Below are 140,756 nucleotides of genomic sequence, written 5' to 3'. Positions count from 1 at the left end.
ATTGACACTAAAAACTACGAGCTTTAGATTACCAAAAAGACAACGCTGCAATTCATGTTTTTAACCACCTAAAATGTGTGTAGTATCTGTCATGAAGTATGTATCAGCATCAAATTATACTTAAAGTACCAAAAGTAAAAGTACTCATTACGCAGATTGGCCCATTGCAAAAATAATGGATATGATATGTTCTGATTATAATGATTGATCATTAAAGTGTTATCAAAGCTGGTAAAGGTGCAGCTAGTTTAATGACTTTGTATACTGCAGGGTAGCTTGTGAATTTACTCCAGGTGTGACTAAAGTCTGATTTAAGGGTTGATTATATTTCACATTATTCATCCAAATCTGTAAAGAAATTAACAGTACAAAATAAATGTAGTGAACTAAAAGTACACTATTTACCTCATATTTATTGTTGTCTTATATTTACAACTGTCAAATATTTAAAAGACACTGAACAATATGAGAGAAATAAGCACAAGAAAGCTAGCAGCCATTATTGTATATGGAAAAATCAGACAATTGAATTAAATTAATTGCAATCACATGAAAACGAGAGAAAAGTTAATGATCAATATCTCTGCAATCCTAGTAATCTTCTAAAAGAGCTTCTTCACATTTGTGGTTGCCTTCATTTTAGGATAAACATGTTTTTGGGCTTTTGAAAGTATTACAAATACACATATCAAACAGTTTACATCTACTTAATTTATTTAGCAGTTTTAAAGTGCAATTTAAATCCTACTGCATTACTGTCAAATTTGAAAGGAATAGCTTCAAACCAGAGATCATCCATTGAAATGGTGCTTATGGGAGATCATAGAAACATCACATCGTCCAGTGACTCCACCCAGCACCACTGAGCATCATAGCCCAGCAAAGCCGTCTCTCTATTGGGCGCAGTCTCTTCCTCTTCCATGGTATTGTTCAGAGAGGTGCTGGGACTCTCCTGAGCTTGGTGATCTGCCTGTGACTGTTCAGTGAGGGAAAAGCTACCACTATCTGCTCTCATGTCTTTTTTTGCTCTGCGAGATCTGACGAGAGCTTTTCTGACAATGTCAGTGCCGGCTTTAAGGTCTTGTGGTTGTGACTTTGGAAATGTGGCTCTAACCAACCCATTAACAGGAGTAGATGATGCCCCATCACCCCTGCCTTGTGTGGAAATACTGACTTCAAACTCAGGGGTGGAAGGACTTGATTGCCTTGCTTCAGTAGACTCTGGGATCTCCATGTGGTTTGTATCCACGTCATCAGTGGATAGTGTGTGATCAGCTGATTCCTCTCCAGATGTTTCAGTCAAATCCTGAGTAGGACTCTGGCTTTCTCTGTGGGAGCAAAGGTTTTTGCTAAATGTTTACCTTCAAAATGCAGGGATAAATTACATTTAACAATGTTTGGGAAATGTAGTTCTTGGTTTTAGGTTTCAGATTTGTTGTGTTGAATGTACACAACTACACTGCATGGACCTGGTCAAAAACCTGTGGTCCTTTACAAGGATGTAAGGAAATGCTCAGTTCATGTTCAAGAGATTTAACACAATCCTGTCAGGTCAGTGTATTTTCACAGCAGTGATAATATAAAAAGTGTGTATCCTGATGAACTGTCAAATACTGTCCATTAATATGCCAAATATGAAAGTATAAATCGACATTTAGCTTAAATTACTTGTGTATGTGTATGGGTGTCTCATGGTCATATATTGCGTATTGCAGATTTTCTGTAATGCAAACACTCCTGGTGATAATAGGAAGACTCAACCACACTACACCAATATGTTTGGTAAGATGTAAGTCATGGTATTACTTTGTTCATTGCAAATGTTCATACCCGTTGTATTTATCTTTAAAAATATAGGATTTAAATGAGGACATGTTCCTGTACACCTGCCAATCGAATCACTGTACAGTACCTGCAGGGGGACATGGAGGCCTCCTCCACCGTGGCAAGGCTGCTCAGGCTGCCTGTCAGGCTGCTGCCATGGCTGGCTAAGGCGCCCCGATCCTCCATCAGCCAACGCATCGCCTCGATTCCCTCGTGCACAGCCACCAGCTGCCGCAGAATCCTCACATCAGCAGAACGCAGACACCTCTATATGTATATATATATGAACGTGAAGCAAATAAGGACACTTAGGTTGTGATTAAAGTATGTGCACTCATAGATTACTGCCTGGGCATACCGGGCACAGGACCAGGAGCCCAAAGTATCATGGGCCAGACTGGCTTTTTAAATGGTGACAAAAAGGGGCAAAACAACCCCCCCAAAAAAGCTACAACAAGTTTAAATGAACACAAAACAAACACAAAGGGACAACAAAATGACCACTGACTACAATAACTGTGGTTTGTATACTTCTGCCAACCAGTCAAGTTTCAGTATATACAGTTATATCCATGTCAATCCAACATCTCAACACTCATTGTATCCTATTAGAAATGTATAACACTCATTAATAGGGTATGAATTCATGAGTTATGGCCACAATATGTTTTGTGAGATTACAGCTATCATGACTTTTGACACTTGCCTCTCTGTTTATGATTGAGTCCAAGTACGATTGTTGCTGATTTTAAGAAATTCCCATAGAGCATCTTTTAGATATCACGTTCAGCAGGACATGTGGACAGACGAATGGGCGGAACATTTGAAAACATTATGTTTTTTTAAATGTCTTAAAAATGTGCAAAACAACCACAGACAGGAGAATACAAAGAGGCACACAAATATGAGAGAAAAATATATAAGTCATTGTCTCTTTGTTGTGGGGCCTTTTGCATGCCTGTGCCCAGGTGCCTCTTTTATCATAATCCGCCCATGTGCACACTGCAGTTATACGAGTGTGGAGAGCTGTGTGCATTTAACCTCTCTCCTGAACAATTCTGTCCCCCCCTAGTGAAGACCCCTACCATAGCCACAACACATGAGGCAGAAGAAAGAGCAAAACACCTTAGGAAAATGAGGGAGGAACAAAGATGATAGGCAGACTATGACCAGGGGACGTATCCAGAAGTGAGTGGAGTGGAAGTGAAACAGAGAGGCCAGGTGAGGGGTGTGGTGGAGAGACAGGTGATTATGCCTGTCATTAGGAATCTAAATAAGCAGGTGAAGCGGCACAAGGTACCCTATGACTTTGACATTTCTTCAGTCTAGAGAAAAACATGTAATTATAATAAAAGTATAGGCTATGGCAGAAACAACTTGTGCACTAAACAGCAGATAGAAAACATGTAGTGCCTATATCTATATCTATATCTTTAGGGTGAGAATACTCACCATCTCTTGTTTTAAATTGCTTATTTTGTCAGAAAAACTATCGGAGCTGCGGTCTCCCATGTCCACCACATCAGACCTCCATCCATTTTCGCCATCCGCAGCATCCCTCATCCAAATTAGAAGACTTTCCGGTGTCTTCCTGCCAACTTTATTTTCCAATTCCTTCAGATCTGGAAATGATTCGTTGAAGGTTTCCTCCGCCATCCCACCGCGCAGTAATCACTTCCAAATCTTGGATTGAGGAGATCTTGTGCGTAAAGTCGCTTTCCAAATCCAAATAAGACCCCGTAGTGGGAGAATGACACACCATAAACCTCTCAAACACTCACAATAATGTCCCACTCGTTATATTCCTGAACAGTCCACAATAAACCGCGATCACGATTGACAAACGTGCCACAGAGGCGCAGAACGAGCCATGAAAACGCTGGAAGTGAGCTAGCATGTCACCTGTTCACCTGCTGACTGCTGTCACCATTCAGGCAGCTTGATGGTATGCAGCCGTGAATGTGATGCTGGAAAGTGGAAATTCTCTTTGTGGTGTCCTGAAACAAAGGTGTGTGTTTCATACCAGCAGTCACGTGGTTAAAGTAACACGTGTGCGCACATTACGTTGTTCTAAATCGGTGAATGCATGTGATGACCGACTGTAGCCTACTGTATTTAACTTTAGTGCACTATATGAAAAAAACACGGGAATTTCTTCCACATGGAGTGTTAGCTAACATGTTTTGGTTTATATATATTTTACATCATAATGTGATTTAAATTAGACATTGGGTTAGCTAAATGTCTGGTTAATGTTATGCTAAGTAGGCTTTCGTTAATTAACAACATTACCTTAGTTTCTTTCTGAACGTTGAAGCAAAAATGTCACCTGTTTCCTGTTACATAATTCAAATCAAAAAGAAAAACAATATTATGTGCAACATGTTCCTTTATTTTAGGTTTTATAAAAGATACTTGGTTGCAAAAAAGCAGCTTCGCTAGCGCTAATGCTTTTAGTTAGCCATTTCAGTAAGCTTAGCTCACACTTACAATACAACTACTTTACTCTAAATGATGCTGATATTAAACATAGCCTACAACTCATTGAATTATACAGTAGTCTACTTTGTAAAAAGGATAAATATGTAATTCATATATTAAACCATTTATATGTGCTGAGTCATATAAATGGTTAAAACATCACCATCAATGGAAAAAGTAGCCTAAAATCTATCACGTGTTTTTTGGGAACTTGTGATATAAAAAAAAAGTCAAAGTCAACTTTATTCTCAATCTCAAAATATGTTTGTACACCATTTTGTACACACAGAAAGATTAATCAAAATAGATTATTTCTGACAAATAAGTATAACATTATACTTATTTTTATGTTTTGTGAGCTGAACTGTCTGCTTTTATATGTTATGTATCTCTCTGTACAGCACTTTGGTTTTAAAGTGCTTTATAAATAAAGTTGGATTGGATTGGATTGGAAATAGATATGTCAAGATATGTATTTGTCAAAATGACAGACTACATATCCTTCCTCACCAAAAGTAAACACCAGCAACATCAAGGGAAATGATTATGACTGTATTTATCTTTATAATATACAGTCACATTTAATTCAAACTATATTTAAGAAAATGTCGTGTGTACAGTCGAAAAAAACACAATACACATTTTTTTGTTTAAACGCTAAGGTGCCGCCAAAAAAAAAGAAGGGGTCTCAGATAATAATGCAAAAAGGACCAGATACCTCTTTTCTCATTTCTAAATGCAAAGATGTTGTGAATCCTGTGTGTGAGAATGAGGCCGAACATTTGGGAGAAAAAAAAAAAAGCTAGAAATTAAAAATGTCATAACAACACAATTTCCTGATTTTGGATCAACAAAGTGCATCTTATTATCTTATACTAACAGAACTACGCCTATATTGCGAACAGCGCCCATAAACTATGGCACACCCCCATCAAGTTGAACTGCCCCAGCCCCAGTAAAAACCAGAGGATTATGTGAAATTGTTCTTTTTTTTAAATAATGGTTTTAGTGTGCAATTATAGGTTTTAATTTTGTATTCGTGTTCATTTAAAATAAATCAAACTCCCAAAAAACATACACAGCTTCTGTGTGCTTTTATTAACATTGGAATTTACTGTGTAAGCGGCCGCGGGGGGAGAGCTTTAGAGAGCTCTCTCCTGAAAGACTGAGAGGCTCTGATAACCTCAGCTCAGTGAGGTAAAGGCACACCTTTATATGATCATTATAGTTATACAAAAATAAGAGAATAGGTGAAAAACAGGTATAAAATACTATATGACAGTACAAAAAAGTTGTTATTAATAAACAACAATACAGTTTGAAAGGGGAGTGATTTGTAAAATATCCATAAAGAAAAAGAAAATCTGCTTACAGTTCTGTTTCATATGGGTGTTGAGAGATGTATCCATAGATTTCCTAATGTTGCTCTCAAAGTGCACCAGATTGATGCTTTTAACTTCAATATTAAAAAAAAAAGTCTTCCCGGGGGAGCATGCCCCCGGACCCCCCTAGAGGAGGTGAAGTCGCCCCCCCCCCACTTAAATCATGTTCAAATGGATAGGAAACTAAATACAGTTGCACACATCTTGTGTCCATATCTTTATATTTTGGTGGTCATGTCACAACCGTGCACGCGCGAGTCATAGTGAGTGTCTGCATTTGGGGGGGGCGCCAGCTAAAATCTTGCCTAGGGCAGCAAATTGGTCAGGGCCGGCCCTGATAATAGACCAATCGTTTACCAAGATCTTAACTTATTGATACTATTTTACACTTTTTCTCTCTACATTTCTCAGGGTTTCCATTACAAGCTCACAAAGGCTTTTGTTTGCTTTGACGGATAGATTTTCTCCTCCTCGGATAAGGCGCTCATGTGAACTTCATCGTAGTTAGTGCTCTCATACTCATTCAGATTCCCTGAATGTAAGAATTATAAAATACAACAAGTGGTATAGATGACAGATTATATTAGTACTGACTGTACGGGTGGATTCAGGTGAAGCAAGCAAAAGGAAAAAGCATAATAAAAGACTTAAGGTGATACAACAGGCATTTCCTTTTGATTGTACTGGCCTATTTTTTGAGTTTGGGATTTGATGCCTGATACATTTCTTCTTTCAGACTAGTGGTAAGAAAACAGCTTATTCTGCTATAATTTGTCTATTTGCATCTGTAGATTTCTCCAACATTCACTAAAATTAAGAATGAGATAAAGCCACATCGAAGAACTTTGCTAAAAGTAAGTTCCTCAATTTCCAACACAATGGGTAACATTTATGATTAATGTTTGCAAATATGCTTGATCACATGTAACAATGAAAGTGTTTTTTTGAGATACATTTATAATGAATGTAAAAGTCCACATCCACCCTAAAAAAAAGTGAGTTGAATATCCATGCTTATCAAATATTAAACATCATGGCGTTTCATACTTTGACTGATTGTCAATAGATTTTTGACTGTATTGCCATTCATGAGTTTTAGAACTTTTTGCATCAGAAATATGTAAAGTTGTACATTTTTGTGAGTAAATGCTTACAACTTTCCAAAGAGACTATAAAAGAAACAGATCTGCAGAGTTTTAGCCCACGTTTAGACACCGAGACGGGTCAAGTTAGCAGTGAGGAGGCCAACATCTGCCATCCACTAAAATAGAGGGTTTATTTTAATGCATCTGTCATCTTGCCCCATATTGACGTCTTTCAAAATTGAGGGCAGCTGATATGGGAGTTTCTTTCTGCCTCAACATTAAGGGTAAGACCAGTTAAGTTAAGTTAGGCGGCAGTAGCTCAGTCCGTTGGGACATGGAACCGAAGGGTCGCCCGTTCAATTTTCCGAGGTGTCCCTGAGCAAGGCACCGAACCTCCAACTCCCAGGCATCGGAGCGCTGGCAGAGTGAGGAAAAGCAGCCCCATCACTCAGCCACTTCTCCATTTAGTGCATGTCTATAGGCCCTGTTGTGCATCTGGGTGTGTATGTCCGGCCTATGTGTGAAATTGTAAATTAACACAAGAGTGAATAACTGAATTTCCCCTCTGGAAGTAATAAAGGTGATCTTAATCTCTCAAAAAATACAAATTGATGATGCAGTGAGAAAAGAGAGAAAAAGTAAAGCAACATGGAGACTCCATGGCTGAATATACATTTATTAGGCTTCAGCTTACAGAACAACTAAACAAAGAGAAGTTGGTTTTATGTGAAGCTTTGTGACTGAGGGAAAAAAACAGGAAGGTTTTACTACTGGGCACTGATAGAGGGAGACAAACACAACGTAGTGCCAGCTGTTAGGTTTATTTTATTATTATTTTATGCAGGATGAAATTAGCATCCATGATTTTTCAATAAACATACAATTAAAGGGTTCCTATTATGCTCATTCCGGTTGTATTGTGTGCCTCTACTGTGACATGTTTACATGCTTCACATTTCACCTCTTTTCACCCTCCGTCTGAAACTAGAGCCCAATACCTAATCTAATGTAAAAATACAATTACACAGTAGTAACAGTAACCAACAAACAGTTGCGACTGTACAATACTTACACAACAATTAAGAGACAGTATATCAATGTAAGGTAAGTTAAGTTTTAAAATTGAATCTGGATGTCACAGGTTTGATTTAAAAGTTGACGTTTTACTGGCCCCCAGCCTCACCCCCCTCCGTGGGTTGCTCCACAGTTTAGGGCCTCATAAAGCTCACTCACCTTTCCTCCTAACTCTCAGCAGTGCAACAGAATCTCCTGGTTGCTTTTACTGGAGCAGCTCTGCAGAGACCAATATAACACTGCAGGTAATAGGCAATCCCAAGCGGAATGAAAATGAATGTAGGATTGAGTGAAAAGCCTTATTCCCTTATTATTTTGGGGGAAATGTTACATATTAATCTTATTAGTTAGTGTTGAGAATTATAACCATATTATGAACTGAGGTATGTTGACATGTCTTCTAAGAGCTATTGTTTTTACAGGGTTTACATAAAATGTGAAATTGTTTTGTATCATCCATTATATTCTTAAATCAGGCAAAACCAGGAAGAAAAGGCAAACACAAGTTGAGTAACAAAGCTAACAGCCACATTTTTGAAGGGATTTAACATTTGATTTAGGAGGATAATAAACGTTTGTAATGTACACAGATAATGGACCTGAAACTGTTAGTCACTGCCTCGGCTGTTGATAATATGTTTTTTGTTTTGTTTCAAAACTACAATATATAGTATATAGTATCGCATGGTTATATTTTTAAATACAATTATGTAAATCTCCAGGTTAGGAAAATATTTGGGATAATGTATGTACACAAATCAGCAACAAAGACTCCTAGGTCTAATCGTTTTGAGAAATGTATGGACTCGTCCAATCTCTTCACTTTACTACAAAAGCATTACTATTCCCTACTTGCAACATAAAAGCCTTTAGTGATCTGGTAACTGATTTGTTTTGAGATGCAGCCAACTCGATTCATTTAGCTTGTTTCCCCTTGTAATGCCTGTAGATGGCAGCAGACATTCATCCTTTCTAAACCCTCAGGTACACGATGCCATTCTCAGAGGTTGAACAATCAAGCCTGATTTCCTCACCTCCGGGATTTCATTCATTAGCTCTGTTTTCTCAGTGCAGATCAAGTTTCACCGATGAGGCTGTCCAACCAGCGAGCCTGAAAACTGAGCCTATAAGTCAACACTCTGAGGTCATCCCATCCACTCAGGAATATAAATAATATGTTTTCTGTAATTTTATAGGAGAGTCTCAGCCATTAATTATTTTCTTGACGAACATGCTGGACGGCTGCTAGCGCATTCCATGATTTTCATCTGGAGACGTAATACTGAAGCAAATATGTCATACTAGAAACAACATTTCCTTGGAAAGAAACCGATGATTTGGGCACATAATCGGGTTACCTGGACCCAGGAGGGGGGGCTTTCAAAAATTACATATGAGCAAGTGTTTTCAGCATACAATGACCCCGGGGGGAGCGTTACAGGAGGTAGAGGGTAAACATAAAAATGTTTCACAGAAAGAATTATGTTTTTTACGAGTCAGGGCCTCTGACTTCCAGGTTTAGGGAAATCATAAACTTACACAAACATTAAGAACCGGTCGAATTGTGGATGCTATTGAATGGCCGGAATTATGAGCAGATAGGCTTTTACAGCACCTGTCAGTGCAATTAAGGTTGATTTACTGTGAATCATAAAGAGGATGTGGGGTTTATTAGGGGAGTTGCCCTACTATTTTAATTTTTGAGAAACCACCTGAAACGTAAGGGGACAGGAATGAACATTAAGCCACTTTCACTCATGTGGGTTGAATACATAACTACATAGAGAACATGTTACTGGGAAAAGAGGAAAATACGTTTTATCATCTTTGTGGTGTAGCATAACTCCCCAGTGAGTACGCCTGAAGCGTGGAGTTTGTGTTTGCATGCATTGAGTCAAAGGTCAGAAAAACAGCAGTGAGGCACGGAGGCCAGGAAATCCTCTGAGTTCATATGGTCTATGGGAAGCATGCATGAAGAGAACTGGATCCAGTGTTTGAGATGGGGTTCATTCTAAAGAGGTGGACAGAGGTAAGTACATTCACTCAAGTATTGTTCATAGGGGCACATTTGTGGGCCTTTCAATGCTAATGTGCAGGTTCGTATTGGTACTTAGTGTCTCTACTGGGCAGTGACGTGCGGTGAGGTTCATGGCTGGTGAGGCACTGACTCTTTCAGAGTCAGATTTACAAATATTATATTTTGACCTTAATCGAAATATTCGGTTATTTTCAAAAGCTTTTTTAAGATCCCATGTTCATTACAATCGGGGTCTTACCTTGACTTGAAGATGAAGTCCATGCTATCCTTCTGGACAACAATCTCTATTACTTTTTTGTAAAAGTCCTCCCTATCTTCCTCTAGTTTCAAAAGTCTAGTTTGTTGTTTGCGTCTACCATCTCTGCGTAGATTAACAGTAGCAACAAGAACCTGTGGGCTCACTTGCGCCCCCTTCAGAGGTTATGGCTGCCTCCCCTGGTGCTTTTTTCATTGCCGTTGTATGATGAGACCAGCGAGCCTAAATATCATATGTGAAATAAGTTATTTAGAGACTATGGATGGCGAGGATAAATGTAATAAAGGGATCAGGCATGCGCTTAGGGCCCGCTTTCCAGCCAGTTTCTGTGGTGAGGCAGATCTCATCTGTGCCTCACTTTACCCACAGTAACTGGCTTGAGCGCGCTCACAAAATAAGTGCCCGCGTTAAATTAGTGCCCGCGCTCCAGCCAGTTACTGTGGGTTTACGAGAGGCAGAGCTCGTCCCTGCCTCACTTCTCATTGTGCCCCGTAGTTGTAGCGGAGCTCGTCAAATTGGCTGATTTTGACTATAAAAAGCGATTGGAATCATATTTACAACATAGAACAGTGGAGACATTTTATTATTATTACTATTTAGTGTTTCTTTAGTTGTTTTTCCGTACATTGGAGTATGACCAGGGGCGCCGCCAGGGATTTTGGGCCCCGTGAAAATATATCACATTGGGCCCCACTACCAGGCACAGGCCACTTTGTTTATAAATTACCTCGTACCAAATGGTCTAGCGGTCCGTATACGGCCCGGGGGCCGGAGGTTCCCCACCCCTACTTTAATATAATAACATTAGTATTAATATCATAGCCAACATGTCGGTGATTAACATTTTGTTTTCAAACTGATCACTCAATGCTTCAAACTGTCCATCATCCTAAATAGACTAAAAGCAGTTTTTTGTTTTATATAGATCATTGGCTATGTGGGAAAATACTGTGTTTGAAATGTATCATTTAAATTAGATGTTAGCTTTTTGTTATATATATATATTTTTTGTATTCCAGTCTCCCTTCAGATATGCTATGTGTCATTCAACACAATGCTGCTCACCTCCTTCAGTTTGGAGAAAAGCTGGTTCAGGTTCAGCCTTATGGGGGGACAGGGCTGCTGAGCCTAAAGATGGATCTGTTGGACCTGGCAGCAGGGGGAGGGACAACTGATTTAGTATGAATAGGCGCTAAAAATGTGCCTGCATTTATTAAAGGTAGGTAGGTAAGAATGGAGAAACCAGCTCGAAGTGCTAGAATTTGAAAGTACACAACCAAAAAAAATCTGCCCCTTCCTTCAGAGTTCCTTACAGAGCCCATTATCCTATCAGGTACAAAAGTTGGCGTTAGGCCACTATGACAAACGGCTTCAAGTCCTGGCACTCTTACTGGGAGTTAGGTGGAAAAACCCTATCATGCAAACAAAGCCAATCAGGGAAAGGGGGATCCCCTCCTTATTTAAAGCCCAATTAGGCTAGAAATAACTAAATGGTCCATTTAAGTTTCCCAAGAAATATAAGCACTCAAGCATGGACATCCTCAAATGTGCAGTGCACAAGAATTGCTTTGGGGCGCTGGTGGGATGGATGGATTACTGAAGCGAGCCCTTGGAGTACAGGCCAAGAGGTCCAAATTGTCAGAGGCTCCCCTGGCCTTCGCCTGCAAAATGTCACCGGAAAAGACACCATAAAAAGCTGCAGTAAACATAAATAAATAACTACAAAAGGAACACAAAACAATAACAAAACAAAGCCTCCACAAAGTTTGTGTTTCTTGCTCCTTGTAGGAGAGGAGGTTAGGCCTCTTGCATGTCTTTGCCCAGGGGGCTATTGTCCCAATATCCCCTTATTTCTTTCTTTATGCTAAGCTTATTGAGCCTTCATGTTAACTGTAAAGGTATAGGAATGGTATCCACCTTGTTATGTAAGTCTTTGTCAAAAATCAATCATACTAAATGTACAATAAAAAACATTGTTTTTCAAAATGCTAAACTTTTCCTTTAAGGACCTGACCGACATATTTAACAATTATGCAAAAAGGCCCACTGTTTAAAGAGAAGCAGTTAGTTAATAACTCCCACTGCTCGTGAATGTTAGTTAAGTGGTCATGCTGCTCTGTGCATCTGTTTCCATTTAGGGACCTACAGAGAGATTAAATGAGTGTGGGACAGTAATGGATCTCATATGTATGGAGAGGCCCATTTACATCCTGTAATTGTGTTGTGCTTATTCAAACCATGACATAAAGCACAGCTGAGAAGACACATCAAATACAGTGTTTACAGTGCGTGAGAGGCATATCAAGAAGTCCATTAATTTCTACTGAAAGGCTTGCAACACAAACTTCCAGAGTGCAATGTCAAATTGAGGCAACACATAAACAGAGATGTGCAAAAGGCCCGAATGGATAGCCTTTGCTGTCCGGCTGCAGGGTTATCAATAGATCCCCGCTGCATCAATCTTTACTTTAACCAGATGGCAGCGGCACCAAAGAGCTTGTGCTGTGCCTGATCGGACGCTTGATAGGAAAGCCCGGAGGAGCCTGTGTCAGAGGCCACAGGGGCCAGGAGATTCTAAGCACATTAACATTCCTGAATAAATAACCCCAGGGAATGTTATTGTGGAGACGTTAAACATGGTTTTCCTTCCAGAGCCCAGGAGAACAGCCAGGCTTCACTCTGGCGTCTCCATCGCCCCGGGTCAGGAGCAGCTAAAGCACCCGGTGTCTTTTTAAAAACTCTTTTCATCCCATCGTTCCTTGGAGAGAAATTGCAGCAAATTGCACCAGATGAAAGATTTGTGGTGATTCTGGCTTTAAATCCTCACTGGGAAAGCCTTTTGCCTTTTGACAATTTGTTGTCCTAATTTACATATTGTTCGTCTTTGCCAAAAAGGTTGCCTGGTACTGCAAAATTCCACATCTTTCCTCATTCCACAATATTTACTTCACTATTATGTTTCGTGTGACATGTGTTTGTACTAAAGAGAACAAGTGGGGGTATAAGTCAAGTATAGTCAAGTCAAGTCCATTTTATTTATGGAGCCAATATCACAATTGACCTCATTCAAGGGTTTTTCACTTCATGTACAGCATTATGAATGTATTATGTAAACTTATACTGAGGCACTGCCAAAAGCTCATACACAGTTGATGGTTGCTAAACTATGTCACATTGTCTACTCTATACAGCCAGTCATTGTGTTGAAATATATAAAGATTGATTGTTTCCTGGCAGTTCCTGCTCTGTTCATATTGTGACATTTAGAAAAATGTCGTTGATTGTGCTATCAGACATCCATTCTGTCATGGTATATACACATATGCAAATGCTTAGGCTGGTAAATTATGCTAAAATTAGTCTTAAACTTGCATTGTTACCTTTTTGACATAAAGACCTATGGAATATATTTTAAGGGTGTTAAGAGTTGCATTTTACACAACCATAATATAATCTCCATTCAGGCATTTATACACAGTTGGAACCAATCATGAACTATTGATTCAAATATGGAGAGAATGTGAGAGTGTTTCAATCAATGCCAAATCTCATTTTAGGAAGAACTGTCGATGTCTATCTCTCTTTTTTAAACCTGCTTCAATAGATTTGTGGCCACTTGGAGTTAGTGCTTCTAGCTGTTAACACAATATGGAAGTTGCTATGGCGATGTTTTCTAAGCACACATTTTGCAGACAAAGAGCAACATTAGCACTCATTCAGTTCTGGTTTGTGTCCATGTGTTAAATATAAGTCCAATATTCACTCTCCTTTTGGCTCCGTTTTGCTTTTCCATCAAGTCCTGAGGGAAATATCTGGCTCTTTAGCTGCTAAATGCTCCACTACGTTCATCAACAAGTCTGTGGCACTGAGCATGTAGTGTTCAGTTGTTCCTTTTTTGTTTTTTCACAAAATACATCTGACAGCTGCTTCTTTTACCAGTCCATGTTGCCAAGAACATTGCCAAACCAACATTTCCTGCGACATTCTCCACCACATCATCAACTACGTTAATAGAATCAGCCAAACTCCCCAAATCTGCCCTTAAAGACATTTCCCTCGGCGGGTGTCATTGTCTTGCCAAACAAAAACCACCCTGGACATGACCAATCAGTCGCTCTGTTCTTTAACTCGTCAGGCTTTAACTCGTCAGTCTTACGTCAACTGGCTTGGTGTGTAACCAAATGGAATGCAACACTATGAACCCCCCTGCAATTTCAGAGCTCCACTTTCGCTCAGAAACTCTCTTATTGCCAAAACCCTGACGCTCTCTCCCCTTCACTCTCGTTAGGGAGGAGGATTCCTCTGCATCAACCTGTAGCTCTGTTATATTGCAGCTTGGAGTTAGTCAGATAGGAGCAGTCCACCCTTGTCCTCCCCCGGTGAGTCACACATTCCAAGTGTTGGAGGTCAGCAGTTTCGAGGAGAACGAGAGCCGTACCTGAGATTTACAGTAGCACAAGACACATTGATGGTTACGTGAAATATCGCCGCTGTTGATTGGGTGATTCCGTAAGGTCCGTGAAGGCTTTCTGTAAGTGATATTTCTCCAGAGACATGTATTCATTGCCAGAAAGGTCACAACCGAGCGCCTGCCGTGCGGAGTGACATGTGAAGGAAAGTGAACAAGGTCACAAGCCTCTGGCCAGGTGCCAAAGGAAATACAGGTTTCGAGGAGAACGAGCGCCGTACCTGAGATTGAAAGTTAATCACACGTCTTCCTACTCTGCTACATTTCTTCATTTTCCCCATTTTTCTGTCCTGTCTCACGCTTCCTCCTTTTTGCCATTTCTCTGGTTACTAACTGGAAACACGTGAGGCCCTAAAGAGGGGTTCTGGGATTTCATTCAGCTCCGTTAAAGACATTTACATTTGATTGACACATTACATCTGTTGGTTACCTTATCATGTAAACACGAACCCTCCTCTACACGTTGACATGTTACCTCATTAGTGATAGCATCCAGCAAAGCTAACTTCCATCCAGCAAACCTACTGTCACCTCCATCCACCTCTTCATCTGAGATACTAAACAACATGCGGCATAAGAAGATAAAGGGCCTCGCTGGTGAGATGTTGCTGTGCTGTCAGCAAATGTCTGCCGGTGCCAGGTGAGCATATGGAGAGCATCAGAGCACGCTGCTCGCAATGTTTGATGAAGTCAATGTTTGTGTTCCGTCAGCAGTATATTCGTCCTGGCTCCTTTCCCATGGGGCTCCTTCAGACACATATGGAGGTGATTTGTTCAAATTCTTCAGCAGAGAGAGAAATAAGAGGAGGGGGCAACAGCCTTGGGACTTTGGGGTTTGGAAATCAGTTCGAGAGGTTGGGAGTGACTGGGGGGCCAAGGAATGGGGGTGTCTTAGAGAAATGCCTTTTAAAGAACTTCAAGTAACATGATAGTGTAGTAAGGAGATTTTCGTGGAAGTCCCTACAAGATTGAAACATCTAGTAGAAAACAATACAAGAAGTCTAAAGCCCCACTAGTAGAGCTTTGTTGATGAGCGCACAAAATAATTGAAAGATTCAACAACAAAGTTTGACTCTACTCTTACCGCCTTGCAGTTTGTCCTCAGGATGTCACTAGGTCAAAGGTTATTAGTGATACAACCACATACAAGAGATCTTTCCCTGAAGTGTTCAGTAAATGTCATGACAATACTCCTTTTACATAGTGCAAAGCAACATTTTCCAAAGCAAATTCATCTCCTCTGGGAACCATGAATAGTAACAATACATTATAATTATAGAAATCTGGCACTTATCTCATGTTTAAAATGTCACCCGATCATTGAGCTAGTGTCCTGGGGTTCTAAACTCAGCATTGGACACCTTGTTTTATATTAAGCTCCGTCGGGACAAAGGTCGGGCTGACACTAGGAACGCTGCCATGAATTTTCAGAACCACATTTATAGCAGTTATTGTTTAGCTTATCTTGAAAAACGTCAGCCTGATAATAACCCTATAAGGTTCTGGTGATAAGGGCCGATATTTCTGGGTATAGCAGAATCTCAGTAGAATGGATATCAGGGTCAAGACTTCCTTTTCCGTCAATTGTCTACAGTACGATTTGCAACTTGAGACGCCATAATGGAGTTGAAAGATGACGTCTAAGAACGGATGGTTTCACAAGCAGTTAGTTTAGGCAAAGAGTTCAGAGATTACATGTTGGCCAAGGCGTTCCACCTCTTTTCCTCTCAACACCAGCACCAACTAAATTCTTCTTGGAACGCAAACAGAAACCAGAACACTTTTGATTGCTAAATAAGTGATTCCTCATACGAATGCATTGTTTTCCAGACGTCGAGTGATTGTGATTGACCAATACACTGGCAGATGTTGTTAGACCCCAAACTGTACCAAGCAATAAAAGAATATGAAAAAGGAATGGTTTTGATTTTTAGCCCGGCATCCTCGGGAGACTTCTGTGGCAACATTTCAAGGGAGTTTGTTCACATGACATGCGTGGCTGAAATGTTGATCTAGAACTGGAAAAGCTCCAGGATAAAGTTAAACTATCAACAAATTGTTGCAAACCCTAATCACACTCGACCCGCTGTGTACATTAAACTGCTTCGGGCTCAGACCCCCGGTCAGTGTAGCCCTGTCTCCACGTCAGCTGTAAGAAAAGTTGTGATGGCAGAGATTGGGCCTCCCTCTTGATGTTTACATTCTCCAGACACAGGGGAGGATGAGGAGAGAAAGAGGGAAAGAGAGAATCAGAGAGAGAATTACTTACAGATGCAGCACTGCAACCCAAGGTCTGAGAGCTTCTGGGCATGGAAACACAATGTATTATGTCTAATATTATGATTTAGAGTGTTTTTTATGAAGGGCGTTTGCGTGTATTGTGTGTTGATGACTGAGGGGCAGATAAAGGAGACTTACATAACATGTTTAAGGCCTGCTGTCTTCACTCTGCTTTGGTTACAATCCACTCAAACAGAACATTTACAAGCCATGAATGTACTTATAAACAACTTGTGAAGAGGCATGTCGAGCATTTTCGTGTTTGTTTAAGTGTTTCAGGCTGTTAGTGATAGTCCTAGATGCTGATTGTGTGCCATGAGCCAAGTAAAGAAAAACTTGCAGAAAGTCCAAAATCTTGGCACGGCTCAAGAGCCAGGGTCTCCTAGGGAGCCAGCCATCATCATGGTGTTCTGTGAATAAGAAAAACAAGCCCAGTGGAGCTGTAATGACTGAGGTCACTTATCAGCCTCGGTATTTGGGGGGTGTGCCTCGCTTCCGCTCAGCATCCCTCCATCTGTCAGGGAGAGGACAAATGACCTCAACGACGACTGCCAATAATGTCATGTGGCGTCAGACTCTTATGACAGGCTTCAAGTTGACTGAAGGAGCCAAACAGGCCAAATTGTCTAAGAAAATCTAAGTACAGCCTTTCTAGAAGAATGACCCCGGTCAGATTTTTCTTTTTTTGCTTCAAACTCCTCTTGGGGTTTTTCAAAAAGTTATCATTGCTGAAAACCACCAATTAACAGCAACAACAAAAAAGCTTTTACGTTGTAAAGCAACAGCTCGAAAAATGCACAAAAGCAGGCTAATTTGTATGTGTGATTAGAAAATACATCCGTTACTGTGGTAACAGTTGCAACAATCTTTGTGAGGAAGGGGATGGTGATTTAATTATGGTTCTTGTTCATTTATCTTTGTGAGGACCTCTCTCAAGTCCTTACTTGAGAGAGGTGGTTAGGGTAAGTGTTGGGGTTAAGCATTTAGTTGTGGTGGTTATGGTTTGAGTTAAGGTTAGGGGGCTTTGGAAATAATTATGTCAGCAGTTGGGCTTGCCACCCAAAGGAACTACTTTTATAGGAAGCAAAAGATGCCTTCAGCCCAATGATGTCAATGTGTCCACCGCAGTCTCAACGATTCGGCATAAATTACCACGCATGAAAAAACGATGGCTGTTTTACACAAAATGTTTGAGATCAAGTACTGGAAAACCTGGACCTCTGTCACATCTTGGAAATATCACAGTAGGACATTCCAAACATGCATTATTTAGATAAACTGACCACATATCGGGGATCAAAATGGTTACTTTTTTGGATGAAAACATATTTGAACTTTACAAAGTCACATCTTAACAGCTCAAAATCTCACATGACTGAAGGCACTAATTTCAAGGGGTAAAATAATGTCCCTGGAACTCAATTTAGATTCCTGCGGTTGAAATGCAAAACGGTCCTCAAAATATCTCTGGTTCAGCAAAACTTCCTGTGGTTGAAGAAGGGCTAGGATAAGATAGGAAGAATGAGAAGTGTGCTGTGTTTGTATGTGGGGGTAAAAAAGAAAGAAAATCATCACAACCACAACAGTGCTACAGAGCTAATAAAGAGAATTTGGAAATTACAGAGTAATTACTTCACCAATAATATGGGTTAAACTGTGGTGGGAAAACACAACAACAGTTTTGTCTCTCCAAACCACATGAAAAGGCTTCCATTATCAGAATGTTAAAAGCTACTGATCAAGAAAGACTTTGAATCCAAACTAGATAAGTTAAAAGAAAAGCAAGACTGTTCCATTAGTTGGTCTGGTGAATACTAAAGATATACTAAGCATACAGCCTCTATCATTTCCAATTACAACTGAAGACATCTTTGAGAAAATCTTGCACCACTGATGGTTTAATGGAGCGGGTCAGGGCTGGTTCACAAGGATAAACACAAGTTGTTGGCACTGGATGCGGACATTTGTTCAACAGAGAGAGCAACACTCATGGACTTATAAGCACTGCCATGTTTGGTAGCAAAGGAGTCTTTACACCTTCAGTAGATAACTTATATCAAACACGCTCCATGTTTGGTTTAGAGAAAGAACAAGGCTGAGAGAGATGGAAACTATGCACCTACAGGAAGTTAGCTTAACAGCAGAAAAGCAGCACACACCCTGTGGGTCTGTTTCTTTACCAAATTAAGAAACTGGAAATGTAATTTAGAAGTAGTCATAACAAAAGGAAACTGCTCCACCACAGTGCGTCAATCTAGGGATGGTCATAACAAGACAAGCTAGTGGCTACTAGGGTTTTGAAGCGTCAGGTTTGGCATGTTGGCCATCGCCATCTTGGTTTTTGGGCGTCCATATTTTTGGAACCAGAAGTGACACAGGAGGGAGGAGCTAAGTACCACCAAATGCTAATCTGATGATGGCGCTAAATTAGTTATTGGATACACTTCTTTTTTTTCTCTCTTTTGGACACTTCTATCCAATAGTTGTGAAGACATTTAATGTATAGGCTAAGCACAAACGTCAGCCTTAAGAGAGTGCAAGAGAATAAGCCAGGGACATAGCTTAGCCAACCTTTGTAGTAGATGTAGAAATGTTTTAATGGGTAGGAAAAGGTTTTGGCCAACTGCTGGTCTTAGACGAGGAATCGGATGACCATCAAAGTAATTCGGTTTTATCCCCTGGCGACAAGGTATTTCTGTACCAGATGTCATGCAATCCATTCTATAGTTAAATACATTTCACTAAACCTAAAAGTTACAACCTCATAGTGTCCTACACAAAAAGTCAGCGGCTCATTATGTTCATCCTCTCTAGGGACCATGAATGACTTTTATGGCAATCTGTTTAATAGTGGAGATTTTTCGGTATGGGATCAAAGTAGAGAAAAACTCAACTCTACCAGAGCACATGCACTCTGTAGGGTGTAGCCATGTACCCAATCAAGCCATTAGAAACAGTCATAGTCATAACACAAGGGAGCTGCTGCACACAATTACCACCCCTAGCATGGTCATAAATACAAAACACATTTTGCAGCTTATTAAACTAATCAACTTTAATCTGGGCACTCTGCCTGATCCACAGTAAAATCAATCAGCTTAAAATACTATGAAAAACTGTTCCAAAACCAGGCTCAAGATATGCTGACACAAGCAGTAACTTTACATGGTACAACCTGTAGATGGTCTTTATATATTGATATGGTTTATTTAGGTTTTATGTGGAGACAAAGCCATCTGCAGGGATAATACAATACATAGGCAAATTACATTACTTCTAAGCATTCTCATATGTGAATGTCCTTTGCTACTCTGGCATTCTTTTTGTGGGAGTCTATATTATTTCAGAGAGTCATTGGGGAGAGGGGTTAAAGCCTGGAATGTACACTATTTCCACACAGGAAGCCGAACATGGAAGTCTACTATTGCCCCACGCCCAGATCTCTCCATCGCACGCACAGTTGGCCCACTACTGAATCATAGTATAAGTGTCAGATTCCAAAAAAGTGAAATAAACATCACAGTCCAATGCTTTTGAACTTTAGTATTTTATTGAAAGACATTTTATCTTTTATACGTCTTACAGTTTCATTGTACAACATTTCACACAATACAAAAATATTGAAAGGCAATTTTGTTTATAAACATGTAGGACTGATCTATGTTTTTAAAAAAAACGTAATATTCACAATGTGTCAACTTTACTGGATGACATCCACCAAGCTTTGCCTCTATAAAGCAGCATGTTTTACACTTACACAGGTCTCGACACACAGGTCGTAGTGGGCATTTATTCAAGACATATTCTGTATGTATACATACTACAGTAATGTACAAGGTATAGCAGCATGCAGAATGTTCTGATGCTGAATAAAGTGGATCTCAAGACATTTTCTAAATTTGTCTCAGTAACCGAAAACCGAGTTAGAATGATGCTTTTAGTAAGTGGTTTAAAGTTGTTTTTTGCAAAAAATTTCATTAATGTCATGCAAACACATACTTACTTTAAAATGTAATGTAATGATTTGTGTCTATTATAATGCAGATCATTATTACCAACCATAATTTATTACTTTAAAAGACTTTCAAGCGGTTACAATGTGCCAAAAATGTTTTGCTTTATTGTGCTTTACTCTGAAAAGCTAAGGTAAGTAACCACTTCACTAGGAAGCCCCTGTAGTCCAAGTCTATTTATGCCTGTGTAGCATACAGTTTATCACAGGATTCCTCAGTGATGAATATAATTGCTCTGATTAGTAACAGTAAAGAACATGTACTGCATGTGATGCATTTTTTCCACAGTGTTACCGTCTCAATATGCATATGTCTGTTAGAGCCGGTGCCTGTTCTCTGACTGAAGGGAGGCACACTTGTTGGCTATTAACATTGAAATATTTAGACATGCCATTAAGACACATTGGCAGGCTCAGAAAAAGACCTTACCCTAACACACAAGTAATGCAAGGAACACACACACGCATACACACACACACGCACTGACGCACGCACTGACGCACGCACGCACACACACACTCTCTCTGACCTAACACTTATAAGCACTCGCCTGGTACATATAACAGATAGGACTTTCATTAAATGGCTCAATGGGGGCTCGTCCTAGCCAGCAGAAAGAGGCCCACATCCAACACTTATGTGCACCTTCTAAGGAACACCACATTATGGACATAAATGCTTACAAAGCTTTCCAAAAGCTTCACTTCAGGTCAATCAAGTGGTACAAAAAACCAGTAAAGAGTCAAGCTGATATAGTGCTATAAATTCACACATGTAATTAGGCCCCTCACGATAATTACGTTCCCGACTCATGGTAAAATATTGACCTGACCTTGATTATTTTTACGACGCATTTGATGTACGTACATGACTTCATTAACTTTTTTACGGTGATCGTTTATGAAGTTATTGACCTATGGTACGAAACATGAACAAGACCTCGATCATTTTGAGGTTATCTATTAATGGTGATTTTTGGACATGACCGTGATCATTTTGCCTGTTGTGTTTACATGCTGTTGTTTACCTAATAATTGTACCAACATTTTAGCCTAAACTGATATCAGAATAAACTTTAGGGTTCTTCCTTCCCTTACATGTCTTCCAGTGTACAATGTGAATATTCTTAAGAATGATATGGTAATCTCTTGCAAAGGGTGTATTTGCATTGTCCTCCTATTATATTATCATTTTCATTACCTCAGTGGAATAAAAGTCTTAAAATTACAATATCATTGTTGATCGCAGTCATTTCTGGACAATATATTGTCAAACAGAAGAAGTTATCGTAAGGGCCTACATACAATTCTTATGTTAGTAAAAAAAACAACATCCTTCATAACATCAAGGAATCTGTTTTTTCGTCATGATTTGTTTGTATTAGTCACAAGGTGAGTGAGAGGCGGGAATATTACTGTAGCTCCCATGCTGGATGCAGCTGAGGGTAGAAGGCAAAATAAGCCACACACAACTTTGTTTACAGCTGCCGTTTCTCAGTTTCATTTCAGAGTTTTGTCCATGGAAAGGCTTCGACAGAGGAGAATCTTAAAAAATCTTCATAACAGAGGAGGTACAAATGTCTTTAGTCCTTTCTTTTTCACATTCAAATGTCTGGTAAGACTGAGGAAAGAGAAGATTTCCGTTGAGAAAGCGACATTTGACATCCTCTGAGGTGTTTCAAGATTCCATGTGCTGCACTATCCATATTTCTGAGAGTTGGTTCTATCCAGTATCGGCCAGTGGCTGTAGCAGTGATTGAAACGGCACAGTACAGGGTTATGTAGAGTCAGTTTGCAGTCTTCTCTATGCCATGATGAGGTGGTTGCTCCGCTGACTGATGTCTGCAGGAGGAACAAGATCTTTCTTCACTTGTGTTGGCAAGAGTGTAGAGCGTCTACCTTTGGGCTTGAACAAATCAGACACAAAGAATACCTGCGGAAGAAGAAAAAGAAAAGAAGAAAATGTTACTCACAAAGGAGACACCTTCAAAATCGAACAAGATACACTTATGAAATAAATCTTGTTCCTGTCTCTTTATTTTCCAATTTAATGCAACTTCCTTTAATTTATGGATACAATATGGAGTTCCTCAAGGTTCTGTATTAGGTCCCCTTCCGTTTTCGATTTTCAGTGGGGTTAGATGTTATGAGGAAAACAAATCTAATTGCGATTATTTTGACTAATATTACTAATGCAATATGATTTACATAATTTAAGGGAGTGATTATTTTTGCAATATTCTTATTATTTATTAAAATATATATATTAAAAAGATCATGGTGTGATCTTTATCAGAAATAGATTTGTGGTTACGATTTGAGGGCCAGGACATACAGTATCTGCAGCACCATAACGCTATACTTATCAAGCCCCTTACTTCACTCAACTATTTATTTTTTTAAATGCTCTTTTTTGTGTCTATAAAAAGATTTGCAACCTGTTTAAGAAAAGAGAATAATGATATTATCGTTTAATCGAAAGTAAGAAACAAAACAGTATAAAGTGTATTTATAGTTGAGGCTACTGAAATATAAATGAATCAACAGTTCTTAATGATTACATATCTCATCTAATATAGACGTTTACAATATTACAACATAATAGAACCACTTACTATGCAGTAGGCCACGATTGCTCCCTGCACGAAACCAGCCAGCACATCAGTGGGATGGTGCTTGTGATCAGACACACGGGACAGGCCGGTGTAGAAAGACATCATGATGAGGGTGAACTGGGTCAGAGGGCGCAGCAGGCGAGCTCCATGCCAAGAGAACCGAGACTGCAGGTAAAACTGTAAAAAGAGAGCATTTGTGATGTGATACTGATGACAATAATCTTTATAATCTAGGGAGGGAAATGGGTTTGTAATATATAGTAAGAGAATGTGTGTGTACAATTGAATAACTTACCACCAGGTAAAGCATGGTGTACATGGAAAAGGATGCATGTCCAGAGAAGAAAGACTTCCTGAAAGAATAAAGGACAATCAGCATGGTAAGAAAACAGTTTAAAGCACGTTTCTATATATTGTTTCTCGCTTTATGATAATACCTGGCTTCCTGAACTTTGTTATCTGGCCCCTGACACTGGTAGTCAGTGATGTAGCCCAGGGAGCAGTTGATCGTGGTGAAGTCAGGTTTGCACACATCGAGGAAATGAGGGCGCATGCGGCCCACTGACACTTTGGCGATGTCAGTGAATGACTGGCTGATGGCGCAGCCGAAGATGAACACGCCCACCTGCTTGTACAGAGCGGAGATGTAGGGGTTCCCCACAAAGGACTTGGATCCCTCGTTCAAAAAGTAGATTCTGTAGCTCTCGCCGATGATGATCTGAAGGCACGGAAGAGATGTTGACGTCAGTAAATTTCATGATGTTAACACAATCCCATTGAAACCATTAATTCCAAAGCATTTCAATAATAACTACTGTGTTCTGTTTGAAAGTGTGCGAGTGCAGAAGAGACAACTTTCTTTATGATGAATGGGAGAGCACTTTTAGATGATGTTGCTTGGACAGAAGGATTTGCTGGATCAGCTAAGTGTCATACTCATATTTCACATGTAATGTAATGCAATTCAATCTTAAGTTTTTTCTCATTATCTGAATATATTTGAAGCCTATTCACTTTGTTCTTGTGAGATCTTGTGTCATACTTTTAGAAATACCCTGTTAACATTTGAACATTGTGCTTCTATAGAAATGAACATCAAAGTATGTGATTCGGCAAGGGTGGACATTTAGGAGCAGGTTGATGGTCAGAGTGGAGAGTTGTAATTAACGTACGCGCCTTTTTTTGGGTTAAGATGTTATTATGACAGCTAAAATAGAATTCATGACTTCCCCTGAAGTGGTTTGAAAAGTGCTACTTTCGAGTTGAACGTGTTTACCTGTACCATCCTACTTCTGAGAGAAAAACAGCGAGGCGACGTGGGAGGTGAATCAAACTGTCTGCCTTGTATAGTTTTCAGTAAGTGTAAATAAACCACCATCTAAAACCGACGACTGACGTTTAAGGCGCACTAAGGGGGGGGGGGGTAGACAGCCTTAACCTGCAACAGCTGTTCAAGCCCAAAAAACACTTTCCATCCCCCTCATCTCGTTGTCTTCCAACAGCTCCAAAATGAAAGTGTGGTAGAGGAGTCAGAACGAGAGTTTCGGGGAGTTTCATGGGGAAATCGGAGTGACAGGAGGGAAGGATAGAAAGCTTTCAGAGTAGAGTAGAAAGGGAAATAAAATGGAAGGTGATTGGAGGAATGAGGGAGGCAGCGGGGGAGGCACTGCTGGCTTTAATCAGCAGAAACGCTGAGCTAGGAGACGTGTCTGATTTTCGTGGCGGGACTCCACCAGGCGCACGTCGGGGGCATGCTTGTTTTTCACCGCTCTGGCTGCCTCTCTGAACTGGCTCCGGTTTCACATGGGATGTCTGGCTGTTTTCTGTTAGTATCTCCGTTTCATCAGACATTCTTACGAGGGGCGCAGAACTAAGTCTCATTCTGGGAAACACTCTGTGCAGAGGGATAGCCCCGACGGCGATTTAGCAAGCCGATAGAGTGTGTTGTTTTCCACCATTCAGGCCTTTAGAGCCAGCTCGATAAAGCCCAGCTGCTTTCATGGGAAAAGAGGGAAGGGGGAGAAAAACACATCTGGTTCCCCTTGTGAGAAATAATTAACCATGTGAACGCATAAATGAATTGGCATTGTGGGATATAGAGCTGTTACTCTAAAACCTCAAGAGGTAATCATGGGTGCAAGATGCTGATTTGCGGCTTGTTTCAAATGTCTTGTGTTTCCAAAATGACACCAATGTGTTTTCATTTCTTCTGAAAAGATCTGCATAAATTATAAAGGACTTGGCCTCCTGTGATTCTCAGCTCCATTCGGTGGGAAAGAAAGCACTAAAAGACATAATGTTGGTGTTTTCTAGCCACAACACTCCAGGGGGTTTTGTGAGGAGAAAATGAGATTTATGGCAAAGTCTTGTTTTGGACACTAACCACAATTACACCCGACCAATTACAGTAGCTAACCAAGCAACCATTGCGTCAACCATAATTACATGGGGCCAGAACTCGTTCTCACCATTAAAACCCCTGTGGCCCCAAGCTTGGTAGCAGTCTGCCCTTCAGGGGGGGGGGCACAACTGGCTATAGGGAAGGAGACGGGCACCTTCCTGTGGCACGTCCTCCAGGGTCAACTGCACATGCTATGGCAAGTTTGGAGGAACATCAATGGGAAACTAAATTGTCCCTGAAGAATTTTCCAATGTGACTGCTGCTCAGTGCAGGTCCAAGGAATCTGTTTTTGCTGGCCCCTTGGCATAGTTGAGAAGGTTACTTTTGAAATGTAACTAATTACTGATTAGTTGCTACCCTGTTGCTACATTTGAACTAGTAACTGAATTTAGTCACATATCTCTTCTCAGTAACTTTAACAGATTTGACATGAGAGTAGATATTAACAAAATAACGTACATTTGTAACTACAGGATTTTTGACCAAATACTTGATTTTGTGACAATTTTCTGTTTTTGTATTTTCTTTGTTTTTTTTGCTGTTTTATTCTCTGTCAAAGCGTCTTTGAGTTTTTAGAAAAGAGCTATATAAGTGTCATGCATTATTATTATTAATGTAGAATTGATCATTTATACTTACACTGAAAAATGTAATAAAATGAGAATTCAGATAAATAATAATCAGTGATGTGGATTGTGGAAGTGGTTAAAGAACAGCTAGAATAGTCTAGGAAACTGTGGAAAGTAAAACGTTTTCAAACTGAAAAAAACAACACTAACATATTACCATAACCTATGTTCTATTTTCTTTAGAGTGGACTTCTATAAAAGGCTAGAGCGACACAACAGAAGCAGTTGTACAGTATCTACATTGAATGTACCCACTCCGGTGGGTCCGGTTGTCTGAACTAAGTCTAATTGCAATTCTAGCCATCACAAAGCCGCGTGGACAGCGGCATTGAAATGGAATGGAACAGCATAACCGAGAACCATGGCCATAAAATGTTTACGGTTCAATTGGAGAAAACTTCAATTTGAATTACAGGATGTCAGGGTAGCGTATCCTCACCATTCTTCTCCAAGGACATTGCAACAAACTACCCAATACTTCACTGATAGCTAGAATGCTCTTATCAATGGAGACATCTGAAGCCCCCCACCCCCAGGAGAAAAGCCCTGAAAAAATGTTGTTGACTGTTTTTCATCTGGAATGTGTTGAAGCCAATCAAGGGGGACTGATAGCACAGGTATGAGGAGGAGTTGTTTCAGTAATCAGGTAGGATTATCTCAGATAATAAAGCTTTCTGATGGGAGTGTGAACATGGGTCTGAGTGCAGTGGGAATATGCATGGGTACATTGGAGAAAGGAACACATATTGAAAGTGTAATTGAGTCAGCAGTTGAAAATCCTTACATCATTATCTTTTTATACTTTTTGCTCATTCAAATTGACTGTAACTGCAGGATTCTTGCTTTATTGAGTAGGTTTCTTCTTCATGGGTGAAGGGACTTTTTGTTGCTTTGGATGAAAGCGTATATTTCATGTACGGTATGTGTTTCTAAATTAAGACATTTATATCACCATTCAAGATCCAAGGATGATATTTTTGACAAATATAAGTGTCCGAAACAGAACGTATATTAACGTATTTCTTATTTAACCGTCTGAAATGTGATTGGTTGGTTGGATGAATGACGCCCTTACTTGCTTCACATTTCTTTGTTTCCCCAAATAAGCAATGAAATATTATTCCAGTTGTTCAAGTGTGTCATCTCAACTGTTAGTAATGCGAGTTAATTTATAGTATTGAATTTGACATACATTGACTAGATCTGTGACAGGGTGACAGTGAGTGTGCTGCTAGTAGTGGTGAAGGCTGCTGAAAAAACACAGAGTGATGATAATGGCATTAGTGATCAGAGTGAGGTGACTTACAGAGAGGAGGGCGATAAGAATGCCAGCAGCGCTAAGCACACCGTCGCTAACGGTGTCTCCGTGTTTGGCCGGGTACTTGATGGACTCATCGTCGCAGTAAAACCCTCTACGGTAGGGCTGAACAGCGCTGGTCTCAATGACCAAGAAAGGCAGGCCGGCTAGTGTGAAGAAGCAGTGAGCAGCACAGAGAGAGAAAGGAGGGGTGGGGGGGGTGGGTGAGGGAGGGAGAGATGGAGGTGCAGGGTTAATGACTGGCAAATTACAGAGGTCGCAGGTACAAGCAAGAGGCAACTAGGGAACATCTGGGACAGGCTCGGTCCATTCCGTGGCTGGGATCTGTGGCTGATCACGAGATGATGACTCCAAGTTTGTTTCATTTTCAGTATTATTAGAGTTATAGTAGTTTATTTTCCTTTTGCTGATGGCCACTTTCCAAATCAGATGGTACGTACTGCACTCTCCTCAGGGTGCCATTGGTTTCCGTTTATAATGTGACTGTAGATTTACAAAGAGCAACAGCACTTTGGAAACAGAAAGATCCTGAAATACACGTGACAGAAAATGATCCTTCCAAAAGTTTATTTAGTCATCTTCACCAACAATTATCTTCTTAAATGCAAGTATTATCTAATTGTAAAAGTGTTCTTTTGTAGTTAAATTGGCAATTTAAGTTTGTTTATCCCCTGACATTTTTCTTTATTTTCTGACTTTTTAATGGAATAAATAATTAATTAATTAATTTGTAGGCACTTCTACAAAGATTACTTGTAATACCATTTCTTACACTTGGAAACCAATGGCAGCCCCTGGGAAATACATCCAAAGGCTCATGATAATAACCATAGCTTTTGGAAAATGGCTGGCTGTAAAGCACGCTCTGCAGTACATGATTTGCAGCTAATGGAGTGCAACATATAACCACCGAGTGTGAGTCAGAGTCTGTCGAGCCAATCGTGTCACCAGCCAACCGTTGGATGAACCGAGTGTCCCAACATATTCCCTCTGGTTGTCTTGCAGTACCGCAGCAGGACTTACTGAGGCCACGGGCACAGTGACGCCCGCGGCTGTGAGCACCGTGGTGGACACCGTGCTGCTCTTATAGGTCAGCCCGATGCTGTTGTCATTGCAGAAGAATCCTCTCCGGTACGGTGGGAAGGGAGATTTGTGCAAAAACGCACCAACAAGCACAACTGTATGGGCAGAAGGCAGCTATATCAACAGACATTGTAAATAGGACATACACACATGTACAGCAGTGTTTCGGCTATTTAAAGAATGACATTGAACGCAGGTTTAAATCCAGTCATTAGACTTGTGCCTAACACCAAAAAAATAGCATGATAGCCCGATGCTACATTAATAACAAATCATTTTCCTTTCTTTTTGTATCTGAAAAAAAAACGGTTTGTAAAGAAACCAAAATACATGAAGGCGTACTGTCGACTCAAACTTTGCTTCAGGGGAATTATTTTCAGGAGACATTATGACTGGAGCAATGTTTAATTGCCAGATTTTAACAGATTACTGCGGTCAAAGTCTGTTAAGTACAAGCTAACGGAAACACTAATGTACAGAAGGAGGTTGACAAACATTTTACAAACTCCCAGCAGACATGAAGTCAAGTTATTTATCCCATCCTGCTTTTAATAGCCCACACAGATGCTGTCATGAGTAAATACGCATTGGAATGAATTAAAGCTGCATCTTTGTCTTAGACTTAATTGGATGTGTCGTGTTTTTAAGTTAGAGACCATTGCTGCAAGCTGACAAGAAAAAAACCACAAACAGTATCAGAGCCATCGCTCCTCTTCTGCTGAGGCTTTCAAGTGCACTTTAAAAAAGGCCCACTTTAAGTCTGATCAATTTAGTGTCTTTCACCACTTAAAGTGGCAAAGAGATCTTATTTATCTCCAGACGACAAACAGAGTGGGTGCTAGCAATATGCAAGCCAAAAATGACAGCCTGTTTCCCCCGTTTAGCAATGGCTTCAATGGAGGACTTTGAAATGTGAGTGTGGACGTACTGGTACCCAGGAGAGGCCTCCAATCTCTTGACAGAATTTGGAAAACCGCACTTTCATATCACTTCAAAGCGACATTTAACTGGTGGTGGGGCTTTCAAGTAACTCTTTGAATAAATCTGCAGATCTGGCGATACAAAGGAAAACAAACATGGGCGCTCACTTTCTCACACGCTGCCTTCCTCAGTCTCAAAAGCGAAAAAGCACCGGGGTGTAGAGGTCAACACCGAGAGCTGCCGAGGGGAGTGTGGGTTGCGGTGAACGGGGGGGGGGGGGGTATGATCTCTCAAAACCAAATGTCAACACACGCTTCACTTGCTGAGCCCCTACACACACACACACACACACACACACACACACACACACACACACACACACACACACACACACACACACACACACACACACACACACACACACACACACACACACACACACACACACACACACACACACACACACACACACACACACACCACACACACACACACACACACACACACACACACACACACACACACACACACACACACACACACACACACACACACACACACACACACACACACACACACACACACACACACACACACACACACACACACTTGAAGGTCCAGCTGGGTTGCGCTCAGGTTACAGACGGAGCGCCGATTCCTCTCCAAACAAATACCTAGACGCAGATTCAATCAGCTCCAGAGGAAGTCTGGTTGCGAGAGAAAGCGCACGGCGGTATGTCTCAGAGTTCTGTAACCGTGAAAATATACATGACTTTACAGTACCCTAAACCTTCACCGCCTGATCCCTTCAGTTTGCTTAGCCTGTCCGTAAACACCACCACACAAGGGTTCCCAAAACAAAGGCTTTGACCTCACAAAACTGCTGATACACGATATATGTATCGTTAAAAAAAAGGACTGGATGTGAAACCCCAAGAGACCTGACCCTTGCCCGGGGTTAAGGGCAGGGATTGATGGAAAGAGACAAGAGGGGGAGATTTTGAAGAGACCACAGCTTTTTCAAAAGGACCCAGCACGGGTCAAGTGTTTCAAACAGCTGATTGCAAAGAAGACTAGGAAAACACAAGATGCTGTCAGTTTCTGTTTCCCCGACACCCAGCGGTTTTTCTTCTTCTGTCCTCCGACCCCTTCCATCCGTCTCAACAGTGCAGCGCCAGCACTGAGTACAGCGCATTAGGATTTTCCCCTCCTACCCTCTTCCTTCTTTTCCCGCTTCTAAACAGCCGGGGGGCGAGGAGGGAGGGAGGGAGGCGGTCCTCGCTTTGCCAACGACAACACCAGTCAGCAGGCGTGGGTTTGCATTTTGCATTAGCTCGACCCAAAGACAACAGAAGCAAACAAAATTACTTCAACCCCCCCCCCCCCGCGTGTTTCCAGTTACTAATGTTAACATCAGGTGTCTTTTATCCGGCGGCTTTACCCTGAAGCGGTTTGCTTAACAATCAGCCAGGCAAACAAGCAAACACTGTCAATTAAGAATGATGATGGCTGCTCTTTCAACGCGTAACCAAGAGCCGTCTCACATCAAAATATGACACACTTGGTAGAATTTCCTACTCCTTCCCCCCCCCGTTTAGAATTGGCAACTTGGTGTAGCTGCAGTTTGTGGAAACTAGAATCTAGGATTAAATCCCCACCATATTTTAGAGACGTTCGCCAAAACACCAAGTGTGACTATTAAAATAAATAGACGCACACTTTCCACTTGCAGGGATCTCTCGGTGTCTGGCATAGACATCTATACATGTCTGAGGTAGTTGTGGTGTATACACAGATGCAGTTGTCGTTAATCCCAGCAGCCCCCACACAACAGACCCCCTGTCCGTCAGGCTGCTGTACTTCAGAGTTCCACTACGGAAAGAAACTACCTGCCTTCTTGGGTTACACAAAAGCGCATTTGCATTGAATTGCTAGCGGCTTTTACTGCTGACTTCCTACAGTATTTCCATCTATTTATTATTCAAATCTCTGGAAGATCTGGTGTTAAACAAGAGGCAGTTTACATATCTGTTCCTCGCCTACTCCCACAACCCCACACTAAAATACTCACAATGCATGAACATAAACATTTACATGCGTACCTTATACAACCTTGTGTGTGCATACTGTGACTGTAGGATGAATGCCTTTCAGAGTCAACTCAAGCCTTTTAAAGAGCACATGTCAGTGTGTGCCTTCTACCATCCTAAAGGCATCAAAAAAGGAATTAGATACCCACAACATTATAGTATCGTCACTTTGGAGAACTGACCGTTTAACTATCCACACTTATGCCTGTGCTCCACATCAAGAAGGAAGGCCTGTGTTCAAAAAGTAAAACTGTTGAACCACCTTAAGCACAATGCAGAACAAAAACACTACATTGCAGCTTTCTGCTTTTCTTAAGCTTATTTGCCAGGATGTAGTTCCAATCACAACTCAATCGAGAGTCGATGTCTCCTCTAGTGTAGTGACTAATGTTATTGTTACTACTGGCACTGGCGGTCTACTCTACTGGGGACAGTGACCTAGATGCAGAAATACTAGAACTGCAATCACTGTGAGAATGGAGTAGGAGTGATTACCAGTACTGGTCCACCATTTCCTCCTTGTGGTTGCTTTCTTGAAACCACATCTTCAGCACGAAACACACTGCTGGTCTGTTGACAAGCGTTTCTGTGGTAAGGTACACACACAGAGCAAAGCATGGGGATCTACCCTCCTTTGAGACGAAAGGAGCGGTCAAAAAGATACACAACACTGTTGACCTTTCATGGCCGGTGCTTTCCCATGCCGTTGAAACACTGCTTTGCCAGTTCTTCCACTGATGTTCCACAGGACACCATGAAGGGTTACGTTAAGGGAGATAATAACAGGGTGAAATTAGGGAACGGTCAAAGGTTTAAGCCTCGAGGTTGGGCGAACATTCTAGGTTCAACAAAATATATTTAACAAGCTTAAGCTAGTGTTCTCCAGCTGTTTCACATCACAGGACCTCTGCTGATCAACAGGCACGCACACTCGGGTCTGACCTTTTACCACTTCCCTTAATTACTCCACACTCACGATATATTATGCCAGATGTTGAGATCAAGAGAATTCCTGCTGGTGAGGAATGTGAGCCATTCTGGAAAATATAATAAGGAGTCAGAGCAGAGTGAGCTACAGTACAGGTGTGGCTGCTGGAGACCAAAGAAACATATCCCTCCTGGAGACATTTATTACTTGCCCCTCTGCCAGCACTATTTTTTTAAAGGGGTTGGCCGCCACCGAGGAAAACATACTTCCACTACTAGCTAAGCTAATGTATTTTTGGAAAATATTTAACTTAATAGCTGTTGTAGCTAATTGTCAGGCTGCAGTTGTAATAAGACATCACTTGTTGCTTAGGAACCACAGCTTGACGAGCTGGTGTAGCTACACTAAAAAGTGTGCCATTTTATAAATAAGGTAATAGGTTTTAACAACAAATAATTATGTTTTTATTATATTAAGCTCACTTAATGTATGAGGACACCATGAGTAGAACGTGAAAATTATAGAAAATAACACATTATAGCGATGTGTAAGGAAATACAATTGCATAGTAAGAGTTTAGAAGCAAAAATAAGAACTTTAAACACATCCTGTAAACAGTGGATTTGACCAAGTACATTTACTCAAGTACAGCACTTAAGTAGTATTTTGAGGTACTTTGTACTTCTACTACAATCCAGAGGTAAATATTGTACTATTTCCCCCCTTCATTTATGTAGTACTTTAGTTACTTTGCAGATATGGATTAATGATAACAAATATTATCAAGATTTAGACTTTTGTACACCTGGATTCAATTCACAATTAGTTGAAATCTGTCCCAGCTTTACCAGCTTGATAAACACACCAACATTATAAGAAAACAATGTATGATTCTGAAATGGGCCAATCTGCATTATGAGTACTTTTGATACATTCAGTACATTTAGATGCCACTACTTTTGTACTTTTACTTGAGTAAGATCTGAATACAGAACTTTAGTTTACACTTTTGGATTTCTACTTTTACTGAACAAGATCTGAGTACTTCTTCCACCTCTGCCTGTAAAGTTTAAAGTTACAATGCGAATAAAACAGCCATACTTCAGTGCATAGTACCAACACGTTCTCGTGTAATACACTTTTATACAAACATATCACACAAGTTAGACTGTCATTAGCATCCAGTGGGGGTCTTACCTAGGAACAGACAGAAGAGGTCCACTCCCACCAGCAGCTTCCTCCTGCTGTGGTCTTTGCAGTTACTGTTTGTTCAGTGAGTTCTTCGTCTCGCCGGCCATGGTTTTCTCATATATCAAACAGCGTTGCATTTAAAAAGTCTTAAGTGGTTCAGATAAAAACGGAATAAAGTATTTGTGAAGTTACCGCAGTAGGCTACGTTTCTTTTTTTTACTATCTAGCTTGTTCTACTTGATCTTAAGCAGTCGTCATGCAAGTCTAAACTAATTGAGCAAATACGCCCTCTCCACACATTAGCGCTAGCTCTTCTAACAATCACTGCTCACTTTCTACTAACTTTTAACCATCCTTTCCTCCTTCCCAAGTTAGAGTCCTGTGACAGCCACTCCTCCAGCTCCTCCCCTTTCAATTAATGCCACACACACACGCACACACACACACACGGGGATTTCACAAAGCAACGTCAGCCCATACAACAATGACAAAGAACCGGGAATAAGAACATAGGGTCAAATCGAAACCCAATAGACTTTTTAATATTGCAAAATAAGGAGAAAATATAAAATAAAATATACTCCCATTATACTCTTTTGCATCAATATATTATAGGTGTCGCATATATACAAAACATGTCTATGAAGTGTGTGGCTCGAAATACCAAACAAGATCAAGCATTGAAACATCCATAATCCCCTCTGTTTCAGCCCTGTTTCCAAAGTGCTGATTCTCTGTCTGTACTTTAGATGAAAAATAAGGAGCCCCTCCCCACGCCCCTCTGAGAGATATTTGGTTATAAAGAACTCAATGGTGCTCTAGGAGGAGATTCAGGTGATAAAGTGGGCGGGTGTTACCCTGGTTGCTGATTGGCTAATGGCTACACAAGACCAAAAAAACGTTATGAAATCATAAAGTGGCCAAAATCTGATCAGCCTCATTTTCAGACAGGTTCTATAGAAATGGGATCGGGACAAAAAGTGAGAGAATCTTTGTTCCTGAAACGTTCAGAGTCTCTTTACACAGAGGGGACCATGTTGACGTGAAAAAAGTGGATTTTGCCACAATAGGCGACCGTTAAGTGTACATCTGTTAAAACTTGTCATAACCGCAGACCTTATTTCAGCAATCAACACCAAAACCTATTTAAAAATACATTGATTTTTAGAGAAAATGGAACCAAGAGTGCAAGGAAGCAAACCTAATGTCCATGTTCCCGGACTCGTGCATGGCCGTACAGGAGCACGTAATGCATTGGATGTATCCAGCAGTCGGTTTCAATGAGGGTACAAATGTAATCAAAAGCGTGAATCAATAACACATTTTTTAATTGGATGTAACAACAAAACAAGAAATCAAAATGCAAAGAACACATTTACAAATAAATCCGTAAATGTACAAGTGAGGAGTTACTTTATGTCATCACTCTTTGGATGAAGTGCAAATGATTCAATGTGTGGATTAATAACAGTTACAAGATAAACTGAAGAACATATTGTGAAAAGCTCCAAGACACACTCAACAAAACAGTTGCGATAAGAATTAGAATACAGTAACAGCTCCATTCACGATAGTTTCCTTTTCTCCACTGCAGAGGAAACACATATTTAAATAAATATGATGGTACCACATTTCTTAAGTGAATTATATATTTTGAGTGTTATACATTCCTTCATTTGGCGATGTGGTACTCAGAAGTCGTCCGCATACAGCAGAGGGGGAGAAAGGATCTCCAGCTCTGTGAAGTCGACCTCCTGTTCCCTGTCAGGCAAAAACACGAAGGGTCGTCAGAGTTCACCAGGAGAATGCCAAACCTCCCGGAGAACTGGCTGCGCTCCTTTGGGAAAATCTACAAGCGTCATTTTGCTGATAAGAAGGAAAGCCGTCAACACTTACGGATACGGAGGCTCCTCGACAGCACACAATAACTCTGGGTAAAAAGAGGAGCAGATACAAAATGGCACGTTAACTTTGAACCGCACCACGTCTCCCGGTTACAGGAGTCAGATAAAGTGTCCTCCTGCAAGATGGAGCCCTCAAAGAGACGTCTAAGTACCCTGCACTTAGCTGCACCGATATCAGTGAGAGACACGAGTGGTGACAAACAGAGGGGTCATGGAACAAATTCAACTCTGAACTTACTTGGTGGCTCAGCACTTTGCACAGGATCGAAGGGATAAAAAGGAAAATATATTTTGAGAAAACATTTGATATTATTAACGATGTTGTTGGTTGCAGATTTGGATGACTTTTACGATATTGTTGAGGTCATGAATATGAGAATACTGTACTTTGTAGGAGTCACTCCGCTGCCATCAGGAATGTCATCAAATTCCTCTTTGCCGTGTTGAAAGAAGATGGCTAGTTTCTGCAGGGCGTCATGTCTCGTCCTTAAGGTGACAGACAAGACAGGGATAGGACTTGTATAACTATTTTCATACTCATTAGTAGCCTATAGGGGGCATGGCACACCTATACATTACATCACAATCCAATACAGTGACCTGAAAAGAAGTCACCCTACTTTATATATTTAGAAGATTTGTTATATTATTAATCATAGAAAATATATAGTGTCACTATAACAATATAGACTAATCAATTTAACAGGGTATGGAAGTATTTGTTTGAGGCACTATAGGACTTCAAAAATATAATTGATAATTTTTCAAGCAAACATTTTAAACATCTGCTGGTTTCAGCTTTTCAAATGTGCCGATATCCTGCTTATCTTTCTAATTTGTTTCCGATTCTGACTCGGGGGTTTTATTTGAACACATTAACTTATTATTATATTATTGGAATGGAATTAACTATGAAACATATCTTTTAACTTTTATTTATAGAAAATAACTTATAAGAACTGTGGAGGCTATTTTTATATAACATTAGAAAGACTGATTCTTACATTATAAGCTTATTGTGCTCATTTATGTGGCTGTGACTTTGGAATACATAGACTCAATCTGTCTTTTCTGGAATTCTGAACCCAAAAAACCCTCTGAACTCTACCACCAACCCCCGTCAACTGGGGGACATAGAACGATCAAAAACCTTTCGGTGTGATGTGATTCCACAGCATGTTCCATCTGTAAAAAGGTAAACACCCCCTCCCGAAATATGACTCGTAGCTAGAGTTTTTATGAGTTTCAAAGGGTTTGATATTTTTAGGGGAAATTACAGAATATATATTAGTCACCTTTTTATCATTGTGTTAAATAAAAGTCCCATGTTCAGAACAGCATTTTGTTTTATATGGTCTTTTTATCCATTAGTCGAAATACATTATGTACACACTCGCTGCCTTAGGAAGAGGGGGGTGTAGAAAGATTAATGTATGCATTGTTAGGCAAAACAAACATGCCAAGGCATCTGCTTTGACACCTGTGAGTGAGACTCACTGTGTGTGTAGGTCCTCCAGGTTGGCATCGCTCAGAGTGTGATGGGCGCTCATAGTCACATACTGTCAAAGGGAACACATGAAGGCCGGGGGGGTTAAGGGAGGGAGGGAGGGAGCCACATGGTAAATGTACATCAGGAAGCATGTTACAGTCTGCCAAACATCAATGCCTCAAATAAAACAACCACAGACAGAGCTTCCATTTCCCTTAAAACCAGAAGGTTGAGAAACCCGTGTTCTCGTTCTCATGTTTTCACTCAGACCGGATATAAAATGTACTCACACATCTCGGGCAGTGGGACCGTCTGATGGGGAAAGGAACTACGCAGGAAGAAGAGGAAGAAAAATACCCGCCACATGAACTCAATCCCGTCTTTCAAAGGGAATTACTTAAAGGCACTATGATGTGGTCAATGGTTTCCGCCTTTCTTAGAAAACACTGATTCAAAAGCAACTTTACTACCACAGTAGAGGACATTACTTACTGGCTCGCATTGACGGGGGAGATGGTCTCGTCTTCACATGCCCACTCCTCACTGTCATCGGTGACTGTGGGAAACACATTAGTTTGGTGTGAATACTGATGATCGATGTAAGGCCAGGGTAGAAACTCAAAACCCCAGCTGACATGGAACTCTTCACAATCATAAAACAACACACGGCTGTCAAGCTGAAGGAAACTACACTAACTTAAGTTAATTAAGGCCAAGTCTTGTGTTGCGCTGGTTGGTCTGGTCTGGTTAGTATCCAGTATCCTCTGTAACTGTTCTCCATCATTCAACAGTTCCATACATGAATAACCCGGTTAACTTGATGTATTTATAAGGATACAGTGCTTTTGAGATGGTTGAAGTAGCCTAATGTAAAAGTAGAGTTAGAGCTGTCAAATATTAACTGAATTCATAAAGCCTGAAGGGAAAGCTAGGATGTGTTGAAGTAGGGTTGTGAGAGGTACTGATCTGTAGTCACTGTTTTACCTATGGTGGTCAGCACACCCCGGTTTCAAAAAGCAGACAAGTACAACTTATTTTAGTCCCCTAAAGGAAAAGTGTACGTATGTAAAAGGATATGTGTAGCTACAGCGACATTAAGAACATGTTCACCACCTTCGCTTGCCGTCAGATAGCTTTACAGTTATGTCCATGCTCTCTCGAAAGCCAGCAGACCCCGTTGGCAGAAACACTTACTTTACCTTTCCAGACTTGAAAGTTGACTAGCGGTTAGTCTCGGTTATTGTGTGACTTTAGATGTTCTTAAGACCAAGTTCAGATGAACCAACATCATGTAATTACCAGACATTAACTAAGCGATCAAGGCAGCAGCAGACCAGGACCTTCTGTGGTCTAGAGGGGAAATTACACTTTTTTTGTCAAAGGAGACTGGTGGCTTTGGAGAGAGAACACATAACAGCTTCAGTTCCCCCACCAGAAAGAGCGATAAGTCGAGCGGTGACAATAGTTACAGTGTACCGCATACACTAAAACTGATATCGATTTCTTTATTTGGCAGCCTTTTTTTAGAAAGTTAAAATACATTTAGCTGGAGCTCCCGTTGCACCGAACATTGCTTTGATCCTGTGCAGGGCCGGCTTCATGGGTGGTCATTCGCAAGCCATGGCCCCCCAAACGAGTCCCTGTGCCCCCCCCAACGCAGGGCAGGCAAGCCCTGCCACTTTGCTGCGTTTTTCTTTTACTCAGTCAGTGTTTAGATAATTAACTTAAGTTATCTCAGTGGGTCTCAAACGGTTTGGTCACCATTAATGTAAAGAAGTATTTCCGAGGAACACCTTGATATGATCATTGTAGTTATTAAAAAATAAGAGAATAAATGAAAAACAGGTATGAAATACTATAAGACAGTAACACAAGAATACAGTTTTAAAGAAGAGTGATTTGGAAAATAAAGAAAAAGTAAATCTGTTTACAGTTCTGTTTCATATGGGTGCTGACAGATGTATCCATAGATCTCTTAATGTTGCTCTTGAAGTGACCAGATTGATGTATTTAACTTCAATATTGAAGTTGCGTTGGTGTTTGTGTGTTGGTTGTTGACGGCAGTGTGTGCCCCCCCGTGGTAAATGATTTCCCCTTCAATATTTTTGTTTGTGCAGAGGCTATACTTACAACTGCTTGTTAGTACAAGGTGACCAGATGATCTGCAAAACAAAGAAAATAGTTATTAGACATACATCATCACGACACAACCTACGCTGATATACTTGTGAGAATCGGCTGGTTACAAATCTGTTTAGAAGCGAAAGCATTTGTATCAGCGCAGTATCCAGCACCTGCTCCCAATGCTGATTGTGTCTGCTTCCAGGTTGCCTCCTCGTCCAGCTGCTTGGGCCTTCTTACCAAGTTCCAGCATCTCTTTGATATTTAGTTCTACGTTCATCACGGAAATATAACCATCTGCAATACCAAGGAAAGAGAAGAAACTGAAACTGAGATGTTCATTTGAAAAATCTCTTTACTTTTATGTAAAGAAACATTACTTTTAGCCTGCTTTCAGTTCAACATTCAACTCAAGTTTACACATGCTTAGACTAGTGCAGGTAACATCATGCGACAGAACCCGTTTATCAACATCAATGAATCACAATATCTCAAATCCTTGTTTTCATTATTGCGAATCTATCGGGGGGGCAAATCAACAGCATGTGTCCAAACTCACATTTGTGGTTAGTGTCTCGGGCTAACCATTTGCCTTTGGGGCAGTTGGTGGTGCGAATGTATGCCAACAGTGTCTCCTTTCTGAACTGGGAGGTCGTTCTTGCGAACCTTGCTAGCCACCATCGCCTTGACGTGGTACATGGCCTCCTCTTCACCGGTCACCTAGAGAGAACGTTTCAGTAATGTAATACTTTTCATTTACCATCATTGTGATAGTAAAACATTTCTTTAAAATGCAGGATGGAATATGAGCAAGTTAAAAACTGACCATTAAGGGCCTCCCAGAAAGCAGTTTAGAAAGCTCTACAAGACTTAAAAGTACTAAAGTATTTACTAATCAGTTGAGTATTTGCCTAACTTACTTTGAACTTCTTTTTCATTTCATGTTCCTTCTTCTCCCTCTCTTTAGCTCCTTTTTCTCCTTCTCCAGTCGCTGCTTTCCCTCTTCTTCCGTTCTTTATGTTCAGCTGTGTTAGGGCTGTTGTTGTTCTTACTGAAAACAAATCAGACTGTTCAATGGCCTCAAAGAAAACTCATTGTACCTAAAGATAACATGTTCCACCTGAATATAAATGGAACCACATTCCAGTAAAAAATAACTGAATTAGAAAAAACTAAGGTGTTTCCGATGTGTAAACAGAGGAACAAGTATATGGCTGTATGCGAGGGGATATGTCGGACATACCTGTGGGCATGAATAAAGCTCGGGTGAGAGGGATCTCGTGGCAAACTACCCCTAGCACAGTAAGACAAAAATCAATGGCTGGCCAATTTTTTTTAAAGATAAAACACAAGACTTGTACTGTCTGTTTAAAAGAATACATACCGTGGATTCCGCTGCCATAAATGATGAGGTGCCTCCTCTTTCTGAAAATAAAAGATTATTTTTGATTTGCCACATATTGTTCTCCATAAACGTACTCAATAAAAAGATGATTAAATGCTCATTTCAAATGTATTTAAGAAAAGGAGTTACCCGCTCGCACGGTTAACGTATGGATCTGTAAAAACGGTGAACAAACAGTTAAACAGGGAGAATAATGATCTGCGAAAAGCACTTCTATTAGGAAGAACTACCGTAATAAGTGAACATTCTTACTCTTCAGTCCCGCCTTTACGTTTGCGCGAGTTCTGGCCGAAGCTGAATTTGTTGATGTTCTCGACATCCTCGTACACATTATCGCACGCTTCATAGTAAATGTCCTGAGATACACTAGAGGAAGCAAAACAACCAGATGAACGAACAGGAAATGTTATCAGTATGTGATTGAAAGTAGAATAAAACTCACTCGGGATGTGGTTGACTCCCATCATACAATGCTGCATGGTTACTATTGACTGTTTCCTGCACAGCAGAGTTGGACTCCGCATCTCCCGGATCAGTCTTGTCAGCTTTAGTGCTTGAAAGAGGATCCATGATCACCTCCTCGCTCTGAGACCACTGCTCTGACACGGCAGACTCTGGGAACTCTGGGAGGTTTATTGGTTCAGGGAAGATTGCCGGATCAAGAGGCATTATGTTTAGACTGCCGAGGTTCAGATCTTGGACGTTGGTGCTCATAAAGGGCTCTACGGGACGGCACATTAATAATTGAGTTTGTGGATCCTCATAATAGACGACCCCAAAGTCATCTGGGACAGGAAGTTCAATGCTGCCTAAGTCTAAGGCCTCCAGTTCTAGCGCAGAAATGTCAACAGCTCCACCGTCTGCCATTTCAATCTCAGAAATCTCAAAGTCTGGAAACTCTGGAGCGTCGTGCACAGACTGGGAGATGGATGGGTGCTTGGCCTTTGGCTCTGCGCTTGGTGCTTGGCTCAGACCTGGTGACACCTCTATAAGAAGAAACCAAGATCAGCATTTGAAACAGATGTTCAGCCTAACCACAAGAAAGTATAATGTAAACCGCAGCACTGAATACACACAGTGAGCGATGTCAAAGTGAAATCAAACTTTTTGCCAATATAGTCTTCAGTCCGTCAGCCACAAAAGAGGGGTTGGGGAAATAATATTAAAATGAAGCACAGCTACTGAAATGGAGAAGAAAAAGAACGGAAATGAAGAAAAGTTAACAAAACCGTTAACTGTGGGTCGATGGTAACAGCTGAGATCCACAAATTGAGGTCTGGGGGGCTTTTTTGGGCAATGGACCCAGTGACATCGAGTCAGGCAGGGGCTCCTTTCGAGGGGCAAGGGCTGGATGAGGTTCACCAGTCTTGACATGGGGAAGAGTTGTATCTCTGCCAAACTGCTTATTTCTAGCATACTCTAGCCATTGGGAAGACAATATCACAAACACATTAGATATCTTATTGAAAAACTAGCATAGGATGAAATGGGTGTCTGACATGGACACAAAATGGTTCTGAATGTAACGTACTGTGTGGTGTGTAGTCTGCTTTGAAGAACGGCCGGGCCGATAGGCAAGCCAGGTGTGGAAGATAGACGGGAGAAGGTATGGGTAGTTTGGGTAGTTCAGATTCCACCAAGTATTTGGCGGCGAAGAAAACGCCTCGTGTCTCGAGACGTGGTCAGGGGACCGCCAGCTCTTAGCTTTAACAGAGATCAACATCTGCTTGCGTGAAAAACTTCTTCTTGGCTTTCTCCAAGGTGCTCATAAATGTATTTTCGGAGTCGAGAGTTGACTCTGCATTAGGAGGGGTGATTGGGATGTCGGGGCTGGACAGGGGGTACTCTACGGGTGATTGGTCACTTGGGAGGGAAAGCCCATCTTCTATGGTGTGTCTTTCCAAGGAGGGCAACTCACCAGGAGCACTGGAGGGTCTGATGGTCAAATCAGCATACGTAGGCTCATTTTCATTTTCTGCACTGATCTTTGAAGCTTTTAGTTGACTTGAAGGAAGCAGCAAAGCTTTCTTCTTGATTTTTGTTTTGTGGCAGGACTTCTTTTCTCTGGCTCTGGTTCCAGTTTGTGCTCCTTTTTGACTGGCGGTTCTGTCTTTTTCTCTTCGCATGCAGGGGAGGAAGCACCAGAGCCATGTGTTGTCTTTGATGGAATGCCTTATTGTTGCCTCTCCATTAGTCGGCTGGGATGAGGGGGGAGGTCTGCTGAGGCTGTGGTGGAAAGGATATCGGTCGCTTACCTCCAGATGCCCGCAGCCCATCTCTGAATATGACCCGGGGAACTGGGGGCTTGTTTTCCAAAGCAATATTAATACTCGCTGACCAAAGAGCTGAAGTGTCCTCCGGAAGGTGGAAGGAATTTGGGTTTCTCTGCAAACAGGTGGGCGACTAGCTCTGGATTGAGCCAAGAGGGGCCTCTTCCTGAAACTTGGCCACTCAGAGCTTTGAAACCGCTCAGTCCCTCCATTGGAAAAAAAGAATCATGAAATAATTAGATAAATAGAAATATGACTACTTCACAGGAAATGTACTTAATTATTTATGGTAGCAAACCCCAATGCTGGCACAACATCATTTAAGGGTTGGTTTACCAAAATTACGAAAAACATCTCACAAAATTACTTAGTTTTGGATTTACATGATTGGGGTTTTTGAAGATCTCTCTCCATGATTTCGTCTGCCTTTAACCCAATATAATGTACAAAAATAAAAAACAACAATTGAAATAAGTATAAATATATTTTAAAAAGGCAGGAAAGGTGGTCTGTATGTGCGTGCAATGTGCATGTATGGGGATGATTCTAAAATGAATATGTTTAGGGTTTAACAGTTAGGTGGATAGAACAGACTAATATATTGACTTAATAAGGAAACAATTAAACCACAATCATACCATTTATATATTAATATTCTGTTTTTGTGTTAACCTTGAATTTCTGAAGAAAACTTGCCTCCATTGTAAACAAAGAACCAAAAAACAGAGGAAAATAACACTTGTAAATCAAGGTTTTGATTGATTTTTCTTCTTTTGTTAAAGGCAGCCCACATTTATCTTATATTTCTCCATATTTAAATGTTATTCTAAAAGAATATGATGCTGTTTGATTTTCTAATGCGATATATTAAATACTGTAAGCACCACAAAATAAATTGTATTTGCAGCCATCGTTTGGGAATGGAGACTGATATCTTTGAGATAGGTATCTGAGAATCTGGGCCAATAAACCCCCAAACTATCTGTTGAATAAAGCTAGACACCACTAGAAGTGAATGATACATTGTGTTGTAATGTGCGTGAACCAACACGGGGTAACAGTTAGCCCATACCATGGTATGCTTCTTAAATGAAGCTATCTTTGAACGTTGTTCGAGTAAATTCACTCTATCTTTAAAAGTCACCTCTTCCATTGTAGCTCGTTCTGTGCATCCCTGTTCAGCTTGTCACCGTTGGAAAGCGGTCAAAGATGAGGTAACGTGGAAGCTGTCGGCTTCGTTGATCAATCATGAGAAGAAACAAACAAGCAGCTAAAACAAAACAATTTGAAAGCAACGCCGCGAGACGTACCTGCTGCGCGTGACCTGATGACGTGCGCGTTCGTGCCGTTTAATTGAGCAATCAGAACTCGACGTCACGTAGTAGCACAAAGAGGCAGAGCCACTGTTTTTTCTTTTTAATAATATATATATATATATTTATATTATCAATACAAATAATCATGAAAATCATAATCTCATTTAAAACAAAATGATATTCTTTACTGCAGATATTGTAAAAAGGAAAACGTTTGTGTACAGTTTGAGGTGTATTAAATAGTTTGCTGTTGTTAGCCTACATCAAAAGTGTATATTTTGTTCATATTGGGACGCCATGTTCTGGCTTTATTTAAGTGTTTTCTGGGGTATAGATTAATACAAAAAAGCATTCCCAACTGTTGTAAGAGCACATGTTACTCTTCATGAATCATTCACTGTGGTTGGTCAAGACTGCAGTGAAGAGAAGTCACAAAACAACGGCTGTTTTGGGATGTGGTATTTGAATCCTAAGGACTAGCTACTCATTTTCAGCATGGAGAGATATTTGAATGTACTCCTGACTTTATGCATGCTGCATCTTGCTTTACATTTGAGCCCAGCTGTGAGTGCATCCAGGACGCCATGGACAACTGCTGATGAAAGGTGCAGTATTCCTCCCTTTAATATATCTTACATTCACTTAATTACATCTTGGTAGTGGTTGAATATATTCCATGGATATAAGAGAAGGAACTGAGATAATAAAAGTGCTTTTGGGGTGACAGTTTGGCAAGGAGTGCCAGAGCTGTCAACAAACCAAATCCCATCAACTGTAAACTCGGGAGATGGTCATCCTGGACTCCATGTAACTCCTGCACAGAAGAAAGGGTAATGTTGTTTTCTCAATACATTAATTAATAAGTCATGCAAAAATGTTGTATACAAATTGGTATTACATATTATGAGTGGCTTAAACTCTAGTGTTGACACAGTTTTCTGTTTGGTAGCTCAGATCAGTAATATTTGGATGGGTCCAAAGGGTGAAATTATTATCCTAAAACAGCACATCTGCTCTAATAAGGTCAATACTGCGTCAGGCCGTTGTGTCCTTGGACACTTCACCCGAATTTGCTCCTGTGGGTATTGTCCACAGTAGATGACCATTACATGTATGTATGATCTGTATGTGTAATGTGTATTTGTAAAGCGCTTTGAGAGTCATTGATAAGCGCTATAATAAATATAAGGATTATTATTATTATAATAAAAGTCGGCCTTAATTTTACAATGCTGCTCCAAAATGTGAAGCTGCCAGAACCCATTGTACATTAAAGTAGCAACTATTAGTCGATACACGGGAAAAAAAAACATTTGCAAACTCATTTGATTTCAATACATTGTTACTTGAATGCATTTTTGCTGATTCAGACAAGAAGATTACTACCTCTTATGTCTGTCAATTAGTGCATATAAGAAAGCTACTACCAACGGCCAGTATGGTAGCTATAGCATAAGACTGGAAACAGAGATAAAACAGATATCCTTATAATGTCTAAACAAAATCTGTCTACCATGCAGCTCCATTTCTTGTACGGAATAAACACATCAACCCATTTTAACGCAAGTAACCATTTGTTGCCATTGAAACGTGGCAAACATGTCGTTTTCAGCATCCAAAACATGATTATCTCCTGCTTCTCTCTGTTTCAAGACACTGAATGACATCATCTTGCTTTGAGAAACTGGAACGGACACATTTAAATTTGTAATGACATTTTATAGACTGAGTAATCTAGAAAATATTTTGCAGATTGATCAGTAAAGAAACAAAAACCTTATACCAATATTTATATAGCTACTTATAGGTAATGTACAAATAATGGGAAACATTTTTTGAATGTATGTTTTAAAGGCAACAGTATGAACAACATGTCATGCCTTAAAATGTGGCATTCTTCTGTGTGTATGCATACTGTATGTCTGTACACCAATGATGGTACAGTATATAAGGAAGGAACATGGGGGATTTTGATGCTAACTAATGTGTGGCTCTGTTTTAGATCCGTTTCAGACACATAGAGAAGCCCTCTCAGTTTGGTGGCACCGAGTGCTTTGAGACACTCTGGGACAAGTTGGCATGTCCCAGAGTGACAACTCAGTGTATGTTGACAGATTACTGCGGAGAGAGCTTCACCTGCAACGAAACAGGCCAGTCCCTCCAACGCAACATATTATTGCTAAGATGAAGATGCTTTTTATGTTTGCGTGTGCATCCAGTATACGTAAATGTGTGTTTCTGTGTATCCAGGGCGTTGCATCAGCCAGTCCCTTCGCTGCAATGGAGAGATGGACTGCGAGGACTTTTCTGACGAAGACAACTGTGAAGAAATCAGGCTGAGAGATGACAAATGTTCAACCTTTCTACCCATCCCTCGGGCTGAACGTGGCACTCAGGGGTAAATAATGCATATAATGGTGTCATTATTCGCTTTAGGTTTTATATCAAAAAGGAAGAACATTTATTTCTAGCATTGCAAATGACTTACTAAGACAGTTGTAACAAATTCTAAGAACATACAGCATCAGGATAAATACATCGTCAACACAATATCTTCCTCTCTCAAATATCTTAAAAACATCCTAAATCTACATAGTTAGAATGACGCCAATATTCATACAAATGTGTCCCGTTTAAACTTCAATCTTGGAGAGCTATTCTATTTAGCGAGAGTTAAAGGTATGTTTTTGGGTCTTACTTCCCACAGATCAATCAGTTTGTAATACTTCAAATGCAAGGGCCTTCACCCGTGGGCCATCTTCATTGGAATATCTCATTTGACATTAGAACGTAATCTAACACACATGTATTTCAATTAAAATCTTTCGACATATCACTTTACTGACTGATTTAAATGACTTCTTTGTCTACAGCTACAACAGCTTGACTGGAGGCTTTGTGGATCATGTACTTGACCCAATGTACTTTGGTGGAAAGTGTGAATATGTCTATAATGGTGAATGGAGGAAATTCCTTTACGACGCATTCTGTGAGAAACTGTATTACAATGAAGACGAGAAGAACTACAGGAAACCTTACAACTACCATACTTACCATTTTGTGGTATTGTAATGTTGTTACTTTTTTGGGGTGTCTTTAATAAATGAATACATGAACTAAGACATTTTGATTTTGACAAGACGGTTGTATTGATTTCAGGCTCAAGCTATGTCAGAGGGTTCTCATGAATACTATGAAGATATGACGAGCGTCCTGGCAGCAAGAAAAACGATGAATTCCTTCAACGCTGGATTCACAGTTGGGGTCTATTATGTGGAAGATGGACGTACTGCAAGTCTAGAATATGAGTTTCTCAAAAACATAACGCAACATAAAAGCCAGGTATGATCTGTTGACCCAAAGGTTAAAAGTTCTACATGAAGTGCAGTTAACTATTTTGTTTATTTCAAATATATACTATCATTGTGAAATGTTTGAAATCAGGGTTTGCGGATTTCTCAAAGCATTAGCCATTTAAAAAAAATGCTTGTTGGCTTTCTTGGCAAAAGTTAGACAAGAAGATTGATTCCTCTCATGCCTTTCCACTGCTACACAGTGGGAGCTACTGCCAGTAGCAAGTAAGCTTAGCATAGGCTAAAGACTTGAGACAGAGGGAAACCTAGTCTAGCCTAGTCGTGTCCAAAATGTACATATTCTGCCTACCAGCTTGTTTTTTTAAAGACTGAAATTGAATAAGTAGTCAATTGTGAACTGGCAAGTGGATTTGTGTTGCTTTAGAGTCATAGCTCGATGTTTCCTCCCAGTCTGAATGCTGGGTTAAATATCACAAAATTGATCTCTCTTCTCATCTTACTGTATTATCCACAATTTTAAACTCCTTTATCCAGTGGTAAGTGTCAAAAGATAGCACATTTTTTGGGGTGTATAAATCATATAAAGTTTATAATTACCTATTCTACCTCTGAAAAGGAAAAGTCTATAAAAAACGTTTTTCTTTGTCCTCAGGACCTAGGGTTCGTCAGGCTTTTCTCCAAAGTGCAAACAGCCCACTTCAAAATGAGAAGTAATGAGTTGATGCTTCATGAAGATTTCTACATTTCACTCATGGAGCTCCCGGAGCAGTATGACTTTGGGATGTACTTCCGCTTCTTCAGCACATTTGGCACCCACTATGTCACAGAGGGAACTATGGGAGGAACCCTTGAATACATTGTTGTCGTCAACAAAACGTCCATGGCAAGCTCAAGTACTGTCGGCCCTACAGTTTTTTAATCAATGTCAATTGATAGGAAAGGTACCGTGAAGCAACCTTTATTAAATACTCTTTACTTACTCTTACAGATATGGAAGGTAAACAAGTTGGGCTATGCTTTGGTGGCTCTATTGGTGTAAGCTATCCTATCGACGGCTCTAGTTCAGTCGACTTAAAAGTGGGTGGGAAAGGATGCATAAAAAAGGGAGCAGTCAATATAGGTAAGTCATCAAAAATCTTTATTTTGAACTGTTTCTATCGACATCTGATATGAAAGATTGTTTCAGTAGAGTGTTATCAAAGCTTTGATTTCTCTCCTCTTTTGAATTGTAGAAAAGGACGCAGATTCTGCTATAATTAAGGACATTGTTACTCTGGTGAAGGGGGGACATACCGACAGCAGCAGTGGCCTGTTGGCTATCAGGGATCCTGAGACCTACAGGAACTGGGGAGCATCCCTTAAATACAACCCAACACTCATCGATTACGAGGTCACCTGAAATATCATTTGAGATAACACTATCTTACAGAACATACATTATAGTGCATTTATTTGTTCATGATCTCACACTGCTTTTGTGCGTATGCTGTCATGGTCATATGCATTTGAGTAACTTGTCTACTCTTCCTATCTCTGTCCGTTCATAGACCCTGCCAATTTATGAGCTTGTGCGCCGCAGCACGGCTGCCGAACATTCAGGTACGAGACTGGCCAACTTGGAGAGGGGCTTGGATGAGTATCTGCAACAGTTCAACTCGTGTCGCTGCGCCCCATGTAGGCACAATGGCATTCCTGTCCTCAGGGGTACTTCCTGTGTTTGCATCTGTAAGTCCGGCTACCAGGGAAAGGCTTGTGAAGAGACTCTCAGAGGAGGTGAGAAGTTTTTCATGAGTAAATACAGCAGAGAAAATCACATTACAATCATTTGCTAAAGATAAAGCTTTTTTTCTCCAGTTTACAGTCTTTATGTTAAATTAAGCTAATTACTTCATGTGTCCAGGCCTATTTACATTAACATTGTTAATGAAATGGGTGAGAGAGAGAAAGGCATTTGACCATGCGACAACCTTCAGGGTTAAACAGTAGAAAAACTGAAGTCCCTTGAATGGCCACTTGAGGCTGGCTCAAAATCTAAGGGCAATCCAATGCACAGGCCCAACTGTACTGCAGAGCACGTTTCCAGCCGTTTTGGTCTTAATAGCGACTTTTGAAATGAAATGACAAAGGAACGCAGAAGGAACATTTTATATTCATTTTCAGTTTTAAATAATATTTAGGCCAGAAGTTTTACATAATTATGTGAAATGCGTCAAGTTGGTGGGTGCCATCAAAGGTTGGTAGCCGCTTGGGAACTGTCCAGCTGCGTCACTTGGGCATTCATCAGTTCCACCGATCTATTTTATCATGCAATATCTCACTCTCAGGGCAAATAAAGAGGCTTCCAACGGGAGACATTTTTGTAGACCATTTGATAAATAAACTGGTGCAGCTAAAAAGAAAGAACAAAAGAAAGAGCCAGCTGCAATTGTATACTAAAAGGAGTTGTCTGACATTTGATTAAAATGTTGACTTTTTCTAAATGTACCAACTAATAATCATTACATTACAATACATTCTGTATTTGTGTTCTTTTGTTAATCTTGGCTTTAAACCCCTTAATTTCTCATCGAAAGATACCAGGACGGATGGGTCGTGGTCGTGCTGGGGGGCCTGGACAGCATGTGCAACGGGGAGGAAGACTCGGACAAAGACCTGTGATAACCCTGCTCCTGATGGGGGCGGAGCAACCTGCAGAGGCTCCTCCTTTCAGACTCGGCACTGTTGAACTCACTCAGCGAGAAAATCTATGTTTTTTTAATGAATAAAAACTGGTTTTTCACCCTGTTTATCTGTCTGAGCTTTGAATAAAAAGATGAAATGCATACCTTTATCAGGACACAGACTATACTAATCTGTATATCAAGGCAGCAATGTTGTGCAGACTTTACCACGTGTGTGTAGATGCTTTGTATTCCAATCTTTAAATGCTTTGAATGTGAAGGTTGAATAAATCAAACAGGAGCTGAATGTAGGTCAGTGCTTCAGACTGATCTAGTTAAATGCTACAGTTATTCAGAAGTGACATGGTTTACTATTGTTTATGAAATATTCATTGAATATATCGCATTCAGGTCAAGTACGTTTTAAATCAAATATGATTCATTGTTTCAGCTTGTAAGTCTAAAGACAAAGACATAGCAGACCAATCTAATATTTTCAAGGAGGGTTTAATAATTGTCCGTGTCAATGTTGACGTCAGAGCAGATATTAATAGCATGCAGTAGACTCCTGCAGCAGTCCTCTGCAGGGCAGGCCTCCGTTACCAGGTGCTGGGTTGTTACACTGACGGCTCCTCGTCATCGTTCTCCCACTGCAGGATGACCATGCACCCCAGCAGCTCCAGCTGCCGTCAATGGCTATATCTGTCAGGAGAGACCACATCATATTCCATATAAATATGTCAGGCTTTAGCAAAAAGAGAGAAACAAATGTTTGCATGTTGTGTTGGATCTTGAGAGCTAACCTTTTCGCCTATTAGTGACCTCACAGCCCGGCCCAGAGTAGCCACCAGGACACACACAGTCACATCTGGTGCCTGTTGAAGGAGTAGGAGATATTTATTTCGTTCTCATCATTATAACTAACATCATTATCTCAACTGAAACATCGCCAGATTCACGTTCCGCACTATTATCTTGTGTTAGGAAACAAAAACTCAAATAGAGAAGATTCATTGGTGAAATCAGCTTTCTTAGTCATCCTTTGAAGATAAAAAAGGTCACGTAATGTTCCTTTAAGTAAAAACAAAGGTCACCCCCAAAGACTGAAAACTCTTTGCATCATTTTGACCTCTCTTGCTAAACTATGCTGTATGTTGCTTTTTCTCATAGTTTCTGCCATGAGTAAAGAAATCCATCACCCCCAAAACAACTATTTGTATATCAAAACATTGATTTTTGAGGACAGCTTTGTTTTTCACGGGGAAATCCACATATCCCTTTAAGTATTGTGTTCAAAACTATACGTAAAATAACAGAACATAGCTCAGAAAAGAAAGTCAGAATTTGATAATGAGCTTTCAGTCTATACGTTCTGGATATGGGATCTTATGATTTGCATAATACCAACATTAATATCCTTTGAGGTACCTTTCAAAACGGCCACTCCGTTGTTGTGGCAGGGAGCACATCGACACGGGCTGGCCTCTGCCAGGTACTCTGACAGCGCTCTCTTCAGGTTTCTTTTCAACATGGCATCCTGGGAGAAGTCTCTCGAAGTGACCAGCGCATACAGGGGCCGTGTCTAATGAGAAACAAATGTCATTATGAAATTATTTTCAATTTTTTAAAAAAGAAGATAGAGCCCTAATAAAATCTGAAACTTGGCCATGTCTGAGGGAGGCAGCCTGTTACACAATTACTATTTGCCGTCTTTGCAGTTTGTCCTCATATGTGTTATTGATCAGCCAATTTGTACTTTGCCTGTTTGTAATTGAGCAAATATTGGTAACACCAAAGATCAACTCTCTGCTGAATGTTCTGGCATCGATTAGTTAAGGGGATAATATTAGCATTTAGTTTATAGCATGTATCATAATGTGAAAGAACACAGAATGAGACAAGGAAAGAAATTAGCGAAAAGGAAAACATGACATTAAGTAAAAAGCAGAGAAACTCACCATTGTGCGAAGAAAATCTGGGTTGAAACGCACGCCTGCACCCCACAGTCCCATCAGGTGCGAGGTGGGAAGTTTTTTAGACATCAAAGCAGTGATGGACTCACTACTTCCACCTCTTACAACAGCAACAAAGTCCTCCACCATGCGGCCATGCACTGTGTCCTCTGTGGAGAAACCGTAAGACCTCAACGTTTTAGCATAAGTTCCTTTGTCTGATGAAGAACAGAGCATATCCTGCAGGGACTTTGGTAAGAACGTGGTACCTCACCTCCCATCTCATTGATCAGGCCATCACAGGCTCCACCCTCGACTCCGCCAGACACATAAATACCTTTTATGTTGGCCCCGGCCTTTATGCCTACCTGTGTGCAGCGTTTGTAGTCTTCCAAAGAATATTCTAGAACAAACATAGTCAGGGAGTTTATATTTTAATCTCACGCAGCTAGACCATAATGAAATTGCCATTGTAACTATTTTAAATCTGTCTGCAACCTTTGACAGCCACCATATTCAAATTGACAGGGGATATTTGGAGTAGCACTAAACTGGTGTCCCTCTTATTTATCCAACAGGAAGTACTTTGTATACACTGAAGACAATTATCTAAATTTGCGTCCTTTATTTGTGGGGTGCCTCAGGGCTCAAATTTGGGATCCTTTTTTTTTGTGAAGCACTTTCTTTTTAACCTATAGGTTTAATAAAAATGTAGATATATATATTATTTGATCTATTACTACTGATCACCAGGTATCAGTGTTGAAGATGACGGGATGTAGAGGATGTCACTGCCATTGCCAAACCAAAGTATATGATCATGATAATTATCTTGTTTTGATATGCATTCTTGTGTTCATAGTACAATTAGAAACTCAGCATTCAAACGAAGCTTGATTTGACCGAGGCCTCATAAACTGATTACCAGATTTCTCAAGCTTCTCCTTATCCAAGATGATAGTGTGTGTGAAGTCTCCACCGAGGACTGCCTCTGTGACGTAGTGGGTGCCATAGTCCCTATAGATCTGCCTGTATTCCCCATAAACATAGGTCTGCGGCAAAGAGCGTAGCTGCTGCAAGAACTCAGGGTGAAGCATTAAATTGTCTGACTTCAATATGTACTGGGCCAACTCCAGCACTACTTTGGTCCTCACAAAGCTGTTAGTCTGAGTGGAGAGAAAACATGAGGCAATTAATTGACACTTTAATGCTTTAAAGTTAAGATTGGAGTCTGAATCGACAGATAAAATAGATGACATGTGAGTTTATATCATAAATCCTTAAAGGTTTTTTTTTCTGTTTTTGAGAAATCACTAGGTTTAACTGACGCAACAAAAAAACAAAAAAAACACATAACTCACCTTGCCAGAAGCACGCCGGATCTTCCGTTCAGACTTGGAATGTTTGTCACTGTTGTAATTGAAGCCAAATTCAGCTACGCCTGGAATGGCAAAGCCAAAGGCAATAGCGGTTTGGCTTGAGCTTTCCTTTATGGTGTGGTCCATGTACTCAGAGTATGAGCTAAAAGACTTGAAGTTGAAATCATAAGAGCCTTTTGTCTGTAAAAACATGGGAAGGAAAATGTCCTTAACATTTTGTAATAAGGAGGACCAAATTAATAAAACAAAAGTGGTTCCTTAATAAAACATCATTCATATGTGTGATTGGCAGCTGGTTTCACCTGATGAGTGTACTGTTGTAAGTTGTAAGGCTTCCTGAATCTGACATCCTGGATGTAGTCTGGCAGGCAGCTGCCAGCGTAGTATCTGTTATCAAGCACCACTCCCTCCAGGTTACTGTTCAGGATGTTGATTCTGAAAGATAAGTAACAGCACCAGATTGTTATGGGAAGAACATCATGTTTGAGGTATTCAAGTCCCCTGAAATAACTGACACTTATATTGTAGAGTAATGGGAAAGTGACTAACCCTTTGGCGAGATTTTCGATTCCCCAGTACTCTTCGGCTTCCTGTCCGCAGGGCTTGGAAACTGTCTTACAACCGGCTTCATCAGACATGTCCCCGCAGTCATCCTCCCCACTGCACTGCAGAGTTCTGGGAATACAACGACCTGAAGGAGAGGACAGATGTGGATGGCAATTAGCAATGGTTAATTTGCCCCCAAAATAGAACTACTGGAGACCACTTGCATTGTAATCACTACAGCAGCATCGCCAAATCGGGTCACGGGTTGGGGGGGGGGGGACACAAGCCCCTTCCTCACCTCCTACCTACTTTTGGCATTCTAGATCTGAACTACAGCCAGGCTTCATGTGGATTCATAAAAAGTCTTAAACAACATTGAATTCACTTGTATACCAACCCAGTCTCATGGCATTTCGTGTTCACCAACACGATTTTTAATCTATTGATTCGTGTTCACCAAAACGATTTTCCCCTTTTTTTCGTGTTGCACAGCACGATTTTAAAAGCAATGTATTTCTACTGGTAATGTGTTTCGTACGGAGCCCTGGAGGGTTCATAGAGAGAAAAATAAATAAAACGTGGCCACGCTTTAGTAACACTAAAGCACGAGTTACTAAAGCGTGCGCACGAGTTACTAAAGCGTGCGCACGAGTTACTAAAGCGTGCACACGAGTTAATAAAGCGTGGCCTCGTTTTGTTTATGATAGTATCGTTCGTTCCGGTGCACTCCGGCAGGACTATAGCACATCGAGATTAAGATTAAACGAATTTCTTTCACTTGGGACTACATAACTATGGAGAACCAGATTTGTGTAAATTACTGTTCGTGGTAATTTGAAAACAAATGCCGGGGGTGACACACACACACACACACACACACACACACACACACACACACACACACACACACACACACACACACACACACACACACACACACACACACACACACACACACACACACACACACACACACACACACACACACACACACCACACACACACACACACACACACACACACACACACACCACACACACACACACACACACACACACACCACACACACACACACACACACACACACACACACACACACACACACACACACACACACACACACACACACACCACACACACACACACACACACACACACACACACACACACACACACACACACACAACACACACACACACCACACAACACACACACACACACACACACACAATGTCGCTAAGCGGTCCTACGAAGCTGGTTATCAACTCAGCAAATCAACCAGGGTTTCTCTGTCCGGCTGAGAAGGCGTTCACGTGAAAGGGACGGGGTTACCAACATTTGACCAATCACAAATATGGAGACGCATGCTGACAGCGCAGCGTCATACTTCATGAATGAATAGTGTAAATAGCAAATCCTGCTTCGTAGTACAGGCCACTGGTGCCACAGAGATTTCATAAAGTGAAGGATGTTTTCCTTCTATAAAACAGCTGTGGGCAGCAGATTCTGTGAGTCACGGACAGGAATCCCTCAATTTAAATAAAAAGAGGCCATGCTTTATTAACTCGTGCGCACGCTTTATTAACTCGTGCCCACGCTTTATTAACTCGTGCGAACGAGAAAGTAAAACGTGGCCACGTTTTATTTATTTTTCTCTCAATGAACCCTCCAGGGCTCCGTAGTTTCGTGCCTGCAGCACGTCTTTTTCTCCGGTCGGGTCGTGGAAGACCGGAAGCTGTGTGGTTCATAAAAACATGTTCTTACTCAATATCAAGCCACAATTATTGCTTTTGTTTTAAATCGTATAATTTCGGACTTTTGTTGCCGTCTGTGAGGAAAATAAATGGGGCTCAGAGCCTCAGGATACTGAAATCTGTATTTTTTAAATATTTTTTTCCTTTCAATTTGTTATTCTTTTCAAAATAACACACTGTTATTTACTCACCAATAACACACAATTATCATTGCTTTTATTTATTGGTTTAATTCCATAATCTCGGGCTTTTTTTGGCGTCTGTCAGGAACTGAATTTCAAAATAAAAATAACCGGAAACAGACGTAGGCATTTCGAGAGATCCTCAGCTATGGTTTAAGCTCGCTGATTGGGTGTTTTAGCCAAAATGCATGCTGGGATTTGGTGTTTATATTATATGAAATCCGGAAATCATTTTAAAAGAATAAAATACTTAATTCCGAGTGCTCTTGCTTTTCTCTTTGAAAGTCATCACATAACGGCATTGTAATACACGGTTCGGCTGCATTACATATTACAGATCTGCCGTAGTTCTTTATTTATAGAGCCCTGATGAGAAGACCTTTGGAAAAACTGAAGAAATGCCGCCGAAACTGAATACTTGATGTGGATCATAAATATATCAACAATTAAACAACATCTTCAATTTCTCTTCACACAATACGTCTCCTTGCAGTATCAACACTAATTCGGCTGACTTTTACATTTGATCTAATTTGTAGATTTATTTATTTACACCATAACGGTGCACAGCTGATGTTATGACCTGGCTCAAAAGGCCACAACAAAAAGGAGACACACCATGTCAACGGTTATCAAAATATGTTTATTTAAAGGAAACAATCCAAATTAAATGAAGTGCAACAATAAGTAAGGCATGAGGTGTGGACGTCAGTGGTATCAGTAGTGTAAATGCAGGGTGAGGGTTGCATGAATGTGTATGGGTGAGAGTGTTGAGGTGCACAAAGTAAAGCAACTAAAGTAACAACCATATATACTCAACAACACCAGGTGTCTGCAGGGGAAAGCAGAGCGAGAACAGAGAGGAGCTTCAAATAGCTGCAGGACACCAGACCCAGGTGCTCTGAGTTACTGTAATCAATGCAATCACTGGAGCCAATGCAGCACAGACAGAACAGCCACACCCTCTCTACTGATGGACCCACAGGGGCATCACAGCTGATATAAAAGGACTTGTAGTTTTTAAAGATATTACTGATTTTCTTTGAATATAAGAATGTAAATACTGAGTCTGAAATAGTATAGCAATATGCTGGAAAATTATGTGAAAACATGAATAAAACTACACATCTTCAGAGATTGTACATACATAAGTGTCCTACACTAATAATACAAAGTTATTATGGCTGTGTGTACCTTGTGTGCACCGCCTAGTGGTTAAAGCACGTTATTGAATTATTGTTTTTATGTGTTATATTTGATTTAAAAAATACATTACGGACTAGGGGTTTCACCAACTAATCGACTAGTCGACTAGCTTTACCACTAGTCAGCACTGTAGACCCTAGTCAACTAGTCATGAAAAAAATGGAGGTAAACGAGGTGCTGCAAAATGCTCCAAAACATGTCCGACATTCTTATGTATGGCAGTACTTCAACGAATATGTAACCAACTCCACAATGAAGTCAGTTGTGTACAGCTGTACTGAAGTACAACAAAAATACATCTGCTATGCACAACCATCTGAAGATGAGACACCCGCTGCCGACAGCTAGCACTAGCAGTAATGCTAGCACCAGTGAGCAACGGACCGGCGTCAGCACAGGACAGAGGCAGACGAGCAGCAAGAAAAAACGGGTCTACAGTGATGTGGATGATGAGCTACGGGATTACTGCCAGCGGACACTGCATATCCCCACAATGGATAACCCACTGGAGTGGTGGGCAGAAAACGTGCACCGCGGCCCCCGTTTAGCCAAGCTTTCGAGGAGTGACCTGGCTATTCCAGCCACAGGCACCCCGAGTGAGAGGGTTTTTTCCCTGGCAGGCAACACTGTCACCTGAAAGCGGTCAAGCCTCCTTCCCTCACATGTCGATGCGTTGGTGTTCCTCAACGCAAACCAAAAATCTGGAAAGGTGGACGTTATTGTGGAGGACAGCGAGTAAAGTGTTGCGCAATGCGCTGTTGCGCACTGGATTTACGTGGCATTTCAGTAAACAGAGTTCTCATTCATAACACTCCGTTCGATGTCTCACTATGGGATGCGCCTCATCGCGGAGCAAACAGAAGCATCAATCTCATTACGCCAATCCTGATTGGCTGGTGATCTTGACGTCAGCGTCAGGGAATCCACACCCTATAAGTAGCTTGCGCTACGTCGCATGCGTCATTCAAACACCTCTTCTCGCTTCAGAGCACATCTCTATGGTAGCCGGGCTAGCTTAACAGTCCACAGACTGAACCCAAATCTAAATTTCGGTCGACGGGCGCTCGCCGGCTACCCTTCCTGCTTCGCAAGAAGACTGCTAATACTAACATACCAGTTAGTATTATAATCGACCTCGCCGTTTCTTCCTCGGGAATTAAGGTAAGGTTTTGATTTTTCTCTCACTACCGACACCACGGTAGCGAGGAAGTTTTTTCTTTTTCCCTCACAGAGGAGGAAAAGATTAAAAGAAATATTAACACACCAGTTAATATTCTTTGAGAAAAAAGATCTACACCGTTCTTTTTTCTCCGGTTACCTGTTACGAGCGGGTCCTCTCCACGCCACGCGGCGAACAAGATGGACACCTCTCTCCCTCACACCAGAGGAGTCAGGAACTCAGAGGCTCGGCTCTGCGGCTGCGGGTTGAAAATATCAGGCACAGACTCACACCAGGTCTGCTCGTCCTGCCTCGGGCTGGAACACGCCCAGGAGGCTATTGACAACCCCGGCCCGCTTCACTGTAAAGAGCCTCCGCCGACGGTTAGCACGCCAAGCTAGCTTGTCGGGACAGGACCCCCTCATGTCCGTTGATTTGCTGGCTGGCAATCAAGACGCGGGGGCGTCCGCCGCAGAGATTGAGCCCCGCACTGTGTCGGTCTGGGGCTCATCAACAGCGGCACCGGAACCGGGAACCGGAGTCCCGCGCCGTGTCAGGCTGGGACCTGGTGGCGGCAAGAAACGCGGGAACGGAGCCCCACGCTTTACCAAGCTGGAGCTCCCGGCTGGACCTCACCATGATTTCGCCCGTGGAGGATGTCCTGGAATTGGATTATATGGAGGACGAAGAGGATGCCTCTGAGTTCCTCCTGTCTGATTCGGATGAGCAAGAAGACGATATCTTTGTGTCATCGGCTCAGGCTGCAGAGCCGGGAGCGATGGCTGCTCTCCCGGGCGATAGCACACCAGCTTCTCCCTGTCTGAGCATGGACCTGCAGGCCGTGTGTCAGCGTGCCGCGTCCAGACTAGACATTAGACATCCCGTGGCCCGAAATGGCCAAGGAGACCTCCAGGTCCCGTTACGAGGGGAAACATTTTCCCCAAGCGAGGACAAAGAGGCAACGGGGACAAAGAGGCAACTCCTTCCGGTCTTCCCGGAGATGTTGGATGAGGTGTCGGTCTCGTGGAGAGACCGGCCCTTTAGCAACAAGGCCCCAATCCAGGGTGCCTCCTCCCTAGACTATGACGGTATGGAGAGGCTCGGCCTGCTCCGCATACCGCCTATAGAACCGCTGGTGGCAGCCCACCTCCTACCGAGGCTGGTCCCGTCACCAAGCAGGAACCCCACGCTGCCAGCGAAGGCGGACCGATTCCAGTCAACCATGACTGAACGGTCCTACAGAGCCGCAGCGTTGTCCACCAGGGCTTTGAACGTTTCCTCGCAGCTAACCGCATACCAAGCGGAGCTCTGTGAGGATCTGTCAAGCAATCCTGGACCGGCCGTTCTGGACGAAATGGCCGCGATCACAGACATTTGTCTCCGTGTTCAACGCTGCGCCGTCCAGGCAAGGCAATGGGGATCATGGTGGTGCAGGAAAGAGCTAGATGGCTCAACCTCACCAACCTCCCAGACCGGGAAAAGGAGGACGTGCTAGACATGCCCATCATTCCCGAGGGGATTTTCGGCTCCGCTCTCGCCTCCATGCAGAGGAGATGCGAGTCGAAAAAGAAGGAGGACGAGGCCCTCCACCTCTGTCTCCCTCGAAGGGTCCAACCGCTGCCTTCACAGCGGCAGTCCTTCGCCCAAGCTGCCTCGAAACCTGCTCGGTTCAAAGTACCGAAACAGCAGGGGTCGCAGCCCGCCCCGAGTCCCCAGCCCAGGCAGGAGACGAGGGCGAGTTGGCCTAGAACATCTCCGGTTCCGGTTGCAGCCCAGGCAACCTAGAATTTCGGCCAGCAGTCGAAGAAGAAGAAGCGGGTGGCCTGGCAGCCCCCCCTTCTCCCCTCTGTGATCTTATGGAGCGGCAGACGTCTCCTCTCTCTGAGAGCGACGCACGTACCAGGAGTGATGAACCTCGGGGCGGATCTACTGTCCAGAGGTGCACCACTATATGCAGACTGGACTCTACATCCAAAGATTGTGAGTCAGCTATGGGTGCGTTACGGCAGAGCCGCGGTGGATCTGTTCGCATCAAAAGAAAATGCTCAATGTCAGCTGTTCTTTTCAATGCGCGATTTAAACGCTCCGTTAGTCGTGGACGCGCTCGCGCACGTTTGGCCTCCGGGCTTTCTGTATGCGTTCCCACCCCTGGCTCTGATACCCCCAACTCTGGCCAGAGTGAGGGAACAACGCCACACACTTGTCCAGTCCGTGCTTTACGCACCTATATGGACAGATCAAAAGAGTTCCGTCATAATGACCAACTCTTGACCAACTCTTTGTGTCCTGATAGCTCCGCATTGGCCTGCAATGTACTGGCTGGCGGAGATATATCAGCTGCTGTGCGGGCAGCCATGGCAGCTCCCACTACACAGGGACATATTGTCTCAGGCGATCTTTCACCCACACCCAGAGCGTTTGGCACTATGGGCCTGACCCGTGAGTGGTACAATCTGAATACAGTGGGACTCCCTCAGAAGGTGATAAACACTATTCAGAGTGCGAGAGCTTCCTCCACCAGGTCTCTCTATGACTGTAAGTGGAGGGTGTTTGAGGAGTGGTGTCTTCAAGAAGGGCACATCTCTTTTCAATGTCCTGTCGGGGTGATTCTATCATTTCTACAGGACTTGATTGACAAACACAGAGCTTTCTCTACGATCAAAGTGTACCTGGCTGCTATTGCTAAAGCCTAAGGTGTTTGGTTCATGTACCCCAATTGACATTGAGGCATTTCCTCCGCCGCTGTGTTCCTCCGGGGAACAACAGCCGGATTTGCTGTGTCCAGTCCGTGCTTTACGCACCTATATGGACAGATCAAAAGAGTTCCGTCATAATGACCAACTCTTTGTGTCCTGGGCTAACCCTCAGAAGGGCAAGCCTATTACTAAGCAATGGCTCTCCCACTGGGCGACTGTGGCTGCGAGGGAGTGCGGTCGTCTTTCCACCAGAAGGTTGTGGGTTCGATCCCAGCCCATGCAGTCAACATGTCGATGTATCCTTGGGCAAGATACTTAACCCGGAGTTGCTCCCGATGGCATGGCCAACGGTGTGTGAATGTGTATGCGTGTTAGTTCCTAGAGTGATATACACTGCTCTGTATGAATGGGTGTGAATGGGTGAATGACATGTAGTATGTAAAGCGCTTTGAGGGGTCTTAAAGACTGGATAAAGCGCTATATAAGTACAGTCCATTTACCATTTACCATTACCACTGGTGTGTGGAGGCAATTGCTTTGGCCTATACGAGTCAGGGTTTGCAGGCACCTTCGGGTCTGCGGGCTCACTCGACTCGGGGCCTGGCTACATCCTGGGCTCTGCTCAAGGGTGTTTCCATCCAAGACATTTGTGCAGAGGCGAGCTCGTCCTCGCCGCTCACTTTTGTCCGCTTTTACAGGCTAGACGTCTCTGCTCCTAGTGTGGCCCGAGCAGTGCTGGGCACCTGGTTGAGTCAGAGCTCTACCTGTTAAGTTCTGGTTGGTTTGGTGAATTTCGAGATAAGCTCGTCTGGCAATACGGGAGCTACAATATCCCATAGTGAGACATCGAACGGAGTGTTATGAATGAGAACTATAGGTTACTTACGTAACCCCAGGTCTCAGAGTAACATGTAGTGAGATGTCTCACCAGATGGCCCTCCTGGCTATGGTGAAGCGAGAAGAGGTGCTTATTTTGAATGACGCATGCGACGTAGCGCAAGCTACTTATAGGGGGTGGATTCCCTGACACTGACGTCAAGATCACCAGCCAATCAGGATTGGCGTAATGAGATTGATGCTTCTGTTTGCTCCGCGATGAGGCGCATCCCATAGTGAGACATCTCACTACATGTTACTCTGAGAACTGGAGTTACGTAAGTAACCTATAGTTTTTTGCTGTCGATTTTGGTGAGTCCAGTTACTGTTTGTTATTTACTCAGCCATGTAACACAAATTAAAATGCAGTGTTTAATGTAACTGTATGAGTTCCAATATAAAATACAGTTGTACACCTCTTTTTGTGTGTCTTTATTATAACGTAACGACTAGTCGACTGCTATTTTGAAAAACGTGTCGACTAGTAAATATTGGTAGTTGTGAAACCCCTATTATGGACACAAGCGATTTTCACCCATTTATTAATTATATGTTTTACATTTGATAACACCAATGTGTTTAATACTGGCAACTTCTAATTGTGGGAAAAACGAAAACGTTCAGTAGAGACGTCCCATAGAACATTTTAGCCAGCATGTGTAGTTCTGGGGGGGCGTTCGATTCCAGTTTTGGATAGTCTGGCGTGGTTTCGTTCCATTTCAAACAGCTGTTTGACGCTCGGCGTAACCTTGGCGCACTGCCACTCCAACATCCAATCTCAAAGTTTGAAGATTAATCACGGGGACTGTAGTCCTAAACGATAGCTGGGGATTATGGGTAGTGTAGTGTCTTCGGCCATCCTAAACTCAGAAATGTTGACAATAGCAATGATGCTCGAAATGTCGTTTATAGGCCTACGTCTGTTTCCGGTTATTTTTATTTTGAAATTCAGTTCCTGACGGACACCAAAAAAGCCCGAGATTATGGAATTAAACCAATAAATAAAAGCAAGGATAATTGTGTGTTATTGGTGAGAAAATAACAGTGTGTTATTTTGAAAAGAATAACAAATTAGAAGGAAAAAAAGATTTAAAATACAGATTTCAGTATTCTGAGGCTCTGAGCCCCATTTATTTTCCTCACAGATGGCAACAAAAGTCAGAATTTATACGATTTAAAATAAAAGCAATAATTGTGGCTTGATATTGAGTAAGAACATGTTTTTATGAACCACACAGCTTCCGGTCTTCCACGACCCGACCGGAGAAAAAGATGTGCTACAGGCACGAAACACATTACCAGTAGAAATACATTGCTTTTAAAATCGTGCTGTGCAACACGAAAAAAAGGGGGAAATCGTGTTGGTGAACACGAATCAATAGATTAGAAATCGTGTTGGTGAACACGAAATGCCATGAGACTGGGTTGTGTATACAAATAAGGCCTTAACTAGTATCAAAACATCTGTCCAAAAATAAAGTCTTAAAAATGCTTATTTGCCTGAAGATGTTGGAATAGTGCCTAAAGCGAGCCACTAAATAACTTAATTTAGCTTAGCATACAGACAGAAGCAGTGTAATATTATATGTGGACTGTATGATATACCCATAGTATACAGTTTATGGATATACCTGTTTGTTTGCAGAGGAATCCCTCACACAAGGGAACATTGTCGCAGGTGTAGCGGTCCGGAACGGTACAGGCCTCCTCCTCCCTGCCGTAAAAATTGCACGGCTGCCCTCCAAACTGAGACGGCTGCTCCAGTTTAGCATAGCGATACTGGATGGGTGAGGGAGACAAACAAACACATAAACGGTCAGAGAAACACAGAGAACGACTCCTAACAGCCCAATAAAGGTGCTGGAAGAGCTCGGAATCTGCTCCGGGGGACTATAACTGCCGAAATCTCATTAGAGGGCTGTTTTCACTTTGTCATGTCAAGGTTATTAATCCCCCTCCTTGTAAAGTGGATGAGATAGAGCACTGGAGTACATCCGCTGAGACCTTTGCTTCACAGAAAAACTGCCCAGAAAGGTCAAAATGTTGAATGCCTCACACTGCAAAATTATCTCTCAATACTAGCTTTTTGGGAATGATTTATTCACCATTCTCTAAACTGACTGTACCAAATTTTATCTCATTTACGGCGCATTACAATAGTTGGATCAACTTATCAGGCCAATGTAGTGGGATATTGGACATGTAGGCCTATTTAGTTTACTGCAGCAGACAAAACCGTACCTTTTTTTTTGTACATTTATACATTTTATTTATTTGCCATTTGTTTTAAGTCAAAAGAAAGGTCTGAGGTTTTGGAAATATATTAATTTACTTGTCTGCGCGAGTTAGAGGAGAAGATTAGTATAACTCTGCTATGCTAAAGCTACCAACAGTTAAGGGCTAATTTAGCTTAGCGCTAAGAACTTGAAAAGGGAATGGAGTTGGTCAGATAGTGTGACTGTTAAAAGCAACATCCACCTACCACCTATAGGTTGTTGGTCAGTAGGCCTACTAGGCAAAACTACGTGGAACTCCTGGAAGTCACTAAAACTAGCCAGAAATTGCCTAAACTGATTATTTTATACAAAACAAGGTGTTAATAAAGTCTTTAGGGATGCTAGTGACTCATTCTACTAATTTATAGAGCCAAATTAGCACTAACTACTGTTTCAAATGTCCAAGTTAAAGTGGACCTATCATGCTATATTTGACAAATATATTGTAGGGCCATACCTATATAAAACATGTCTGTGAAGTTTTTTTTTCAAAATACCAAACAGATCCTGCATTTTAGCCATGCCTCATTTAGCACTATTTGTTCTTTTCCAGCCCTGTTTTTGCAAGGGCTGATTCTGTGATGTAGCTTTAATGCAAATGAGCTGCAGCTGACCACGCCCCCCTGCAGGAGAGGGGAGTGCTCTGATCAGCTGCTGGGCTGTCAGAAGAGGGGGAGGAAAAGAGATCTCCGTCCTCCGTGTTTTATTCTTACATGATTATATAGAGTCATTATTCATTTGTTTTAAAGCTCAATAAATAACAAAGAAGACCTCTGACCGGCACTTTTCTAATTTTGTCCAGAAGATTTAAACTTTAACGGACATGTTGACCGGCGAAAGAAAATCTAACTGAAACTCTGCCGCACGGTCCCCTCGTTCCTTGGAAGAGGCGGAGAGGTGGGTGTTTGTCATCTGCTGGTGGACTAACTGGAGAGAATTACAGCGAGGGAGGGATTTGCATTGAATTACAGCAGCAGGAGCAACCGCTTCCCTCGGGGAGGGAGAACAAGAGCCACAGCGGAGAATAAACAGAAGGGCAACCTTGCGCGGGAAGTCTTCTTCGCTGCTTTTGTGGCAAACTACAGCGCCACTTACAGGCCTGGCATATGTAATACAGCGTCTCCAGCGCTTTCGAGAACCCTAAATGGATGAATATAAACGTGATCAACATTAGCAGAAAATATCAGCTACAGGTGATCTCATTCTATGTTGATGACAGATTATCAGGTAAACATGGTGGTGTCCTAATGGGTCAACCAACACATGTCATGTATTGCACTGTCACCTGTCTGCTGTCATCAGACTTACTCTTTTCTTCTGACAGGTGTCGCAGCGTGACCACGAGCTCCACTCTGACAGAACACAGTCCACCGGCTGAACTACCAGCTGATCGCCCGCTGACCGAGCTTCACGAACACTGGGCTCTGCATTGCTGCAGGAAAATCAAGTTCAAACAAATGGACATTTATTATACAGACATGTTTATCAATTTGGAAGCAAATGTGTTTACATTTTTTCAAACCACATTGCTGTAGAATAAGGTTGTAAAGATTTACAAATAGATCAAAATCAGAGAAAATACATTTAATTTTGCAGAAGCTCATAAGAGCCCGGCATAAAGACATTACATTTTAGATTTTTGTTTTGTATTTTGAGAATAATGCAGAATAAAATTATGTGAACAAATATAAAAGAAACCACAAGCTACTCAAACTACTAGCTACTCAAACTCCTAGCATTAGTGCATATATACGGAAAGCTTAATTGGATGTATTTTTAAATGTTAAGCCATCTCTTCTAAGATAATACAGAAATCAAAATAAAATGAATTAGTTTTAATCTCACAATAGAAGCATTTAGTATTCTATGACATCAAGGCTGTTACATTAGTTACCCTTGATGGATATTAAACTTGACCAAAACATATACAGTGGGGCAAAAAAGTATTTAGTCAGCGACCAATTGTGCAAGTTCTTCCACTTAAAAAGATGAGAGAGGCCTGTAATGTTTTTAAAGAATTTATTTGCAAATTATGGTGGAAAATAAGAATTTGGTCAATAACAAAAGTTCATCTCAATACTTTGTTATATACCCTTTGTTGGCAATGACAGAGGTCAAACGTTTTCTGTAAGTCTTCACAAGGTTTTCACACACTGTTGCTGGTATTTTGGCCCGTTCCTCCATGCAGATCTCCTCTAGAGCAGTGATGTTTTGGGGCTGTCGCCGGGCAACACGGAGTTTCAACTCCCTCCAAAGATTTTCTATGGGGTTGAGATCTGGAAACTGGCTAGGCCACTCCAGGACCTTGAAATGCTTCTTACGAAGCCACTCCTTTGTTGCCCGGGCGGTGTGTTTGGGATCATTGTCATGCTGAAAGACCCAGCCACGTTTCATCTTCAATGCCCTTGCTGATGGAAGGAGGTTGTCACTCAAAATCTCACGATACATGGCCCCATTCATTCTTTCCTTTACACGGACCAGTCGTCCTGGTCCCTTTGCAGAAAGACAGCCCCAAAGCATGATGTTTCCACCCCCATGTTTCACAGTAGGTAAGGTGTTCTTTGGATGCAACTCAGCATTCTTTCTCCTCCAAACACGTCAAGTTGAGTTTTTACCAAAAAGTTCTATTTTGGTTTCATCTGACCATATGACATTCTCCCAATCCTCTTCTGGATCATTTAAATGCTCTCTAGCAAACTTCAGACTGGCCTGGACATGTACTGGCTTAAGCAGGGGGACACGTCTGGCACTGCAGGATTTGAGTCCCTGGCGGCGTAGTGTGTTACTGATGGTAGCCTTTGTTACTTTGGTCCCAGCTCTCTGCAGGTCATTGACAGGTCCCCCCGTGTGGTTCTGGGTTTTTTGCTCACCGTTCTTGTGATCATTTTGACCCCACGGGGTGAGATCTTGCGTGGAGCCCCAGATCGAGGGAGATTATCAGTGGTCTTGTATGTCTTCTAGTGATGTTACGTATTGCGCCGAGGCCTCGGAGCGTGTGTCGAGTAATCCCCGAAGCTTTTTGTGAAGCATGTATCGAGGCTTGTATCGTTTTGGGCCAGTGACGTCATCGATGACAAACGAAGCCTCGCTGCCTGTCGATACCATATGACTGCTTCAGGAAGCGATTCAGATCGGTTGAACTGTTGAACCACAACACTCATAATACCCATGGATGTATAATAAGAATCACATTATCCTTCCTGTCCCGGGCCCGGTGACACGATGGAATCAAGAGAGACCCTCACTTACATAAGTTGGAACATGTCAATAAGTAGCCTATAAATTGATGCAAGCATAAATAAATGTAGGAATAAAAACATAAACAAATAAATGAATAAATACAGGAATATATATGTGTCAATGTTTTCAGGAAGATTTAATGTGTGTGCTGTGGCTCAGCTGGAAAGCAGTTGACTCACGACGGCAGGGTCCCTGGTTCAATGACTGCCCAATACGTATTTGTTGTTGTTTATAAAAGCTACAGCTAAATGAGATAATGTAGTTAATAAATGTATTCTTTGATATGGTTTAGCCTTTCTCCGGCTACAACATGGTTACGTTTATGAATAGTATTAAGGAATACAAATCCCTCTTTACAATGTTTACCAGCCTCCTTAGGCTTTTCAATCACAATCATTCAACTGGAATAAATACAATATTGTTAACATGAAAATAGGATTTTATGTTCGTTGTTTAGAGTTATTCTAAGGCTTTAGTCATTGGGAACTCGGTATGAGATAGAGCACACTGTTGAGATGTCCAATCTGCCTGTTTTACACACTTTGACCAGCAGGGGGTTTGTGTTCAAATGAAGCCCATGATGAAGCCTCATGAGATGAACCCTTCTGCGAACCAATTGGCTGGAAAGCTTCAAAGCTTCATAAGGCTTCATCTCGCCATCTTCTAATAATTGCTCCCACAGTTGATTTCTTCACACCAAGCTGCTTACCTATTGCAGATTCAGTCTTCCCAGCCTGGTGCAGGTCTACAATTTTGTTTCTGGTGTCCTTTGACAGCTCTTTGGTCTTGGCCATAGTGGAGTTTGGAGTGTCACTGTTTGAGGTTGTGGACAGGTGTCTTTTATACTGATAACGAGTTCAAACGGGTGCCATTAATACAGTTAACGAGTGGAGGACAGAGGAGGCTCTTAAAGAAGAAGTTACAGGTCTGTGAGAGCCAGAAATCTTGTTTGTTTGTAGGTGACCAAATACTTATTTTACCGAGGAATTTACCAATTAATTCATTAAAAATCCTACAATGTGATTTCCTGGATTCTTTCCCCCCATTCTGTCTCTCATAGTTGAAGTGTACCTAGGATGAAAATTACAGGCGTCTCTCATCTTGTTAAGTGGGAGAACTTGCACAATTGGTGGCTGACTAAATACTCTTTTGCTCCACTGTACATATATTCAGGCAATTAATTACTAAACAGAGCAATACAACTCATACCTTGACAGCACCAATCCCAAAGTAGCGTAGATTAGACAGCACTGCGAAGTGAGTGCACTCATCCGTATCCCCACAGGAAGCATGGCTGTGTGTTGTGACTGACTGTGGACGAGGACACACCGCTGCTCAGCTCTCTATGTAAACACACACTGATCGATACATGAACTCAGAGCTGACATGACACTCAGAGCTGGAGCTGAATACACAATCCTGCAGGCCTCAGAAATACAAAGGGATATATAGGACTTGTGTCTTGTGTCAGTGTGAGTTTAACACAGGTATCACACAGACATCAAGACTTAGAGGAAGCAGGCCAGGGGGGTATACTGCGAAGCAGGATTTTCGCTTAGCCGGCTAAATTCAGGGAAAACTCCGGCTTTCCGGTCCTACGAAGCTGGTTCTCTTTTTAGCAAGCTAGATCTCCATGGTAATATACGCTAAGCAGCTAACCTGGTCGGGACCAGGTTAGGTTGCAGGCTAAGAGCTCAACTCAGTGAAAGCACCGCCTGCTGACCAATCAGAGCTCAGTGTGCGGAGTTTAAAGCGATCAAGTCATATTACAGGAGAAAGGAAATACAGAAAAACTGCCGTCGCAGGAAAGACGGCCGGAAAAAATCACCGACTGTGTGAACGTGAACATTAATAGAATATCACCTCCATCTTCAGAGCAATCTGACTATTATAACATTAGCGTTAAGAAAGCTTACTTAAATATCGGCCACAACATAAGTAACCGGATCAGAGTACATTAAGTACAGTCCGCGGCATATCACTTCATAATGTATCATATATCTCCTTATCTGAGTCAGCTGAGCCGTACCTGGCCGTGCAACACTCACAGTGTCACATACTGGATGCAGAAGTATTATTTTAAGCAACACATTAAGTTGACAAGACACTCGAGAAAAATGTAATTGAAGTCAGATCGTGTTTTAGACGGGGCAGTGATATCATAAACCTGTTAATGTACGCATTCAAACGCTTTTTCTTTTGCCAGCTGTATTCATCTTGCAGGTGCAGCTATGTGGCTTTGATCCTGGATAAAGTGTTTAAGTCATGGATGTTTAAAGTTTAACTTCTTCATTTTTGACTAGTATTAAAGTTCACTTTTCATTCAGGAAGTATGACGCTGCGCTGTCAGTACGCTTCTCCATGTCTGTGATTGGTCGAATGCTCCAGAGACCACCCCTTTCATGTGAACGCGCACCTAACTAGATAGGACACGGCTGGCTTGAGCGATCCACTTGATAACCAGCGTCGTAGTACAGTTTAGCGAGAGCCCGTATGTTTTGGATTAGGCCAACCGGCTAACTCAAACATATCCAGGTTAGGTTGAACCAGCTTCGTAGTATAGGCCCCAGGCAAGTTTAATAGGTAATCCAGGAAGTCTGGGCATCTTGTTAATCATCTTAATTCACTTTGCTATGTATAATGTGAGGGAATGTGATTAATAAGACAATTTACTTTAGTGTATTGATAGATGACATTGGTGGAAGATGAAGGCTTTGTAATAGAGAAAATTCCTGTTCTAAATTATTTGAGTAATGTTTGTGTACTTCTGACCTTTAAACTTTCCACACACTACATTACATTGCATTTAGCTGACGCTTTTATCCAAAGCGACTTACAATAAGTACATTCGACCAAGAAGATACAAACTTGAAGAAAACAGAATCATATAAGTACATCAGGTTTCATAGAGCCAAGTATTTCAAGTGCTACTCAACTGGCTTTAGATAAGCCAGTCCTTTATTAGTATATAAGTGCTTTGTTAGTAATTGTATCGCTCGAAGTGGAGTCGAAAGAGATGAGTTTTTACACTGCTGAAGATGTGTAAGCCTTCTGCTGTCCTGATGTCAATGGGGAGCTCATTCCACCATCTTGGAGCCAGGATAGCAAACCCACGTGTTTTTGCTGATGGGAACTTGGGTCAGGCCGACCAGAAGTTGCGTCACTTTCTGGGTCAGGAGGGGACGTATCCTCCACACTTTCATTGACTTTGGACATTACAGAATTACACAATCTATTGCCACATCTATAGTTTACTCTTGGAGAAGCAAAGCAACAGAGCAGCAATTTAATTTGTAGATCCATGTTTGTTATGACAGCAGCAGTGGTAACAAAAGTACAATTATTTTAATTATATAATTGCCTTTATCTGACAGCTGGAGTTACTCACACAATAACATTTGATATTCTTGTCAAATAAAGTGCTTTCCAACCATTTTGGCATGTATCCCTTTACAAAAAGCAGATGTGTATGAGTTATTAGAAGTCCATACACATTTATTTATGTTATAAAAGTCCCAGATGGTTTCATTTAAAGGTCAAATGTCCCAATATTTCGCAACAAAAGCAAACCTCTACAAATATGTGCAGCAGAACTTTTTTTAATTTTAATTTTCCACAGCATTAATAATTGAATGACCCTTCAGATTGATTGTGTGGAGGGCATGAGAACACTTCCTACCTGCGTAAAAGGCTGTTTAGATCCACTTTGATCAGCTATAATTAAATGCCTGGTATAAATTGAGCATTCACATTAAAATTGTGGCCATTTCTCCGCATTAAAACTTATACTTAAACTTATTTTGATGGCCGCTTACAGTATGTGATTAAGTAGTACAATCAGCACAAAGAGAACAAGTGATTATACTATTATATCACATAAGCATGGTTAAAGATCACTGCAGTATTTGTGTGAGCAGAGCAGCCTCTGTTGGCTGCTTTTGTTCTCTTTAGAGATCATTTTTTATAAAAAGAACAGCATCAGGTTGAACAACTAAAAGAAAATGGAGCATGGTGGGAATCACATGATATTTTATTTGTGACTGAACAGTGGCATGGGTACAGTGTAAGGGGAAGTCATAGACGTACAAAAGTCCTTTTTTTCTCTTTATGAAGACAATTCTTAATTCCATAAATAAAATTTACAAAATATTTTGGACTATTTCTCATTTTTCTTACACGAGCAAGGGGTACAGTAACCGTTTGTTATTGTATGTCTAGCAGTTAATAGTGATATCTCTATTGTTCATATTATATAACCCTTCTTTTTGACCGTTTGGATTGGGTGGAGCAGACCTACGATAAGTGCTTTGTTACAACAATGACCTGTTTACTGTATACAAGAAGAACAGTGACTGGACAACAAAAATAAACCTGATAAGGCATAGAAATGCACTCTACTGTCTCTTAATCTGCTTATTAATTCAAGAAACCAAACAGAGATATGATTCAAAATGGCAAATTGTAAACAATGCGACCTCAGCTGGAAATGTAGAATATTAAAAAAAAAAACGAAAAAGATGCAGAAAAATCTGCTTTCTATTCACTTAAAAAAAAAAACCTGTAACCTTTGAAGAGTAGCAGGATATCTTGATGCCATCTTTATCGTTCTTTCGTGCTCAAACAGAGCGAGACAGGTACAGCGGGCTTTATTTCAAATGACCATGTAACACAGATTCACAGTTCATATCTCACCGACCCAACAGAAACAAAGACATTTTTCAGAAATGAATGGCTGCAAAAGCGAAACAAACATCCAGACGTCAAAAAATGGATGTGCTGGTAGGGCATTGCTTGAGAGAAACACAGGTAGTTGGCATCAGAGAGGCTATGTTATGGCACAGAGGCTCAGGTATAAGGGGGGGGGGGGGGGGGGGGATTCTTATTTACAAAATAGATAGTTTGGCAACTTTTGATTTCCACGTCAATGCCTCGTAGACATTCCGATGCCTCTAACGACACCAGCTAAGAATTCACAGCTTATGAAATAAGAAAAAGAATATTTTTTTAATATGTTTCGGTTCTGGAGGGAAGCCGCAGAGAACACTTTTGCTCACAGCTGAATCCACATCGAGTCTGTTCATGCAAATGGACGAATCGGTGGAGCAACACTATGAGAACATTTGGCAAAATCCATCTGCTGTGTTACAGTCTTTGCTGGTGGCGGTTGACAAAACGCAAGGTCAACCGCATACAGTAGGACGCTGCTCCTCGTGAAAAAATATTTGCATCATCAGTGTCACCATGGCTGTTTAACGCTTCCTCGCAGGTGTAAACGCATTAATCCGTGACAGGAAGTCGCCTCCCGCTGTGTGTTTATCAAAGATTAAAGGTCACTTCCTGGTTGAAAGGTAATTTGATTGGACGATAAAGCCAATGTCTGGTTGTCATGCTGAGGAGTTCAGTTCAGTACAGTACAGTACAGTACAGTGTGTGGCCTCTGGAGGAAAAGCAGATCCTAGGAAAGCCAGCTAATTACAGAACTGCCACAAATATCCTTTGAAAGGTTGAAAAAACAGTGTAATCCAGCTGTAAGAGATCTCACAGCCACTCTCTCGTCTCCTCTTTTCTCGTGAGCTTCTTCTGTCTTGGCCTTCAGAGCTTCCATTCCCTGAAAGAACAAACGGAGTGACTAAATCAGGAATCTGCATTCATTCAGTTACAGATCTGACCACCGGGGGGCAACGTTGTGCCTTCCTTATCTTCAGTTTGGGTGATGCAGAGAAACATGATGACAGACACACTGAACCAAGGCTCTTTTATAATGGGCTGCAAAGCTCACATGGGAAGGGAATAAAGGAGAAGAATGCTAATATGAAGCTAATAAAGAAAGCAGGGTCAATGTCTCCAACTATTTTCTAAAGCTGAAGATCAGTCATGTTCATCAAGGTAACAGGCATTTCATTTGGTGGCCTGGATTGAACATATAGTCAGAAGACTGCAGTTTGACATCAGTCATCAGAAATACATCACATCATATTACTTGCACCATTATTGCATTTTAATGCACATTTTAATGACTTATTTGTTTAATATCTTAAAGAGGCCCCATTATGCTTTTTGCCGTGTTTCCCTTTCCTGTAGTGTGTTATTTATTTGTGCATGTAAACGGTCTGCAAAGGCTAACATCCCTGTGCTCTCTGTGTGGAGGGAGTTTCTCTCCCACCACTCTCCCCCCCCTGCCTGAAACGCCTCCATTAGACTCCTTTGTTTACGTCCATAACATAATGACATCAATATGTAATACTCGCGCTCTTCTATTGGCTAGCGCTCCAACATCGCTATCTTCCTCAATGAGAATATGGTGGCTTACAAACATTAAATATGCTAACGTTAATTCACAAAACAGTTAAAAACAGTGGATATCATACAAATAATGACGCTAAATTAGCTACATGCTACCTTAAGCTAGAACTGAATTGACTACGCTTGTAAATTAACATGCTAGCTAAGGGGAGGACATCTCTAAGCGGTTGACGAATTAAAACAGAGTTGGCAAGCATACCAATCAGAGCAGACTGGGCTCTGGTTTCAGACAGAGGGTGAAAAGAGGTGCAGCAGCACAGGCAGACAAATAAAGAGCTTTTTCAACTATTATTATTTGTATTGCCAACAACTAAGATGTTGCTAATGTGTATATAAATAAAGCCTTTACTTTACTTGAGTTCATGTTATGAACACATGAGAGGGAGGAAGTTGTTGGACACAAGAACAGGGGGGATGAACACAGGAACATGAGTCCCATGTGAAGGTAGTTGATATGAAGAGTACACACATGAGAGGAGTGGGCCATGAAATACCCACTGGGTGTCTGTTGTTCTCTAGCTGTCTTCCTGTGGACATGTCTGGCCCTGCGGAGCATCAGGAGCTCCGCTGGGCCCCGGAGAGCTCGACCGTGCAGCATCAGAGCCCTGCGAGAGGAAGAGGATGTCAACGTTTAAATGTTGCAGGTGATGCTAAGCTGTTGACCTTTTCCTCCTACTTCCCCCATCAAAATCAGCCAAACATTTAGATAATGACTGTAATTACCTCAAACCGAGATTTCACCTTATTATACACGATCTTATCAAAGACACTTAAATCATTTTTGACCTTTTATGTTTAATTGACTTGACATTTGTGTGTAAAATCAATCCCATGTTGCCATAGGAACCGTTTGCTGCGTGAGATGTACTTGAGAGCAGATCATCCATATGACGATGATAGATTAGCGGTCAATTGTTGTTTCAAATCCATGTGATATTGACAAGGGGGGAGGGGCTTACCGATTGTTCCTCCTTGGCGTTGCTGCAGGCGCCCTCTGGGTCTCCAGGGGAGTGATCTGTGGGGGGGTCACTGGCCTGGGAGGCGGGGCCATCTGAGGACGAGCTCTGGTGAGGGGCTGGGGTGGACGCTGAAGGAGAGGAAGGGAGAGATGTTCAGTAAATACAGTAAGAAGATATTTCAACTTCGTTTTTTAACAGTTTCCATAGTGATGTGGTTAAGGCTAATCTGAATATTAGCATCGACCACAAACAGAAGCAGTCGATTCAAATCCACATCGTGTCCTTTAACGCATGTCATCCCCTCCACTTTAGTTTATTTTGTACTTGACATCTTATATTCGTCACACTATCAAATAAAAAACGACTTTATGAATGTGCACGCCCTTTCTCTCCACCCCGTTTCTCCCGTCTAAAGAGGACCCATTATGCTTAGTGTGCTGTAGAGGTTTGTGTGCATGTTAACGGTCTGCAAAGGCTGGAATGCCAGAGGGAGTTTCTCTCTCACACACTCTGCCTGAAATGCCTTCATTGGACTCCTTTGTTAACTTCCACAACATAATGACATCACTAAGTAACAATCGTGCTTCTATTGACTAGCGCTCCTCTGTGATGGGCTACGGGGCAGGGCCAATCATGGTTTCAGACAGAGGGTGAAAAGAGGTAGAATGAGAGGAGCTTTCTGAACATTAAAGCAACATGTCACAGTGGAGGCACAACATACAAACATACACCTGAAAAAGGTCACAGGCGCCCTTTAAGAAAACAGTTCCCACCATGAAAGTCAGGCAGCAGGCTGCAAGGTCTCTGTCCTTCCTCTGTACTCCCCTCCCTGCTGACATTACACTGTGTAACTCTGTTGTGGCCTGTCATATTTATGTTCTTAACTTTCTGTTATTCTTTACTTACTTCTGGCCTTGAAACATTTATTTCTTTGTTTCTATGTGTTGCTAGGTAAACATGGATTACAACAAGCACTTTGAGTTTTGTTTACGCAAATGAAAAGTGCGCTTATAAATCAAATTCATTCTTATTATTATTAACAACAACTCTTTAGTCCTGCCACAGGTTGTCCCACCTTTTTCACAAATAAACAACAAGTCAACCTCCAGTTGTTTTTCTCACTTGCTCCACATTGGTGCACTGTATTCAATTTGAAAGGAAATAATAATCCAACCCTTTTGGAAAAATATCATTCAAAACCCCAAAGGTCAGGGGTCATCAAAGTAAGCATGATGCATCCTCTTGGAACAAGGCAGTGGTCCAGTCCGTGCCATTGCCTTCCGGGACAAAGCTGACGGTTAAAATAAGGTTTACATAGAATGGCACAAAGACGTTAGATTTTTAAGATAATAAGCAGCACTTACGGGATTCAGTAGACGGTGACGAGGATGTACCCGGGCTCAAGGTCATCCGAGAGAGATCAAGGTCACTGCAGCTGCCCTCCTCCTCCTGTGTGGCGGCAGCCGAAGGCGGCAGCAGCTGACTGCAGAGCAGCGTGTCCGGGACGCCAAGGGGCCCCGGGGTCCCACACCTGCTCACCGATGCGGACGCAAATCCAGGTCCACCTCCTGATGTAGAGGGGCCCTCGCCTGCGTCTGATTCCACGCCGAGCCCCTCCCTGCCCGGGCTCAGCTGCCTGTGGAGCAGGGAGGGGTCGCCCGTGTGCTGGGGGCTGGTGATGGCCGAGGAGGGGGCCGATAGGTCGCAGGCTTGCGGGCACATGGTGGTAATGGGTACCAGGCCTTGGAGCATGGCAGCTGTTATGGCGTGCCCCCCCACGGCCACAGTCTGGGCCGGCATGTACGCTGCCATGGCCGCCCACTGCTGCTGAGTGGCCGGGAAAATGTTGGCCTGGCTCCAAATGAGCGGCTGACCCCCGGGGAGGACCTGGGCCACCTGGAGGGGCCCCTGCACCGGGAAGGCCAGGGTCTGGGCCTGGCCGGGGTACGGCTGCTGAGCCCACTGCGCAGCCTGCACCGGACCCATGGTCATATAGCCTGCAGTGGAGAGACAGGGGGGGGGGGGGGAGGAAAACCGATTGAAAGATATTAAGGCAGGAAGAGGAAGTGGAGGAGATTATTATAATGGGCGCATTTAGTATCCTGTGATTCAAAATTCAATACATCGATTTTCCAAATTACAGCATGTTGTCTTTTGATGTTTGACTAACGACAGATATTCAGTGCTGGAATGTATAGCAAAAGGGACATTTAAAGGTCTAATATATAACTTTATGTCTAACAATACGAGTTATAATGGCGATATCCCCTTGGAGCATGCGTTGCTCTGCGGTTGTCTGCGTGAAGCTGTCATGAATTGACTTGTTTCCAGTTTCAAGCCACCTCTACGATACCCTTTTTAGACCTCGATCGTTTTTAACCTCATAAAGAACGTTAGTCATCAGATGTCTAGATCTAAGTTGAACATCGGGGAGAAGCTGTCTGCATTGATACGTCCCATGAGCCCCTTCTGCTTAACATTGTTGTCTGTTTTGATTGATAGACCCCTAGTGGCAGAAAATATATTTTTATTGGGGACCACATTTTTGGGAGGACTACCAAACCTGCAGAATCTTGCAGTTTGAGATCAGTCATCACAATATATATTTGTGTCCAATATAAATAACTGTTGTATGGCAATGCCTTTGCAAGCAAACGCCGTCTTGAAAAGCTTCCATAAGAACATCTGAGATGTCTGTCATCAAAATCATCTTCATAAGCTGTGTTATCAGACACATTGTGACACGATGCTGCATCAAAGAAGGCTGCTGTTCTTGAAGGATGTTGGGATGTTCTTGAATGTTCTTTGGAAGCCACAATGTCACTGTTTTTTCTAAAATATGCACAACCCACCAGTTTGTGTCCTTGAAGAGATATTGCTTTACTGTATCTCTGTTCTACAGTAAATCTTAGCATGTTTTTTCTCCAACTGCACATCAAAGAAACACGTCCCCACCAGCACTTTATCCTCTCCTATGTTCCGTTGTGTGATAAAGGATGCAGCGTGTCAGGAGATGGGGGCTACCTGATGGAAGGGAGGTGGGGCTGAAGGGGGCGTACAACTCGGCAGCATGTTGCTGTTGGCGGCTGCTCCGGCTCGGGTCCAGTGTGTTGGCAGGTGATGGGGGCATCTGGGAGCACACACACACACACACACACACACACACACACACACACACACACACACACACACACACACACACACACACACACACACACACACACACACACACACACACACACACACACACACACACACACACACACACACACACACACACACACACACACACACAGACAGATGTCACTTCTGTCAAAGTCACCTAAAAGTCACCGGGCTGCATATTCATTTTCATCTCACTTATCGTTCTGCCGGGTGATTTAGATCTCGGCGACAGTCCTAAGTAAATGACCTAATGTCACAGATAAAATGAATTCCATAAACATGTTTCCATTGCACACCCGGGGTTTGGTTTCAGTACTCACCGAGGGAGGCGTGGACATGTCGCCGAACAGATCAAAGTGGTTGATGTTCTGCGAGTGGAACAGAGGGGCCAAAAGAAAGAAAAAGTCCAGTGATACATCCGGACAATGAGATCTGCACACTCATGAAACCTTGAATTTGTCTCCAGACAGGGTATGGTGGTTGCATGGGTGGGTCGGAGCGGGGAGTGAAATCTATTCACAAAGGCGGTTTGTGCTGTGGTGGCAAGAAACAACTATCCCCTCTTCCCTTATCAGAAAATGGATCTAAAATGAATCTTCCATGGCTCGCTATAATTGAGTGGGTAAAAGGCTATTCAGTCCCATAAAACAGACTCTGATTAGATATTCGTATGTCTGCCAATCAAGACGCGGGGCCCCCGTGAGAGCCCGGGCTGCTTTATCATGCTGATTCTTCTCCGGGAGCAGATACACACACAGAGGAGCGTGTTTATTTCATCCCATAAATGAAAAGAAGAAGCTCCTGGAACCACCCGACCGAGACAATGAGGCCACCTCACCCTGTGGGCAGACGCTCTCGTCCCCCCGTGTCCTCCACTCGCACTACTTAAAAAGGAGAAGGGGGACGCGGTTATGGAAGAGACTATGGAATGGCTAAGTTGCATGAAATGTCTCTGGGGCCATGCACAAGCAGACAATGAATCACCGTAAAGAAGCACAGACACACACAGGACTGGCATGCTGCAAAGAAACTGAAACACACACACATTTAAAGCAAAGAAAGAAAAGAAGGGAGGATAGCAGCAATCAGTGCTGCTGCTAACAGGGTGTTTATGTCCTCCTTGAATAAGCCGGGACATGGCGCGTTGCACAGTTGGCACGGCACTTTGGAACCAGGGTCACAGAATGCGCCTGGATGTGGTGGAAAGGTAAACAGTGGACACAGATGTCTCTCCGTGCAGGCGCCGACACACATCAGGGGTGCACGGAGGCTCTCAAAAAGCTCCAACTGAATGAACAGACAAGCAGTAACACTTAGAGATATGGAAGCGCCGCGACAGTACTTATACCGGCATGGGCTGTTTGGGTGAGATAGCGCGGGGGCCGGGGAACTTTATCTGTTTGACATGCTGAGCGCTGTGCGTACACACAGCGGAGAGCACAGAAGCTTTGCCGGGGCTGTTTGCAAAAGTCGTGGGGAAATTGTCTCCCAGTGAACGTTGGGGCGAAATAGGCCTGGATGAATGTTTGTACAAGCGATTTGAGGGATGTCATAGCGTGGTGGTGAAGAACTCGTAAAACCGAGCAGGATGAGATGAGATATACTTTCATTTTGATGAAAAGGGGGGGGAATACTTTTGGGTCTGTTTTCCGTATATTGTTGTTCAGGTACAGCTTTAATGAGTGTTAGATTGTACTGCATGCAGCTCAAACCAACCCAAACTACAAACCTCTCTACCTCATCCTCCGAGGAAGGCGGAACAGCCCCCCCCCCCCTTTATTTATCTGATCGGTGGGCCTCAAGACAAACGGATTGTGTCTCCACCATCTGGTTGGACACGCGTCATAGTCAGGATTGGATTTAGGATACGCAGCCGGCGTCTTTAACGTCCTGTGAAATTGTCGACATGTCCGACTTTGGCTGACCAATCAATTTGTCCTATCTCTTGAGACAGGCTGGGCATGACCAATGGAAATGTGTTTCATCATCACCACAGTCTGAGTCGTTCGAGGCTTGGAAAATGTGTTGTTGACATTACCAATGGGTACCGTCACGAGGGGCTCGAGGCGCTTCCTCCGAGAGGATGTTAAAGAGAGGTTTGCAAGAAGAAGAGTAAGGAAACAAATAATAAACAAAACAAAAAAACACCTACAGTCATGAAATGGCGCTTTGGGACATCATAGATCCCGTCCTTCTGCTGACTGCTTGGGACCTGCATTGGATTGGAGGTCGATTCATCCGTAAAACACAGAGCAACACCCGGTTGTTTACGTTTTCTTTTTTAACAGGCGAGTTTATTAAAAAACAAGAAGTAGACATGTATATTGAAGGAGAAATAGCATTCTGAATCCATTTCCATTTAGTCCATTTTTCTATGATTTAGTTTTATCTTTTAGAGCAATGGGATTATGCTAATTCTACAGCTGTTTCGTTAAATCAATTCTACTTAAATCAATATTGATTGCAAACATTGCTGGAGACGGTGCGAGCTGGTTCTGGGAGTGTTAAACAAAGCCTATTGTTATTCTGCAACAGTATGTCTCAACTGGTTCATCTGACGATATCAAAACGCCTCGGCTCTGGCCTCCTTTGGATATCTCTCTCACATTTATTCAGACTATCTGTTGCTCTTACCCCGCTGCCTGTCTCCCCATCGCTCCCTCAACTGTTCCTTACGTTTTCCTCAAGCCTATTGATCTTGTTTCATTCTGAGATCAAATGGCAAGTGATTAATCTCCTTCTCTGCATCTTTCATCTTCAGAGGAACGCAAGATACAGAGAGGCAAAAAGAGGCGGAGGAGTAGGGAGAAAGGGAGAGAAAGGGAGGGAGGAGGGTAGGATTAAACCATACCACAGGTCTCTGGAGTCCTAGCTAGTCCTTCATTTGGTCCAAAGCCAAAAGGTCAAAGTGTTGGAGATATTAAAGGCTTTGGGTGAACTATCCAGACTGAACAACTGACCTTGACTCTTCTTTAGATGTTTTAGACGCTACGTGAGAAATGTTTTATACCAAAGAGTGTTCGGGTCAGGCATAAAGGAAACAAATGAGTTCAAATCAAAATGTCAGAATTAGTTTTCAAAAATGGATAGTTTAAATGTTGAAATAAGTGTTGAAATATTGAGAATAAACACATAATTCTTAGCAGGTATAATCTGGTTTGATTTATTTCTCGGGATTCAAATGTATATAAAAATCTTCCTACGCCGATTCTGAATACTGGCCCTAACTCTCTTTGGTACTTTTAACGTAAACTGCTTATTTGTATTATCTCTAAATATATAATCCTAAATATGTTCCTAAAATCAAACCAAAAGGCATAATTCTTCTCGGAAATGGCCTTTGAAAGTATTAACATTTTATTTGTTGGAGTTTTCATTGGTAGTGGGCGGAGACCGCCAATCCCATGCTGGATTCAAACGGCCTTCTTATGCAAAGTGACGATGCACGCATGTCATTCTATTTGTTGATAACCTCACTGTTTAGCGTATGCTCTCATTACATTGCTCAGAGCTGTATTCAGTTACTGCTAATGCAAATACAATAAAAATATCCTTCTGCTGTGACTAACTGGCGAAACAGAGGCTTCTATTGTGAAGAAGCCACATGCATTGGTTCCCATGGTTAGTGTTGATTTAACCGTAATGCTACCAGTTGTAACTTGAACATGAATATAATAGATCCTAGCTGTATTTGCTTCTTTCTTCGATGGTGTTTTATCTTCAGCCATGTTCAAAACTGAAACCCTAGTTTGACCTTCTACAGAATCCTCAGAAAACCGTTTCTCCAAAAACAACGTGCCCTTTGTAACTTCTTTAGGAAAGGTGCTTCACAGTCATGTTAGTACTGTTACCATACTATTATATCACAGGGTATGAAAGGGGAGAAGAAAAGGGGGGCAATGCTTGTCTTTGTACCTGATAAACGCTCTCCTCTGACTGGTGGCCACGGAGGGGTTCGTGTCCAGCCTCAAACACTATGTACTATAGAACAGAAGTAGTGGGCAAGGCGTAGAGGTGCAGAGAACAATGAGATGGGAAGACAGAGAGAGAGGTTGGCATATAAAACAGAGATACAACGAGGGAGTGATACATGACGAGAATAAATGATAGCACAGGGGAGCGAGAATGGCGTCGGGCAGGGAGTGAAATGGAATAGCGAATAAAAAAAGGCGGTGAATGGGGGTGGGGGGGAAGTGGAGAAAAAGAAAAAAAGATTGAGGTGGGAAGAGGAAAGAGCACAAGTATAATAGGTCAGGCAGTAGTTCAAGGCAATGTGGAGGTTTAAGCTAGAGGTCTCCTTTTAACATCAATGATATGATGCTCCACCTCTTTGAGAGGTCAGAATATTCAACTTGAGATCCATGAGTGAAGTCTCACTTTGGTCAGTGTCTCCTCTTAATATATGTATTTATAAAAAAGTCTCAAAGGATCTCAAATTTTGTTTGACATTTTGGGAAATATGTTTATTCACTTTTTTGTCGAAGATAAGACGAGAAGATGGATACCATTTTCATATCTGTACGATACATGTGTAGCTGGAGCTAGCAATGGATTAGCTTTGTTAGCTTAGCATTATGACTGGAAACAAAGGACACTGTCTAATTGTGAATGAAAAACACTATGAAGAGTAACTATTGAAAAGAAAAAGTACCTTTTTGTCAACAAATAGAAACTAAAAGACAACATGAAAGACAGACAATGAGCTAATGATTGGATGATGAACAGAAGTCATTTTAAACAACCTGCTACGTAAGCAGAATCACACACATAGCCTAGCTTCTGATTATAATAGTATCCTCCACTGCACAAACAAATCTCCTGTGCAGAATTATAGCTGTTGCACTGCCATCTTCAGCTCGAAGTATTTTCAACCAGGAATATATGAAGGCTCTGTCAAAATGTTCCTTGACGCTTTCAGGTCTTGAAAAAAACAGATTTATGGGCTACATTCTTCTACAATGAAGTGAAAATTAGACAATAAGTGCCTCAAAAAAGTTGAGCCGGACTACAAAAACATGCAGGCAGTACACAGATTTTTGTTTAAAGTAGAATAACATCGTGTGGAGAATTACATGTTTACGTTACTTTAAGTTGGGTGTATTTCATGTTGGAAGGAATGAGAAGGTTCTAGGAAGGGTGTCAACTCTCTTAAATTTCCTCAAGATGCTATATTAATACCCCAACGCTACGTAACTGTTGAGCTTCTCTGCTGGATCTAAACGCAGAAAACCACAGCACTTAAAAGAAGTGGTTGAATCTAGCTTCAGAACTAATGCTTGTTTGAATGCTAATGCAAGGTGAGCCTCCTGTTCAATCAGCCAGCGTTTGTAAATGATAAATTGATTTACGCTTTAGGAGAGTCTGTTTTCTGTCAACATGACTTAAATACGGAGCCCCCTAGGGGACATGAAAATAAAAATTATTTGAAAAAAATTAAAATAAAATGTTTTTGCGAGATATCGCAAAACCTTTGCGAGATCTCGCAAAACCCCTTTGCGAGATCTCGCAAAACCCCGTTGCAGTTTGTAGACGGTCCCTAAGCACTCCTCTCCTTCCTCCAGCTGCAGATTGTGACCAATTCTTGATGTTTAGCTCGGATGACGGCGCGTATCGAACTGTTCTGATAAAAACGACTCTGTAGCTCGTTGTCTATCTTGCTATGATTGTAAAGTCATGTTGTTTGTATTTTTACAACGTTATGTTCGTGAGTTATTGATCCGCGAAATTCGAATCTGTCAATAACTCAGCTCAGAGGAACGTGCATGTCCCCTCGCTCTGAGTGTTTTCTTGAGGTGTCTTCACTTATGTGAAACCCTTTTATATATACAGTCTATGTGTGAAACCCGTGCCTATTGCCAAGCACTGATGTTATATCTTTATATTTAAGGCCAAGCTCAAAGTAAAATCGATGAACCACTCCATTGTTGTGGTTTCTGTGTTGCCGTAGAAGCCGAACTGACCAGGAAGTACTAAATGAAAAGTATTGCGAGATCTCGCAAAACATTTATTTTATTTTTTTTCTATTTTTTTTTCTTTTCTTCTCCATGTCCCCTAGGGGGCTCCGTACTTAAAGGTAGGGTGGGTAAGAATGGAGAAACCAGCTCGAGTGCGCTAAAATTTGAAAGTAGGCTACGCAGCCGAAAAAACTCTGCCCCTTCTTTCAGACTTCCTAGAGCCCTCCTCCAACACACACGAACGCGCACATTAGCCGCGTTCACACTGCGGTACTTTTAAGCACGAGATAAGTTTGTGCACGAGATGGAAGGCTGACAGGCAGGTAGGCCATCCAGTTATTTTAGTCGGGTTGTGCTTTTTACAGCGCCACGGCTTCCACAGATGACATTTTTATTTATTTATTGTCAAAGCATTTAATGAATTAATTGCTATCGGGATGTTAAGAGCATTCCATGGAATAGAACAAAAAGTGTTTCTGAAGTGAATTACCTACCCCACCTGTAACAGAGTTAACATGGACACTGTGTTTGCACAAACATGTCCTTCACCACTAACCTTGAGAAAGATACTACAAACCCCTGTAACCATGGTAACTGTACACAGGGGCGCCGTAAGGGGGTGAAAAGTTAGGACGATTCTAAGGGCCCATGACTGACAGGGGCCCCAAAATGTTCAGAACATTAAGAAAAAAATGTAAGTAACCTTTCATCAATCCTCAATAATTAACATTAATAGAACGTTATATTGATAAATTACTCACTAAACTTACGATTCATTTAACTTATTTTCTTCCAAAAATGTATTACCCAAAGCCTCTGTACACCCCCTTCTATTTACATATAATGGTTTAGTCCTGCCTCCAAACGCGGTGCGGCACCAGCACTTGCAGAGAGTGAAAGCATGTGAGGAGGGATGCTAGTACTTAGCCTACATATGTGTGTTGTACCATGTTTCAACGACCAACAAAGTCAGGCTCTAAGAAAAGAAGAGAAAGACAAGAGAGAGGGACTAAAGGGCGACAGTATGTCACCCAGTTTTCACAAGAAAAGGTGGGTGTGGTCCATGAGTGGTGGAAATGATTCTGTTAGCTAATGTTTTTTTGTTTACTAAGCTGACATTAAGTACTGTTAATATCTTTATAGAAAATGCAGAGGTCTTTCATTTCACTGCTCTTTTAGCTGACATTTAAAGGTATGGTAGGTAATTCACTTCAGAAACACGTTGTTATATTCAATGGAATGCTCTTAACGTCCCGATAGCAATGAATATATTAAATGCTTTGACAATAAATACATACAAACATGTCATCTGTGGAAGCTGTGGCGCTGTAAAAAGCACAACCAATCATCTGAGCTGGCCCAGCTAAAATGATTGGATGGCCTACCTGCCTGTCAGCCTTCCATCTGTGCACAAGCTTATCTCGTGCCCTCATTGGTCATGTGCGTGTTCGTGTGTGCTGGAGGAGGGGCTCTGTAAGGAACTCTGAAGGAAGGGGCAGATTTTTTTCGGTTGTGTATTTTCAAATTCTAGCGCACTCAGGCTGGTTTCTCCATTCTTACCTACCTACCTACCTTTAATAAATGCAGGCACATTTTTAGCGCCTATTCATACTAAATCAGTTGTCCCTCCCCCTGCTGCCAGGTCCAACAGATCCATCTTTAGGCTCAGCAGCCCTGTCCCCCCATAAGCCTGAACCTGAACCAGCTTTTCCCCAAACTGAAGGAGGTGAGCAGCATTGTGTTGAATGACATGCCACTTAACATATCTGAAGGGAGACTGGAATACAATATATATATATATATATATATATAAAACAAAAAGCTAACATCTAATTTAAATGATACATTTCAAACACAGTATTTTCCCACATAGCCAATGATCTATATAAAACAAAAAACTGATTTTAGTCTATTTAGGATGATGGACAGTTTGAAGCATTGAGTGATCAGTCTGTAAACAAAATGTTAATCACAGACATTTTGGCTATGATATTAATACTAATGTTATTATATTAAAGCAGGGGTGGGGAACCTCCGGCCCCCGGGCCGTATACGGACCGCTAGACCATTTGATACGGCCCTCGAGGTAATTTATAAACAAAGTGGCCTGTGCCTGGTGGTGGGGCCCAATGTGATATATTTTCATGGGGCCCAAAATCCCTGGCGGCGCCCCTGACTGTACACAACAAAAATGGCAACAGCTGTAGCTTGAAAATGCTTGGGAGATACCAAAATGAAAAAAACATGACACAAAAGAGACTATAGTTTATGACAAAAGACTAAATCAATGCTAAAGTTAACACTGTAGCTTGATTTTAGTGCAGTTAAGCACATTTGGTTTTACCTTTGGACAAAACCAGGTTAAAAGTTCCCCCTGTTTTCAGTCTTCATGCACAACTATAGGCAAATCAGTTGCTGGCTCCATTGATCTTTAAAAAGAGCTTAAGGAAGCAGTTGCTAACCAAATATGTCAAAATTGAAGATTGAAATCTAATGTTTTGACTGCTGATACCGTTTGAGGGTATTTGGTCAATGTTAGGTGTTTTTAGCTTGTAATGTTTCTGTATATTAAATGAAGTCTCTCCAATTCTAAATGTGTTATACTGTAAATACTCTTTCTTTAGTTTGATGGGACCCTTTTCTAAAAGCTTAGAAATAGAATCGGTTTGTCCCGTTTTACATATCCCCATTAGGTCTTATGATTGCACATGTATTTGTGAATAAAATGAATTGTATCCAACCGTATCGGCGGCAAGAAAGTATAAAGTGAATTTCCCAAAATGTCAAAGTGCTCCTTTTAAGATTCTGGCCACAGTGTGGAGTTTTGTCAACCAACATCAACATCATCCAAAGCTGCACATGGAATGACTTTATGCAAAACACACTTCTGGGGGGTGGCTGGACGAACCACTGAACATAGCATTCAGAGTAAGAGTTAGTGTTGTCTGTATTCAGTGTGAGCAAACAGAAAAAAAGAAAACATGTCAGGCAAATAAATGCACAAGGCTATAAAGAAGGGGAGGGGGTAACAACCAGTCTGTTGGGGGGTGGGCATGTCTTTGGAACACAGATCAACTGAAAAAATATGGTTTTACAACACTGCACTGGCAAATGGGAGTTGAATGGTTGAACAAAACGGTCCATCGGATGGTCTTCAGTGTATTACTGGGATGGTGGAATATCATGAATCATTAATTCAAGCAGATCAGTGACTGGAGGAGATATTTAAATTGAGTTTTCTTGTAAAATGCAAAGCTTTAAGAGTGAAAAAACAGCTAGAAAGCATCACAGTCAGCAGGGTGTGGTTGCTGCGCTGTGTGCCACTGGACCTACCTGGTACACTGGGTCGTCCACTTCGTCCTCCAGGATGGTCTGTGCAGGGGTGGGACACAAGGCAGACGACACGTTTTGGTTTTTTAAAACAGTGAGACAGTGCAGCCCAATTTAGAAAGTCATTAGAAAGGAAATGGAGGAAGAACGGGTAACAAAAAATACATTGTATGTGTCCTTTCCTGCAAGCGAGCATAACAACACATGCGTTTCCTGTCACAGTACCTGACTCCAATAAAACAAACCTGTTGCATTTCCATTATATTTAGATATTCAATATAGAAATCAATGATGCATCCAAACACCGTCTGGGATGCACTTCAGAGGAAGATGTCTGTTGTGTGAATGAATTGCTGGCGAGATGTAATGTGTGATCTCGAAATGAAACTGAGAAAAAAAACATGTCCTACCTGGTAGACCGCCTGCTCACACTGTTTGTCCTTCTGCGCTTTCTTCTCCATCTCCTCCCGCTGTTTAATGTCGTAGATGAGCGTGAAGAGGTCGCGCAGGTCGATGATGAGAGGCTCCGCCTGGGCGAAGAGGAAGACGGGGATGTACACATATTAACAAGAGGGACGTGAGGAAGGAATGGAAATGGGCAAATAAATACAAATTTGAGGAAATAAAGAATAGTTTGTTCAGAGAGAGATCAAGGTGAATGAAGTGCAGTGTTTTGAAAGATGCACATGTGGAGGAACGCAGCGAGAAACAGAGGTAGAGGAGTTTTAAAATGGTCCAGAAGATCTGGGTGAAAATGAACAAGGCAGGAAGATAATTAACTTGTTTGCTGAAATACTTTAAAAGCTTTAGTAATTCAACTAGAAAACACTCTAAGGGTAAAATAGTTTCAAAATTCCGAGATGATAAGGATTTGATTGAACTGTGTTATCCTCTTCTGGTGACCTTTGTGATTCAACATTATTTATTTATTTCAGTCACACAACTTATGTACAAATAGTAAACCCTGAACACAATTCTGAGGTGACAAACAATCTAACTGCTTGACTTTATTTAACCTCAATTCATTATTATTATTTATCAATAATATTTTGTATTACAGGCAGCTAACCCTTAAACATAATCCTAAGGTGACAAGGAGTTAATTCATAGGTATCATCAATTCAATTAGCCTTTATAATAAACAAATGTGTCATGTATTTATAGAATTATTTCAATCAGACACCTAACCTAAACAAGTTCAGCCACAGAAAAAAATACTGAGGTGACAAGAACTTGAATTAACCGTGTTATAATCATCAATACATTAATAATTAATATGCTGAGGGACCTTTGAGATGTTTCATTTCTATAATGTATATCATTTGTGTCAGACATGTCACTTACATGACCCGATGATGTAAGTGCAGGATATGAAGATGTTGGCTCTGGTCTACTATTGCTTGAGACTTGACCTAACCTAAAGTAACCTGAAAACCGAAAATGTCATACCGACTGTGCCGTCTTGATGGCCACAAACTTGTGGTGGCTCTCCTTCCCGCAGACATAGCCAAAGGCCCGGTGGTCCCTGGTGTCCTTGGCGATGTAGCTGATCTCGTGCACTGAGTGGTGATGCATGAGCACCTACGTGGCACACGTGCAGGGATACAGAAACGACCACATGGGCTTGATGAAAACGGAAAATCTGACAATCTTGCTCCCCTTAAAGATGCAAAAGCATGTCTTGTTCCATTTTCAAATAGTGTTTTACGAGCACTGTACACGGTGTTGGCAGGGGAAGTAGGTCAGACCTACTTTAAACATCTTTGCATATTGTGGAGCCAAACACAACCGACACAGAGGGAGGAGAGACTCAAGGGTGTTCCAGTCTATATTACACAGTGCTCTATCGGCACTATGGTTACTATGCAATGTATAATCCAGTCACATGATGTTTGTGCTGTGCTTTATGTCAGATTATGTCAAATCTCTTGGACGTCCTTACTACTGTATGTGTGTACTCTCTTATATAAGCAGGTTTTGAGATGCTCTGATATCCAAAATCAGGAAACTTTACTTTTTTGTATAAGAAACCTCGCAAAACATAAACACACACCCAGATATACACACGCAGTCATTCAGCTGTCATTCCGGCACACCAGAGATACATTTAGGCACTGGGTGGGGAGGAGCTTTCATTCGAAAAGTAGCCGATTTTCAGCGGGGAGCGTCGCTGGTAACGTCTTAATGTAAAATACAAAACGAATACGACTAGTCTACTGGATTCAGCGCAGAATCAAGTCAGCTTTACATAAAGTGTTTCCATCACAGTGTTGCTGACACTGCTGATCCCCGTTCCCCCATAATAGCTCGAGAGGGATACTAAGTGTGGACTAGTGTTATTTACTGCCGGTAATCAGTAAATACAATGAGGAGCATTAGGGGGCATTTTCCAAAACAACAAATGAGCTTGTCAGAAAGCTGGTGAGCTATTTGGTGGTGGCGCAGGGCTTAATGTTCTTTTTCATTAACAGTGAAAGAAGATGTTATCAGAGATGGGTGGGTTTTTGTTTTGGGGGGGGGGGGGGGAGTAGACGGTTGGTGGTGTGGCGGGGGGTCGCAGCCATGGGACAAACGCTGTGGCGTAATTATCAGTTTAGCTGTAACGACAGCTGAGGTGGAGCCGTGGTGTAATTAGCATTAGCGGCAATGATCATTAAGGGGTGGAACGGAGTGCTAATTATCGGTTAGCGCTGATGAGCATAGTGGGCCTATGCAGCCAACGCTACGCCCCAGGATAGGGGAGAGCCGGGCCCCCTCGATCATCCTGTAATGGCACAGCAGGCCTCGGAGCCCGCCAGGGGGACGGAGGCCAGTACGGAGGCGGAAACAGCCCAGCTCGTAACATTGCTCACTGCGCTATCATTAGCAAGCAGACAGGGCCTGACAGAGCTTCCAGTAAAGGGCCTGCAGTAGACCTTAGATCTAACGGGTTAACCCAGTTTACTTAGGGTTAAATATCAAATACAAGACCTGCAGTGGAAAGCTGTCAAGTTCAATTGTGTCTCAAACTAACATTCGTTTTCATATATTTTCTAGGAATCTGTTATTTGTCCGGTCCTTTAAATGTCAAAAAACAAGTTTCTTTGTATTTCCTGTTTTGTCAGACTCACTTTGATATGCAATAAAACAAAGCAATTAAACTACCTGCACATTTCAGAGGCTCAACATCATTTTTTTGTATAGAAAATTACCTAAATAATAAATCTATCAGCATAAGCACTACCGATGATGTTTCCCTCTGTCGTCAATCAATTAGTTACAGATCTTAGTTCAATCTTTATGAGTTAAAGGGAAACATGTTATGTGGACATTCCGCATTGATATTTGGACAGGAAACTGGAATACATATGCAACTGTTTTTATTTCAGCACAACCTTGTGAATCCTCCTCCCTCCACACAGGTACTTCAGTGGGAGCAATAAGTCAACCGGGCTGACAAGATGGCGTCGGTTGGCAGCCGCTGTGCACTGAAGCGTGCGGGCGTCTGCCCTCTGGATGTCCTACACTGTAGGATCACGGTACGGCAGCTGGCGAGGGCCTCGCTGACATGCTACTCACCCCTGATCTTTCACAGTAAATCTTGATCCCGCCGAAAGAGACCGTCAAGAACACTCTCTGCTTGTGCTCCCCTTTGGAACGCGCCGAGGAAGCCATTCCCTGCAGGAGATTAAAGGAAACGACATGAGGAGATGAAAGGATATGAGCTCAGCATGAAAGATGGTGAGCCCTCGCCTCTTCTGGCTCAGGTGAGGGTGACAGTGGGAGGAGGGGGGGGGGGGGGGGGGTATTGTAGGGTAAGGTGACAGTAGTTGCGTAAGGTGTGATAGGACAGAATGTTCTTTCATGTGCCGTTTCTTGAAGCTTCCCTCTCAAAGGAGTTCACACGTCGACTTGTGAGCAAGAGTTATTATTATTGAGGCCTTTTTTTCCAAGCATCTTTTTCTCTCCCTTTTCTTGAAGTAGGTTTGCTGCACTTCAACGTGACATACACAAGTGCTAGCTAACAACAATAAGGTGAGATTTGCTGACAGAATGGATCGCTGCTGACCGACCAGCTCGCTCCGACAACTTGGCATAGTGCTGACTGAACACAGCAGGCAGCCTTTGAAGTACGTTTTTTCCCATGGATCTCAGCAGCTCACATTTTCCTTCTTACATTCTCAGCTCTAATAAAGAAAACAATTAACATGTCCACCGTGTTCCTTTTGACGCGACCTGTGTGCTTGACATGTCTTTCATATAACAAAGCCTGCAGGAGAAGAGAAAGTCCTGTCTGCTGTGCTGAACACATCTGCAGGACCAGTAACGCTGAAGAGTGGTCGACCTCAGCTATCCTCCACTTTACATTTGTTTCTCTTAGGGCTCAGCTAATATTCAAAGAGACATAACGGGTTACATAAATCACAGTTGAGCTCTACTTCCGCAGGGAGATGTTAAAGCAACATATCCATCTTTACATGTATCTTTAATATGAGAAACAGAGGAGCTGAAGGAATCAAGGGAGTGTGAATAGGGTGAGGATAAAGAGCAGAAGAAGCAATGGGGATAAGGTGAAGATGAAGTAAGTGAGAGAGAGGCGGGCGGGCGGGCGAGTCGATGGATGTTGTCAATCAGCTATCGGCTTCTCAATTTGGTGGATTAGTCCTCAAGGCAACGAGAGGCAGCTCAATAGAGACCACGTCGCCTCCTTTATCCCCAGTCCAGATAATAGCAGGTCTGTATCGACTGCCCCATAGACTGTAAATGGCTGCTAGCTGGTGAATACTGGAGTCATATGGAGGGCACTGCTGAAATGTCATCGGGGCGGGGGAAGTTGTTTTATTGGACATATAGGCGATGAGAGGCTTTGCCTTCAGGCTGCTCTCCTCTTCTCTTGGGGCTTCCCACACATTTAAGCCCCAGCAAAGAGTGTGAGAAGATACTTTAAAGAAGCCATGGCGTATACGTCCTCTTTTAGAGGAAGACTTATCCCGTAGCCACCTACTGCAAAGATGCTTATGTGCTGCTATTTCCCCCCCAACAAAGAAAGTGATAAGTATTGCCTGCCTTTTACTTTGGAGCCAAACACAGCTGGTACTTAAGAGGATACAGAATTACATTTTGAGAAGAGGAAGCATGCTATTTCTCAGTAATATGTTCTTTATATTGATAATTGCACGTTAGCTAAACCCCTATCCGAACAGCAAATGTCAAACCTAAATTAGCAAGCGTAATTGGGCGTGGTGGGTCTTTAAAGCTTTGGATTGAACTTTTTACTTGTAATAAGTGTTTATAAGTTCTAACATAAGCTTCAAAGTTTAGAATGTTGGCCTGCCTAGCATTATGCCCAAAGTAACCATGTATCATTCCTAACATGACCAGGGCTGTTAAATCCACAATATGTGGTGCGTACAGGTTATGTCAAAGCAGCCGATCAGGATGTTGGACTAATGGAGACATCTGAAATGTGTCCTTAACGTTCTAACAGTACAGTGTTATAGCAGGAGGAACAAGGTGTATCAAGTGCTCTTTAAAGACCCCTGTTTCAAGATTCTTGTTGCCGTTGTGCCACAGGAATATTATTACGAAAACCCAACAGTCCAACACATTTCCCATTGGACCGGAAGCCAATTGGTCCCACAGTCTTTTACCCCAAAAGCAAACACCCGTCGGTCTGAAGGCTCATTGCTCTGAGAATGGGTGTTTGCTTTGTGGTAATGGACTGTGGGACAAATGGGATTTTGTTGTTACCATTGGGGTTTCCGAACAATGGGCCTTTGGAATAATGAGCAGAGCTTGTGGCAGAATGATGTTGTTATTTTAAGTAGGTCGGTAGCTAGCTAGCTCTTGTCAGCCAATGCATTTACGGTAGGCGGCTATAAACGAGAGGATTGCTTTGGTATTCCACTCACTGAGATCAAAGAGCCATTGTTGTGAGAATTACTAACACCTGTTTTTGGCATGTTCGAGAATGGACCCGTGGAAAGGCCTAGCATGCTAGCAACAGTACATTCCTGTACACTACTACAAAATAGGTTGGTTGACACGCAACCCTTTCATCCACGATCACCAGTACTAACACTTTTTCTCAACTAACTAAAGGGCTGAATTTCACCTCATTTTACTTGCAACATTCTAAAGAACACAGGCTTACATATTATCTAGGTCACATTATCACAGTTTGCATATGTGCGACACGTATATCATCGCTGTAAAAATAGAAGGCTGGGACTGACATGAGAACACATTCAAGAGGCAGGGCGGGTGTTCTAAAGTGTTTGCTTTAAGCGTCTTAAACATACAGTAGGACGCCAGTTTGCCTCCAAGGTCAAAAACAGCTGTGTGAATAAATATGGAGAGCTTTGAGCAATGCTAAAAATAAAGCCGCTTATTAGAGGGATATTGAGGCTGCTAACATTTTGCAACAGACACAAAACAACCTCACAGTAGCTACGTGATAAAGAGCTGCAGAATAACACGGTTGGACTTTTATTTGTTCCGCGTGGTCAGTTCTAACGGAGCTTCAGTGAGTCCTTTGCAGGAGAGGACAGCTCTATGACTCATTCAACAGACAATACAGACATGCCCGGACAAGCCTTTTCCATATCTGACTGTGATGAGTGAAGGAGCTCATTGATTCCCCCCCGACATTCACAAACACACACCTTGAGCTTCATCATGGAGTCCTGGCACAGCTTGTCCCCGCGCGCCGAAGTCACCTCATCAATCCCGATCAGCTTGGCCTTGTAACGCACGCCATCTCCACGGAAACGCTTAATAAGCCCCACCTCAGTGCGGTCCTGACCTGTGGTCGGGAAAGAAAAAGAGAGGCCGAAAAATACGGAGGAGAAAACATGAAACAAGGATGTGGGCGCGGCTGAAACATACAACTTTAGCATCGTGCCCCTGCTTGAGCTATAGGAGCTGCTGTGTGCGTGTTTGTGTGTGTGTGTTGTGAGAGTTGGCTGTTCCGGTATAAATATGTATGGAATAGGAAATGCAAAATGAATTGCAAATTAGCAGCAGCGAGCTAAAATTGAAAGAAATTTGAACGTGAGATTGAAATTTGAATTTGAGACTGAAAATGAAGTTGAATGAAGCCGGTGGACTTAATGAGAAAACAACCAGAACATTGAGAACACTCTGCGGTCGCCAATTGCAAGGCATTGTGGGGCATTCAAACAGAACGCCCGGTCGGAAGGTTACGGTGTGGGGGGCTCACTCCTACTCCTGACCCACACCCACAGTTCCCATGGGTGCCATTGGTGGTGACAAACCAGCTTGAATGGCTGCTATTGAGAGGAATCATCTCGGTCCAGTGCTCACCCATAGTCCACCGGGCCCTCCCTGGGTGATGGACGTCGGGTGGTGGGCTGGTGGTGTGGGACAGGGGGGGGCATCTGTGAATGTGTCTGGCCCGGCCTCAGGCTTTATAATGTCATTCCTCACCTTCTCCATCGCTGATTATTCTGTCTATCATCTCTGGAACTGCCCTGACATCACCTTGACACCGCCAGGCTTCTCATGTTGTCTCCACGCTAAACTCTTTTGATTATGACATGCGAGCTTTAGCCCAGTTTTGTGCATATGCAACGTATAAATCATCCTCACATAACCTGTGTTGGGTTTGTTATCCGCAACACATCGTCTCCTGACACATTTACACGGCGGGATTCCAGAATCAAGGTCACCATCACCTCTGAGAATTGAACAGTTTTCAGGCCCCTTGCTCACTCATTTCTAGGTCAAGAGTCCCATACAGTGCACCCGTTAACGGCACGTTGAAGAGGATAGCTGAGCCGTGTGAGAGAGAGGAAGAAGGTTTAATATCCCTAATTCAGACCGCCAAATAACTCAAAGAACGTATTACATCAAAATGACTCTTTCCCACCAAGAAACACACCGTACATCTCCTCAAATGGAATTCCATCTAAGATCTAATCAATTTCCAAGAAAAATCTAAAAGGTTTGTGAAAATTGCGAGAAAAAAGAAAGCGTCAAATGCTAATTCACCAGGGGACAATTCTCTGAAGGGGGGGAGGGCTTGAAGAAGCTAAAGTCATTAAAGTCGCTAAGCAAGTGAATGTGAAATCTGGGTCTACTTTAGACTTGTTAGGAAGCCAGAGGATAGGAGTGTTATATACAGCTCTGAACATTAAGCCTGTCACTACCATGTAGAGACATTAACATTTCCACATTGAAACACACTCACTAAGAAGACAAACTTTAGACAATGCTGTTTCAAAGCCTGCTGGATAGATGAAAGAAGAGAGGGCGGATGATAATTAGTGCTGTAATTTATTCCAAACCATACCTCGTAGAGCGACTAGAGCCTATTCTTCCGGCGTTATGTATTCCATCCAGTTTGTACTGACTCATACACTAATGTAATGTAAGATGTATGCTGCTCCAGTTGCATTTTAAACACCATCGGTCCAATTTAGTGCAGCTCTCTCCGATGAGCTTCAACCAGATGTTCGGTGCCATTTGTTTCTTTGCATACAGCGCGCCATGTCCCCCTAATAACACTTCAGGAGAGATTTAGAGGGTTATGCACAGATCCTCAAAAAAAAGTAGGACTTGCATACCGAATGAGCGCCTTGACACAGCGGCATAACTCGTACGCTACGTGCTCTGGGTTCAGAGCACGACGAGCGGCGTGCTGTATTTGAAAACTAAAGAGCTGCGGGGCATGCTGTTTCATGTTGTTACTTTAACTGTAAGGAAGGAGAGGAGAGAGGCGGAAGGTGTGTGTGTGTGTGTGTGTGTGTGTGTGTGTGTGTGTGTGTGTGTGTGTGTGTGTGTGTGTGTGTGTGTGTGTGTGTGTGTGTGTGTGTGTGTGTGTGTGTGTGTGTGTGTGTGTGGTGTGGTGTGTGTGTGTGTGTGTGTGTGTGTGTGTGTGTGTGTGTGTGTGTGTGTGTGTGTGTGTGTGTGTGTGTGTGTGAGTGAGGGGAGTTGGGGGTGATACATACTCCTCTGGCTTTCTGGATTTACAATTACCCAAGGTTGAACGGTCCTCACAATATTTCTGGCCCATAAGCTTGACGCTCATAATTTGCCTGACAGAGGGCTGCCTAAAGCATTGTGTGCTATTATTGTGCGTCTCAGTGCATCCCGCACATCGGACAACATGTCTGGCTGCCATACAGGATCCCTGGTGGTCTAAGGTGCAGAGGTCATAACAGAGGGGTGCAGAAATAAGTCCTAACATGTGGTAGTGAGTTAGCATTTTACCACTTCCGGTTCACTTGTATCGAAATCAATCTTTTTTTTTTTTTTTAATGGTTATATGTCCAAAATAAGATATGCGGTTAAAACAAGTTTAAGAGATCCTCAAGTATTTTTCTATAACATGAAATACGTCAGTACTGTCCGGCTGAATATCCGAAGCTTCTATGTGTCCCCAAATGACGGCTGCTACCAAGTTGCTAAATAAGATTACTAAAATTAGCACGCCAAACATTAGCCGCCTTTAGTTTAGCGGGTGGGATGCGAGCCGTGAAAACGTGATGTAGTTTGTTTATAGCAGGGTGGTGCAATAGAGTCTGTCTGCAGACCGCAGCAAGGAGGCGTTTCCTATAGGGGCGTTTCCTATAGGGGCGTTTCCTATAGGGGCGTTTCCTATAGTGAACGACGGGAGCCGGCTCTCGCCCGCGAACGAGACATTTTTTGTTTTGTTTTTGCGAAGGGATCTAGATCGGCATGAAGGCACATTATGCAATGTGCAATGTGGACATTATCCCGCTTATTACACATGGCCACATTCTCAACAAAGTAACGACATGACTCCCAATAATAATTGAAATGCTTTTATGGATTTAGAAAAAGATTTTATTGATTTAAAAAATAGTTTTTTGTATTGATTTAAATTGACATGCATCCGCTAAGAAAAGTAGTCCGTTGTTACTGTTTGAACTAACGTAACAACGGCAGGAACTGCTTCTATAGTGTTTTTGAGGAGCTTTTTGATTACAGATTTGAAAACATCGTTGCTTGCTTTAAAAGTAGCACAATTCATTATGTCAAACCTTGATAGATATCCCTGCCCTAATGCCAAAAGTAACTGGCAACTGAATATATGTCGCCGTAGCTATGATGTCTATGTCTGGACCGCTGCGTAAAAAGGAGGGTTTCTGACCCATTACTTCTCTTCCTACTTTTTGTCCCCCTCTTCTCCCCGCTGCAGCCTAGCAGTTGATCTCAAAGCACGCTCCCCTCTCCTGCAGGGAGAAAAACTATATTTATATACTTTATATAGGTCGATACAGTAGCCCCTTTTTTTTTAAATAGTTTTTATAGGTGTTGCCATTTGTTTTGTGTAGCGTGGTTCTACAAGCAAGTCAATGCATCCATTGGGTGGTATCAGAGAGTTACACGGGTCTGTAAATGCAATGAAAACAATTGGCCACAGCAAATAATTTATATTAAACATGTAATTTTTACTTTTGAATACTTTAGTACAAAGGATGTCTTGAATAATTTAAGTGATATAAGTGTACACATATAAATCATTAGTCAAAACAGCGCTACATTTGATTTAATTAAAAGGTATAATATGTGGTAAACTGAAGAGCCCTTTGGGAGCCGAAAGAGCCGGCTCTTCTTGGTGAGCCAAATGATCCGGCTCAGCAAGAAGAGCCGGAATTCCCATCACTGGATGACTTCTTCTGCGAGGATTTATAAAAGCAGCTGGATAAAAAAAGTTAGGAAACGCCCCTATAGGAAACGCCCCTATAGGAAACGCCTCCTTGCTGCGGTCTGCAGACAGACCCATCTCGGGTGGTGGGGGCCACATAATGTATGTACTGGCCACCAGGGGGCCGCAGATTCACTTGGAACACACACACACACACACACACACACACACACACAAATTCCATGTGTTGTATGTAATTATTAACAAATTAAGTCTGACATCTTTATTGACATTTTATAATCTTTCAGGGAACATCCTCTAATAAGCTCGCTAAACAAATATCAGTTCACAGAAATGTTATTTATTTTGTACAAGTGGCATGTTTGTATTGAACAGGTTATTAAACAGTGGAATAAAACTATTTTAAACTATTAGAAAGCACGGAAAATGTGTGTGTATTGAGATTATTAGATGACATAAACATGAAGTCATGAACACTAACCCAGACATTAGTTGTCTGACTTGAACCTAAGACACTTGTAGCCTGTCTGTAGGGGAGAGTCAACACAGACACCTGTCAACCCGCACTCTGCTGTTCCTCAGCACCGCCCCCCCCTCCCTCCCGCTGACATTATGAATGAAAAGCGTATAGTAAACATAGATAACACGGCAGGGTCCGTAACAGTTTCAAAATACAATTTTGAAGCTTGTAACGGCCCCCGGGCCGCCATTTGCCCATCCCTGGTTTATAGCATAATGTTATCTTTTTACATCTTGCAGTTGCATTTATGCATCAGAAATCATCAATATGTGGAGATTATCTTGCAGAACAAAACTTGTAAGAATCACAAAACGTGTTTTTGCCAGAAATCTTATTTTCTGCAATATTCCATAATCCAATGGAAAAATCATATTGCTTTTTGTTGAGGGAGTTCATGCAATGTTACATACCAGTTTGGCCTAGAAGTATATTACATCACTGCACTACTATTTCTAAGACCTTTGTAACAACAATACCCATTAATATTTCCCATTGACCTCATTTGGTGAAATCTAATAAAGATGGGAAAAGCCAAATCTTCCAAAACTGCAGCTGAGATTTACCAGCCAGGACATCAGACGTGCCTCGAACCAAATGCTGCGGTCAGCCACCTGAACACAGGCCCTGCACCAGGACCACGGAGAGAACACTTACTGTTCGCCCTGCTCCATACTGTTCAGGGCTTGTCTCTGATCACAGTGTCGCATCCTCCTCCGTGCCACACTAGAATGGGGACAGGGAAGGCGCAGATGGCAGCAGATGGAGAGTCAGAAGTGCCCCTCTAGATATAAGGACTTGGCAGCGGGAAACTTTTTGTTGGGGATCTGGGCATCGAAGCAGCTTAACCTTTGAACTGCTCCGAGTGTGTATCTGTGTCTGCTCGTCTCTTCCTGTCAATATCCGTCTGTTACAAGGCCACATGCATTAAGATAAAATGAGACTGAATGTATTGCAATGCCTGCTGGTTCTGAGTTCACGTACTGTACGTGCGTGTTTAATGTTAACTAGCGCTGTTCTGAATACTTCAGCTCATTCATATTGTTGACATTCAGATACTTAATCACCGATCACTTGTTCCTCTTTTTTCATATATTCGATTTATTGTGTTTAAAGCCGCTATTTATGCAGTCTTAGATCAAGCTAATGCTATTAGCATTGTACCATTTGATGGAATAGATTCCAGTAATGGATCATTTCTTCTGACTTGCTTGTTCCAAACATTTTCAAAGTCAAAAAGCTAAATGTACAATAATTTATTTCTTTAATTATTTTTAATGTTGAAAAAAATGACATTTATTATTGCGGTTAAACATGTGCACTGCCGTCTGTTGGACATGGAGGGAGGCATGTCACTGATTAGTTGTTTTTTAAAGAGAAATGGTAATAAAGAGACCAACTAATTTAATCAAAATGAATAATTTTATAAAAACATTTTTCAAGGATTTTTATCTTAGAACAGAATAAAAGCTTAAAAAGATATTCGGTACATCTGTAATGTTAACCGTTATTTTGTGTTAAAAATGAAAATCCTACATATATCCTTTTGGAGCAAATCTGTCCCTGCCATCTGCCTCCCCCATGTGCATGAAATAATTTCCATAAGCCTCTGCAAACGTGCAGATGTGCCATAACAAACACTAACAGCAGTGCGACGCCCCTCGCCCAACACCAATGTCAACATTCCTCCACCCAACTTTGACATTCAACAGCAAATCGAGGTCCTGGTCTAAAGACTAATCGTTAAAGCATTTACAAAGGTAATGCGGGTCATTGTGTACATTGTCTATGTACTGGGCCGGCCATTGGATCGCAGTCGACTATACATTGATGTGTTCTAGTGGTTGGAAATGAGCAGGATAATTTGTTAGGTAGAGGCTCCACAACAATGCCATTATAACACTCATTGTAAAGCAGTGGGATGAGCAGTTTGATATGAAACCCGATTGATTTGGTCAAATGTGGGAAATTGTGTTTGAATAGGGTGAAATGGTTACTATGTGTACTGTCTCTTACAATCTTCCCAATGTCATTCATTCAGAACGAGAGGTGAGTGACGATTGCATTTCAACGTTCTCCGACTTCTCTCTTTCAATGTCTCTCTGTCCTCTATTCCTTGTCTTTCTTTATGAAATGAATCTTTTTTTTGCGCACAGATTACAGTGGGAGAGCAACAGTTTCTATGGAGATAGAGCAAAGTCACGCATGTAAGGCAATTATGTTGATAGTTGGAGGGGAGCCCTGGCTTTACCATGGCATTCAGAGCCAGCTGTGAGGTTGGAATTTTCCAAACAGATTTTGAAAGTAATGACAAGTGCTATGACATCCCTAAAACAAAGCACAAGAAAGGTTGTCGAGTAGAAGTAGTAGAATAGTACATCTTTTTCAAAAGCAGCAGTGTATACAATTTAGGGAGAGCTATTGGCAGAGATGGAATCAAATATGTACTGCTATGTTTTCAGTCATTTTCAATCGGAAACGATGGTTTGTTGTCCAAAAGTATCCAAAGGCCTTGTCATACTGAGAGGCTTGAACAAATGTAAATGTGAAATACTTAACATATGTACAGTATAGGGCTTTTATTGTGAAAGGTAAGAAAGGAAGGATGGGATCTGGAATAACGTTTGCCGTGTTCCTTTGGACTAGGGAGTCTCCATGTTGTCATTTTATAATCCTCACGAATATAAACTCAACTGTTCCCCACAAATTGATTGATTAACGCCTTTTTATATGTGTGGCACAAAATGGCCGAAAGGCAATGATCTCCCTTTTTTGCGGGGACATATTTGCTTTCCGTGTTAAATGACTCTCAGACCATGTTTCAGGCACATCACCAAAAAGCAAGACTTCGAGTCAAGGGAACAGGTCGTTCTATATCCCGGGTTTCGTACTCCTTCCTTCAGTTCTCTATTGTTTACGAGATGAGAAATAAACCGTTCTTCTTCATCAACTTTTAGTGTTGCTTCCCAGAAATTTGAATAGTGCTTTATCTAAATACATGTCATCATCATCATCATCATCATCATCATCATCATCATCATCATCATCATCATCATCATCATCATCATCATCATCATCATCATCATCATCATCATCATCATCCTCTGTAGAGTCCTTCAACTGGCCCCAGCCTGCTCACAAACATCTATAGCTGTCTGACAGTCTGCCTGCATTTATGTTGCTCCATTTCCATTTATATGGCTCTATAGCACCTTTACAGATTGCGACAATGGTCCCTGCAGCCCATGATTAACATGGTAAAGTCAGGGTCTGATAGCCTGTGCTGATAGCCCGTCGCATGGCCACGTGTGTCAAAGCCCCCCTCTAGCTCTGCACTCCCCCTTTCACTTAACTCAAATCAATGGGCCCTCCTCCAGCCTGGCCATTTATCTAAGCGAGCCGACAGTGACACCGCCACAGAGGACCTGGCCCCACGGCCTCGTTTCAGCCATCCGGCATAAACCAGATTTACTGGACTAGCTGCAGTGGCTTTATATATGGATGGAGAAATGAGTTAAAAAAAAAAGGGATGGAGAGAGGGAGGGCAAAGAAACCGCATCCTCTTCATTCCCCCCTCAGTCCTTCTACTTCCCTATCTTTAGCCAATTCAATCCCATTTCAATCTCCTGGTGAAGTTACGGAGAATGCCTCGTCCTATTACATCACTTATGCTGTTCATCAGAGCGACAGGGTGTGAATTACCCTGTCCATGACACCGACATCATGGGAGCTAGCAGACCCTGGGGCTACATGCGATAGCTGCTACTACATCTGGATCCCCGGGATGAGACGGGGAGCTCTCGGCAGGCCTGACTGAGCGAGCCTTCTCTCCATGTAGTCCAGCGTTATTTAACTCCATACAAACGGGACTACAAGTTATTTCCACTGCCTGCCAAACATAAGATAGCTGCCAGTTCGTCCCAACTCCCTTTTCTAAAGTACTTTTCCTTCAACGTTAGACTTGTATCTAAACTCTCAAAAAACTATAGTGGTGGATGTATTGTCCAAAGTGATTCAGTGATTACATTTTTCCACTAGAATTCGGCCATTTGAATAAGATACGAACTGTGGCAAACACGTGACTTAGACATTTGGTTCAGCAGGATCATCTCCACATATTTACACCACTTTGAAGCGTAAATGCAATTGCCAGATTAAAAACCCAACAACGAAACCAAACAAAAAGCTTAAAAATGAACTAAATCAGTTTCATGGGTGCGTATCAACATCGCTAAGCCAAAAGCGGACTTGTTTTCGCCGTGATTACTTTGATTAGTCTCATTTATTCACTTGTTAGCAACTGCCATATGTGTATGACACATAGAAGCTTTGGACATGTTGTTAAACACAGACCGTATTGCAGAACCACAATCATGTCCAAAAAAACGTTGACTTGCTGACGAGTTACTGGGAAGTTGGAAAAGCCATCTTATTTCCAGGTTTTTGGACTCATTCCCGCACCACTTATTTATTACATTTTAGAATATTTGTACCAATGCAGTAAAGTCTCACTTACTTTTGACCCTCCTGGACTCCCTTCGCACGCTGGTTTTGACACCCGGCTGGAGCTCGGCCTCCGCTGACATCCTCCACTGAGTCCCGCGTCCCCCTCACAGCAGATCCACCATGGGTTAGCAGCACACGAATCCTCACAAACTCCCAGAGTCCGATTCCCCCCCACTCCAGTCTTGTTCGTTTTACAGTCGCCCTTTGGTGGGGAAAATCTCATTCAGATCCATGATGAGATGTCTGGAAGTCCTCGATGAATGAAGATCCGTCATTGATAAGTGCGCTCCGTCACTGCTGGCCCATCGTGTTGGAGTAACGCTGAACCGCGCATGAAAAGGATGATTGAATTATGTGTGATCCTCTCGAGAGCAGCCTCAGATCAAATTTGACATCTTCTGGAGTGTACCTGAGTTCTCTCTTTGAATGTCAAGTATCACATGGTCCACTGTTGCTCTTTTCTGAGGGTCCACCTATTACTCAGGAGTAATTCCCTCCGGGGGAAGACGGCACCATTGATTGAATCAAATATTGTTCTTCAGAGTAGGTCAGGAGTGGATAATATTCTTTGGGAGAGTGCTTCAGATGCAGTCCGACAGCCCATCACAGTCACTTGCTCCGAGCACTATAAGGCGAGGAGAAAGGGTTGACAGTTAATGTTAAGCTGGAGGCGGTTAAGCATTCAAATGAACAACACATGCCCCCTTGATCACTCATTCATTTAAAAGACAAAAATGGCTGGCAGCAATTTAACAAATCAACAAAGATGTTATAATTCATTCATCAATCCTTAATGAGAGTACAACAAAAGCCCGCTCTTGACAGAGACCTGTGGCGGAATATTTGACGCTCTTGTTTTAGTAAATATAGAACATTATTTAAAGCATGACCCGGTGCTTCTGTGCATGCAAAGTAGACTTTCAGAAGATGGATTGTTAATGCTCAAAGCACAAGGAAACAGCTCGAGGTGAGGGGAAGGAACAGAGAGCGATGGATGACGGGCTGTTGGTGGAAATCCTGGCACTGTTGCCCATAAACTGGAACCCCCCACATTGCGCTTTAATGCCCTTGAATCATCCACTGCTAACATTGGGGTCCGTGCCAAACTGGCACAACGGCTGGCACCGCTTCTGTTGGCATGGTGATGGGCCATTGTTGGGGGGAGAGGCCTTCAGCCGTCTCCGGCCTGTACAGAGCTGCTGCACATCGAGACCGGGCAAACATGATCCTGTCTGACATTGTTTGTCATTGTGAGTCTTGTTTCAATATTTGCCTGTTACTGAAACTGTTTCTGGTGTTAAGCAAACACTCATAGACATGACTTATTAAAGGTCAACGTTAAGAATATATATCCTTTTACTTTAGATGTTTATTTTGGCCAGGTTGAGACAATGGTTCAGAATCAGTATCCCTGTTACATATTATTCTCCACCGACCTCAATGTGAGACATTTTCATCGGAACTGGTTTTTTAGATCAAACTATCCCTAGGAAAGCTATTCCTAGGCACTATCACATGGAATATAGTTGACTATTCAGAGTAACTGGGATTTGTAATGTCATTTTACAATGTTTTAAGCACCCAACATGGACATCCATTCACATCCATTGTATTGTGCTCGTGGCAGAATACTCGGATATCTCAACATGTGGAAACTGAAAACGATCTGCATGGCTAGCAACCAGAAGTATAACTTAAGCAAACCAGAGGGGAAACATGCATTTTGTTAAGATTGCACCATTAATCCAATCTAGATTTGAATACTATACTTTCACAGCCTATTGAAACAGTTCGACCTTATGTGGAAACGTTTTTCTCAAAATGTGTCAATTTATGTTTCTTTTGCCTCGCACTCATTCTGAAAGTTTGATTTAATATCAAAATGTAAAATACATTTTATTTTACCCCTATTATATTTGACTTAGGCATTTGACTTATGCCTGGTTGTACTCTTCCATATACCCACTGAATCATCTACAAAGTACTGAGGTCACACATAGGGCTGTATGGCGAGAAGATACTTCTAGAAACAAGTGGGATTATGTTGTCTTTTTCAATTTGGGTAAAGAGATTCTTGCAGCGTATATGGATAGCTTTTTGCATTCCTGTACGTATGCGTAAGAAAAACTGATCTTGGAAATAGTCTGTCTACATCCTCATTCTCCTCCAGCAGTCAAGTCCATCTACCCTTCTATTATTCCAACATGAGCTATGATGTAAAGACACATTTCATTTTCTTCAACAACAGCTCATATTGGTTGTTCATCACCACCAGTTCTCCTTGTGCACGGCTGTCTCGACCATGTGTCACCTCTCCTGTGTACGTATGAGGCAGATCATTTCACCCAGGTCCGGGCAAGAGGGTTCAATCTTCCCGTAAGTACGTCTCTGACGGAGCCTCGACGTGCCACAGACGGAAGAGGTGTTTTCCATGTCACAATGAACCTTATCAGAATGTAATTTTCATTACCAATGAGAGAGATATGCCTCATTGTGTTCGACGGAGGAGCGATTTAATGTGATGTACGGCGGCTTGTCAAAACCAATGCTATCTAGGTCACCCAGACTCCCCAATCTGCTCTGTGTTTCAACAGCTCCCAGTGTCTCTGATGATTTGGGTCATAGTTAACGAGCATCACTCATTTCTCCAGCTACTCTTACGGTTGGAGGATGTCAAAAGCCACCCTTTATTTATTAATTTGTTCATTTTAGTGCTACCTCTCTCAAGTGCAAACGGAAACTTCCTTGAGGGAAGTCAATTTCATTTCTGCTTGTTCATTTCCTTCCATCAACCCGCCGCTGTCTTCGTCTGCCGGCAGTTCACAAATCATCTCTTTAGACGTGTTTTCCTGCTTGAGTCAGATTCGTTGCCGAGTCGCCGGATTATTGAACAAAAACAGGACTGCTTTGAGAAAACCTGACGTATGGAAACACTCTCTTCCTCAACATTGAAGATATCAATCATGCAAGCCATTGATTGTTCAGGAGTGTATACCTTCCCAAGGCGAACCAGACCCTGGGCATCATACATCTTGTCGTGCAGCTTCAGTGCGATGGCATGCGATGTGTTCATGAAGAGAAACCATGCTATCTTCAGTTTGTCAGAAAGACTCCTACAACCCTTGGTGCAGGTAATTAAATAAACACTCAACCAGTCACATCGTTAATCGGCTTCATGATCAAAAATCACGAGTGTTTTTTTCCCGTTCAGTTCTTGACGTGCTAATTGGGTCGCAATAAAAACCATCATTTAGATTTATGCTGCAGACACAAAGGGTTGTAATTTGCAACAATTATACTGATTTTAATCTTCCCAGTTTCTCTACGGATGGAAACGATTCCTAAAGTATGACCCGATTTCAATCATGTTTACTGTCTCAGAACTATAATGGGCAATCACGCGTTGATTTTTAAATCAGATCCTACAGTAGGCCTACTTGAGGTGCTTTTCTAAGCCACAGCATTCTTGCGAGTCACGTTTCCTCCCGAGACCAGTGTTTAATAGACTGCGCAATCAACCTCATATTGTGAGACAGGCCCGCGCGCATCCTGCCACCGATGAGCAACAAAGGTTGAACAGCCATCTATCACTGGATATGGCCAATTACACCTCCGTTCACTGTGGTCCCGACGGAAGGTGCCGTCTGTGCTTTCTGGTTTGGGTGACTGCTGAGGAGCGGGGACGGCCCCCTCCCTCCCCCTGCACCGTCTACATCTCTTCCTGGCCACGGCTGGCATGGCCCTGGGCTGGTGGAACGTTTGCTCCACAGACCGGCTTTGGCACCTCGCGCTGGTCATCTTTGTTACAACACGCCCCCCAGCTTATGGAGTGGGACACAACTGTCACAACCTGGCCTAGCAGAGCTGCTCTGAATATTCCTGCTGTGTTACCTTGTGTCACCAAGCCGACCAACTATTATTATATAGCCTCCATACCTAAAGACTGTCATCATTTCTTTGGTGAAATATCTTATTTTTCCACGGCTTCAGCTCCTATCGCACTCTCACAATCAACGATAAGGTCGTCTCATGCGACCTTACAAGTGTCGGATAGCCTATGATTAGATTAAAAGATAAGGTTAAATTGCTTCTTTTTTTTTTAATAATTAGACTCCAGACTAGCGAACGGTTGACTGGCACAGGTCTTTGGGGCAACGCTGGAATGTATTAACCCCTATGACCACATGTCATAGGGGTTAATCGTCTTACGCACAGAGATAGCAGGTTCAATTATTAAATATATGAAAATGTACAGCAACAACACAAACGTGTGCTCTATTTCCGTACTTCTGTGCCTGCTCTAATATTTCTATTCACAAAGTATGGAAAAATGCAGTGCACTTTTCGAACCCGGATGGTGTACTCTTATTGGTCAAAAAGTAGAGTTTGGAACACCGGACACTGACGTGTCTAATGGCGTAGGGAGGGACAGCAGTTGTGCTTTTTATGGGAAGAAAAATACTTAACACAATCGTAAAGTGAAAAAAAAAGCTAGCAGATAGTTTGATAGGCAACAATAGCTTCCACATCGCAGGAACGTTCACAATTAACAACTGTAGAAGTAGAAGCAACTGAACTACAGCCTTGTTTGACTTGTTGACCATACCAACATGCTAATGCTAGGTAGGTATGTTGGTTTAAACTGTCAGACATTGACCTAATGATTCCCTTGGCTGTGAATTTGGTAAATGAATGATTCCAAAATATCATGTAGTATTGCCCAAATATCAGTGCAATCCATCCAACTGTGGTGAAGATATGTTTGCCAGTGGTGGAGCAACAGACACCGTCATCTAAAGAGCCCCTCTGCTCGCATGACTAAAAGAACAAAGGATGTGGGGAGCATCAGGGTAACGAGGACAGCCTAATGAAGATCTGTGATCAAATTGAGTAAATTACCAATCTTTCTTTTAGCTATAGCAAACATGTGAATAATATGTGAGCAGAAGAAATGGGGACATCGTACTAGAAACTAAACCATTCCTTTTGATTTCTACAATGATTTATCTGAGGGGAAACTGAAACATTGGAGCCCAAGATGAAGAAGGACCTCTCCTTCCTCCTCCTCCTCCTCCTCCTCCTCCTCCTCCTCCTTTGCCTTCCTGGCCTTCCAGGGGGAACTGATAGCCTCTGAGCTCGGGCTGTTCAGCCACGGCCCATTAGTTCACCTCATTCTGACAAGATGGAGGGCCTCTGACGACGGAACAGTCAAGTGTGCGAGCGGAGAAGGAGGGGAGGGAAGGAAATACATACCAAATACAATTTTGGGTTTGGGCAAAAGAGACGCCTCATTGCTTCGGGTTCAGCGGCTACAGATGGTAAACTAAATAAGCGTTGCCACACAGTTGCTTTGCCATGCAGATCTGTATCAGTACAGGCCTTGGAGCTGTGCACTCACTTAGGCGTGGCTCCAACATGGCCGGGCAGTGAGACGCTGCCCTCTGAAGGGCTCCCGCATCGTCCTATCTACCAGCCCAGCTGCAGGAGAACTGGGCCCACTCTAGACGGAAGAAGAGTGCAGAACGTGTGAGACATGACATAAGTGAACAACACGCTTGCACAGCTGAGGTCTCAAGATGCAAATATTAATGAGGTTTATTTTGAAAGTTTGCATTTCTTAGGCTGCTTCTGTCTCGATAACAGACATATTCAGGCTAATGGAGTATCACCAGCTCCCCATGGTGACAGTAAACAATAGCATGCAAACAAGATACATTTCCAGCTTCTATTTATCCGATACCACCCACCACATAGAGCGGGTGTGGAAACAGAGCCGGCGTGAGAATCCTGGACCTCTCGGAATCGTTAATTGGTTGATCTGTCTTTCCAAAACGCCTCCTCTGATATTACTCGATGGCTTCCCAGAGGAGTCTTTAATTCACCGTTGATTTGGTTTGTTGTTGTGCTGTGTCTCAGCGTCTGAGCAGTGTGTTAAAACAGCCTATTTACCACTTTCAATGGGAGCGCGAGAGAACTGGGCAAGCTCCAAGAGGCCTGGACAAACACCATGTTCCCTCACAGCCAATCTCTCCTCCTTCTGTCTCTCGTTGCTCTCTTTTTGATTCACTCTTATCATTTTTAGTCGACACAGCCTTTTCTTTTACTCTTTCAATTTCATTTTAACCTTCTTTTTTTCTCTCCCTCCCACCCCTGTTCCCCCCTGCCCTCCTTTTCATTGTCTCCCTCTCTTCCGACATAATGCCTATTTGTGAAAAGAGGTTGAAGCATGTGTTGTTTCGCTGCCACCCCCACCCTTGCCTTTCTTTCGTGAGTTACAAAAGAACCGTGGATACCTTGGTTTTGGTCATTATTTCATGCGGAGAGTAATTAATGAGACAATTAGGGTTGTCTCCCTCCCTGTGTGTTCCCTTTGAACTAAATAAATAGCCAAAAGGTGTCTTCTTTAATTGCACACGGGTCATGGATATAATTCAGAAAAGAAAGCAGCCTCTTTATGGAACTCCACGGTGAATAACTGTTTTGCGGTTTGTTGTTCTGACTCTATTCATGTCTTAAAAGAAGCACATGATTCGCTGCACCACGGACAGGTAATGTGAATATCAGGTTTAGTGAAGCCAAGATAAAAGTGTGATCAAAACCCGAGGAGCACGAAAACATTACCTGCAGTCTGCCAGACAGCTTTAATGAAGCTGAAGGGAAACACCGGACAGGAAGCTTTTGTTTTTCTTCCTCCTGTCCCACTGTCTCTTTGATGCCGCCGTGATGGGACATCGCTCACACCGTGTTGAGGAAGAGATTCTCTCAATGTAAATGAGGTGCAGTGTGACATATTGTGGATCTAAGAAAGTCAAACTTAAGTTTCAGATCCTAATTACTGTTGTCATGTTGCTACTATTAAGGGACTGTATGACAATTATGAGAGACAGAAAAAGGGTTTAAAAAGAATCAAACGGCTAATTTGTTGTCAATCATTTCAGCTTCCTTTGAGACGATAGAGCTGCCACCAGAGCTTAGTATTGTTGCTCACACACAGGGAACATAAGTCATGTATATTCAAATAGCAGTGCGGCTGATATGTAACGCAGATATTTAAACATTTTTAATAAAAAGAAATGGTTGTATGGTCTTTAAAACAGCATTTCCTCAGCAGATATCTGAATCTATCCATCCAACACAAATATGTTAGGTAACTAAGCCATGTTGGTGCATCGGGCTTCTGTGATGTTGGTTTAGTGAATAACAATTCTAAATAAATAATCAGCCTTGTGATCGCAAGCTTCGACCGATAACGAGAATCTTACAATTGTATGAATTGGAGTACTACCAGTGTTTGATAAACAGGAATTCTGTAATTGCACTTTACCAAAATTGCAATTTAGTACATTTTGTTAAATTAACATACAGAGTTTAAATGCTTCACAATTCTTCCCAGAATTCTACACTTTTTTTTTTAATTGTGTAAATTCATTTGTGAGTAGCTCTGTTGTCGGTCTCGACCTGAAGGAGATATGTGGCTTTTTAGCAGCTAAAAGCATCAATATGTTAACCAGCTAATCCCTACAAGGGTCTGTCATTTGGTGCAAACAACGATAGAGAGTGAACCAACCGGTAAAGTCGGATCAAAACAATGAGCTTAAGCTGGCTACACAACTCAGTAAAGCCAAGGGGAGATGCAGAATCAGCTAACATGTGTCCTTGGTTTCATCACTATAATACACATTGCCTTTTTTTCTTTATATGTTTTTTGTCAAGTGGAAGGGTCCATTAACTTGTTTATAAAGCTGTCGAGGGTCTTGGTACAAGACTCAGCCACCTTCCCAACACTAATAATTGTCATACGGTCCCAAGTGAGCAAACCTTTTTGAGTATAAGGCGGTGTTTAGACGAGAACGAAACGGCTTGTATCCGCTACATTCACACGAGGCCGTAGCGGAACCGTTGAAACGGACCCCGCAAACGATAACGGGTCCCAAGGTGGATAGATCTGCAAACAGGAACGCTCTGGGGGGCCAACACGGCTCAATATGTACGACCTATACGATCAATTCGTGATAACGATGAAGCCATAGCCCCGCCTCTGCTGCTCACTGCTGTAGCATGGTCAGTAGCTACTGCTACTGACCATGCTACAGATGTTAGTGCAACACCTACAGCTCCTCTACCACAACCATCAGCAACAAGTGGACATGGAGAATTACATGAACTACATGTCGCCAAATCGGCCGCGGGGCATAAACAGTAGGGCAACCATGGCAACCATGCTCGGGGGTCTTCTTCGCTGCTTTTGGTGTATTTTGTGGCAGAAGTACAGCGCCACTTACAGGCCCGGCATATGTACTACAGCGTCTCCAGCGCTTTCGAGCGGTCTCGTGCAGAAGTACAGCGCCACTTACAGGTCTGGCATATGTACTACAGCGTCTCCAGCGCTTTCGAGCGGTCTCGTGCAGAAGTACAGCGCCACTTACAGGCCCGGCATATGTACTACAGCGTCTCCAGCGCTTTCGAGCGGTCTCGTGCGGAAATACAACGCCACTTACAGGCCCGGCATATGTACTACAGCGTTTCCAGTGGTCTCGTGTGAGCGGACACGTTAAATGCGTGTGAATGGAAGACTTTTTTTATAACGAATTCGGTCCGCTTGCGCTCCCGCGTAAATGGGGTCTAAGACGGAAAAGGTTGAACTCAATCGGGATGTTACAAATCCCCCTTCTATCTTTACTTCTGCTTTGAAAACACACACTGCTGCGTCTGGCAGAAATTCGTCTTAGAGAAAATATAGAAGTGATTGACATGACATCCACAGGATAGTTAGCATGTGCAACATTTCTCACTGCGTTACTAGTTCTTGCAGGAGCTTTTCAAAGCCCAGAAATACTTTTTCTCCATATTTACTAAAGTATAACTCTTGTTGACATCCCAATTAGTGGTATTTTGCAGTATTGTGATTTTTATGTTTTCTTCCTTTTTCTCTCGAGAGCGCCTTTGTTTCTTAACTTGTACCAGTACGAGGGACCAGGTAGCTCGTAAAACGGTACTTTGGTAGAAGCTTACACACACGCACATAAGCGGTCTATTCCCCTGACTACAGTACCGTATGTGCGGGTGCAATTAGAGAATCTCCCAGCACACCTCAAACGTCTCTCATTAATCTCTCATGAGTGATTAGGCCGCTGCGACGTATGGAACCACGGGAGGTGTGAAACCGGGTGTGAAACTGTTGTCATCTCATATGTTATCGCACTCCGGAGACCGAGAGGATTAAACCACGCCAGGCACAGCCCATTGGCAGCTAATCATGCTGCTAATGATAAGTGAAATATTCGACTGCCTCTCATTACAATGGCCTCACAAGGTCAAGATCTTGTCGCGAACATACAGACGAGCGACGGTGCCAATGTTGACTCTCTCAGAGGCGCGTTTCATTTTGTTCATGTTGTTTTGGTGTAAACCCAGAGCGGAGGTGGGTACAAGACTGAGTGAAGCCTTCTGAATATGACACTTGATGTCTGATTAGAGCAAAACATCAGGGCAGCCCCCGACTGTGGCGCTCCGATGAGGAGGGATCTGAAGGTACTCGCCTGAAGACGTCATGCTGACCGGGTCGCTGTGCCAGATGCTTGTCGCTCAGCACAGCTCTGCATCAGAAATACAGTATGGAATCTGTTCCCTGCGGGCATCACTACATGACAGATATCCATTTAATTACAAGAAGGAACAAAAAGCAACTGGAATTACTCACCCTCAGCAGAGAGTATCAAATGTCAGCAGCCGTAATGAGAGAAAGATTCATTCTACGTTTTACTTAAATGTCAGATTCGATGCCACAGAGTTAAATATGGCCTTCTGTCACCGTTTCTAATAATAACACCGATAAATGAAGAATAATAAAGCAAACCAAATTCACGTCCATAAAGGTCAATCTAAGGGTCAGCTCTAAGGGAAAGTTCTGACTCAATGGATTAGAATAGAATATATCTTTATTGCCATCATACAAAGTACAACAAAATGTCCTTGGCAACTCTCACTGCAGTAAACAAAATAGAAACAATCGGTCAAAGCAGCGACTGAAATGAGGCGGTGAAACAGGGTTCATTGTGTGGGAATAATTAACTTTCAAAACAGGCTTTACAAAAGGTTTCACAAATACAAAACCCCTGTTAAGGGCGACTGTGGCTGCGAGGGAGTGCGGTCGTCTTTCAACCAGAAGGTTGTGGGTTCGATCCCAGCCCATGCAGTCAACATGTCGATGTATCCTTGAGCAAGATACTTAACCCTGAGTTGCTCCCGATGGCCAACGGTGTGTGAATGTGTATGCATGTTAGTGCATGTCCTAACATACCCTGCTCAGTATGAATGGGTGAACGACATGTAGTATGTAAAGCGCTTTGAGGGGTCTTAAAGACTGGATAAAGCGCTATATAAGTACAGTCCATTTACCATTTACCAATAAACACATCCAACAGATGTAATAGAAAAAAAGGTTTAAAGTAGCGATGTTAAGGAAATCCTTGAGGAAGACAGCTCCAAGACTGTTTTAGCTTGCGATCCAGGGTCTGTTAGTAGAGTTGTTCTCTGAGATCTGAGAAAGGGGCCTATAAGTTCACAAATGAGGATGTAAGACGGGGCTAGAACATGAAGTACTTCAACTAAAGATGCAAACCTTAAAATCAATCCTGACGTTAACTGGAAGCAAATACAGGGAGACTAAAACAGGTTTTATGATTTCTTTCAGTCAACAGTGTTGCTGCAGAATTGTGTCAAACTTGAAGGCATGAGCAAGCTTTGTTTTTAAGGCAGGTGAAATACAATAATCGATTCTTCAGAAAATAAACTCAGAAGAAGAAACAGAAGAAGAGAACGGGAAAAGAGAACATTTGAAGTGAATGGAAACAGGACTACACTTTTTTGGTTGACATAATGATCTGAAGTGAAATTGGAATCAAAGATAACTACTAGATTTCTAGCATCAAGCTAAACATTAGTGAATACAGCAAACTGAAATAATGGGGCTATCTGAAGGCGATCTGTTATGTTATCATCCTTAGGCTCTGTTATGCAGATAGTATATTATTTTGTGAATATTCCTCGAGCTTAAGAGCAATGGGGGGCTCGAACCGGGACTCTTTTCGCCTCAGGGCCCCCAGCAGGTCATCTGGTGGAAGATCAGGGATACATTTTTCTTCTATTAAACACATTTTCTAGACAATTTGTATTTAACAGTTGTAGTTGCTAATTGCTAATTAACACAAATAGTCAGTGATAAGTGGGTGACCTTCCCTTGTTTAAAGACATTTAATTTATGTACTACAATTGTTTTGTGCATTACATAATGAGGGCTGCCCTGGATTTAGTTCAGTGGTTATTTTTGAAAGAAATGTTTGGTTTTGTATGCCACACAGATTATTTTATACAACTAAAGTACCTTGGTTAAGGTTAGCAAAACGGTGCAAACCAGTTTCATTTTTGATGATATTTTCCTTACCTAAAAATTATAGCCTCACAGAAATATTCCGCTATTATTAAATAGCATTTTGTTTTTAGATAAAAGTAGGCCTAATTTTTAAAGAAGGCATGCGGTTGAGGGATGGTTCTTTGGACCTGTATACACACATTCACAAAAGGTGTCTTAATTGAGTATTTGTACCAAAAGTCTGCGACAGATGGCCACTTGTTTACAGCTCTGTGCGTCAGCTACAATAATCAGAGACGCAGGACTAACTAAAAGCACTCATTTCTAGTTGTAAGGACACATCTACGTAAATGTTGCGGTTGCATGTTAACACTTATATTTAAAGAATATTCATTAGCCATGTTAAACTGCTGAGAAGGAATCCTTTATTGGAATTATGACAGTATGAAGTATATTTTGTGCATGTAAATGTAGTCAAATATTTGTTGTGATTTGGCAAATACGTCCTACATGTTGTGAATGTTGCCTTAATACGTGGAAAATGCTACTTCGGTGTCATTACGTCATTGAAAAAGCACTGCAGTAAAGAGCAGATACAATATTTAAATGGTATGTCAGTGGAAGAAAAACCCGCTAAGCTTATTTGATTACATATTTGATGGGGCACATACACAAGTACACGCACAAATGCATCAGGGCTACTGTAGTGCCTGCTGCCAGCCACACTACAATCATCAGCCACACATGGAGCTGCTGTCCCGCCTGTGGGGGATAGGGCTGTCGAGCGGGCCAACGGGAGGAACCCGAGAGCACCTCGCTGCTCAGAGGTGATGAATGCTCTGCTGCTCATGGAGCCTCCTGCAGTGCATCTGTGAGAGCAGATGAATGGGGAGGAGAGCGCTGGTAAATTGGGTCACACGAACGTAGCGTTTGTGGGTAATGCGGTGAAAGCGCTGTAGGAGTGCAGTTGGGCGGCTGCACGTGCATACAACTGGGGCAGAGCCGCTCCGACTTCTCTCCATTTCACTCTCTCGCGCTCCTGGCTTTATTGAAAAGTTACGCTTTTAATTTGCAGAAACACCCTGAATCTTTTCCTATTTCACTCTTTCCATTTCTCGATGACACTCCTCTGATAATAGTCACATATAGGGACCTATATACAAAAAGTATTTTTGCGTTGATTTTGATTTATGATTGAGGTCTTTTTCGCTGCATCTGCGGAAGGTGGACACAAATAATAATACTAGTACATGCTGTATCAGGTCGATATTTAAATTGAACTTGTTAAGAAAGGCAGGTTGTCAATAGCTGATCAGAGTCTCTGTCCAGACCATTATTACATTTTACACTTGTTTTTTGAAAATTCAACAATAATTGACTAATAAGTAAATATTTAAAAACAAAATGTCATATCTTTAATGTGTAATACTTAAACATGTTTTATCAATCTTTGTTTCAGAAGTTAATTCCTCCAACATATATTATATGTTATGCCTAAAAACAGCGATAGAAAAATGAAAGACCTGTTGACATTAAAAACAAAAGGTTTTATCAAGTGTCTCCATTCCCTTTGTTGCTCCCTGTTCCAATGCTTTTGATGACTAATCCTGTCCTTGGTGTCAGGCGGACAAATGTATCCAATCAAATGGGATTTGGGATGAGCAGCTAAGCTATCCCATTATGTTCTGTAAAAGTACACTTGACCCTATCATTTCAAATATCTACAGAATCTATCCAGCAGCATCATTGGAGGTATTAAGGGGGGTATTAAGGGGGTGTAGACGGACAGTCCTCCGAAGCACCGTAGAACTCCATATTCATATCCTGATTGATTGGATTGTTATGTATTTCAATGGGCCTTTAAAAGGTAACTGAATGGCATTAGTTTAATGCCAGCGGCTTTCATAGCAAATTAGCGGGATCTACCTTTAAAGAAAATGTGTAAATGTCAATCATTGACACAAACACATCACATGCCAGCTTCCATGTTTGGCCAGAGTGTGTATATGCCACATCATATTACATCACATGAGCTTGGCATGTTCATTGCCCCAAGACATCTCTCTGCTCTAATTCATTAGTTTAGGGTTGTGGAAGAGTCTGATTGGGCGGCAGGGGGGGCGGGGGGGGGGGGGGGGTGATGGGGGTCCTTTACCTTGGCACAGATAAGAAGACAAACTAGATTTGAGGGCGGATAGATCTTGTCGGCAGCACACACCGCCTCTTGGCAAGCAAGGCGAGGTCGATATTGAGCGGGAGGAGGATGGAGGGCGGGGGCTTTCTTACCTCCTAAGATTTACAGTATCTGGAGCTCTGCAGCCTCGTACTTCAGTGGATGGATGAGCATTTCATACGGAGCCAACTGGCGCAACATGAGTTGAGCTGAAGGTCATTGTGACTCATTCCCAGCTTTGGAAGGTGGGTGGCTCGAGACCTGCTAAATCTATACTGCCGATTGGTTTTAATAGTACAAAGACGACTGTGGAAAGGCCGTTGCGACACAAATGCATGGTGCCAAAGACAGTTGATGGTACAGTAGTAGGGAGTGGGTACAGATTGCGTAGAACCTTGAGGCATATGGCAGGGTGCCCCATGCCTCCCAGCTAATTGAGTCCTAATGAATCACTGGTTTGGCATCGACACGTCCCTCGTGATGGCTGGTGTCACTGATGCATTGAAGAAGCCCAGTCCTCTGGAAGTGAAGCGGGCAGTGACGGCTGCTCGGCTGAGCGCGGGAGGCAGGCCCACACTGCCGGCTTCACACTGAACACTTCACTCACCCACCAGATGTTACAGGTCAAGGCGCCAGCATTACGAGCTACCCGGCTCCACACAATGGAAATAATTGTCTGATGGGCTGGCAATTCACTGGCCCATTTGATTCCAGTAACACTCTCTATAGTCCTGGGGTCGCGGCCTCATTGTCAACTCAACAGGGCCAGGGACACTAGGCGGGGAAACACTTGGTAGTCAATGGGGCCTCACTGCTGTTGTGGTACAATTTACATATATACTGGTAATTGACTTAATTACATATCAATTGGAAACATAAATTAAGCTTTGACCACAATTAGCAAAGATTACTATTATTGCTCACATCACGTTTTATAATTCAAACATATGTCTACTTTGATATGGTGTTATCCTTGTAAACAGAAAAAGCCCAATTAATTGCATACAGTGGAGGCATATTTGAAATCATTGATTTAATGAATAAGTTACACAGTATAAATGGATATGAGAGTTGCGAATTACAGCCTCATTATAATGTAAATCATAGACAATATTTGTTCTATTTCCAAGTGTAGGCCTATTTCTATTATTGTTTTGACTAAAACAGGTCCAGACCAAACATATTGGAAAGAAATGTCTCATTTAAACATTTTCCAATGTTAGGTTTTATATGTTGCACATCCGCTTAGTCACGTCAGTGAGAGAGTGAGTAATAAGTGGGGATGGTTCCCATTCTATCGCCCTGGGTGAGGTCTGTCCAAACTCAATACTTTATTATTGACAGAATGATTCTCTTGGAAAATGCTTGAGAAAAAAGATAATACATTTTTGGACATACACTTATTTGCTTTCTTTAGATCTTTATGTTAGAATTGACAATGCTTTCACGACATTACACAAAAAATGGAGCTAAACCAAATGGACATTTTATCTTAGAATAAAGACCGGAAACAATAGTAAACATCTCGCCTGGCCTTTGTCCAAAGGAAACTAAATCTGCCTACGAGCACCTCTAAAGCTCATTAACTCCCATTTTATATGCATTGTATGCAATCTGTCCTAAAGTGCACCAAACAACGTTTACGTCAATAAGATGCCAGACTGCTTATTGGCCAGGATCAGTGGCGAGGCAAGGAATGATCCAGCACATAACCTCTTTAAAGCAAACTGTTCTTTGACTTTGATTCGCTTTCTCGACAAGACTGAGATATGAAAATCCTTATAAAAATAAAAGTATTCCCCAAAATGTCAAACTACTCTGAGCTTGTTTTACAGCTTGTACGTTAAGACACTTTGCTTCTGACACATGGTTGCCGCCACCCTCCCGTTGCACTCTCAACTTCAGATGCACCTGTCATGTTGATTTCACTCCCAGTGGAGCATGAGCATCATTCAGCATCCCGCGTGCTCCGCTATCTGAGCAATCCTCTCCTTTTGTTCAACGGAGTCAACCCGGACCACCTCTGACCTGCCGCTGCCAGGGGCCACATCTCCATTAATGAGTAGACTGGACGTGATAAGGCCACCAGCAAAATGAGAACTCAGACACAATCTTGTGAGCTCATTAAAAGCTACTTTTATGAAAGATTTAGACCACTCCGGCAATCGTGCGTCTAATGCTGAAATGCTACATTGAGGTTGGCGTAACCCCCCTGTTCGTGATGCATTATCTCAGTGCACTTGGGAAATCTTAAGGGAGTTCAAGTTGAGGTAATGTCAATGCAGTATGAAAGGAAAAAACTAATGTGAAACACGGATGCCTTTCAGCAATACAAAAGGCAAGAGGTGACACTAAGGCGAATGGGCGAGACAGCCCTAAGGACCGCAAGAGTTCAAGACAACAGCAAACCAAAATAACCCAACCACTTTCACCATTTTACAATAATTGCGAAAGGGGAAAAGGCATTACGGTCTTAATCTGATAGGATATAGCTCACATATCCACCCGCAGCTTCTGCTGTCAGGAGCTAAATTAAGTGTCTTGAATCCACTGAGACCCAACAAAGAAGCCCATACTGGAGAGGTTAATGCTCTCTAGTGTTTTGTTCAGCTCCATCTTAAGCCCCCCAACTCACACTGGGCTGCAAAGAACTGTCTTGGGATGACAACTGGAAATCGCAATGTATGCTTGCGTGCGTGTGTATGCACGTTCACCACATGTGTCCTACAATCGAGCCAGTGAGTGCAGCTTAGGATCTGTTGCAGAACATGCTCTATAAGGAGATTACTATAGGCAGTTTGGAGCATTGGAGTCACCAATGAACTTTGGCGCCAATGTCAAAAAGCTAACGCCGACCTTTGCATACATCCCGACGAGCAGCGACATAAACACAACATGTGGTCATTTGAGCCTCGGGGCAAGATGTGGTTAATTTCATCAGCATCTCGTTTTATAGCTGCTAGCTGTGTTGTTAGTGATTTCCACAGCAATAGCCGAGGCCATTTTCCATTGAGGCCTGGTGTTACATGAGCACTCAGGGCACCCTGATAGACATATGGCCAAGCACTGAATTGTGCATTTGAACTGGTCATGTTGGCTTATAAACCCATGGGGGATTTGAATAGGTTTTAAAAAATAATAATCATGAAAGGAAGGAAGGGGTTAATCACCCTATAACCACACAGAACCATAGCGTTTTCATGTTATTGCATGCTAGTCCCTGTTTGTGGATATCTAACAGCCGCCAACCTGCACTGCAGTCATAAGGAGATCCACTGATAATGCTGTAGCGACCCGCATTGTTTTCACTGGTAAAGTATGGCCCAACCTCTGGTTCGCCCTAAGGTTTACACCATTAGTTCTGATAGCACTGGTGCTGTTGTTTGCAATGTTTTCACTGTTAGCACCGTTAGCTGCTAGCCAAGGTATTGCCTGTTGCCATGTTTAGAGTTGTGTGGGCAATCCTTTAATCATATCCCCTGCATTTCAAATTGAAAAACTTTAAAATTACCTAAAGAAGTTTTTTTTGCAAATAATCCATTTTGCTTTATATATTATTTTTTTTCAAAGAGGTAATTATGAGTAATTAACAGCACTACTGTACATACTTTAATAATGTCAATATATGGTTACTTAAAATCTAAATAAAATACTTACAAAAGTTAAATAAAAGTGAATTAAATAATCAAATCAATGGCCAATGAAATCTATCCATTTCTCATCGGGAAAATCCAAATGTGGGCGCAACAACTGCATGCCCTAACGCAGTTCAGACCCTCTACCATGATCAGACGACTCCACAATTAGCAGGATTATTTTGTATCACCGCAGTGACCCATGATCGGTAATAAAGAGCCAAAGCCCACTCCAGGCCCTGTGCGCTGTCTGAGGCAGCCCGGCTCTGCTCTGCCGGTCAGCCCGGTGCCGCCGCGCGCTCCCATCCACAGGTCCCCCCGATGCAGCCTACCGAACATTTTCTAACCGTTTCTGAGCACCGATCAATACATTTATCAACAAATGCGACATCATCCACTCAGCATCAGAGCCGGTTAACAAGCAGTCGATTGAAGATGACTTACTGCTGTTGCAGCAGGACATCTCTTCATTTGAATATTTGTGGAGGGAGGGAGGGAGAGGGGGGGGGGGGGCAGACGTGGCTGGAGAAGCTCAAAGCTTTTCCTGATACTTATCTTCACAAAAAGCAACATAACCGAGGGAAGTCATGCATCGAAATCATATTCAGAACCATATTTCCAATTATTGCGCAATTTCAATATGGGACAGCAGCTTATTTGACAGGCGACCGGCGTTTACGCTTTAAATGACTCCACGTTCACATCCACCAAGCAACCATCGATGGTCATCCTCACGAGCACAATTTCTGATCTCGTTCGGTTAATTTTCATCACATATGAGACTGTTTCTCAGTCATCCATAGCGGACTGCTCCGCAACCCATTTTCATTCCGCGGCCAACGCATCCTATCCATAAATCTTGACATGTCGCGGAGCTGCCTCGCATCCTTAAGCAGCTCTGACACTTTCACCGCTTTTTAAAACACTCCTTTAATAGCAGAACTGCACTCACCTTTTCTTAGCGGATGCTTCTCTGGAGTGTCCCATTTATGCGTTTTAATCCACATCTGTGTCCCCTTCATTTGAGCGCTCTATTTTTCCCCCAATGAGAGAGAGAGAGAGATGGAGAGAGAGGCAGAGAGCGTGCTTAAGAAAATCCATTTGTTAATTCCATTTTCCAAGGTGAAATCACATTGCCTCGCTTTTTACATGTTCACAATTCTTCCACAATGCTAAGATCCGGTAAAAAGCTCTATTTTCCTGCCCCTTCTCTCCGGCTCTGAAGTTGCCTGGTTACCTCCGTTTCTCATTCAAGGAGGCTGAGGGCTGCATACAGCGACCAATCATAGCAGCAGCCGGAGAGATTAACTATTTCTTGGCTCCACTATTCTAGACTCCGGCAAAAATGAGGAGAGTGGGCGGGGTAACTGGGCCCCCGGTGACAGATTTTTTTTTTTAAATGCACAGAGAATAATGTAGAAAGAGGGGATCCGTTAGAGGGAGAATGTGTGCAGGGAGGGGGGGAGGGAGGGGATTAAACATTTTTCGAAAAAATAAAGGATTGGGTGGAGGGAGGAGGGACCAGTTGCCACTTCTCACTACAACAAAGATGTAAGAGAGTGATATTCCAGCCTCGCAGGATGTTATGCAAAATGACCCTTTTACTTCCCCTTCAATGGGCAATAGGTCTTAAAGGAGCAGGGATCAGTCTCTTATCTGAAATCCCCCAAATAGAATCCATCAGGGTAATTGATCGTCCCCCTATAACCAGCCATCCGTCAAGCCAGCGCTCTCCCTCCCTCCCTCCCCCCACCCCGTCCCACCCCAGCCTCCTCATCATAGGCCGTATCGATTCCAATTTCCCCCCCTCCAGCTGGGGTGAAAAGGTGTAGGGGAGTGAGCCGGCATCAATCTGTGGTACAAGGCACGTGGGGGCATGATGACCCCCCACCTCGAAAGGGCTACTACATCCAGGTCATGCTCCCACACCTCACACACACACACACACACACACACACACACACACACACACACACACACACACACACACACACACACACACACACACACACACACACACACACACACACACACACACACACACACACACACACACACACACACACACACACACACACACACACACACACACACACCTACTGTATGAAGGCCCTGACCTTTGTGAATGGCCCCACACCAGTGGCTTCAGACTGGCCGGGGTGCAGCGTAGAAGTGCTGGTGCATTATGGGGAAACAGTCGGGGGTCCTGAAAGCGAAACAACAAGCTTCTCAAACAGACAACAACCAGTAGGAGAGGTGGGGGTGGCAGGGGGGGCGCTTTTCAAAGGGGTTGTGCACAAGACTGTCTGGGGCATTCCGGCAGACCAAAATAAGTGATGTTGTTGCTTACGTCTCCATTCTTGTGTGTGTTGAAGTTATGTCACGTTGTGCGTCACTAAAGGGTGTCAGTCATATCGGATGAGGCACCAACGAGTTCACACGTGTTCAAAAAAAAGTAAAGTTTGTTCTTTTCATTTTGTTGTTGTTTGTGTCGCAGCTGCTGAGTGTGATTGATGCATTGCTGGCGTCACTCCAGCCCACGGATTACAAATGAAAACAACAGTGTCGGGGTGCCCCCCTCCCCCACTGCCGGACAAGTGCAGTGTGTGTTTACAGTTGTGTATGCAACACACACACACTTAGCGGGTTGATTGACGTGTAGCTCTTGGCTTGAGCATGCTTAATCCCGCTGCTTTCACAGAGAGACTCGGCCTTCCTCTTTTTGTCTGATGTGACCGGCAGAGCACAATATGCGTTTACACACACACAGACACAAACACACACACAGACACAAACACACACACATACACACAAAGTACAGTAGGCCTACCATGGCGTTTTGTTTACTGGGGAGGGAGGCTGCTTTGTGGGTTCTAATCCCCTCTGAAACCCGCCTTCCCTTTAGCGACCACCCCTGACACACACACACACACACACACACACACACACACACACACACACACACACACACACACACACACACACACACACACACACACACACGCACGCACGCACACACACACGCACACAGGACTCTACTCTTTGGTCATTAAAAAAACAAAGGAGGTCAGTGTCAGGCAGCTGGCTCCTGTGAAGCAAGCGTTAATCCACACTTTCAAGGCCCAGAGACAAAAAGAAGCCTCGCAGATGAAATGTTTCACGAGCGACACATCAACCCATCACTGTGGTGCCACCGTGTTCATCCATCCACCTTCACAACAACAGAGTATGTATGTTGTTGTTCAGGCTCTTAGTAGGTTGCATTAATAGCACAAATACAGAGGGGAGGGAGGAGGGGGAGATTAGATTTCTCTCCCCCTCCCTAATCGTATTCCACTTCTGCGAAAGGCTTTGATTTCCATGTAGATGGAGCTGCGTTGATAAGGGCGGGGAACTGCCCTGGAGAAATGAGGCGGAGCGATAAGATAAGGCGAGCAGATCACCATCCAGACAACAACAACAAAAAACAAAGAGGAGAGTCATCACCCCACATGGCGCTTAATCTTCAATCCAGAGATTACCGCAGTCACAATTCTCATCGCTGCACCCTGCCAAATGAGTAGTCATCTCCCAGAGGAGAGGTGGTTAACTGGTTCACCCCCCCCCCCCCCCCCTGGGAACCGTGGAGCGAAAGCTGATCAATAACTAGTTCCTGGTTTCAATGGCAGGGTAGCAGCTTTGTGATCACGACAACACACATGTATACAATGGCAGAAAACATGCTCAATGAAGAAACATGACGCACCAATTTGCTATTCTCTAAGCTTGTAACATGCTTAAGACTTGACCACTCATTAAGACGTCCAGCTGTATTCTTTACACACGAAAACAGCCACAGAATGAGCGTGTTATCGACGGAAGAGGGCCGGTTTCTCACTATTGTGCTATGCTCTATGCTAATGGCCTGTTTTAATCAAGTCTAATCGTATTGTCGTATCAGTGTGTGATTAGCATTCAGAGTGGGGAGAAGCCTGATATCGATAAAGGACATGCGACCATTGACCCCAACCGCTCTGGCTGCTGAAAAGTCCCGCTCTTTTTATCAGTCTCAACCAGGTGTCTTCATTTCCTGTCGCAGGGCTCAGCATAATGTGCTCCAACAGCAGCAGGTGTGGAGGCCAATCTCCTCCGGGGACGAAGCACCTGTGTTAAGGAAATGCACCCATGTTTTATCGTTGGGAAATAAGCAGTTTGTTCGTCATGTCGTGTATACAGCACTCACACACATATGCCATGCTAACAATTGCTTATTGCTAAAACCTAACCCTAGAAAATATATTAAAGTGAAGACGTATTTGGAAATATTGAAGCAGCATGAAAGATTAATAGTGCATGATGTTCTTAAAACAGTTTTAAAGATGCACTAATAATGACATTGGAAGGACATGTAATGAGCATGTTTAACGTCACGTGCCAGGACAACAACATTACAACCACTGGAGTCATTGTACAAACACACACTCAGAATACTGGACACAACATCTGTTTTTTCGCATCACTGCCCAATACTCCAAAAATACAACTTGCTAAGCTGGGAAACCTCATAAAACATGCAAATGCTTGCCTTTTTTACAAGATTGTCAACGGCCTTACCTCACCTCCTCTTAGACAGCTTATTAACATACGCACAACTGCAACGAGGGTAACAAGAGGTGCAGCGAGAGGAGATTGCATTATTCCACTCAGAAAAAGTTCTTTCAGTCAGTCTTCATTTTCTGTTAAAGCTGCTCAGCAATGGAACTCGATCCCACCTCCAATCAGAGACCAGACCACATTCACTTTATTTAAATCCCAACTCAAAGCCTGGTTAGTGAGGAATCAGCTCTGCCAACGCTGACCCAGTCTTCTACTCCTTACAACCCACCGCCTGTGTTTTAACATGGTCTTTTGTTTTGTTTTATTTGATTTGTTTTAATGTTCAATATTTTAAATTGTTTTATTCAAGTATCCCAGTAATGACTGTTGCTTGTTTTAAAGGTATTGTATTTACTTGTTTAAAATGAAATGTGTTTTAGGTTGACTTTTAAAATCTGTCCAGGGACTACAGATGAAAAATAGCCTCTTGGCTAACTCTGGCACGTTTACAGAAAAGTTCATTAATGTGCACTGTCCCTGTTAAATAAATGAATAAATAAATAAACGAGCAAAGTGTTGGTCGTAGTGATAGATAGAACTTTATTTGTCATTGTACAAGTACAACGAAATTATAACAGACTCAAGGTACCAACACGCAACAACAAGACAATATAAAAACAACAAGTGAACTAGTGAAGCACCAAACGGAGACAGGCCAATGTTCCCTGAGCCCCTGATCCTTTCAATCCATATCAGGCCCAATATTCCGTCAATATCTTCGTTGGCCAATGGAAAAAATAACTCGCAAACAGCGACAAAAACATTAAAACATTGGTAGAAATGTAGCGATTGCCCATTGATTGAGCAAACCTATAATCCTGAAAGCCCAATGTCCCACTGGACCAAGAACCCAAACATCTCCAAATCCCTACAACAAAAAGAAGCAAATTGCTTACTATATGCAGAATTCCTGATTTATTTCCCTACTATGGTGGACCCACCATGACCCACCCTAATCTGCCTCTGATTGGCTAGCACTTGTTGCATTTGTTAGTTGGAGTAGTTGGGTTAACAAACGATGAATGGGATGATAGTGTAAGAATATCAAAGTGGAATTCTGATCCGGGGGAACATAGAAACAATGTTTGAGGCATTTTAGCATCTTTCAGCTTGGTTGTCAGGCCAACACATTACAGCTGTCTTTGGGGCGTAAAAGCTGGTAAACATAGTATACACTGTATGTAGTGTAATATTAGAAAGACAACGTTAGCCTCTACATGATCAACATAGTGGAGCATTGAGCGGTTAACAAGCCAGTCTGAAGTTTGTTCAGAACAAAAAGGCAAGAACAGACTAAATATTGGACTCCCATTAATCACGATGTCTCCAAATGAAGGTAGTGTTGTTTCTTAGCCGTTTGTTAACACGTTCCCCAATATCACCTTTTGTGTTAATGTGCTTACAGCTGTTAACTGCTACCACAAATCTAGTTCTACTACTGTAAGAAACTTTCTATCTTAAAAGACAGATGTTTTGCCAGCCGCCTTCCTTTTTCCCTCTCAGTTGTCACTTTAGATGTCTATTTTGAAAAAGCAAAATGTTAAATAAGCAGAAGATGAATGCAACCAAAGAGCTCTGAAACATCTGCAGTGCTGATGCTCGCCAGGTTTAAATATGTGTCTGTGTATGGAGGCACTCGTTTAGCTGTGTGTGTGATGATCTTATGTGAGTGTTAAAGCCACAACAGCAGCTCATTAAACACATGCAGCAAGACCAGCTCTCTTATCAAGGTCAGGAAACTGCGATGTAGCCACTCTACTTTCTTTCAGAAAACACTCACATCTGTGTCTTTGTACTAACCTTGGGTCTATTGAATGTGCCTGAACATAAGTCGCGTTCACACTGCGGTACTTTTCCCACAAAGGTTCATGCGAACTTAGTTCATGATCGCGTTCACACCAAAAAGAGCCGGTACTAAAAGTAGTTCATGCGAACCTTTTTACCCCCTCGAAAGTCCCTGCTAGAGAGCAGGGACTTTCGAGCGCCTCTTTTGTGAGAAAAGAGCTATATTCCTGATTGGCTGGGCGAATTGCAAACCACGCCCCGTAAAACTCCCAAAAAGTTTTGTGAAGCCGCCATTTTATTATCCTCGTATTAGCATTATTAGCATTAGCATTAGCCCAGCGAAGAAACGCAGAGAGACTAACTTATGGCAACACAAAATAAAACATGGGAGCGGTGGAGATGAGGAGGTGTCGGCGTTCTGGCGATTTACTCGGAAGGCCAGTCCCCAACTCCGGGGACTTTGGGCGGCAGTATACGCCGTGAAGTGGTTTGCGGCCTGCCAGTAAACCCAAAGCAGAAGAAGAAGAAGTGACGTCAGCGGCTTCATTTGCCTAATCCACCCCCAGGGACTTTTTCCGGTGTGAACGCGATCTGTACTTAGTTCATGCGAACTAAAGAGTTCGCATGAACTAAGTTTGCATGAACCTTTGTGGGAAAAGTACCGCAGTGTGAACCCGCGTTCACACTGTGGTACTTTTGTGGTGGAACTTTTGTGGTGGAATTTTCCGAACATCAGTATTAAACTGTGATGTTTGTCAAGTGTGAATGTACCATTCCTATATAGCTATGTCAACTCTGCACTCTCCTGTAATGGGTTAAACTGATTGTGCAGTGTGTTAGACTCATGCCCTAGCCACACGGAGACGAAACGGGTCGTATCCGCTACAGTTCTCTATCATATAGAGATTCTGTGTATTATTCTTATATGATTATATAGAGTCGTTATTCATTTGTTTTAAAACTCAATAAATAACAAAGAAGACCTCTGACCGGATTTCAACTTTAACGGACATGTTGACCGGCGAAGAAAAATTCTAACGGAAACTCTGCCGCACGGTTCCTTCGTCCCTTGGAAGAGGCGGGTGTTTTCATCTGCTGGTGGACTACCGGGGAGATTTACAGCAGGAGTACACGCTTCGGGGAGGGAGAAAAAGAGCCAGAGCCCTGCCTCTCCCCACTTCTGCTGCTAAATCCACCGCGGATAATGACCATGGCAACCATGCATGCTCGGGAAGTCTTCTTCGCTGCTTTTGGTGTATTTTGTGGCAGATGTACAGCGCCACTTACAGGCCGGGCATATGTACTACCAGCGTTTCTGGTGATGATTGCGTGTTGACCGTGTGGACGGAAGACTTTTTTGATATCGAATTTGGTTCGTTTTCGTTACCGTCTCCGTGTGGCTAGGGCCTCAGTCTAAACGCAGCATCCAGGATGCCGAGGCTCAGGGTGTCACTGTTTATTAGCTACTGATATTAAATCACAAGAACAGGAAATAAAGCAGATGGACAATGACAGGTGCCAGTTTTCATTTTGGGAGGGAGAATACAATGCTTTTATTTCCATCTGCTGAGATGCATTTGTAATGAGTGTTATCACAATGTGGCTACATTTCATCTGCACAGTATTTGGATACAGAATAGTGTACAGATATCTTCTGTAAGTTATTTGAAGCATCATCATCTAAATTGTGTAGACATTAGGCAAACCTCATGAGCTATTTACATACAGTTGTTTACAGAGACCACTCCACATTTTTCTTAAATCATAACATCTACATGTGGTAGGCAGCCATTCCATTCCAGTGTCTGTTGAATTCCAACACAGATAAATAGTCAGTAGTTTAAAGAATACAATACAAATAAAATTCGTTTTACTTAAACACATACCTACACATAGTAAAACCAGAGAAACGGATAATGCTGCAGTTCATTTTTTTCAGAGCTGTATTTTTTGCCCCCGTCATAAATGCCATTTTTTGTGTTAATGGAATGTTGAATGTATTGATGTCATATGTTATTGTAAGCATGATATACAGTATTGTGCACTTTTTTTCAAAAATATTAGGCAACCTCTGGTTCTTAATAGCAGAGCATGTCTTAATCTTGCATTCTCTCTTTTAGCCAGCAGGGGGCGAGTCCTCTAGTTGGACAAATAAGTCAGAATGTGAAGAAGTATAAATGACCCTGCTTCTCACTAGATGTATTACCTTGGTACACATTTTCAAAAAGGGAAATGGTCTCAATAGTTTGACATCAACTATTTTCAAGTGTTTTCCACAACAGCTTAAAAATAAGTTTTGTAAATAGATCAGAAATAAGTGTTAGTTATAGGGTTGTAAGCTTGTTATTGACTGCTCTACAGGGGCGCCGTAAGGGGGTGAAAAGTTAGGACGATTCTAAGGGCCCGTGACTGACAGGGGCCCCAAAAAATGTTAGAACATTAAGAACAAATGTTTAAGTAACCTTTCATCAATCCTCAATAATTAACATTAATAGAATGTTAAATTGTTAATGTACTCACTAAACTTACGATTCATTTCACTTTTTTTCTTCCAAAAGTTAATTATCCAAAGCATCGAACACCCCCCTCTATTTAAATGTAATGGTTTGGTCCTGCCTCCAAACGCTGTGCGGCACCGGCCCTTTCTAGCAGCAGAGAGTGAGAGCATGTGAGGAGGCTAGTACTTACGTGTGTACAATGTCTCAACGACTAACAAAGTCAGGCTTTCAAAAAGAAACTAAAGGAGAGAAAGACAAGAGAGAGGGACTAAAGGGCAACAGTATGTCACCCAGTTTTTCAAAAGAAAAGGTGGGTGTGGTCTATGAGTAGTGGAAATTAGTCTGTTAGCTAAGCGTAGTCCATTGTAAATAATAATTGTAATGTTTTGCTGACATTAAGTTCTGTTAATATCTTCACAGAAAATGCAGAGGTTTTTAATTTCACTGCTCTTTTAGCTGACATTTAATAAATGCAGGTACATTTTTTGCAGATATTCATACTAAATCAGTTGTCCCTCCCCCTGGTGCCAGGACCAACAGTTCCATCTTTAGGCTCCGCAGCCCTGACCCCCCCATAAGGCTTTGCAGTCTTGCCATGCTGTCCATTGAAAGCCAGTTGGCTAGAAAGCTGGACTTCAAGGACTTGATCAGTGACTTTGCCTGTAAGAAGGCTAGACGCTGGGCTCTTGGTGAGTGAGGCTGAGCCAGGGCTCGTAATAACTGTTAAAGGGCAAGGCTATGATAATGTTCCATTCAAAGATGTTATTAAAAAGGCATGTACACCATAAAAGATTACTATTGAGGTCTATTGTCAGGAATTTAGTGTTATATCAAATAGTGAATTCTACTGCAGCAGAATGTTGCACGTCTGCACAGTGTTATATGTTCACCGCTCAGTGTCAGTAAATATTGTGCAGTTAGTATTGGACTACAAGATAGATGCAAGCCTGTACAGGTAGAGTTATTTAAAGCATAAATGAGTCGGTTGGGTTCTGGAGGTGTGGTTACAGCATTGTGCTTGGTTGGCGTGGCCTGGGCCTGGTGGTGGGGCCCAAAATCCCTGGCGGCGCCCCTGGCTCTACTACATGGTGTTGTTACATTTGGAGGGCTCTTTGGGTGATTTGTGTTTTACACAGTGTGTTAAAGTTCTTTAAAGGTAAAGGTTTTGTAAAAAATGTCTTTGCTCTAACATCTCGTGTCACTTCTGGTTTTAAAAACAAAAGGTCTAAAACGCAGATGGCGACGTTCAAAATGCCACACTTGAGTCTTCAAAACAGTAATTCATAAACCGATAAGTGATGTCACGGTGACTCATTTCAATTCTATACAGTCCAAGGCCAATAGATGTGTAATCACTTATCTGGCATACATACCAACAAGTTGATCAATCTATTTCCAGTGACAGGAGTCTGAATACTCAAAGACACATGTAAAAAAGTGAAGTACTGTCTTTGACCCAATCAGCAACTCTGAGCACACCACAGCTTCTTTGGGGTACCATGGAAACACAGGACACCCTGCCTATGTTCGGTTTGTCAAAGAGGTTCTTTATTTTAGCGAGTGCACTGAGTATTTAGAAACCCCATCACACACAAGCACGTATTGTACAGGCTCTATCCACCCACACATCACTATGATCAAATTGTCACAGGGGGCCCCGATGACAAAGAGAATGTGACAGTATGTGATTTATTGTGTCAGAAAATAAAGTAAAAGAGGGTAATTGAGGGGTAAGTGGAGGAAACAAAGTTTGCAGGTGTCAGCGTAACTTTGTCTGCCATCACAAGGCGATGATGAATTTATTCATGGTTGGGTGACGCTGCCAAGTCAAGGACAAACACCATATAATTACCCCATAAATGTAGGAAGCGATTAATTCTAAATTCCAGCTATTAATTACAAAATGCAAATAGACAGCTATTGTTGAAACATGTGACACAGTTAGCAGAGTAAAGTAAGTTTGATGGGAGCTCAGTCACTTCCCAATATTAGCAGGCTAACAAAGAGCCAATGGCCGACCGACCACACACACACACACACACACACACACACACACACACACACACACACACACACACACACACACACACACACACACACACACACACACACACACACACACACACACACACACACACACACACACACACACACACACACACACGTCTGCATTGCACATTTGCGCATCACTGATTTACTGAGCACATTTGGGTCCAACTGTGGTGACTCAAGCAAGCTGACTCCTTCAAAGCAGAAGAAGAGTTGGAGAGCCATTACAGATTTAATTGGATTTGATTTCAACCATGTGAGTGGAAAAAAGACTTGTCACCACCCTGGAGAAAATGGAGCCAAAAAGTACAATGATTGTATTTACTGCACTGCATAGAGGGGGAGTGTTTGTGCATATGTACGGATGCGTACGGGTGCGTGTGTTTTCAGTGTGCTGTGTGGGTGTGTGTTGCACATCTCAATGCATTAATTCACAAGACACACACAAAAGTGTAAAATGAATCTATAGAAAGAGGAAGAAATGGGTTTCCCTGATGTTCTTTGAGATGGAACAATTGAAGACAGTAAATACAGCACAGGAGGAAACCACAGCTACAGCCTCCGCTCTCCACTTTCAAAAACAAGACTCACAAATTGTACATCATGTCTGTCACTGCTGCACAGCAAATTATCCATCTTGACATTTTGCTTGGATTCCAAAAACGACAAACAGAAGCTGTCAGAAAAGCCCAAAAAGAATTATGTCTCTAAAGGACAATACTTTCTTTAGATGTTCAGAGAAATGTTGACAGTAGCAATCAAAATAAAACTAAAATGTTCATTTGATGACTTTGTTTAATAATCTTCTACAAGATTGTTGTAATTAAACAAAATGTCTTTTTTAGTGATTATCTTGATATCAGAGGTGAAAGATTATACACTTAAGTAAAAGTAGCAGTACTATGTTGTAGAAATACTCATTGTTACTGAACTGCTACACACACTTAAGTTATCTCTGCCTACAGTATGTCCATTAAGCTTCATAACACTCACATGTATAGATGTAAATGTGGCTATGAGGGTTGTGCAATATGTCAGTATGTGTGTCTTTGTATATGTGTATACTGTGTATATGTACATAAGTCATGTTTAATATGTTAATGTATTTTAACGTGAACAGTGTAATGTAAGATGTTTGTCTTCTGTGGAAAACAGTGTTCCACAGGATCTTTTCTTGCAGGGATAATAAAGTATATCGTATTGTATCATGTCATATCGTGTCACACCATGTCGCACGGTATCATGTCGTATTATGTCATGTCGTATCGTACGAGTGAATTCCTGCATTCAAAATCTAACTTAAGTAAAATGGTACTAAAGTATTGGCATCAAAATATAATTAAGTACCAAAAATGTAAGTAATCTTTATGCATAATGGTCCATTTCAGAATCATATATATATAATGACTGGATTTTGAATGCAATAATGTGTCTATCACAGCTGGTAAAGATGGAGCTCATTTGAATTACTTTGTATATTGATGCTGGATATCTTAACCTAAAATAATATGTCAATAAATATGTATTAGTTGATTTATATTTTATATTCGCCAATAATCTGAACGTGTCAAGTAACTTAAGCTGTCAGATAAATTAAGTGAAGTGAAAAGTACAATATCAGCTTCCAAAATGAAGTAGAGTATAAGAAATTATAAGCACAACAAATATAAATACTCAAAAGTAGAAGTACCTTCATTATATTCCACTGCTTGACATAAATGCAGCACATTTTAGAAAGTGCTGTAGAAGTTGTAAACAATTCATATTTTTCTGAATTCATGCCACATGGTTTCACTTTTTAAAAGGAAAACAAGATGTTAAGACTCAATCCTGGATACATGACATGCTGAGATGGGTGTGCTTTGCAGCGTGGCACCAAGATGTGGGTCCTTTGGGAATGTGTTGCTCCGCACAGGGAGTCGAGAAGGGGGTGGGGGAGGGCGCCTTCGATTTCCCATCAAGTGCATCCAAATGCCTTCAGACTTCCCTCTTCACAGCCCTGACAGGCGCACCTACATACACATCATCACCCTCCTGTGCACATGCAGACTGATGGCTGCAGCTGCTGCACACCTCTCTGTGGCTGACTGACATATATATTTAACCACCCACACAGGCTTTACATGACACGCGACATGCAAATTGAGGCACACTGACACAGACAGACGGGACTTTTCCGCTCATTGTTCCACGTGTGCAGGGCTGCCCCCGGAAAATCACTAGAGATTTGAGCGAGTTTTAACTGGTGCCGGGAACCAGATTGGAGGCTTTGATCGTCATGCTGGAGTCAACCTCCCAAAATGTGGACTATGGGTTATTTAGAAGCTGGAGGCTGCTTTGGACCAACACACACACACACACACACACACACACACAGACATTTCTGGCATCGACAGTCTGGGTTTCCCTCTCCTCCCAACGCCTTCTCATCTCCATCCTAAATGTGCCAAGCTTTTGTTTTCGAGAGTTTTTTATCTGGAGCTCGACAATACACAGAAATTATAATAAGGCACCTCTTTTGATATTTTGAGGCTCTGACCCAGTTTTGATTTGTTCCACGGGGGACGTTGCATCGCTTCAAAACACAACTCTAAAATCCTAATAAACAGTGAATCCCCTCTTTAATTGCAGTAGAAACATTCCCGGCACAAACAAGTGAGGTTTGAAGGTGGAGCTCACCGAGGTAATACGTTCACAGTACACGACATGAGAATAACACAATATCAGATATGAGGAGTCAGCCAGATTGAGACAGGTGTATCTTCAAATCAGGATGTGAGAAACTGAGGGGAGCAGTGAGTGACGGAAGGATACACAAAGTTAGAAGAGTGAAAATGAGAAATAGGTACAGAAAGAGCCAGATGGAGGTTTGAATATTCTGCTAACTGCTAACCCGCCCGATGAGGAACGAGGCAGATGCGTAATGGTGTAGGAGAAGAACTCAGATGTCACTCGGTAATGCCTGTTATATTAATCCCCGTCAGGGCCCTCCTTGAGACTCCGACATCCTTGGGGAGGAGTGTCGTAAAAAATAACGCAGTAAAGAGAACTGTGTTGCAATGCAGCATGAAAAATGCCCTCCATCTGCAGTGACTCAGCCGGTGAATCCAAGGTAAAGAGGAATATGTTTGCCCTCCCCTCCTCCTCTCATCTCCACGCTTCTCCGTCTCGCGGTCTCGCTCTTCACACACGTTTCAGTTCATGGACTCACTCACTCACTCACTCTCACACACACACACACACACACACACACACACACACACACACACACACACACACACACACACACACACACACACACACACACACACACACACACACACACACACACACACACACACACACACACACACACACACACACCAACGTGTAGACGGCAAAGGGAGGCACTTGCTTTGGCACATTATCAAGGCCTGCTTACATTCATTGGGTCCTGTGTACATACGGATTCAGTCACTGTCCTCAAATAGACATATGAATTCATGCAAGCTTGCTCAAACAATCACCACTGTCTTTCCTTTTCTAGATCAAACAGCTGCAGATGCCCCCCCCCCCCCCAGTTGGCTAATCTGTTAATTCTACATTCGACGATGACGGGCTTCTACGTTAAAACCTCCGGCTATCGGATCTACGTGGTGAGACCGTCTATTGTTACGGGGCTTTCTAATGTAAATTGGCAGTGTACACAACAATCACTACATGCTACTGTCCTAGATAGATACTACTGTGCATTGCGACAACATTAGGCACAAAGACATATTTATGCATGACTGAGTACACTCACATTCATTCTTTGCAGTAGACCGTAGTGAGGCCAAGGCAAATGCATAAACAAGCGATTTCTCATTGAGGTGAAATTCCAAATGTGGAGAGTTTCCTGTATTTCCTTCAGTGGAGGCTTTTATAGTATTTCCACAACAAAAGCCTCCACTTCTTGAAAAGATGTCCCCTGATTGAGACCAAGAAAGGATGTCAAGGAAAATTCATAAGGACTAACCAAAGAGCTGAATCAGTTTGCACTTTCGGCAGATGCATAGAAAACGAATACAGTTTCAAACTCAGCGCTGTACAATGCAACGATTATTGTGTATCTACAATAACAAGACCGAGACGCAAGACCTCTCGAGAGACTTTGGGCTGGGGCATTTTTATTCTATTTTTAACATAATAAACTGTTGTCAACTTTATTTGTTTGTGGTTCTTAACTCTGCTCACCCCTGATTTTAAAGAACCTGTGTATTTTAGGAGTCCTAGGCTCCTTTTAACCTAGGTGGCGTTGTTGGCAACTATTTTAATTCTACCCTTTTTAGTCTTAGTTATTTTCAAACCTCGCCACAATTACATCTACTAAGAAGGTTGTTTTCAAAGTATCCATGTTGTAATATTAAAACAGTGATGGTGATTTAAATGTTGCTGCAGGAAGGAATTGTTGGAGACCATTATCTCCTCTGGTAAAGGATGTTCCATCGCCTCGCAGTGAGATCACGTTCCCAATGTGGAGAGTTCCTGGTACGTCATCCTGGACCATTTGTACTGGGTTACAGGACCATTTTCCACAGTGAAAGCCTCCACTTCTTGAGCGGATGAACATTTACTCTGATCGAGGTCAAGGAAGGATTTGAAGAAGAATACCAAAGGATTTAGGAAAAGAAACCCAAAGTGCTAAGATAATCTGATTGCATTTATGACGGATGACGGGGCATGATTTATAGAAAATGAGTACAGTACCAAACTTAACGCTGTACAACAGTATTACAATAAGAAGAACTTTTAAATGGTGGCGGTGGTGGCGAAGTTGATAGGGACTTGGCTTGGCAACTGGAAGGTCACCAGTTCAAGTCCTGGCTACCGAGGTGTCCCTGAGCAAGGCACCGTTCCCCACACTGCTCCCCGGGCGCCGTTCAAAATGGCAGCACACTGCTCCTAACACTAGGATGGGTCAAATGCAGAGAAACAATTTCCACACGAGGGATTAATAAAAGACCATAAAAAAAAAAATCTGCAGCAAGGACTTGTGGGACAGCATTACTCACTTTTCTTTGGTTAGGCTTAGGGGTTGGTCCAATGAGTCCTATGATAAAGGAAATAAGGTAAGCACCTTTCTTTATCATTTAGAAAATTCCATCATGGCTGTCACCTGTATACTTCTGAATTGTTTCACCCATTTAAGAACCTTCTCGAAGCCTAAAAGAAGCATTCGACAGCTGCATTGGTATTCAAGAAACCACTTTAACTACATAAGCGCGAATGGATGCGTATCAGCAGTTCTTCCTCTTCGTCAAGGCACTTCTCACATGTTTATTCCCAGGATGTGTTGCCTGCCCCCCTCGCCGTGAAAGGTTTGCAGATTTTTGATTTTCAAAGCGATTGTAATTCAAGGAGCGACTCCTTGCTTGCCGACTCACGTTGCATTGGAAATGGGGGCTTTTCTGAAGATGGTATACTGTCATACACACTCTGCCAGTTTGAATCATATCCTGTTTTTGATCTTCTTCGGGGGAATGACATTTACCTGGAACATGCAGCAGCCATGTTTATTCATTCATGATTCCAACATTGTCCAGATCTTCTGTATCAGTTCAGGGGTGTTCCTCTGCAGATTGAGTTACTGCAGCTTTATGACTTCCTGGACTCTGTCGCTATTGCTGGAACTTCTTTATCTGATTACCAGTGAGAGCGATGATACATTCTGTCCAACACTTGGAGACGGAGCTATCAGGAACCTTTGACAGCGAAGGTATCTCCCATTTGAAGAAAGGAAATACAGATGTATCAACAAACCTGTTTCACAATGGTCCCAAAGCCACATCTGCTTGTAGCTACATCTGAATAGAGCCTATTATTAGCAATAATACAGTTGATTAAAAGACGCTCTAGTACACTGTTTGTTTCTGGGTTGAACTGTAAATCCACACAAGTGGCTCATTTAGGCTATTTAATGTGACTGCAAGGATAGCATTGGAAATAATGCTGGAGTGCTACCAAGTCTTCCTTTTCTGCTGACAATGCATGAATGCAGCAATAGTAGGAAAAGCACAAGCGATATTAATAAACATCAACAATGGCAGCGTTCTATTCCAGTAAGCTACAGTATTCATTTCATTATGTCCCCATGTGCTGTTTTGACTTTATTTCCCAAATCCAGGTCCTACAGGGAAGGCAGTGTTCATTAACGCAATCTTTTATACAGCTTCCTTTAATGTTAGGATCTTAAAGCTCTATTGTTGTTTGAAAAGGTCCAAATACAGTTATTTTGAGCAGTGCCTTTTGGATCCAGGTTAAATGGAGAAAATAACATAAAAGCTATTAAGCACTGCTCATGTAGACCATGTGATCAAAGCTATGAAAAACCCTAGGACCCTAGGCTGGGATTTTTTTGTCCAACTAATAAGTCTAAGGGTCTAGTATTACATTTCCTTGTTACTTGTGTGCCATAATGGATAATACGTTCAAACAGTTCAATGTACGAGCTACTTACGAAGCTAAGATCTTCTACATGTCAACCGTGCAAATTACATTTACGTTTGAAGACCATGTGATGGGGTTGAAAGCTCCAGGAAATCCTAGTATAAGGACTTTAAGTTGGCATTGTTTTGTAAAACCAAACAAATTATGGTTGAACTAGAATATCTGCTTCGAGTTGTTTGCCTCCAACATTCAATCAAGTTGCATTTCACATCCAAAATATCATAACCTCCTTATTTGATCCAATTCAATAAGTGAAATTGCGATAATATGCTAATCATTCATCAAGTTTTGGCTGAAGTTGTGTTCTTTTAGGCTACAGTTAGCTTGACTTTTGTCCACGTAAACGTACAGGCCAAATTTGAAGAAATTGTCTCATGTAATTCCTGAGATTGGAAAATAGTGTGGACAGACGTTCTCCCAAAATCATAAAGACTTCGGCCAAGGCGGTTCCCGGCACAGGAGATAAAAAATGGCAGTTTTCTTTGTATAAGATCTTGGTTATATTTAACTACCATTTGCATTTAAATAACGATATTTCCTAACCACACATTGGCTTACTCGGGTGGCAATATTACATATGCACACACATGCACACACAAGCAGTACATGCTTAGAGAGCCTAATGCAAAAACTCCTGTGCTAGATTAAATGATACCTCCCTTCCACTGGCACACTGACACCCTTCCTCAGATTCAAATTAATACACAATCGTGCACTTCTCATAAGAGCACATGCAGGCGAGTCAGATATAGAGCATGACAGCCTCTGCTGTGGCCTCACTCATCCGTGGCCTGCTCCGATGCAGATGTGCTCTCTCCCTCGTTAACCTCGACCAATGGGAGATGCCCGCTCGCAGCTGTGCAGCCGACACGCCGCTCTGCCTCACCAGACTGCGGCGCTGGAACGAGGAAACCCACTGGCACCGAGACAACGCATCCTCACACGCTTGGACACATGTACGTACACACAGAGTACACGCACACAAACGGCAGCAGGGACTTGACTGTGTTTCCAAACACCTCTGCTGCACACTGCGTTGCCTGTATTACACGCGGTCACCTTGTTCAAGGCCAGAAATAAATAGGTAATTTATTGACAGGGGCCGCATCCCTGACTACATTCAATTACACTTTGCGAGGGGGCTTGTAGAAATGTATATACATTCCTATAATGTTTCACAGCGGCTCTGCATCCTGCCGGGCTGCAGCTACCAGCACCACCGCTGGCTTTACAGTAACCATAGCAACAGGTTGGGGCTACCATGGGCTTTGAGTTGAGGAAGGTCAAGGGTTGAGTTCTGTTCAGTGGAGAAATCAAATCTGCTCTTTGCAAAGACAGCAGCTCTGAAGATTGATGTCCTGCAGGAGACGAGTCTGTGGTGAGAGTGGCTTCGGGGGGGGTTCAGGCTGCTCTGACCCTGGCTAAAATCTGCTGCCGATGCCCACTGTGTCCCAGTCCCCTATCCGTCTGATCCAGAGGCTTTCCTGTCTGCTGAATCAAGATGTTTTCATCTGAGTCTCAGAAATATTGGATTTATTCCAGGGTTCAATCACTTTGCAGTCTGTTGATTTGTCTCTTTTTTTTCTTCCCTCTTTTACTTCAGAAGCGAGCCCACAGGTGGTCACTTACTTTACCGTAACCATGGCAACTGCCCACGGAAAGCAGGCGGAGAAAGAAGAAGAAAAAAACACAACAACCTTCACTTACCTTTAGAAGGGGGCAGCTCCTCGGATGAGCGTGGGCAGTTTAAGTACGTTGTAGGCTCTCACAGACCTCTGACTCGGAATAAAAAAAGGACACTGGCCCCCCGTGTCAAGCCCAGGTGGGTCCAACCATTCCCCTCAAGGCCGGTCCACAGATGGGCTGAGCCAAGAGGGGGAAAGTGGCGGGGATGGAGAGAGGAACTGGGCACAGTCCTGGCACGGAGGAGCTGAGCCATCTGCCTGTCAGGACTGCTCCGTTTCAGACCCCGTGCTCTGGCTCTCCGGTGTCCCCACCAGATGGACAGCCTTCAGAAAGGTGTTAGTCATGCCTGGGCTGCAGCACAGTGACAGTATGAGGGCCGCGCAGCAGTGGCGCCTCCAGAAATGTATCATAGGGGTGGCCAAATGGGGCCACTGAAAATCTTGGGGTGGCCCACCAAAACCAAGAATTTAATTGCTGTAAAAGTATAGACTAGATGAAAACAATGGCAAAGAGAATCACTTACTGATATACTTTGGTTTCTTATTTTACATTTTCTGATACTATTCATCTGAAGTGAATATAATACGGATAGTTAACATTTAAAAGAACCTTGTTTTGTGTTATGTATACATGTGTTGGTGATTTATTGTTTTGGTTTTTATATATGCTAGTTGTTCTTTCCTTTTAAAAAGACAAATACAGCTTAATTTAAATAAGTTCCTTTATTGTAAGGCACAAAATATTCAGCATTCTCAACACATACAATACACAAAGCAACACAACACGTTCTTCAGTTATATTCTGTCTCTAGGTTATAAATAGTTTTAGAACAAAGCTGTTTGTGTCACACTGGGATCAAAGATGATTGACATGACTTTATTAAATCTAGTTTTAAAACATGACTATTTTATTTCAACAGGACCCAAAAACACAAGGGGTATAAAATGGTAAATACATACTGTGATTGAACTCAAAAACACCATATATTATTGACCTTTATAGCAAATTCAAAACATTATAAATGATACAAAACACCACCTTTTAGTATGAGACAGAAAATAGGTGACGAGACATTCTATTTTCTTAGATTAGGCCACTGTGGTGAGAGTAATACATATAGCTTGTATTCCATTTGTTTTGAAAATGTATATTTATACTTTATAAACAAACTGGTTACCCTTTTTTAAATTAGCATACAGAACATTATGAAAACAAACTTGACTAATGGTCGGCTCATAACCTCAGAACACAGAAGAGAAGAAACT

At 42.3% G+C, this 140,756-nt stretch overlaps 6 protein-coding genes across 8 annotated transcripts; 1 reads left to right on the top strand and 5 right to left on the bottom strand.

Annotated features, from left to right (window-relative positions):
* Positions 1 to 484: 484 nt before the first annotated feature.
* On the bottom strand, positions 485 to 3,798 carry LOC117462862 (leucine rich adaptor protein 1-like). Its single transcript, XM_034105211.2, has 3 exons — positions 3,277 to 3,798; positions 1,913 to 2,091; positions 485 to 1,328 (listed from the first exon to the last, which is right to left on the bottom strand). Exons 1-3 carry the CDS (start codon positions 3,478 to 3,480, stop codon positions 821 to 823), a joined length of 891 nt encoding a protein of 296 aa, XP_033961102.1. The 5' UTR covers positions 3,481 to 3,798; the 3' UTR covers positions 485 to 820.
* A 16,618-nt stretch (positions 3,799 to 20,416) lies between these two features.
* LOC117462946 (phospholipid phosphatase 3-like) lies at positions 20,417 to 34,471 on the bottom strand. The gene is given in 7 exon segments (XM_034105318.1): positions 20,417 to 22,833; positions 23,516 to 23,692; positions 23,811 to 23,868; positions 23,953 to 24,233; positions 27,852 to 28,009; positions 34,083 to 34,152; positions 34,154 to 34,471. Coding segments are annotated over 7 exon segments (933 nt in total). The 5' UTR covers positions 34,214 to 34,471; the 3' UTR covers positions 20,417 to 22,704.
* A 911-nt stretch (positions 34,472 to 35,382) lies between these two features.
* Positions 35,383 to 44,579, bottom strand: LOC117462547 (FYN-binding protein 1). Its single transcript, XM_071206386.1, is given in 27 exon segments — positions 35,383 to 35,666; positions 35,749 to 35,837; positions 35,973 to 36,006; positions 36,219 to 36,232; positions 36,368 to 36,466; positions 37,478 to 37,539; positions 37,740 to 37,797; positions 37,962 to 38,025; positions 39,600 to 39,631; positions 39,764 to 39,887; positions 40,150 to 40,207; positions 40,209 to 40,310; positions 40,511 to 40,557; positions 40,560 to 40,589; positions 40,592 to 40,641; positions 41,248 to 41,361; positions 41,438 to 41,981; positions 42,225 to 42,288; positions 42,290 to 42,414; positions 42,527 to 42,632; positions 42,635 to 42,733; positions 42,735 to 43,061; positions 43,064 to 43,113; positions 43,116 to 43,326; positions 43,328 to 43,384; positions 43,386 to 43,471; positions 44,410 to 44,579. Coding segments are annotated over 26 exon segments (2,655 nt in total). The 5' UTR covers positions 44,438 to 44,579; the 3' UTR covers positions 35,383 to 35,666; positions 35,749 to 35,767.
* A 397-nt stretch (positions 44,580 to 44,976) lies between these two features.
* Positions 44,977 to 50,681, top strand: c8a (complement component 8, alpha polypeptide). The gene is made up of 11 exons (XM_034104275.2): positions 44,977 to 45,186; positions 45,309 to 45,411; positions 46,584 to 46,731; positions 46,832 to 46,979; positions 47,455 to 47,644; positions 47,741 to 47,923; positions 48,548 to 48,788; positions 48,884 to 49,015; positions 49,128 to 49,285; positions 49,443 to 49,668; positions 50,469 to 50,681. The coding sequence occupies exons 1-11, from the start codon at positions 45,077 to 45,079 to the stop codon at positions 50,618 to 50,620; spliced, it is 1,791 nt and encodes a 596-aa protein (XP_033960166.1). The 5' UTR covers positions 44,977 to 45,076; the 3' UTR covers positions 50,621 to 50,681.
* Positions 50,682 to 51,046: 365 nt separating this feature from the next.
* c8b (complement component 8, beta polypeptide) lies at positions 51,047 to 69,176 on the bottom strand. The gene is made up of 12 exons (XM_034104276.2): positions 69,031 to 69,176; positions 65,890 to 66,013; positions 63,937 to 64,084; positions 54,436 to 54,577; positions 54,189 to 54,321; positions 53,869 to 54,066; positions 53,433 to 53,673; positions 52,782 to 52,910; positions 52,514 to 52,677; positions 51,984 to 52,137; positions 51,359 to 51,430; positions 51,047 to 51,257 (listed from the first exon to the last, which is right to left on the bottom strand). Exons 1-12 carry the CDS (start codon positions 69,111 to 69,113, stop codon positions 51,103 to 51,105), a joined length of 1,743 nt encoding a protein of 580 aa, XP_033960167.1. The 5' UTR covers positions 69,114 to 69,176; the 3' UTR covers positions 51,047 to 51,102.
* A 2,532-nt stretch (positions 69,177 to 71,708) lies between these two features.
* On the bottom strand, positions 71,709 to 121,645 carry LOC117462184 (disabled homolog 1-like). Of its 3 annotated transcripts, XM_034104277.1 has the most exons (15): positions 121,323 to 121,645; positions 103,202 to 103,816; positions 94,177 to 94,316; positions 91,091 to 91,189; positions 88,982 to 89,113; positions 87,943 to 88,062; positions 87,536 to 87,574; positions 82,164 to 82,229; positions 80,401 to 80,460; positions 78,569 to 78,616; positions 78,108 to 78,213; positions 76,448 to 77,080; positions 75,084 to 75,211; positions 74,623 to 74,729; positions 71,709 to 73,429 (listed from the first exon to the last, which is right to left on the bottom strand). In XM_034104277.1, exons 2-14 carry the CDS (start codon positions 103,269 to 103,271, stop codon positions 74,640 to 74,642), a joined length of 1,731 nt encoding a protein of 576 aa, XP_033960168.1. In that variant the 5' UTR covers positions 103,272 to 103,816; positions 121,323 to 121,645; the 3' UTR covers positions 71,709 to 73,429; positions 74,623 to 74,639. The 3 variants fall into 3 exon arrangements, with proteins under 3 accessions (XP_033960168.1, XP_033960169.1, XP_033960170.1); XM_034104278.1 differs by lacking the exon at positions 82,164 to 82,229; XM_034104279.1 differs by lacking the exons at positions 80,401 to 80,460; positions 82,164 to 82,229.
* Positions 121,646 to 140,756: the final 19,111 nt, after the last annotated feature.

This window comes from Pseudochaenichthys georgianus, chromosome 17, assembly GCF_902827115.2.
Source record: "Pseudochaenichthys georgianus chromosome 17, fPseGeo1.2, whole genome shotgun sequence".
Taxonomy (NCBI): Eukaryota; Metazoa; Chordata; class Actinopteri; order Perciformes; family Channichthyidae; genus Pseudochaenichthys; species Pseudochaenichthys georgianus.
This window is presented reverse-complemented; position numbering and strand designations above follow the sequence as displayed.

Excerpts from the sequence above, each read along its gene's own strand:
- LOC117462862 (XM_034105211.2), bottom strand. The coding sequence starts at position 3,480 with ATGGCGGAGGAAACCTTCAACGAATCATTTCCAGATCTGAAGGAATTG. Across the intron at positions 2,092-3,276 it reads GCAATTTAAAACAAGAGATG|AGGTGTCTGCGTTCTGCTGA; the intron begins GTGAGTATTCTC and ends ATATACATATAG. Across the intron at positions 1,329-1,912 it reads GCCTCCATGTCCCCCTGCAG|AGAAAGCCAGAGTCCTACTC; the intron begins GTACTGTACAGT and ends TTGCTCCCACAG.
- c8a (XM_034104275.2), top strand. The coding sequence starts at position 45,077 with ATGGAGAGATATTTGAATGTACTCCTGACTTTATGCATGCTGCATCTT. Across the intron at positions 47,924-48,547 it reads TAACGCAACATAAAAGCCAG|GACCTAGGGTTCGTCAGGCT; the intron begins GTATGATCTGTT and ends CTTTGTCCTCAG. Across the intron at positions 49,669-50,468 it reads TGAAGAGACTCTCAGAGGAG|ATACCAGGACGGATGGGTCG; the intron begins GTGAGAAGTTTT and ends TCTCATCGAAAG.
- c8b (XM_034104276.2), bottom strand. The coding sequence starts at position 69,113 with ATGCTTCCTGTGGGGATACGGATGAGTGCACTCACTTCGCAGTGCTGT. Across the intron at positions 66,014-69,030 it reads TTGGGATTGGTGCTGTCAAG|CAATGCAGAGCCCAGTGTTC; the intron begins GTATGAGTTGTA and ends ATTTTCCTGCAG. Across the intron at positions 53,674-53,868 it reads TCCGGCGTGCTTCTGGCAAG|ACTAACAGCTTTGTGAGGAC; the intron begins GTGAGTTATGTG and ends CTCTCCACTCAG.
- LOC117462184 (XM_034104277.1), bottom strand. The coding sequence starts at position 103,271 with ATGTCAGCGGAGGCCGAGCTCCAGCCGGGTGTCAAAACCAGCGTGCGA. Across the intron at positions 91,190-94,176 it reads ACTCCATGATGAAGCTCAAG|GGAATGGCTTCCTCGGCGCG; the intron begins GTGTGTGTTTGT and ends AATCTCCTGCAG. Across the intron at positions 89,114-91,090 it reads TTTACTGTGAAAGATCAGGG|GTGCTCATGCATCACCACTC; the intron begins GTGAGTAGCATG and ends TGTGCCACGTAG.